The sequence below is a fragment of the Amblyomma mixtum genome, chromosome 8, assembly GCF_055824585.1.
Source record: "Amblyomma mixtum isolate Tamu chromosome 8, ASM5582458v1, whole genome shotgun sequence".
NCBI classification, from domain to species: domain Eukaryota; kingdom Metazoa; phylum Arthropoda; class Arachnida; order Ixodida; family Ixodidae; genus Amblyomma; species Amblyomma mixtum.
In genome coordinates this window covers 39,397,083-39,541,261 of record NC_143019.1, presented here as the reverse complement: position 1 = coordinate 39,541,261, position 144,179 = coordinate 39,397,083, and the positions used below count along the sequence as shown (strand labels likewise).

Here is a 144,179-nt window from a genome sequence, read left to right as displayed (position 1 = left end):
GCAGAGATATGTGAGACAGATACTGCACCATTTCCTTTCCTCACAGACCAATTTACCAATTTACCTAGCGTAGTGCTGCTCCCGCAACAAAAATCAAATCCCGGCGCGTTCTTGCGCGGAGTAGAGTAGAGTAGAAACTTTATTGATTTCTAAAATTTAGCCTGCGGTGGAGGTCGTCTTCAAGTCTTCTCTTCAAGTCTTGAGGTTGCCTCCTTAGCCTTGGGTGGTCCCCTAGTCCAGGGCTCCACTGAATCTGGCCACCTCGCTTGCGTGTGCTATGAGTGGCCTTTAGGGCCTCTAGCTCGCAGCTGGTGAGCCGGCTCTCCCATTGCTCCGCACTTGGTGTGTCGTGTTTGTGGAACGATATGTTTCTATCGCATTCCCATGTTATGTGGTTTAGTGTTGGCCTCGCTTCGCACCAAGGGCATGTGGCGCGGTATTGTGTCGGGAACATCTTGCTTAGTATATATAAGTTGGGGAAGGAGCCTGTCTGTAGCTTCCGCCATTTTGCGGCTTCTTCCTTGCTTAGCTGTTTGTGTGGTGGGGGGTATTTGTATCTTAGCCCCCTGTATAAACTTAGTGTTTCAGAGTACCCAGCCCCTAGGCTAGTCCAGAGCTCCTCCGGGGCTTGTGACCCCCAGCTCGAATAGTAAGCCCTCGAGCTAGTTCGTCCGCCCTTTCGTTGACCCAGACCCCCGCGTGGCCTGGTATCCAAATTATGTTATGTTTCTCTCTCCTCCCCGAGGGTGTCCCCTCGCTGAAGATCCTGAGTGTCGTTTTGCCTACCCTTCCTTTTGTGTAGTTTCGACACGCTTCTTGTGAGTCTGTTAGGATATTCAGGGGTCTCCCCTTTCTATCCCCCTCACTCATTGCTAGGGCTATCGCTATCTCCTCCGCCTCTGCCACATTTGATGCCCTGGCCGTGAGGCTCGTTATGTGTTCTCACTGGTGGTTGACGACTACCGCCACCATTTTATTTCCTCGTTCACCATAGTACGGGGAGGCGTCGGTGTATACCGTGCTGTCCCTGTGCCCTATTGTTTTTTCATAGTGTTCTGCCCTGGCTCTTCTCCTGCTGGCATGGAGGTTTGGGTCCATGTTGCGGGGTATGGGTTGTACGCTTATGTTTCTTCTTAGTGCGTCTGGTATGTTTGCCCTGTTGTTGTTATGGTTCTCCGTCTCCCGACCCAACCTAGTCAGAAGTGCTCTTCCGGTTCTTGTGTCGCTGAGTCTTCGAAGTTGTGCTTTTATTTGGCATTCACTCAGCTCTTCAAAAGTGTTGTTAAGCCCTAGTTGCATTAGCTTCTCGTTGGACGTGTTCCTTGGTAGATGTACGGCTATCTTGTATGCTTTGCGAAGGATAGCTTCTGCTTGCTCTCTTTCAGCTTTGATGGTTACGTGGTATGGTAGTGAGTATGTTATTCGACTGACTATCAGGCTGTTCATAGGTCTGATTGTGTCTTCTTCCTTCATACCATGCCTTTTGCTGGCTACTCTAACGCAGGTCTATGCACAGGCGTCCAATCGCACTGGCCGCTGTGACTCACTGGTTACAGCGTAGTTCAGGTGTCCGCCGAGATGTGAGCCACATACTGCACCATTTCTTTTCCTCGAAAGCCAATTTACCAAGCGCAAAAAGGAGCTCGTCTGCTGAGCTTTCAGTGACTGTGGAAGATCCGCGGGTGGTGGTTGCTTTTTCTTCGTTCTTTTACTTCCTCCATCCCTTTCCTCACGGCACGGTTGAGGTGCTCACCGAGAGGCGGGACAGTTACTGCGCCTTTCCTTCCCTCCGAAAACCAGTCCACTCTCCCTAAAGAAAAAATGGCTGAGGCTTAACTTGGTTATGGTGGAAAAAACAGCGCAAACTAAGACAGAAAACACAGAAAAGAGGGGAGACACTACAAGCGCTGACTCGCAACTAAGGTTTATTAGAAAGAACAAAACACAATATACACAGAAACCACTTACGACTGCGTACGTCATAACAGATTACGTGCAAGCGTGTGAGATAATCTAAACAGAAGCATCGCGCGTGTGCACTCGGTTATTTAAGTACCTAAATTCCAATTCTGACAAGGCCACTGAAGGATCTCTCACGCACCGTTTGCCGGTTTTTCGGATAAAGAACGCTTCCATCAGCTCCCGGGTCACCTTATCTTGGTGGAAAAAAAAGCACGTCAATTTTCGGGAAAAGGGGTGTGCATTTGCAAACCCGGCAGTGTGCGGGAAGGTTGTCTCGCGAGTCACTGCCGAGTAGGTTGCGGTGCTCAAAGAGCCTTACATTTACGCAGCGCCCCGTTTGCCCGATGTACTCCTTACCGCTATGAGTCAGGGCACTCAAAACTAATCATGGACGGTATCGCTGTTTCGTGCCTTAAAGCCGCCACATCTAGGTTGTGCCACCACCGTGTTGCGGAAAGTGTGTCAGAGCAAGTGGTACGATTGAAAAGCAGTGGTTTTCCCGACCACGTCATCTCCAGGGCAGGAGAAAAAGTTTTGAGGTGGGTTAAGACAGGAGCCAACGGAAGAGGCCGTGTTGACAGTGAGCGCCGTAGGCCAGCCGTCATTCCGTACGCTCACAGGCTTTCCCATGGGTTAAAGAGCGTGGGAAAGAGGTACGATGTTAGGGTGGTGTTCTCGGCTCCTAAGAAGCTCGCTGCAATTTGCCCACAAGTGGACAAAAAACTGGCGGCTGGTGTCCACAAGAATCGCAAGGCCTGTACAACAAAACATGTGGCGCCTTTCATTCCTTGCAAAAAGGGTGTTGTATATCGGTTGCCACTGTCTTGCGGTAAGGAGTACACCGGGCAAACGGGGCGCTGTGTAAATGTAAGGCTCTTTGAGCACCGCAACCTACTAGGCAGTGACTCGCGAGACAACCTTCCCGCACACTGCCGGGTTTGCAAATGCACACCCCTTTTCCCGAAAACTGACGTGCTTTTTTTCCACCAAGATAAGGTGACCCGGGAGCTGATGGAAGCGTTATTTATCCGAAAAACCGGCAAACGGTGCGTGAGAGATCCTTCAGTGGCCTTGTCAGAATTGGAATTTAGGTACTTAAATAACCGGCTGCACACGCGCGATGCTTCTGTTTAGATTACCTTGCACGCTTGCACGTAATCTGTTATGACGTACGCAGTCGTAGGTGGTTTCTGTATATATTGTGTTTTGTTCTTTCTAATAAACCTTAGTTGCGAGTCAGCGCTTGTAGTGTCTCCCCTCTTTTCTGTGTTTTCTGTCTTAGTTTGAGCTGTTTTTTCCACCATGAATTCACACCAACTAGCCCAAATGTCTGCTTTGCTTAACTTGGTTAAGCCTGGAGAATGCGAAGCATCATCGTGTCGCGTAATTTGGAGGCGCACAACCACAGCGACGGCGCGAGGTGGGCCCCCGTTTCTGCACTGTCGTGACGTCATCGTGTCACGTGGTGTGACGTCATGTATCACGTGATTTGGAGGCGCATAACCACGGTGAAGGGCTGAAGTGGTAGCTAAAGTAATATGATTCGCAGAAAAGTTGACAAAATTGTGATAGTCGTGAACTCAAAATTTGATCGTAGCTCTTCGCAAGCCACCTGCCACCACTGCTAGCCACACTCCGGGATCTTCCCGTGGCGGCCACCTTCCAGTTATCTATTGCTTCACACCTGCCGTAGCAGGTAGATCTTCACTCTTCTACTGCCTGCCAACACACCACCTGTCAGGTGACGCGTAACGCCCACGACACGGAATGCAGGAACGGGCGAATTAGAGCTGGGCTGATTAGAAGAGGTGGTGGTTTTGAGTAAATGAAAGGGTGCAGTGACGATCTGCCTTAACGGAAAAAAGACACAGGTACCGAAAATGACGGCTTTTCTCTTTTGTTTGTCTCATTTCTAAGTTCCCTGTTCGAACCCGACCGCGGCGGCGCGTTTGGATGCCACTCGATTCCAAATACTCTGAGCTTGCCCTCGGAACTCCCCTCCTCGAGGTTTGCAGCTCTCGAATCCAGACGAGTGGGACGCCGCATTGCTCAGTTCCGACTCGGACGCACAGGTCCGGGTTGTGACAAGAGCCTTAGAAGTCGCCGAACGCCATGGGCTCATGGCCACTTGATGGGGCTATAACCCCACACCGTCTGCTACTTTTATCGGCGGAAATAAAGTTTATCCTCCTCCTCCTGGATGGAGGCGAAGCGCAAAAGGTGCCCTGTGCGGTCGTCGCCAGGCGCGCACGGAAGCGTTGGCGCGACACTATGGTCACCAACAACACGAGTATTACGTGGAAATTGCCGGCCCACAGCGCAACACACGCGGAGGAGTTTGTCATTGCTCTTGCTGTCACTAATCCCAAGTCGAAACACATCATCACCGACTAGCGAGGCGCCTGTCAGAACTATGAGCTGGGATGGGCTCCCCCGCCTTGCCCGGCGCATATTTCAGTCTAGCTGCCGATAGGAAGCTCCAACTCCACGTAACCTGATTTGGGCCCCCGGTCCCCAAGGCCTCAAAAGAGGTCGCTGTTGCTCTTGCGGCCTCACATTCCGATTCAAAATACATAATCACCGACTCGCGAGGGGCCTGTCGGAACGTCGAACAAGGTGCACTCCCTTCCTAGCCTATCGAATCTACCAAAATTGCATACGGGATACGGACACCGCACACCATTACCTTATATGGGCCCCTGCTCATCAGGGGTTGGCAGGAAACGAGGCAGCAGAGGCAGCCACCCGCGCGCTCTCTCACCGGGCTGTTTTCTCCTCCCCACCCGATCAGAAACCCGATTTTAATACTGTTTAAACCTTCAAAGATGTTACAGCCTACTGTCAAGACAGTCATTGCCTTTACCTCGACCCATGTACAGGCTTCAAGAAGGTGAATGAGCAGCTCCCTTCTCCGCCTTCTCACCAATACATTTCTATGCCCGGCAGCACTAAAACTTTTTGACTCCTCCTTTCGCGGCAGCTGCCCGCACTGTAGAGCGGTGTCTTTTCGGACACCTATCACATGGTGTGAGACTGCCCCTCTAACCCCGCTATTCCCCCCATCCCCAACCCAACCCAGGAGGACTGGGAGGCGATCCTCCTCGGATGCCGCGACTTACAGGCCCGACAATCCTTAGTCGGTCGCGCCTCGGTGGCGGTGACCGCCTACTAAACTAGGGACCTCTACCTAGTGCTTGTAAGGATCGGTCCCTTACGGGCGGATCCAAGCATACCTCCTGTCCCTTATTAATAAATGTTTTCACCAACACCACCAAGGAAACGAACAGGCTGATCAGGCCACCAGCCAACTCTCTCCCCGGGCTCTATCCCTGTCCTTGAACGCTTACTCAATCAGACAATATGGCCCATAGATTCAAACATATCACCGTTTTTTATATACACTGTATTTTGTGAGCCGCGTACTTTCTGCATCACATGTATGACACCCCCACATTCCCATCTGACATTGCCACCATTCCGGCAAAAATTGACACCTCACCGAGTGCTTTTTTTGTATATTATTATTAATGCTGCTTAACTGTATTCAAAGGGCCACGTTTCGCCAAGCTGCTCATGTGCAGCTTTCTTCCGTCACCCTCTTTCTTTACTTTGAAGAGAAAGAAATTTGTTTTGACTAGATTCGCTTTTACCTGCGTGCGAGGGACAAGAAAATGTCCAGATCTAAGGACGGACCCAACAGGACTTCTGTTTGTTGGTGGCTTCTGCAACAGGTTTAGAAAAAAAAAGAGCAAAGAATGAAATGACCAACAGACGCGATACACAGACAAAAAAATAAGAAAATATGCAAACGAAAAGTAAAAAAGAAGAAACTAAGCGGACAAAAGCTCTAAGGAGAAGGAAAGAAATGAAAGAAGAAATGATGGAAGAACAGGAAGTCAGGGAAATGAGCGATGCACGCAGTAGGAGGAAGAATGATGAAAACGGTATATGAGAAAACGAGAAAGAAAACAGGAACGAAAAAGGCAATGAATATTGAAGAAGGAGAAGAAAGTAGAAAATCAGCAATAGCTGAATGCAAAGAGCAGTAACAAACAAAGGGAAAAAAGAAAGAAGAAAAGAGAGAAAGAAAGAAGAAAGAAAGAAGCAGAGGAAGAAAGACGGACAGACAGACAGAGACGAATAGAATGAAAAGGAAAAGAAAAAAAGAGAGAAAGAGAAAGAAAAGGAGAATGAAAGATGGAAAGAAAGAATGGAAGGAAGGAAAGAAGGAAGAAAGAAAGAAAGAAAGAAAGGAAGAAAGAAAGAAGGAAGGAAGGAAAGGAAGAAAGAGAGAAAAGAAAGAGAGAAGGAAAGAAAGAAGGAAAGAAAGAGAGAAAGAAAGGAAGAAGGAAGGAAAGAAAGAAATAAAGAAAGAAGGAAAGAAAGAAAGAATGGAAGAGAGAAAGAAAGAAAGAAAGGAAGAAAGAAAGAAAGCAAGAAAGAAAGAAAGAAAGCAAGAAAGAGAGAAAGAAAGAAAGTAAGGAAGAAAGAAAGAAAGAAAGAAGGAAGGAAAGAAGAAGAAAGAAAGAAAGAAAGAAGGAAAGAAAGAAAGAAAGAAAGAAAGGAAGAAAGAAAGAAAGAAAGAAAGAAAGAAAGAAAGAAAGAAAGAAAGAAAGATCCGCAACTGGGCACAGTACGGAGCCAGTTGGACGAAATTGGAACGGTAAACGAGGATGGGCAGGAGGGAAAGGGGGGGGGGGGGGGGTAGGCGAAGGCCCGTCGATGTCGCCATTTCTCGCTTGGCTGAGCAACTAGGCCTGCCAGCGCGTGTTCGAAAGATTCGCCGGGAGTCGGGCTGGCGGCGCACACTGTTTGCTCCGCGAATTGGAATAGGAAATAGCCCGCGCGTCCGCGTGTTGAAACATGACCTTTTCCCGCCCGAAACGAGACCCAGGGCTCCCTCTTGCGTCAGGTAGTCATCACCATCTTTATGATCATCATCCCCTGTTTTTATCCCGTCTTGTTATCGTACCTTGATGGGTATAGTCTGTGCACGCGTTCCTATGTGAATAAACGCGACCGGCCGGAACTCTGTGTCGGGTCGTGTTGGTATTCCAATCCGCCTTTTGGAAACTGTTTTAGGTCAGACGTCCTTCCTGCCTACTCCTGCAGCCAGTCTGAAGGACTGGACAAAAATGAATGTTATAGTTGGGGTATATTTTGTTATCTTCAGGAAAGAATTAACAGAAAAAAGGAGTTAAAATATAGGTCAGTCGAGTGATTGTGGTTCCGGGTAGAGCAGCGGCGTTAGAGCAAGGCGTCTAACCTAGTTTGTTTCTCTAATCTGATCTGCCGTGATCTAATTTAAGCCAAGAGCCGGCCGTAATAATACAGTATAGGTGCACCACGCTTGTATGTGGACTTCACTTTGCTTAACGAATGAGGCTGACGCGCGCTACGCGAAGACATCGAAGGAATTGAGCAAGAAATTCTTGAATCAAGCAAATGTTGCAAATGTCCCGTACTGTTTCAAGTCAATGCTCCAGTTTACTTGATTGAAGGTATAATGCATCATGCTGTTTTTGTTTCTGGACATTGTCTACTTGTTACTCCCGTGTTATTATTATTACTACTACTAATTGAACACCCTCGGTTCACATACTGTTACACTGCTGTATATGAAGTGCAGTCTTCGTGGTATTTTGTATTTTGCCCTCCCTGGGATAGTCCTGATTGGGATTGTCAGTATTTCCAAATAAATAAACAAATACGTAAGTAAATAAAAAAATAAATCTCGATGTGAAAGGTGCGTTTTACGTACACATGTCTTGTCGACAAGGTTAGACAAAGCACTGAATCGGTGGGTTCTGATTTCATTACGGCTCCTCTGCAACTGTTCTTCTGTTTACGCAAAGTCTTTCAACGAAGGCTGATAGAGTTAAGTGTTGCACTTCAGAAATGGCAGGCAGGGTTATCATAGCGAAGGTTACGAGCACCTGTAAGAACATAAAATTCAAGAAAAAGGAAACAATAATTCGAGCAAGTTTGCATAGTGATTCGGTAATTCGCAGCGATGTACGTTTTTCAGCATTGTACTTAGGGCAGTCAAAGGCGAGTCTATGAAATGGAATTAGTAAGCAGGAACGAATTTTGGTGAAGCCAGATTCGTCGTGAAGCCATTTTCAAGGCGTATTTACTGTGCGTGTTCATTTTTGGTTGTTTGATTATTACAAAAAGAACAATGAGTCACTCTAAAGACGCCGCGCTACATACATGGTGGTTAACCATGCCATCACCAGATCTCGCCCGATTTACTGCCGATCTGAGAATCTGGGTTCATTTCTTGTACATCGGGCACTTTCCCAGCGCATGTGTCGGTATCTTCTTCCGTCCCGTCCGTCAGCGCTGTTTTGTCGTACCATTCAACATGAACCAACCAGCGCGACTCAGCCGTCTCCTTGAATGGTCCATTCTTCTGGTATGTAGCAAAATCTTTCTTTCAAAGTGTTTCCATCGATCGCATCGAAGAGTTAAGACTCCAATAGAAAACCAATGGGAAACACTTTTGAGGGTAGCATGAACGTCAATAGAAAAACAAATTCAAGACTGCCGTCGGGTGATCTTTAGATATACTGATTGCTACAGTGCAATCTTACTTTGTATGAAAAAATTACGTTCGTAAAAGATTTCCCACTCAAAAATGCTTTTCTCCAGAATTGCTGGGTATCATTCATTTCCAGACAGACTATAGTCTTTTCTTTTTTTTTTTTTACAATCACCACGCATGAAAGGAAAGGATTACGAAACAAAGTAGGTAGAATAAAGATAAAAACCAGACAAGAGCCCCATGACGCAATGGCATCATCCCTGCAATTCGCGAGAAGGCCTCCGCATTTCCTCAGCCGAGATTATCCAAGCTATACTCTATCTTCGCGCCGCAAAGAACGCCTTGCATCCGAGGCAATCCACCAGGGCAGCGCAGACAGCATAAAGACTCCTTCTCGGCACTAAGAGTTATAGCAGTACAAAAGAAGAACGTGGTAAGTCAGAAAGCACGCGCTCACACAGCCACACGCAGACGTGCGTACAAACATACACTAGCTAAAACCGAGGTCCCTTGTGACACGTCACATATTTCCCAAGTTTACCGCACCATGAGTTCCTCTTGCGGTCTTCATTGGTGGATTCTTCGCCGCAAACCTTAGCTGCCGGCGGACAAGCTTCCCGACAGTTCGTCTATTTATTTATTTATCTACATCTTTATTTTTTATTGCGAGCAGAGGAGCGAACAAGGCGATGTCCCTTCGTCGGCTTCCTTGGCGCAGTCCATTCCGTAAAGATAAAAAAAGGTGATAAAGCCTTGTTATGAAAGGCAAAAAAAAAAAAAAAAGATGGCAGAGCTCTGCGCGGAGCATTTTTCCGCCACGCAGCCGCCCAACAGAAAAACAAGCTACGACGACACAACGGAGAGATTTATACGTCGCAAGGAGGGAAAAAAAGCTGTTGAAAACAGGCTCTCTCTCTCTCTCTCTCTCTCTCTCTCTCTCTTTCCCTCGCTCTCTTTTTCTTCTCTTCCTGATCCTGGCCGCTAACTCCATGCCCTGACTCCTAGGGATGTAACGACCAACTGACGCCGCACTGGGACTAGTAAGGTTGTGTGCTTCTTCGTGTTCGTGTGTGAGCAGGCGCAGTAAAAAAAAAAAGAAAAGAAAAAATGAGCGTGATGTGGGGCGGGGAGAGGGGGGGGGTGTAATGTCGTTAGGGTTTGCTGCTCTCCAGAGAAAAACAAATGCGATCATTCTCGCGCCATCCCACTCCCCATTCTCCTCCCCACACCCCTTTCATCATGCTGTATACTTTACCTCCTTCGCCTTCCCTCTCTCTTTTCCCCATCGTTCCTCCTCATTGTGCTCTCTCCCCGCTCAGCACCTGCTGCATGATAAACATTGCCACACCCAAGGCTGCTCTCCCAATAAGCCGCACTACTCTCCCCATCCCCGCCCTTCTTGGCACGCTATGCGTCCGGACGTGACGTCACCGCGCACTTCCTGGAAAACAGATGAGACGCTAGCGTGGCGACATGGCGGGGATACGAGAAAACGAAAGACAAAAGAGAGCGCGCGGAAAGTAGAGCGGAATAGCCGAGAGGGAAAAAAACTGCATGGACACTTTGGCAACTAAAGTGTTGAGAGGCTAAAGCCGAGGACACTATGCCGTGACGACTTCCGGTGGATGTGATGTCACATCGTTCCCGAGGCTATATCGATACCCAAGTTGTACATCTTTCGGGGATCGTAAGTGTTAATTACGCTTTATTGCGCATTTTTCCATCTAATTTGACACAAATCCGACGGTTTCCCGACCATTCTGCCGCAATTTTCACTATGCCGTGACAACTTCCGCTGGATTTGACGTCACACCGTTACCGTGGCTATATCGACGCCCACGCTATTTCGACGTAATTTCGACATTTTTGCTTTAATTATTTAACTAATTAACCCACAGTCATCAAACGTGGCTTCTAGGTTCATTTTTTCCTCTATCTGAAGCAACCATTGATTTTCTTCTATCTTTTTTAGTTCATCAGTTACACACATGTGACACGCTTTGTTAACGGACGAAAGTATGAGCCATTAACGGCTTTGTTAACGGACGACACTATGAGCCATTAAAGGCTTTCGCCTTAAAAGGAAAAGGAGGAGGAGATGAGGAGGAGTAGAGGTGAAGGGGAGGCCGACCATACGGTGGCCACGCTTCTTTGCATCTTTCTATGTTTCTTGCGTTTTTGTTCCGAGTGTTGTGCTGTTCACTACGTAACTCGTGCATTAACCATTCGCGACGTCCATTTTACAGCCGCGCGCTCGTGTCGTAACGACATGTCTGGAAATAAAACGTCCAGCACACGCGCGCTTTCGAGCTTGCATATAATTACGAGGCCGGCTCCAGGTTCTCTTCGGAATGCACGTTATAGTCAGTGCTGACACATTTGGCGTGCAGAGTTTCAGCGCGGAGAAGTTTTACAACCTATTGCGCCTAATCTCGGGCAAATCAGGACAGAAATTAAACTCGGGGGAGAATAGGTTAACGAAATCCGAACAGCGCGGAAATGCGGATATGAAAGGATATACACACTTACAATTTTTTTAATAACTTAATAACACATCTTGCATCTCTAAATGCAACGCCTAAAATGCTTCTCACGGGTACGCAGCATGCTTGTTAGTGCAGCTATTCAACTCATGACATGGCAGTTAATGGTCCCTATTCGTTAATAACGTGTTAGAATGCAGTACTCGCCTCATAAGGTCAGAATTAATTGACTATCTGCATCATATGGAGCGAAAAACAGCCAAATAAAGCAGCACACACAGCAGAGGTTCTGATTCATCTCGCTTCCTATACACGGGTAAGTAGTACTCCAAAGTGGAAGCGGCGTTGAACTTCTATTAGATGCGTTGAAAGAATGAGTGCAGCATATGCTGTTTGTTCGGCTTTTTGTCGCAGCAGACGACGCGGATTTTCAATTAGTTCTGACTGAATCGGGCAAGCAACGGTCATTGGAGAAAAATGAGAATTAAATGCCATGTCACGAGTTAAACTACAGCACGAATACGCAAGTTGTGTAGTCGAGAGAAGCATCTAACACATTGCATTTAGCGATGATTAAAAATTTGGAAGGGTGTATACACAGACAGCACCGTGTCTGTGTACCTGTTTTCACGTCCGCGTCTGTGCGCTGTTTCGATTATGTTGAAACAACTTGCCCAAAATTTCTACTTTGTAGCAGTGGGGTGGTGTGAATTCCTCGAGCAACCTCGAGGCTTATAGAGGGTTTTTCCGCTAAGATTTCACACAATTTTCAAAAGTACGCTTTTTGAGTTAAAAGAAAGCTTTTTTGGCACAGCATTGCCAGTGGTGTAGTACATCAGAATGCTGCTAAGACGTGTTAACTAGCAGGCTGGTTAACTGATAATGAATAGTTAACTATACTGTTAGCTTCCTTAATTATTAAGAGGCTTGTAGCCTACCGTAAATAGTATCCATATCAGGTTCTACAATTTCGTAAACGGGGTTACCCTCCGCGCTAAGGCGCAACTAATTTCGGCTACATCGCGCCAAAGAAGCATGCAGGCAATGCAACCTCTCCAGTACAAGCACCTCGTCGAAATAGCCAGAATTTGTTGCGTCACAGTGCCGATGGTAACAGCATTTCAGAAGTTCTAATAACTGATATGGATATTACTTACGCTAAGCTACAGGCCTCTCAATAATTAATAATTAATAATAAATAAAATGCGCTCTGTACGTATCGTGTGTGTTCCTTTGTTACGTCCCGCCTTCTTCGCGCAAGTACGTACCCGTTCATAGTTGAACCAACTCCTCCAAACAAGAGTTTTACTTGAACATATTTCTCCTACATTGGGCTCTGTTCTGTCGGCATCGAAGATTCTTGACCCGGCAAAAAAATGCGCTTTGTTGTGTCCCGTCTTCTTCGCGCAAGTACGTACCCGTTCATAGTTGAACCAACTCGTCCAAACAAGAGTTTTACTTGAACATATTTCTCCTACATTGGGCTCTGTTCTGTCGGCATCGAAGATTCTTGACCCGGCAAAAAAATGCGCTTTGTTGTGTCCCGTCTTCTTCGCGCAAGTACGTACCCGTTCATAGTTGAACCAACTCGTCCAAACAAGAGTTTTACTTGAACATATTTCTCCTACATTGGGCTCTGTTCTGTCGGCATCGAAGATTCTTGACCCGGCAAAAAAATGCGCTTTGTTGTGTCCCGTCTTCTTCGCGCAAGTACGTACCCGTTCATAGATGAACCAACTCGCCCAAACAAGAGTTTTACTTTAATAATTAATGAGCTTAACAGTAATAGTTACAAGTTAACTATTCAATAATAGTTAACCAACCTGCTAGTTAGCACGTCTTAGCTGTATTCTGATGTACTACACTGCTGACAATGCTATGCCAAAAAAAAAACAGCTCTTCTAACTGAAATAGCCTATTTTTAAAAATTACGTAAAGTTTTAGGTGAAATACCCTGTATAATAAAAACGAAAGTGCGAAAGAGTTGCGCCCTGCCAATATTCAACTGTCTAGACACAACTGTAGGCAATTAACGAAAAGGGTTGAAATGAGATTTCGTAACGCGCAGCATGGATTAGGGAACTGGAGATAAATTATGTGGAAGCGAAAATAAACAAGAGGACAGCGGCGGGATGTGGAATACGGAGAGCCATGCAACCCGAAGCACTGTTTTGGTAGCACAGTATAGATTCCAAGGAAAAGTTGTGGCATGTCAGATCAAACGTCCTGAAACTGGATGAAGGCTATGGGAAGACTCCGTAGAGGAGTGGTCTGGAGTTTTTTTTTTATTAATGCATGAAAATTATATGGCTCCGTCGCGTCAGCAAAAAGTGTTCGCAAATTGTTCTCGTTCTCTGAACAGGAATATGTGAAAGTGTGATAAAACGTTGCCGTGCGAGAAAAAACTGGTTGATGAGGTGTAATTAGTTAATTAATTAAAAGCGAAAAAATACACGTAGACGTCAAAATAGCCATGGGCGTCGATATAGTACGTGGACATCAGAATAGCCACGGACGTCGATAGAGTATGTGGGCGTTTTGCTTTCGCACTGTTCCAATGCCGGTGCCCGCAGTGATCTCAAAGTTTTCCAGACAGTGTGCCGGCTGGCATAAAGTAGTGTCTACAAATATACTTATGAATCCGGATTAATTTAGGCCACCCAGGGACCTTTGATGCGCACTCTCATCACATAACACACGCGGGTTCCTACGTTTTGCCTCCAATGGAATGTGGCCACCGACGCTACGATTCGATGCCCGAGCCTAGCAAAAGAAAGCCAAGCCGCTGAGGCACCACGATGAATCCGAAGAAAGCTAGATCTTGCCAGAGAGGCAGGCATTCAAGTGTGGATGTCAAGAAATCAGAATATGAAGAGCATGACGGTGTTCCAATGACTCATTTAATATGAGTATGGTATATATGGATGAGAACCCTTACAAAATTTTTTAGGCAGTCTACAGACTGTCCATAGACTTCTGACTCTAAGTCTTTCAACTGTCTATAGACAAATACTACAGAACAGCATATAGGCAATAAAAATGCTATAGTCTATAGACAATCTATAGATTTAAGGACGTACACTTTTAGTCGACTTTTGTCTATAGACAGTCTACAGACTTGAATAGACAAAAACATGTATCTATAGGAAGGCAAGCGAGTCTGTAAGAAGTCCACATACTCTTCATAGACCATTTTTACTGGGGAAAAGCGCTCCGTTCTTAAAATATTCGGCTACAAATTTATGTAATATTTCACCCTCGACCAAAATAAAGTAAGAATAAAGCAGATGGGACACGGTTCCTATTGGTTGATAAACGCACTTGGACATTCGGTTAAAAGTAATAAGATTACCCTCAACTGACATTCAAGCACATATCGTTCTTTTCAAGGCGAAATTGGGGAATTTAAAATGAGGCTGAGCCCTTTGAACGTGTCAATGATTTTTACAGCGTAGTGTCAAGCAATACATTTGTGACTGAGAGGCGCTTTTCAAGTCTTCTTGAGGACATTGAATGATGCACCTCTCTTTATCAGTTCAAAAGATTTTGCTATGCCCAAGAAAATCACGGCAGGTTCAATCTGAACGGAGTGAGATTTTAGAACCATACAATAACCAAAATGATTTTCATGCCTGTTAGTAAATTATCTCCTCGCATGCATTCCTTTCACCTAAAAAAAATAGGCAGAAATTCTTAAGACTGCTTACTTGTGAGAATGCAAAAGCATTCCGTGGGTGCATTGTTTGCTTGTAATGTTTGTACTTGCATTAAAGTTCTTTTCTACGAGTTCATGAAAACCATAGCCTCGTACTGAGTTACGAGCAGTTTGGTTTGGTTTATTGTGGTTTAACGTCCCAAAGCGATTCAGGCTATGAGAGACGCCGTAGTGAAGGGCTCTGGAAGTTTCGACCACCAGGGGTTCTTTGACGTGTACTGACATCGCACAGTACACGAGCCTCTAGAATTTCGCCTTCATCGAAATTCAGCCGCCGCGGCCGGGATCGAACCCGCGTCTTTCGGGTCAGCAGCCGAGCACCGTAACCACTGAGCCGCCACTGCGGGGCAATTCCGAGTAGTGTCCGCGCGCGTATGACACTACCGGGAGCGCTGTACGACAAACAGTTGCGTCACAATTTCGATAAGAAAGTCTGGGAAGGCATACAGTTAAAGGGTCACATGTCGTCGGCTGTTCAATAATTAAGGAACCCAAGAGTAATAGTTAAAAGGCTAACTATTTAATATTAGTTAACCAGCCTGATAATTAGCACGTCTTTCCTGAATTCTGATGTGCACCCGGCCAAATCTTTAACTGGCTAGGGGGTGGCATTGATAAATGCACCTTGTGTAAGGTTGCTTATGGCTAAAGCGCTAGCATATTTATGCTGTAATTTGACGCGTGAGGTGCCATTTGGAGGTTTTTTTTCACGTGAGACTCGAGTTGGGTACTTGCCTGCTTGGATAAAATTATAAGAAATCCGAATCGCCCGTATCTACAAAGAGCTAGAACAAGCGGCATACGCAGCAATGGTTCTGATCCATACGGCCTCCTCCTTTGGGTAAACTGCCACTGCTTTCATGGCGGACAAGTCGTTTACCCTGAGTAAGCGCAAATGCACCACCAGAACCATTGCTGCGCATTCCGCTAGTTTTGGCTCTTCGTAGTGGCAGGCGATGAATATTTATGATATCTTTGACCTAAACACACAAGTACTCCACTCATACATTATATGAACAGAAAGGAACCACGAAATGCCATCTCACGCGTCAAATTAAATCATGAATACGCCAGCGGTGTAGCCGAAAAGAACCTTTTACAAGGTGCATTTATCGATGCAACACCCGAGCCAGTTAAATATTTGGTCGGCTGTACTACACCACGGACAATTCGATGCCGGAAAAAGCGTTCTTCTAACTTAGAAAGCCTATTTTTAAAAATTGCGCAAAGTCTCAAGCGAAACACCCCATACCTTCCAACACTGCACTGTACCGCAGTGCGCAGTTCTCGGTGGAGAGAAGTATACGTAGGATTTGGCTCTTTTGCATCGTCGTTTGCTCCGCCCAGTCATTCCGCTACTCACATCTGCTTACGAATTCAATGTGGTATCGCTGAAACGACGGGTCGTTCTGTGGACGTGGTGCCTCGTGCCAATCGGCTCATAGGGTAAAAGGGAAGAATGGCGGCATGAGGACCGCGCAGAACCTCACCGGAGGAGACACGTGTAGCCTGAATATTTTACGACGAACGGGAGGAAGTGCAGTCGAAAATCAAAGCTTTTTCAGCGACGGATGTCTTTCATCGAATAACGATGCTCCGTTTTCCTCTTATTTTTTATTCACGAACAGACGGAAACAGATGGCGAAGTGCGACTTCGGAGTAATATCTCTTGTAAATATGCTTGTCGGACATGCCATCGAAGACTAAGATTTTCATAAATTTCTCTCTCTCTCTCTCTCTCTCTATATATATATATATATATATATATATATATATATATATATGGCAGGAAAATGTTTTATTTAACTCTATGTCTCGATCGGAGGATCGATCGGCGTGCAGGCGTGTCTAGAGGCTCGCGTATCAGGTTGCAGTGGAGTCAGAAGCAATGCCGCTTATGTATACCGTAGTGGAAAATCCCTGCAAGCGAAGAGGGGGATATATTCATTAATTATTTAAAATTAATTAATCGATTAATTATCACTTCTTGGAAGCTTAAGGCTAACTTCCGCACTTGCTGTAATTCACTGCAATTGCTCGACGTCAAGATGTCCTCGAAGCTCTGACAGAACTCGTCGAGAACCTGAGCCTGTTGACATGCTAAATTCACAGTTGCGTGCGATGGCGAGGCAGGCAGCCTGTTCAGGTTTCTCGAGCCGACGATCCCTAACTAGCAGTAGTAGTAAAGCGCGAGAGTTAAGCAGGGATATTCGATTAGGAGAACTTCTCCTCATTTAGGGAATTTCAGTGGCAAAAGTTGGCAAAATATGAGCTTTTACGGAGTTTTAGGTAACTTCAAGAACCGCAATTTGCTCACTTTTTCTAAAAGTGCCGAAATTTTGGGCTCCTACGGGGAAAGGAAGCCTGAAATACGAGACTTTCGGGTCTAAATGAGGGACTATTCGGTTACGGCTTGAAACATGACTGGTAAGCACGATCCTTAAAGTACGTCACTCATGTCTTTTGACGCATAAGAATGGATAATCTTCTACTTAGCGCTTCCTTGCTTGCTTGCTAAGTAGTCGTTCTTAAAAGTTCTCTTTCTTGTTATCTCCAGTTTGAATGAGAGCTGAACTAAGTAAGTATGTGAAAGCAGCTAGAATAATAGCTCTATGCAGCACTTAATAGTTGTTGGCTCACTGAACGCAAAAGAAAAAGCTTCTTCAAACAACTTTCGGGGAGGGTATATGTTTTGATTTAACAGCCTAGAAATTTATTGAAAAATAAGGACTACCAGTTCGAGCAACGAACGCCTAGACTCGCCCCTCCGAAGAATTGCGGAATCGCTGCCCGCATAAATGAAATAATTCTGCCAGTGTAACAGTGGTGTCAGTTTAACTAACCTGAACATTATCTCTCAACCCAGGTTGCCGATCAGAAAGAGTACCCTTTCAAATGAGCCTCAGGACACCACAAGTGACAGTCTGTACATACATCTGCTGCACAGAGAGATAGAGGAGCGCTGTCGAGTGCCGCTTTCAAAAGAACTTTTTGTTTTTGCGTCAGAGACGTGTCTTCATGTTAAATGAACGACTTATCGTAAAGGATCCAGTCTCTGGCATGACCGTCTGAGATAAAAAGATGAAATGCATATAAAGAAACTGATGCCTGCAATATTTTGCGTTTGGTTTCATTGTTTCAGCTATACTCTAACATATCAGCAACATTTCCCTTCTTTTCGTGGCATTCTGCTGAAAATCACACTTTGTAGGTAAAGCTTGACGCGGCTACTTATGACTTTCAGGAAATATTGTTCAGTCAGATGTCCAGTAACACGCCATGACAATGATCTTTTTGTCTTTTTTTATATTTAAAGGTGCTTTCTCTCAGCATCTGCAGACCTCCGAGAGCAAAAGAAAGTCTCTTCCCCGGAAACTTAGAAACCTTATTCACTTCAGATTTATCAAAAATAAGGAAGAGAGGGCGCTGGGGAAGGGTTATAGGGCGCCTGCTACGGGCAAGCAGTAAAGCTCGTTCAATTTGTTGCACATAGAAAGTTTGCAGGTACCCTAAAATTTTGTCTTTGAAAGAAGAATAACATGGTCGGTGAAAATACTACTGTTGTAAAATCCGAAAACAAGTTACATAAGTCTCATAGCAGGAAACACCCTTCATAGAAGAATGCAAAACGCAAGCAGATAACGCAGCAATTAACCGCAGTTAATGCGTGACCAAAGATGCCTTGCAACGGTCGAAGTCTTTTAAGCAATACGGATAGGAGAACAGCCCCTGACACTAAAGCAGTGTGTAAAAAGTAAGCGTCGTAACGGAGCACAATGAACGAAATGGTGAAAACCACAGGCTAGCATCTGGGCTTGTATCAGCGTCTTGCAGAACAAACGCTGTGGCTTCAACTGAAGAAACCCGCGCACCTTCAAACAGGTATGAGCTCCCTCGCAGTGGCTCAGAGCAGTCAAAACAAAAGAAACAAATAAGCAAACAGTTACCAAATAAACAAAAGCGCCGACACAGCGCAGCAAACCCTCGCAAGGGCAGTCGACGCTGACAATGGCGATCGCTTGCCACAAAGAAACGCCTTAGCTAACAAAACTCAAGTGTGATCTCTCTGGCGTGTCAGGCAATGCCGCAAAACGAAGACGTCCTGGTTCCAATAAGAGGAACATCATCTGTCAAACGCGACGAAGCGGACACAATGGCCTCTGGGATCGCCACAGCAGTGCGCAAGACTCCAGGTTATTCAATACAGTGGGGGGGGGGGGGCTCGTATGGGATAAGACGTGTTATTAATCAAGGTACCTGCCAAAAGGATTGCAAGCATTGCTTCTATATTACTCTACCTTCTTTCCTGATCGGACTTCCGGCACGTTAACTTCGTTTTTTTCCCCATCTATACCTCCCAGCTTAGAAAAACGAAGAGCTGAGGCACATGGACTGTTGTGTAATCGCATCACGACAACCGCATCTAAAGCGCATCACGGGGACGCTGTTTCCATGGTGCATTCACAGCGGCTGATGGAGAGAGAAAAGTCTTACAGAAAAAAAGAAAAGATATTTAAAAACAAAGCACTGAGGGTAATTACTTTCCCCGACCAAGGGCGCGGGCCTGAGGTTGCTCAGGCGAAGGAGAGCACATACAAGTGTCTTGTTGCTGGGTGTTTTTGCCTGCGGCGGATTTCGCGTATGCTAGCGAGGCGGCTACATAGCCTGCTATGCGGGTGGGGGGGGGGGGGGGGGGGGGAGGTGTTTGCCTTGTCGTCGTCACGACGAGAAAGGCGGACGGTATGAGCAGCCCTAAAGTGGTTACGTCCCTTGTGGAAGGGGGTATGCCGGCGAAGTTTTGTCGGTACCGGTTTGTTGATTCTGATTTGACTTGATTTACACGTAACCAGCAATTTCTCGTCGAGAATGAGTGAGAAGCTACATTTTTTCGTATTCAATAATGAGCCGACTTGTGGAAAAATAGTGGCGATAATATTTTACAGCGTTCATCGAGAAATAAAAATAAGCTTGCTGCTTAAGCGTGAACTAAAGGATTATTTTTTTTCCACGAATTCGCTATCTCTACATTGAAGCACCGTGCCTTCTTTTATTCTTGTTTATTTACTGTTGATTACCTTATTACGGACAAAAAAGGGCAATGAGAAAGATACTGAAGAGGCTGCACTGCGCGGCGGAGGTACCAAAATGAAAGAACAAAGAATGAAAAAGGAGGGAAGAAGTGGGGAAAGCTTCAGGAGGGTAGGATGGGTGATTTGGTGGTGGGCGGAGGATTCTGAAGGGTGGTGATTGATGGAGGGCAAATGTGGGTGGTTAGAGCGTGGAGGCCCTCTGTAGGGTAGCGGCGGCGTCACGCAACAGACGGGCAGATTTTTCCAAAGTTAAGGTAGTCATTCCTATGCGTTAAAAGAGTGCAATATATAACGCAAACAATACAGCTCTTACGGCCCACCATCGGTCGCATAAATGGAAATGCAAGCACACGTTTTGTTTTTGACGCACGAACTGGAAAAACAAAATCAGCAACGTTCCAGGCAGATTACAGCCATGCTTGCAACTTGTTGCGACAGTCAGCTTCAATGCCGTATGAAAGGGCCTTTCACCGCATGCGCCCAGTCGCCAACATCGGCCATTCGGGTACGGTGTAGCCCCTGCCGATGTTGAAACCTTCCCGCTTCCCTCATACCATCCCATTCATTAAGACCGTTCTCGCAAAGCGGGCTATCATTCCAGCATTCTTAGTACCAATGGTTTGAATGCGATCAGATTATGGCCTGTCTAGTCAGCTCTTCTCTGTAGACTAGTTCAAAGGACGCTGAATTGGAAACACACTCGAATGGAGACGGGAATAGCGCCACGACTGTGCTAGCTTCGGTACTGATTACAACACAATCGTCGTGCACACGCCTCGAATATAGAGACCGAAATGAACGGAGTGAGAGGCATTCTTTCAGAATCCCTTACAGAAGCACACACTGTATAGAAACGGCGACGAATGCAAAAGCTAGGTACAGTTACTGTCTTTGAACTCAAATCCTGTTACACTGCAGAGGTAATTGCTGAAGGCATACAGGTGCATTTAATTACTCGCACTGTTATAATTTAGTTCTCGAAACAACACATTCCAGATGAGACGTGCGCGCGTGTGTGTGCGTGTGTTTGTGTGCTTCCACGTTTCTTGTGATACTCTAGAGTGCTTCTACAAACTGGAGAATACAATAAAAAAGAAATGCGTTCGAGGAAACCTACACAGTCTGAATAAAATAACGATTTTCGCAAGAATTAACCTTAAGACAACACTCTCGCGATATGCGCCACCAGGGTGGCAACTCTCTGCTATGGCACAGCTCACCGATAGTCACAGTTCAATCGGATCCCAAGCACCAACTAAACGCGGTAACTTGTTTGCAACGATTCAAGTGCTTACAGCTTCTAGGCAGAGTTTCGTGTTAGCCGTTGTAACCTTTAATTTGTACACTCTATGCGTCCTTGACACCGATTAACAAAAATACAGCCTGGAGGTCTATTGCATATATCTTAAAGGGCTACTGGAGACATTTTTCAAACATCTGGGGTGCAGTTCACATTATGTTTCAATGACAATGCGCTTATTGTTGCAGTACTTTGTTTTTCAGGGTAATGAGTGAAACGAAACCGCTCTTCCGCTGTGATAGGTGCACTGCGCCCTTACACAGAGCACTGAAGTGAAGCTTTGTTCGTTAGCTAAGCAAACATATGCGCATGGAGTGTGTTCGGCTTGCGAAGTCCGCTTCATCCAGTTGATCATTTTTATGATATTTTTTTCGTTCTCGCCACAGAACTTCCTTCGTTCTTTCGTACAGAATGGAGCCGAACGCGGTCTTTTCATGAGCTGTCCTTGTGAACTGATCTTTTTTTTTTTTTTCAGGGTGTCCGCAAGTTTGTGCCGATACTTCTGTAACGATACTACATGCGGAGGATGTTGTCAGTGCAGCAGCTACATCCCAAGCGAAGGTCAATGTCTCAAGTCACGGAACTTAACCCGGAATACATTCCCAGTGGCTGCATATTTATTTCTCCATCGCGTTTACTCCAGCGTTTTTTTTTAAACCTGTGCTGGTGCCGAACTACTGCTTCCATTGTTTTGTTAACATTCACAGCGTTTATGCTCGCTCATAAATATTACTTCTCCCGACGCTTGTACTTTGTTTTATATGTTTTTTTGTACTGTTTGTGTTTGTGCCATGTTACATGGTCTGTTCTGAAAGTAGTAGGACTGGTTTTTTCCTGGGCGAACGGGCGCCCGAGAGGTGGTCTGCGCGTGCAGGATCGTTGAAGGGGGATATTGGGAATGCTGTGGAAAATCGGCAGTCGGCTCTCGGCCGTTAAAAAGAGGAGGTCGCTTGTATTGTGAACCCCTGTTGAAACGTCTCGTCACGCAGAATCGTCGAGCGTTTACTGCATCAGCGATACGCGATCAAATTTTGAGTAAATCTTGGTAAAACGGGCAAAGAGACTCACAACATGATTAAGGAGGCCTACGGTGATGCTTCCATGGGTAGATCAGGTGTTTTTGATAGGCACAAGCTTTTCCGAGAAGGTAAGGAAAGAGTGGAGGAACACGACCGCTTCAGACGCCCTTCGACCAGCAAGACCAACGAAAATGTGTAGCGAGGGAAACATTTACTTAACAGTGATCTATCAGAATGATTGCTGATGACTTGAGCATTCCTCAAACCCAAGTTTTTGGGATCGTGACAGAAAACTTACCCATGAGGAAAGCGTGCGCGAAGTTGGTGCCGGGAGTGTTGTCAGAGGAGGAAAAGGCCAACCGGTAGGATCTTCTTCGTCATCTGAATGAGGACCCCGATTTTTTGTCCCGCACAAGGCGGCAACGCTGTCTCAGCCCCCCTACAGCCTCGACTTGGCCCTGCCAGACTTTTTTCTATTCCCGAGAATAAAATCGACGCTCGAGGGGAAACATCACGGATCGGTAGAGGTGGTTCAACAGGCCGTGACGAGGGAGCTAAACAGCCTTCCGGTCCAGGCGTTCCTGGAGGCGTACGAAAATTGTAAAGCTCATTAGCAGCAGTGAGTAGGTGCGGAAGGGTGCTACCTTGAAAAATTGTAATCGTTTGTACTATTCTCTTGAATAAATTTTGCTTAAAAAAATGAGTCCTACTACTTTCAGAACAGACCATGTATGTTGAACTGTACATCGTTATACCAAGTAGTTGCTATGAATTGGTGAAAACCAACAGCCGAAGCCGCTATGCGGAACCAACCTCTCCTTTCTTGTTCATGCAAATAAAAAAAAGCTAATTTGTCTAAGCTCAGCCTCAACTCGAGCCACGTCTCCTAATACTAAATCGTAAATGCTAACTTCCCCAATTCAGAGTAATCCGGATACGTGTTAGCATGCGTTGAAATAAGAACAGTTTCTTGAACACTTTTCTCAAGAGACTGTCAGTAGATAATATGTGAAGCCACAGGCGATGCCTAGGTTAATAAGGTTTTCAGTGTTTTTTCATCCAACTAATCTCAAAATGCGTCCATATTTTGGCAGGGAGTCTCATGGCAATCATAGTATAGACTAAAAGCAAGCTAGAACTGCTTGATGGGGGTGAGTGAAAACATGTATGTAATCAAAGGGAAAGGGGGTGGGGTAGTGAGCTTAAGGGTCACGCCCTTACAACAACTAGGTGGGGTGCTTAGTTAGGCACCCCATTGGCGGTTGCCGCAGCCCGGGCTCGCTGCGTTAAGCCCCTTCGCGCAAGCACTGGACCGCAACTAACCATTGCAGAGAGCCAGCGCCACCACTCACGCGACCAGTGTCGCCACCTCTCGGGGGCCTTCTGAATCAAAAATCGAATCCTCCACTACCACTGGGAGCAAGCCCGAGCTCCTCCGCTCTTCCTCGGCGTCGTTATCGACTGCATCCAGGCAAGCAAAACCACTCGGGATCCGCGCACGCTCGGACGCGGCTGCGCCGACGACAACTGCGTGCATCCCGAACTCGTCGCTTCTCTTGAAGACCGCGGAAAAGTAACATCTGCCAGCCGCCCTCCATCCCTTGACTCTTCTCCTCGCGACATCTTTCAGCTCTCTTCTTGCGTCTCGCCTACTCGGCGACCGCTCTTCAAGTTGCTGTCGCTAGTGTTGGTGGTGGTTGCAGTGGATTCGTGTGCGAGCTGCGACTCGGGGGCGGCTTCTTCTCCCCTCTAGTGCTCGCTCTCCTCCCAATAAAAGGATCAACGGCTCTCGGAGGCTTCGCGTGCTCGGTGTCGTCGCGTGCTCGGCTTGCGAGTGGCCTCCGAGCCGATGTCGGCGGCGGCGTGCCGCAGTCTACGGTAGTGACGTGCACTCACCGATGACTTCGGAATCTACGCGAGCGCTGCCGTCTCGGATGGTATGCAGTATCGCACACTGTGCCGTCTCGTCGCCGGGACAGACAGCGCCTCGTGCCTCTCGACACACATCTTTGCCGCGCTGCTGGCGTCGCTGCTGCTACAGCTGCTGTTCGCGGTGCCAGTGACACCGGTGGCCTACATCCGTGAGTGTTTTATCATTCTTTCGTATCTTGATTTCTGTAATTATCTTTTATTGGCTAATACCAAACTATGCATGCAGTGGTTCCGGTCATCTGCCGGAATGAAGTAAACGCCCTGTATCGCTCCGTGCCTCAAAAAAAAAAAAAAATCCTCAGTGTTGAGATATTTCTAGTCTGATTCTCTTTGTTTTTACTGCTTCATATTTCAGTCACAAGTTTATGCATTCGGGAGTACGGTGAACGAAGTTTGATGGTCTACGTTAAAAGACAGAATTTGTTCACTACTGATATATTTGTATTTCGTAAATATCTACAACACCTCTTTATTTTGTAATTCAGCAGTAGGTTTAGTGTAAAACTGCAGAACTGCATACTTGTTGGGAGACTGCATTTTGTAAAACTGCATATAGAACTGGAGACTAAAGATTCAGCTCCGAAACCAGCTGAATGATGTACGCACATTTATCACACCTAATGTTCATACTCTGTTCAAATATGTTTAACAACATGCGTTGCCAAATGCACTCATATCTGATAACTAGCCATCGGATATGGGGTCCTAAATATGCTATTTTCTGGGGAACCACTTTCTTTTTGCAAATCCACCTGCAAAGATTTTTCCTCCTGACGGGACTATAATGCTATGCCATTAAAAATGTGGTAACATCTCTCTTTTGTCGTGCTACTGCCGCTGCTACCTAAATAAAGCTGCTTGCTTTGAAGCTGTGCTTAGGGATCTGAAATGTACAGCCTCTTCCACCGTGGTACAGCCTTTGCGAAATGTTCGAAGTTCGAAGGGTTTTAAGGCGCGCAGTAGAGATCTTGTAGCATCCATGGAAGTCCCTAATTTTGAACAGTGAAGATGAGGGTTCATTTCGCATTCAAGGCGTGCATAATGCATAACGCTGAGTCCTAGGCCGAGAAAATGCGCACATCCCTGCGATAAGCCGAGTAAATTCCTAGGAATATGGATTGAGCCCGGGCAAACTTATTCCCACGTATCCGCTATTGTGATTGGGTGTCAACCAATGTAACCACAACTTCCTTCCCTCTCCTTATCCTATCCTAGCCGTCGTTCCTGTGTGGCAAGTCAAGGTTAATGAACGGATATAATAGATTTTTTTATCGTCTCTGACTTAAAGTCAACCTTTTCAATTTTTCCATCTTTAGCTGCACCAACTTAAGGAAATTCGTATGACAATATTCAATGCAATCTGCCTCTGATAGCGTCTTCTTGTCCGCTGAGATTAAGGTGTTTATTTTTCTTCTCGTGTGTCCTAATCGCGTATGCGGCAAATTTCGGGAACTGTGTGGCGTTATTAGCATGGCTATTGTTTTGTTTCTGTATGGCGTATTCCCGACTTCCTCGGTAATTAATTGAATCAGGTTGGGCACACGCGAGAAAAGAAGCGTATAATTTCTCTTAGCCTGGACAAGACCTGCCAGAAATAATGCTACTGGGACGACTACCCATGGGCTTTGAAGCTGCTGGCGTTAAGGACGATGTTCTGTAAGCAAGAAATGAAAAGTGAACAAGACAATTGAGCCATCAAACGCGAAATAAGTATATCTTAGCCAGGGGAAGCTCAAGGTTAGCTTAGGTTCTTTCAAACTTCGAAGCCGCAACGACTATTTCTTCTTTAGAAGTGTTAATCAGCCTCTTTTGTATTTCCTCTTCAGGGGCTAATGTGCTGGTGTGCATATGCTGCCACCTTATTTTTCTTGTTCGCGCTTCATTCGCTGCTCATAGTACGTATACATTGGGAACTGATTCGCATGCGACATTTATTTTCATTGCTGAGCACAAAACTGCATACGCATTTAGTACCGTCGCGTTTCGCAGAAAGTGTATGCCGAGTTCTTGTTCGCTTCTCATAAAAACTTTATAAACCTTTTTCCGTATTTTACGGAGCACGTAAAAGTTATATTCACATTAATCGAGAATGAATGGAAACAAGCTTCATGCTCCATTTCTAAACAAACAAGCAAGCAAGCTAGTAGAGTTGAACTCTCGGCTAGTTGGTACACTGTAGACAAGAATTAGCCTTTGTAGGAGTAGAAAGGGTATAATGGACAAGGTATTCTGTCCAAGCAGGAAGGTATATTTCTACCATGAAAAATACAGAATACTTACGGTTGAAAACAGAACCAAACTCCGTCTTCAAAACATGTGAAGTTCTAGGAGTTACGAAGATTTTAATCGAGGTTTTAGTCTCCACTGTTCGCGAACTTCAAGTCCTCCGGCGCCGGGTCTAAGCGCCTACTTCTACTGCTAGCTGCATCAAGTTACTATGCTTTGTGATGGGAATATGCGTTCGTTGTCAAGAGCAAGCATTCTGTACATTTAGTGGTTGAAATCTACCCCGGGATTCGGGCAGCACACTACGTCTCTAAAAAGGATTGCGCAAGAGATAACTACTCCCTGTTACTCCCATGCGCCTTATTCTTGTACATGGTTAGGACTTAGCCATTCGGACATACGAAGGAAAAGAACAGGGGCACTCATAATAGAGTTTCATACTATTACCTAGAAGGAAAGCTGGCACCCCTTCTATGGGAGTTTGCATGGCGACCCCTCGAGACCACTTCAGCCACCATGGGCGCTCAAAGCATCATGGGGCGGTGAGCCACCGACTGCAGAACTACAACTTTTGGCCGAAAAATAACGCAAAAATAAACGCAGTTCGATAATAAAGAATGTCCTAACATTCAATATCCTCTCTAATGATTGCAATAAATGAGCAGAAAAGCATGCAAATGCCAAGTTTGCCCTAAATAAGAGATGGCTAGCTCTCCTATTGGCCAAGTATTGAACACTACAAAAACTAATACTTCGTGTTTAACAGGCGAATTTTTAAAAGTAAATATGTTTTCAGAAAAAATAATGTGCTTAAACACTTGAAAGGTTTTTAATAGCATTTCGGAAAAAAGAAACCCTTTATTAGCGTCGTGTGTTGTAGCGGTTTCGCTACTATGGCTTTTGCACACTGCGTTCACGCCAACGTCGTCTGCGCAGACACGAACAGCGTTTTCGGAATGACACCTCTTAGTAGTGCCACTCCGTGTTCCCGAAAAAATCCGACTGTGCCGCACCAAGTAGCTCACCGCCCCATGATGCTTTCGGCGTCCATGGTGGCTGAAGTGCAGCGCCGCCAGCTTTCCCTCTAGGTAATAGTAAGAAAGTCTATAGCACTCATACCACTATTGGACGGTCAAAAGCTCCAGTTGACAGCGCCAACTGTCAACAGCGCCAACTGTCAACAGCGCCAACTGTCAACAGCGCCAACCGACAATGATGGTTAGGAGACGACAGCGAATCTGTCACCAATGAAAAAAAAAATAAGATAAAGAGTTGGTGTTCGGGCAATACATCACGTTACTGTCGTATTTCAATAAAAATCTCGCAAACATTTTCTTTCACACTCAGTAGACCCTTTGCAGAAAGGCGAGGCAGGGTAACAAGCGGTCAAGAGAAAGTCATTTACATTCTCTGTGAAAAAGTACGCGCAATTTCTGTTAACCATAATTTCGTTGACAATAAGCGGAACTTGTCACTTGGGGGAACAAGAGAAAGGGCAACATGACGTTGTTGTGAATGAAGGATGTTCAGTTTCAAATACATCCCCGACTGCTAACTACCTGCGAAGCTAGATGTCCCTCCGAAAAGCTTTCGAAGTCTCTGTCTTCCAACGAACGGCAGAGGCCCAGTCGGTTACCGCAAATTTCCTTACCCACTTACGTTTCTATTTATGTGTTTCCTCTCCCCACATTTGGCATCTCCAAGAATATTTTTGCTTTCTCTTTACTTCCACCTAAACTGAGTTGTTATCGAGTCAAAAAAGGACAGCATCATAAAAGTACCAAAACTGCAGTGGAGCGGAATTTTAATTGAACGCCGAGTTCGTTTACATTCTTGATTGTAGATGTCTTCTGCGTTTTTTCCCCTTTCCCACCATCGCGCACTTACATAGGCACATCCAAGCGTTCTTATCGTCTCAAAAATTTCGTTTAAGTGGATGGAAACCTGATTTTAGTCCGCGAAACTCTGTTCTCGAACCACAATATATTTTTAGGCTTAACGCTGAAAGAAAAAGCCCTGGCATATATATATATATATATATATATATATATATATATATATATATATATATATTGAATGTGGTCGATATTTCTGCACCCGTTCACTATGGCGTCCCTCATAGCCTGAGTCGCTTTGGGACGTTAAACCCTAGTAAACCGATAATAAACCAACCAAGCAACCAACATATATATATATATATATATATATATATATATATATATATATGCGAAATTGAGAAACGCATTTTACCTCTAACAACCAAGTACGTTTATCCTTTTGTGCTATATATATATATATATATATATATATATATATATATGAAAGAAGCCAACAGCCACAGAAACCAAGGGGCACAAGGGATTTTTTTTAATTAATTTATTTATTTTGTGCTGTTGATAAATTTAGAATATTCCTGAATATGTTATCGCTTAAAGCTAATTGATTAGAAAAGCAGAAGAAAAAACAACCACATGCCGCTGGTGGGATCCGAACCCACGACCTCCGAATTACGCGTCCGGTGCTCCCCTCATTCCCCTTCCCTTGTTTGCTATATATATATATATATATATATATATATATATATGCACACACACACGCATCAGCCGGAAATATGACCACAGGTCCAGCATACGAGTGGCGATAAGCTGCTTTTTCTGCAGCGCTTGGGAAATAAGCGTGGAAAAAGCAAAAAGAAATAGCAGTCTCCACAAGAGCTCTCCGGGCTGACCTCGGAGCCGGCCCTGCATAATATAACGCCCTGCGCTCAGTGATGCGGGCTTGCATATGCAGTCCAAGCAATATTGTCCCGGAAAGCATAAGCAGCAAACGAAGAAAGGATGGCGACGTGGAAATGTGCACGTAATCGCATGTCGTTTAGGCCTCTTTAGGAGCCCATACAGGGTATTCGGAAGTTCCGACATGAAGAAACCTACAGCAAATTTCAGTTCAGCAAAGTCAGAGATTTTTTTGCGAAGCGCGATGCGGCTGAAACGACTTGCACGTTACGAGTATGACTTACTGGATATGTGTTTTCGCTCCTGCAGTGCCATATGCCCGCTACTCAAACAACCACCATAGTTATTTTTTATTTCTGATTGTTTATTTAACATATAGCAACCCGGTGTAGCAGTTCAGTTTTTGTTTGGATAGTGTTCGGACACAGAAACACAGAGAAACGTTGCTCAACTATAAGCGCCGAAGGGAGTGCATTTTTGTCAGCTGAAATGACTATCCCAGTTTTCTGACAGACCGCCAGTTTTGTAGGTCTATAGATAAAAATGAACAATTTTTCCGAATGGGCCATTTTATGGGCCATCCCCGCTTGGAAAAATGTATAATTAAGCGTAAACTGGCACTTAAGATCCCCGAAAGATGTATAATTTGGGTATCGATATAGCCACGGGAACGGTGAGACGTCACATCCACCGGAAGTCGTCACGGCATAGTGGCCTCGGCTTTCGCCTCTCAACACTTTAGTTGCCAAAGTGTCCTCACAATTTTTCGATTCCTCTACTGCCCCATTTCGATTCCCCTACTGCCTCTACTGCTCCTTCTCCTCGGAGATCTATGGAAGTTCCTATTGTTTCAATTTACTCACCAAATCCTCCATTTTCGTGCGTATACAATACACAGCTCTTTCCTCCGCCTTCCATTTTTCTCATCTTCCCGCTTTCTTTTGCAGGGCAGGCCTTTCCTCTTTCCCTTAAGTTTTCGAAATTTTCCCGTTTCGCAACGGCCACGTTATATCTTTAAGCTGGCGGCGAGGCTACAATCTTCTTCTCTGAGAAAAGAAAGAAACTCGAAATTGGAGGCAAGGTGATATCGCGAACTGCCCCGAACGACTCTGTTTTGACGAAACATCTTAAAGATAGCGTGGTGGCGCTGGTTTCGTGTGATATTTGGTGCGTTTCGAGCCGTGCTGGACGCAACAGAGGGGGGTGGGGGTGGGGGGGGGGGGGGGGAGGCACTTTTTCAGCAGCAGCTCCCTAAACGGCGCGTTGGGAAGGGACAGCGCTCCCCGGCGCCCACGGGGAATGGAAACCGATGTTTGGCGTCAGTTTTCCAATAACTCTCCATCGCAAACAGCATCTCGCAGCCAGTATTGAGGCCTCAAAAAACCAGACACCGCTGCGCAGCGTTCCGGTTGAGTGTCTGAAAAGAGAGTTCGAAAGTTCCGGAAGCTCCCTACGATGGAAAAGAGCGCGCCACAGTTTGTGGAGGGCAAGGGCAGCGAGTTGGTTTGGTTTGGTTTGGTTTATGGAGGATTTAACATCCCAAAGCGACTCAAGCTATTAGAGACACCGGAAATTAGGCTCCGAAAATTTCGATCACCTGGGGAGTTAAATCGGTTCAATGAACATGAAATATGTTCTGCATAATATAAGCAAAAAACTAACCTCCACTGGATCTCAAGGGCTATTACCCTGAGTGTGTTCTACCCTAAGTATTATCCTGAGTATTACATTGAGTATTACACTGAGTATTACGCTGAGTATTACTCTGAGTATTGCACTAAGTATTACCCTGAGTGTGCTTTTTTTTGTGGCTAGGCGTTTAGTGCCAGATATTATCTGCGATCTTTAACCAGGGAAGATGTTTGTGTTTTTGCGATTTGTGCTTTCGCTATTTGCGATTAGGCAATCACCCCACCAGCAACTCCGCGGAGGCGCACGAACGGCACGTCACCTGCCGCGTGACGTGACTTCATAGGTTCGATGACCTCACGTCGCGGTCATGTGAGCTGCGCTGGTCCCGTTTTATCTTACGCCAACACTAGGCGCCGTCGCTCACCCAAGCGAACCATCAACAGCCTCGTCGTAAAATTACAGCTTCTGTTGTTATTTACATGGTTCTCCTATTGTTTAGCGATTGCAGTAGGAAATTTTTCCCTGCCTGAAAAGAACATTGAGTACTCGGTAGAAATCAGTTATATGGCTTTTTTTTTCGGTTATGTTCACTTTGGTCCGGCAGGAAAAGACACATGTTTTGCAGAAAAAAATTGCTTCAAATATTGCGAAAGACAATTAAAACTGGCGACGTCTACATAAAAGGGACTCCGTTATTAGCGCTTTGAACAGAGTAGCGGTATAGCGTAACCTCCAAAAATCCATTCCCCTAAAAAAAAATGTGCACGGCAGTTAACTCGCGAAATCGACTGGTGACAGCGATCCGTTATTCGCATTTTGGTCTTATTAGTTCAGAAAATTTGTGCTGCCTTGGAGAGCCGTCTCTCTTGTGAAAACAATGCGCGAATCTATCAATACAGGTTAGCCATATCCTCATTGTACCTTCAATGACTGGAGCTTTTTTGTTATTGTTTCTCCTTTGCCGGTAATTGTGATATTTTGTTGTACCTCCTTCGCGGGTCAAAACATGGCCTTCGTCTGCTTTTCTCCACATTGCGTCTGTGTTTATTGCGACAACAGCGGAAATTCACTATGATTGTTTAAAGGTATAGTCAAAACGTTAATGACTGCCTGACAATGCCCCAGTATCTTGTCCCATCTCCATCCGAGTTTGCGGAATTTCGCAGCAAGCGTTATCTGAGAAACGTATCAACATTTCATATAGCCAAAAACACATGACTCACGCATAGGATAACAAAGTTGTATTCGTGAAGTGATTATAGCATATTCTTAAAACGTTTTCAGTGATCGACGTATATTTGTTTTACAGCATGCATAGTCAAGATAACAGTCAAGATAGCACACTCAAGATAACTGAGGTGAGCAGTAGTGAGAGCATGGCAATGTATATAATATGGCCCGGCCTAAAGTTTCCAAGGCATACACTTTTTCACTGACTGATTGTGATCGTGTTCGTCCACACTCTTAATCGTGGCTGTAGCGGCCAATATTATAAACCGTGAATATACCTGTACCAGTTGCAGTGCGGCCAAGAGCGGAATTACTTGAGAAAGCCCTACATCCAAGCGAGAAATATTCCATGAGGAAGTACATGGTCGGCGTTCCCTTTGAATAGAAAAGTTCAAGAACTACATTGTGTAGAAGCATTCTGTACAGCTTGCATATATTGGATAAAAGTTTTTTTTAGCATGCGTTTATAAAGGAAGAAAGAATGATTACTTGGTTTGGTTAAGGAGAGCCTGATTTGGCGAGGGTGACACTGACATACAAAGCAGGTTTGAACCGCAGTATTAAGACCGTTTATTAAAGATAATGAAGAGTCATTAAACATATACTTTTTCACACTAATTTTTGCTCTGACGTGGGCTCACGTTTCTGGTGCGATGCGCGCTGGTCTTTCTCTCAGTGGGTCTTCGAGTACAAAACAAAACTCACGCGCTCAGCGTCCACATTTAGCACCATCATTATTCTCGTTGCATAAACAGACCTGCTGCCTTGAAAGAAAACATGGTCGTAAGCAAAACAGCGGGAAATTTTCCACGGCGTGGCGCGCATTCGCGAAGTTCCAGCGAGAAAAATGGCGATTAACATTTTTACCTATCCTGAACATCCGCACAATTTTTTTTTTTTTGCCGTCAAGATTGAAAACTAACACATTTGGAAGAGCCGGCTAATATTCGGGTAGAATAATCGACACAGAATCAATAATCAATAGTACCCCAAGCAATATCAACAGACCTGCTAGGATCCCGTTGAATGTAAGCGAACTTGTGTTGAGACTAATAGTGAGAACAAACAAAAAAAACAAAGAAACATGCAAACATGCAAGCAAAGAAACGAGCGATTTCAAACAAACAAGCAAGCAAACAAGCAAATAAGCAAACAAACAAACATGCAAGCGAGCAAACCAACGAAAGAACAAACAAACAAACAAACAAACAAACAAACAAACAAACAAACAAACAAACAGACATGCAAGCAAAGCAAACAAACAGATGTTGACAAACAAGCAAGGCACGGCAAGCGCAAATAACGGAATGAAACCGACAAAAACTGATGTGCAGCCAGGGATACGGATATATCCTCGCACGCACCTAAAGACGCAGAAAAAAAATGAGCCTCACGAGATTCCCAAGGCATGCGTCTAAATCGGGACACGATTCTATCAGTGACGCCCTGGGCTGCTCGAAAAACGGATATTGCACTTTCCGGTCCCACCCTCCACGGAGCAAAATAAAAAAAAGGGGGGAGGGGGTGGAAGAGGCCACACTTAAAGAGAGAAAAAGATGAACGGATAAAAATGCCAACGGCCATAAAGTGTGCCCAAACGATCCCAGCCAGCACTTTGCGACGGAATGGGAACAAAGAAAGACGAAACATGAGCCTAAATCGATGGCAGTGGTATAAAGAGGTTCGGTAGAGGGAGTGTGGCTATATCGAAGGCTTTGAGCTTCGGGATCAACACAGTGACCGCCAGGGGCGGGCTGTTCCTTGTACCCCCGCCACTCGACGTTGGAGCAGTGGCTTCGTGTCCTGCAGGTGGCTCGCACGGCGCGCACGGTGATAGCCGCGCCCTCTGTCGCTGCTCTCCACAGGCTCAGAATGGAAGGAACCAACTGTGCGACGTGAGCGAGTGTTCGTACCCAGCACGGCGTTCCTTTGACTCGGCTGGGGTCGTCTCAAAACTGTCTGTAAACGTGTCCAGACTCACGGAAGGCGATTCGGCATAAGGGGGGAAGCTCTTTAGAGGTGGCGTCAGCCAATCATGAAGTCCATTTTAGACCGCTTGCGCGAAGAAGCTTTGCGAATGCCCGCTCTGAAGACGTTTTTTGCCCAGCAGTGGGTAGCCAAACAAGGCACCGGCAATCAAGGCGGCGGTCTGTCTCGAACCTAGAACTTTGGTCCCTATTGCTTATTTGACGCTCTTAACAAAAAAATGGCAAAGTTACGGAAGGCACCTAGGACTACTTAAGTGCTTTGATGGCGAAAGCATTCATTTTATTAGTTTATATTTTTTGTTACTTCCGCTCTAATGACAAACCTACTCATTAGCATACAGTCGTAAGGCAACACATACACTAGCTTCACGTTTATTCAAGAAGCAATGCCGTTTTGTGGCCTATGGGTTGAGAGCTCGCCTCGTGGCTTCAGCATCCTCTTCGCATGCTGGAGATGCGAGGTTCGATCCCCAGTGCCGCCGGGTACCCACCGGTGATACCACGGGTACAAGCTTCAACTGGCCTGGTGCTCGGCTTATTCATGTTGAAATGCTTGGGAAATGGGTCTCTGACCCCACCTGGAGTAAACGACAATACCTTGTGCCATGGCGCTCTTTTGCCGCAAGATGCTCTTGCGCCGTAAAAATTTACTATCATCATCTCTCCCCCGACGTATCGCGACTGCGTTCTTGATATGGCGCGAGACGTTGCCTAACCTGTCCAGCATGTCTGCGGAGGTGTACTCCGTTTCTCCACACTTATTCTCAAAACGGAGGCATGTTAACGCACTGAGTACTGGATGAAGAGCTGCTCGCCACTGTCCCTAAATCACGGCGTTGAATTTGTACCTCAGCCACGTGTGAGGCCCAATTATTGATGTGAAGGGCGTTTCCCCGCGATTCCGCGACGCAGGTAGGGTCTGAATTATGACACAGGCTACAGCTTGCTCAGTCTCAGTCCTCATTGCTCAGCGCTACGTGCGCAAATTTGCTCTGCGACAAGTCGTTTGAATCGGACTGGCCCGTAAAGTAGCTGCTGTAGGAGAATATTAATGCGCAGCATGGTGTTTTGCGGCAGTGGTTGCATATGAGATTTCTTCCAGGAGAAAATTTCGTTGGGTTAGTATACTGTGACCGAAAACTCTGGCGTTTTCGAGGGTCAGTAAAGGTGGTCAGAATTACACAACTTGCCTGAGTCGGCACCCAGTTACGAGGCTTTGTTAATGCAGTTCCCATGGTGATTCGGCGTCATCTTCTCTTTGAGATTAACGCGACACCCAATCAGAAAACCTCGCCGCCATAAAAAAAAATGGCTGAGGCTTAACTTGGTTAAGCCTGGAGAATGCGAAGCATCATCGTGTCGCGTAATTTGGAGGCGCACAACCACAGCGACGGCGCGAGGTGGGCCCCCGTTTCTCCACTGTCGTGACGTCATCGTGTCACGTGGTGTGACGTCATGTATCACGTGATTTGGAGGCGTACAACCACAGCGACGGCGCGAGGTGGGCCCCCGTTTCTCCACTGTCGTGACGTCATCGTGTCACGTGGTCTGACGTCATGTATCACGTGATTTGGAGGCGCACAACCATAGCGACGGCGCGAGGTGGGCCCCCGTTTCTCCACTGTCGTGACGTCATCGTGTCACGTGGTGTGACGTCATGTATCACGTGATTTGGAGGCGCATAACCACGGTGAAGGGCTGAAGTGGTAGCTAAAGTAGTATGCTTCGCATAAAAATGTTGCTACACTCGAAACAGATAATACGGGGAGGGTGCAGGTGACTGTGTCAGCAGTAGAATGGATAGTTGGGCGAGTTGGTATGTATTCATTCTGGGCAGAAACAGCGTGAACGGCCGACGGACCGAGAAACACAGACACGCGCTGTGTTGCGCCGCGCTCAAAGCAGCGCAGTTCGGCACTTTGTTCCTGTGACTCAAAGCGCGCCGAGATGCTGACCGAAATCGTCCGTGCCACCTACGCGCAGCACGTACAGTACGGCCCTGTCTCGGCTTATTACGCAATCCCGAGAACAAACGCCATCATTATATGACGCGGACAGCCACTTTCACACTGAACTTAAACGCCCACAGCTCTTTCCCTCTCTTTCTTTCCGTCGCAGCCTTCCTTTTCCTTCCGTCCCCTCAACTAAAGCCGTATTTACCCCACACCACTACGCACAGTGACCTGGAAATGCACGCGAATGATGCAGGTCTCAAATTTCCCTGATACGCTAGCCCCCAGAGACGAGTAGCATGTTTACAAATGCTCACCGATGCAACCCTTGACTGCAGCACCACCAATTTCATCAGGAGAGCTAACTGCCCCCAGACCGTATTGTTATACTGTACGCATGGAGGCTTGGTTCGATTCCGGAGTTATTCGGTGTTCGATCTGTTTTTCTTTTTTTAGAAAGTAGAAAGTATTTATTTAGCATAAAACATGAAATACAAACACAGAACTTCAGGGACCCAACAAAATTTGTTGTTTTTATTCTTCTATCTTTAGGATAATATTTTCTACACTAGTTCCTGGACCGACATTCTAGGCTTTCACTTAACGTATAGGAGCACCGGTATAAGCAATCTGGGAAATGGAAGGCCACATACTTAACTGTGCGCGATTTGGAGATAAGGAGCCGGGCAGAGAGCTCGTATTCTGTTCACGCTCCTCGGTGTCTGTTATAAGCTCGCCCTCAGCTATACAGGACGCGAAGGGATGTGATTCTCCGTGCACAAGACCGTGTCCAATTTTCCAATGGCAGTTTGTCTGAGTTCGGTGAGACTTCATGAGAAGAACTGCCACACTACTTGTTCATGCCCTACCTCAAACTAAACTCTCGTATTCGTGTATACAGTACCCGCCGCGGTGGCTCAGTGGTTATGGCGCTCGGCTGCTGGCCCGAAAGACGCCGGTTTGATCCCGGCCGCGGCGGCTCAATTTAGATGGAGATGGAATTCTAGAGACCCGTGTACTGTGCGATGTCAGTGAACGTTAAAGAACCCCAGATGGTCAAAATTTCCGGAGCCCTTCACTACGGCGTCCCTCATAGCCTGAGTCGCTTTGGGACGTTAAACCCCAATAAACCAAACCAACCATTTTTTTAAAAAAGGCTTTCTAAAATAGAGAACCATTTTTCTGGACTAGCATTCTCAGTGGTGTAGTACATTGGAACACGGCTAGGACGTCCTAACTGGCGTGCTGGTTAACTAATATTGGAAGCTAACTTTTTAATCATTACTGTTAGGCTCCTCGATTATTTAAATGAGTGTAACCCACCGCAAGTAATCTCCATATTAGTTTTTAAAATCTAGAAAATGCGTTTTCCGTCGGAGCTGTGGCCCAACATATTTTGGCTACACTGCGCAATTATTCATGCGCTTTCGAGGAGCTTGCAGGCAAAGTAACCTCTCTACTACTCCCAACTCTTCGAAATAGCCAAAATTTTTTCGGCCACAGCGCCGAGGGTATCCGCATTTTCGAAATTCTAAAAACTGATATGGATATTACTTACGGTTGCCTACACTCCTGTCACAGTTAAGGAGCCTAGCAGTAATAGTTAAAAAGTTGACCATTCAATATTAGATAACGAGCACGGTAGTTAGCACGTCTTACACGTATTCCGATGTACAGCCGGCCAAATCTTTAGCTGGCGTGTGCGATGGCCGCGTTTTCCGAGCTCCTGCCCCTTGTGACGGAGCAAACTTGCGAAAATATCAACTCTAAGCACAGGCTCACTAAGCCCGCGCTTAATAAGGAGATTTCCGAAAGTTTGCTTCGTCGTAAAGAGCAGGAGCGCAAAAAAAGCGGCCGTAACGCACGCCAGCTAAAGATTTGGCCGGCTGTACTACACCGGTGATAATGCTATGCCCAAAAAGCGTTCTTCTAAATTAAAGAACCCTATTTTTATAAATTGTATAAAGTCTTAGGCGAAACGCCGTGTAGTATGTAACCTATATAATATGTAGCACTCAGTACTTACAGACATTTTTACCATGGTGATGTTTTTTTTACCCTTTCCCATTGTTCGGAAAGCGTTCATTGAGCGTTTTTTCTGAAAGACCAATGTTTCTTAAGCTGTTTGTTCAAAGCGAGTTGCGATTATACGGGAGTTACAAAAACGCAGCCAGGGCAAACGGGGCTACTGGATTTCGCAGCAATCTTGAAAAAAACAAACAAACAAAGAAAAACGCATTATGGAGATTTGAGCAGACGTGCGTGTGGCACCGAAAATCAGAATCGTTATAGGCTCACATGAGTGGACACGACACGCCTGAAACGAGTAAGGTTAGAGAAAAGATAAGACAAAGTTGAAAGAAAAATGAAACGGCTGGGATAATAGCGGCGGGGCTAGAGACGTTAGTCCCGAAGCAGACGCAGAATTAGGGTCCGCGTCTTCGCAGAGAGACCGCTATTATGTGCGGTCGAGAAGAAGTTTTGAGCGAAAGCGTGAACTGAGGTGATTGCGGGCAGAAACTTTGTGCACTTTAAAGTTCCTGAGCGAGATCCCTAATAGGCGCTGTGGCGACTTAGGTGCATCGCATCCAGCAATTTGCAGCTAGAGAGAAGAAGAGCGTCTTGGTCGGAGTTGAAGGCGAACTCTTTTTCTGCGTGTTAAAACTTGACGCCACGATTCACGCACTAAGTGCGCTTTCAAGGTTGGGGCCGCTAGAAAAGAAGACCCACCCCGCTCCCCCCAGATAAAAAAAAAAAAATCTAAAACGAATCTCAGAACGCGCTTGTCAGCTTTTTCTCTGGATTCTTACAATTTTCTTAGTTCTTTTAGTATATCATTCCTTTACCGTCTTTAGCATCGTGGAAAAAACGGCTGGAGAGCCTCCGTGCTCGCCCGCGTGCCCAACATTCTCGGGCAAAAATTTTGAAAATGGAAGAATTGCAAGTCTTAGGGAAATATTGCAGGTAATAGTGCAGTTTTATGATATGTAGCAAAATATTTCTTTCAGAAGTGTTTCCATCGATTGCATCGAACAGTGAAGACTGCCACAGAAAACGAAATTTCCAAACTATCTGTCTTAACTCTTGAGATACTGCCGGGAGCGTTCTGCGTATGACATTCGAGGAAACGTGCCTGAGATAAAGCAAGTTCTATTAAGATATATTAAGAGGAAAGCAAAATCAAAACGTTACGAGATATGTTAGGCGGCGGTCGAGGTATGCCTTCAAGGGGAAGCGAGTTGATGTATCGCAACGCCCTGCACGCCGCGAAAGAAATCACTAAGGAAGAGAAGACACTGCGAACTAACATTTAGGGGCACTAAAATTGTGCAGTGCTGCGCAGGAACCAACGCCCGTCTCGGCCAATCAGAGCTCGGCAAACTGACCAAACCGTTTCGCGATTAGCTGATGCTGTTTCGCTGGCCCGTCGTGATTGGTCAATGACTCTGGCCAGTCACGAGTCATCTGTCTTTCTGAACAGACCTTGCCCGTCTGATCAGGTACGTTGTCGGCGTATGCAACAGTGCATTGTACTTTAGGGAGAGCGATTTTAGTACCAATGCGTTTCGTCATCACGTTTAAGCGGTGTTCGAAGTGTCCAGAACCATTCACAGATATCTTGAATCCAGAACTAAAGGACAGAAAAGAGCAGATATCGAAAAAAATCAACAATAAAAAAGGCACGTTAAACAAATCGAGTGCGAGTTCCCGAGCGCGTTGGCGTGTCGACAGGTTATTTATCATAGCCTGCCGAAAGGAGGTTCCCCAGCTCTCCCTCTTCCCATAGGAACAGAGGGGAGGCCGGGCTGAAAGTAGGGGAAAACAAGGGAGGCGGCGACTTCTCTGCCATTCCGGAAGTGACGTTGATTGCAGATGACGCGGCTTCCGTGACGACGGGAGACTGCACCGGCTGCAGGGGATGAGAGATCGTTCGGGCCGCGCCCACCGTTGCTTGACGATGTCGCCTTCCGCTGAACCTAACGACGCGTGGCTTGAAAACCATCCTTAGGGAGAGACTTAGGGATAGGAAGGAACACATATTCAGACGTGAGGACGACAGGCGGCTTACGTATGATGACACTGCGCCGTTGTGTCATCTCGCCCGCTGGGGATGAACTCTAAAGCTGTGTTTGTAGAATGGAAGGGTAAAGAGTGAGGGGGGGGGGGGGGGTATATCGTGAGGAATGCAAGCAGCAATACGTGTAAAAAATAATGTTTGCCTTCCACGACTACGAAGGGGAATCAATTTTTTTTCATACTGACGTTGTGTTCAAGAGTGTCAGGTACACATGTCCCATGTGGATAAAAATTTAAGACTATTCCTGTGCATGTACAACGCGAAGATGCGCGACTGCGCGAATCCAGTGTGGATTCTCTCTGCATAACACTCAGGCGGATGTACGAGGGGATCTGAAAATACTTCCTTCGCTTACATGAGCTGTAGAAACTTCATTTCCAATCACAAACCCGCTCGCTTCTTAAACTCAGCTCTTTGTGGGAAAGCCTTGTTCCCTTCTGTGATATAATAATGTGAGATTAAGAAAGCCTGCTGTGTGAGTGACGTGCTTGGGTTTTTAAGTTTCATGAATTTGCTCCTCACTTAGATGTAGTTAGGGTTTGGCGAGTGTACAGTACAGTAGACAAAATCTGATTTAAATTATAGTTTTTTTTAGCACGCAGTAAAATTTCGGAATACGACAAGCGTTTATATTCTGCCTGCTCTTGCGTGAGGACTCCACGACCCTGCTTCGAGCACGCAACAAATTATCTCATCATCGCATAATGTCTGAAATTCCACCGTTCGAAATTTCTGGAGCCCTGCACTACGATGTCCCTCATAGCCTGAGTCGCTTTGGGACGTTGAATCCCCATAAACCATACACCATAAATTCCATCTTCTGTTGATTCTACTGAGATTCTACGCACACTGAAGGTTTGCTTCATCTACCGGCGAAGGAAGTAAAGTAAGGAAACAAAAAGCAAGCAGTCATACATAAATCGAAAACTAAGTTTATTCCTCAGAAATGACTTTACGAAATACCTCGCCAATTAGCTGATAATTGTGACACGTAAATGGCGCCGCGCGCCCTCTGCCCAACGCGACAAGTTGCGGAGAGCTTGGCACACCCTTCTAATTAGAGCCGTGCATTTGGTCCCAATTAAGGGAATTGCGCTGCATCACTACGCGCGAATTCAGAAAAGCGAAGACTCGCTCTTTCGAGGCCACGTAAGCGTACGTGCACTATTTCTTTTGCGTAAGCGTTAACGAGAACAAATCGCTTCCCCGCAAGGGACTAATAAAGTTGTCCTTAATGACTGCGGGCCTAAGCTTCGAAATCCCGCGGAAAGGTTTTTCTACTTTGGGGACTCGGTTTCCCGTCGATCCCGCCTGTGACGGCTACACCTCGTCTTGCCATTAACCGCCCAGCGTCGTGAATATAGAACATGCGTCAGCCAATCAGCTGTCAAGTTCACGAAGCAGTATTCACGTTATTGGCTACCTACCGCCGAGACGTTAGCCAACCGCAGTTTGGATATGCGGAGCCTTCCCTACGGCACGGATTTAATGAGACGCAGTGCATAAAACTAGGGATAAAATTTAAAATTGGCTTTTGGGAAAGAAAATACCACAGTAATTGTCTCAAATCTGGGTGGACGCCCGAACCGCGCCGTAATGGAAGGGATAAAGGAGGGATTAAAGGAAAAACAGGTGAGGTAGTGGCGGGCCCTGGAATAATTTCGACCTCCTGCAGATCTTAAACGTGCACTGACATCGCACAGCACACGGGCGCCTTTTGCCTTTCGCCTGGATCGAAACGCGGTCGCCGCGGGCGGGTTCGAACCCGGGTACTCCAGCTCAGTAGACTAACGCCTTAACTACTGAGCCACCGCGGAGGGTAGGTGTCAGAAGACACCGCACTACAGTGCGGGCAGCTGCCGTTAAAGCAGGGCTCAAAATGTTTGACTGCTGCCGGGCACAGAAATGTATTGGTGAGAAGGCGGAGAAGGAGTCGCTCATCCGCCTTCTTCAGGCCTTGTGGGGCTGCCCCTCCAACTCGGCTATTCCCCCCATCCCCAACCCAACCCGGGAGGACTGGGTGGCGACCCTGCTCGGCTGCCACGACTTACAGGCCCAACAAGCCTTAGTCGGGCGCGCCCGGGCGGCGGCCACCGCCACTGGGGTCCCATACTAGGGCCCTACACCTAGTGTTTGTAAGGATCAGTCTCTTAAGGGCTGATCCAAACATACCTCCTGTCCTTTTTTAATAAATGTTTTCACCACCACCACCACCGGCGGGTGGTGGGGATCGATATAAATTGGTAAATTGGTTTTTGAGGAAAATAAAAGGTGTATCTGTCTCGCATACCTCGGTGGACACCTGAACCGCGCCGTAAGGGAAGAAAGGAAAGTGGGAGTGAAAAAAGAAAGAGAGAAAGAGGTGCTGTAGTGGAGGTCTTCGGAATAATTTCGAGCAACTGGGGATCTTTTAAGTTAAGCGAATAGCAAATTCGTTTCCGCGACTTTTCCTCCGCTTGGCGCGCACGCAGCGCCATCAGGCGGCGCCCACTAAAACCACTCTCTCCTCCTCCTCTTCCACGTAATGTACGCCACTGCCCCTACAGATCTCATTCGGGCGCAGTGGGGCTGTGTGAGGACGCAGGAGTCATGCGGTGAGCGGCGAACAACACTGCGCACATCCAAAGCGCGTTCACCACGAAGCTTGCGGCTTGCTTCCCGTTCGTTCGGCGCAGAAGCTATGCTGAAGTTCATAGAATCGGGTTTGTTGAGAGGTCTAGAGACTCCGAGCGATTTGTCCAACGGGCTAGGCGTCGAGCCGGACGAGCGATGGTGTTTCGCGGACTCCCTGGCAGGCTGCGACACGCTGTCGCGTTCCACTCATAAAGGCGAAGCTTAAGCGTCCACCAACTTTTTTTTCTTCGGAACAGAGTCGCAACTTGCAGCCCATGCGCGACAAACAGCCGCACTATGGCCGATTGCGCAACCTATTGCGCACAACTTTAAACAGAGCGCTTGATAATATAACACAATGGTGTCAAACATGGCAGATGGGAATTAACGTAGAAAAAACGGTTTGTATGACAGTGACGAATAAGAAAGTACCCATGAACTTCCCATATTATCTACAAGGACAGATGCTAAGGAACGTGCAAGAGTATAAATACCTAGGTATCATAATTTCATCAGACTTAAAATGGAACAAACAGGTAACATATATCGCTAATAAAGCAATGGCAGCTCTCTACTCGCTCAAGCGCTCGCATAGATCTGCAACAGTCGATACTAAGCGCCTAGCATACACGTCACTTGTCCGCTCTATACTGGAGTATGGAATAATATGTTGGTTCCCGTTCCGCAAAGAGAACATAATAAAACTGGAGCGTGTTCAAAGGAAAGCGGTTAGATTCATTTTTAACAAGTATCGCCGTCATGACTCACCTACAGAACTATTAAGGCAAGCCAACCTTCCTACCATACAAAGTCGAGCCAGACTACTGCGCCTCAAGTTTCTTTTCCTTCTTTTTAATAGCTGCATGAAAATCGATACAAGTAAGTACTTACTGGAATCAAATACACGTAGCACCAGAACAAAACATGCTAAACATTTAACTGAACACAGATTTCACAACGACATATTCCGATACTCATTTTTCCCACAAGCGATCCGTGAGTGGAACAGCTTGGCTAGCGATGCTGTCAATTGCGCATCACTCGAAACTTTCATCGCTTACATATCAAGCAATACTGTATAGTAGACGCATGCGCGCTATGTTGCTTCTTGATTTCTTTGTCTGTTTGTTCGTTTGATATTTGTCAAAATATGATGCGTCTTATCATTTGCTTCTTGAATATGTACTCACTTTTTAGCTTTTTGTTTCTGTTTTCGAGTGCTAAATATTCTAACCTATCATTTACTCCTCTTACTGCAATTTTTAGCGTTTGTATAAACCAAGATAGAATGTATATCTACTGCTTCATCAGTTCAAATTGCTTATGACCGTGCCTACTTCAAGTTTGTTGCTTTCAATGTGTAATGTGTCCCTTTCCTGCAACGGCCTCAAATGTGAGGCTAGCAGTGTGTACAAATAAATAAATAAATAAATAAATAAATAAATAAATAAATAGTTACCTGCAGAGTCCGGATTCATTATGCGTAGCAGCGTTAAGCAGGTGCATGTATACGTAGAGGAAGGACTGCAGACATGGCTTTGTTTTAGTGCATGTAGCGCATTCTTTGGGCTTCAGCACACAATGCATGGAGGGGCTAGATGCACGTAATCCTGAGACCGGTTACACTTTCTGGCGCGCTTCCACGTCTTTCAATGAATTGCCGTCACTCCGAACACGACCCCAAATGGAGAAAAAGAGCAAAACACCCAGACAACGTACGAGGTTCGAGCGTTAGCATTATCGAATGAATACTGCATCATTAGCCACACAATATACGCCACTACCGGATAGTCCGGATATCTTTCATATATCCGGATAGTTCCTAATATCTTCGCTATATGCCGCCGCGGTGGCTCAGCGGTTATGGTGCTCGGCTGCTGACCCAAAAGACGCGGGTTTGATCCCGGACGCGGCGGCTAGAATTTCTTTGGAGGAGAAATTCTAGAGGCCCGTGTACTGTGCGATGTCAGTGCACGTTAAAGAACCCCAGGTGGTCGAAATTTCCGGAGCCCTCCACTACGGCGTCTCTCATAGCCTTAGTTGCTTTGGGACGTTAAACCCCACAAACCAAACCATCTTCGTGATATGCAGTACACATTTTTCGTTATATCCGGGTATCTACTTTTTTGCAGCGCAAGAAGACATCGTTTGACACCACTTCGTATGTACTACACAATTGACACCACTTCGAATTTACTACGTCACTTAGTTGGGCCGTAATGGACGGTTGTAGTTTCTAAAAGTCATCGTTTGGGGAACCAAAGGTCGTCGGTGCAAATCCCCATGATGCGCTACGCTTTGATTCGACTAGTAATCTTACACTCCGTGACGCGCTCAATCGTTTGATGCACTCCCAACATTCTATGGCAATTATGCTGTCCACAATCTTTGTACCAATTGTACCACCTACTGGACCCACTTTAGTGACCTTTTGCTTCATATCAACGCGACCTTGAGCTCCGAAACCGTGTCGTGACGATTGGACTACTTCACAGTGGCTGTGACGTGCGATGTGTGATGTGTGGGGGAAGTGCGTGGTGGTGGAGGGAACGCGGCTTCTCGGCCTCTTGGCTAGCTAGCTGGTGGACGCTGCGGTGTGTGTTCCGGCCGCCGGCTTGCGTCGGTGGCCGGTGTTCGGCCTTTGGACGTGCGCTTTTGTTAAGGTGTCCTTCGGCTGGCGGGCGCCTCAATATGGTGAGCCAGCCACCTACAAAGGCTCTTGCCTTTGATGTTGTCGTCCCTGAGGGGGCTAGTCCGGAGGATGTCGTCGATGCGACAGCCTCCGTTGTTGGATTGGAAGAAGTGTATTGCGTCCAGCACTTCGGTGGACGCAACTACCAAGTCACTGTGAAAAGTGAAGCCGCCATGGCTAAAATCGTTGAAGCTTCCTGCCTCATCATCGGCAAGGAACGCGTCGCCATCGTTCCCCTGAGCCCGCAGGTGACCCAGGTGACTGTCCTCTTTCTGCCCGCCCGTGTACCTAGTGACGCCCTTGCCAAGGCTCTCTCCCCTTATGGCAAGGTGCTGCACATAAGTCGCGGCGTCATGGGGTCGCGTCCCACTGTCACCACCGGGACCCGTTATGTGCGGATTGAGATGAAGCCGGAGTCACCCGTACCAAACTACATCAAGGTCGCGGGCCACCGCGTGACTTGTGACTACAAGGGAATGCAGCGCGTTTGCCGGCGTTGTGGGTCCACTGCGCACTTCAGGGCACAGTGTACGGCTCCTTTCTGCGCCCGCTGTGGGGTCTTTGGGCACCAAGGCCAAGGTTGCGTGCTCCCATGTCGCCGTTGTGGCGATCCACACGCTACCGTGGCGTGCGCCATCAAGCCCTCGTACTCGGAGGCTGCGGCCCGCCCTGCGCCCCCGCAGGCCGCTCAGGGAGCCGCTGAAACCATCAAGAAGCCCGGCGCATCCAACACCGACGCCGTTACGGTTGCTTCCGCTGCGTCCCAGCCTCACTGCGTTGAAGAACCGGAGTCTGCTCTTGATGCGTCCAATACTGCACCAAGTGAGCAGACAGTAAATGTGCGTGCTGCGTCAGCCTCCGTCTCTCCGTGCGTCCCTGATGCCACGGGGGTCGAGCCTACTGTGGCCCTGGAAAACCATGATGCTGAGAACGTGCCCCTCTCGGAGCCCGTGCTACAGCCCGCGGCCAGCGTTGCGGATTTGAGCAGGGACACCGACATAGCTGAGGTTGACGGTGACGACAGCAGCTTGCCATCCTCAGCCTCTTCAGTCAACCTCGTCATTGACGAGACTGTCATCACGCCTGAGGAGGACCCGACGCCGCCGTCGTCGTCGCCGACATCGCTTGGAGAGGAGCCAAGATCATCTCCAGACATGATCCTGTGCAATCGCCGTCCTCTTCGACATCGAGGACCAGCGCCAGCACTTCCAGCGCACAGTCTTCCGATGTTGAGATGGTCGCTTTGAGTTCAAGCTTAAAGCGTCCACATACGTCAACTACGGACTCGGACAATTCTGCCGGTCGGCCAAGGAGGCCTCGTGCCTCCTCTGGTCCGACCCTCCGCAAAAAGTGAGGTGGTTTAGCGCCGTTCGCGGCGCGCTTTGTATTGCCTAAACATCACGACTTTTCAGGTTTAATTTTTCATTTCCAAAATGACTCATCTTCAAATTATTACTCTTAACGTACAGGGGTTCCGCAGTGTTTTGAAGCAGGCAGCGGTGGTCGCATTCGCTCGTTCCTCGGGTTGCGATATTGTCTGTCTGCAGGAAACCAATTTTTTTCGCCTCAGTGACGTGTTGAAATTCAAGAGTAGGTTTGGCGTCGATGCCTTCTTTTCGTACGCCAGCACGCGTTCTAGCGGCGTTGGCGTTCTCGTTTTGAACCGCTCACTCTTGCGAGATCATCATGTTATCTACGATGCGCTTGGACGCGTGCTGGCGTTCGACTGCACGTTTAACGCACTTCAGCTGAGAATTCTTTGCATTTATGCGCCTGCTCATTCTAATTTGGTAAACGCATTCTTTAAAGATTTAGATGTGTATTTTCTTGGAGGGCGTAATGTTGTGATGTTGGGCGATTTCAACTGCGTGCTCGATACGGTCGCCGATGTGCAAGGCCCTGGTAGGGGTAGGCCAGGCTGGAATGCGCGCGAGTTGCGCCGCCTAGTCAGCCATTTTATGCTCACGGACGCTTATGAGCTCCTCTATGGCAACGTCTTTGTGTGGACTTGGCGTCGCGGGTTATCGGCGAGTCGGTTAGACAGGGCGTATGTTCCGACGAGCCTTTCGCGGACAGTGTGTGCAGCCAATGTAATGATGCTACCATCCTCGCCGGTGCACATATCAGACCACCGTCCTTTTCTTCTATCGCTCGCGGTTCCGGCGGCTGCAGGATCTCCTCAGAGACCATGGCGGTTGGATGCACGCATCCTTCACGACGCCAGCACTAAAGAGGGGCTCACGCGCGTCTTGCGTTTTTCGGTTGTTGGGGCCGTGCCTGGTGACTGGGACCGTCTGAAGGAGCAGTGGCGTCACCATTGCGCCGCATCTGGTCGAGCCCTTAGGGCTCGCGTGTCAGATGAGGTGCGCGTGGTGACGGCGAAGTTGCGTATTGCTCAACGCACCCCGTCGCCTTCGTCGCTTATGTGCGCATGGAAAGAGGAGCTTTCGGAGCGCCTACAGCGCCTTTTACGTGCATCCTCTTTGACAGCTTCTGCATGGCGTTGTCGACGCAGTCCAACTGCTCATCCCGAGGTACTTCGCTTTGCGCGTCAAGAGCTGTTGACCCCTCAAGGTGCCCCTGCCTTTACACCTACCGCAGGGTCTATGTCCCAACCAGGTGGCAGGAACTTCAGTGCGTTTTATAACCATTTCCGGAGTATTGCTCAGTCGCTCCTTCTACTTGATCGAAATGTAGTTTCCGCAAACCCATTTTTAGCAGGCTTGCCTCAGGTTTCCACTGAACTCCATGACGGCCTTATGGCTCTGCCAACAACAAGGGAAATCAAGGAGGCGTTGGACTCCATGAAACGAGGCTCAGCACCTGGACCAGACGGCCTTCCTGTGGAGTTCTATTTACAATTCTGGGATATTGTAGGCCCCATTTTCTCGGAAGTGCTAAAATTATGCTTCACTCAGCAAGTCTTCCCTGAATCATTCAAAAGAGGCCGCATTGTCCTAATTCCCAAAAAGTCTCCTTTCTCGACATGTCCGGCAGATTGGCGCCCTATCACCCTACTAAATTCAGATTACAAAGTACTAGCAAAATTACTCGTTCGTCGTCTGCGGTCTCTCCTCCCGTTGCTTATTTCCTGCCACCAGGTTTGCTCCATCCCAGGCCGTGAAATACATAGTTTATCTTCTGTAACGCGAGACATCCTAACGTATACTTTACGGCGGCGCGCACAGGGTCTTCTTGTTTCCCTTGATCAAGAGAAGGCGTTCGACTTTTTAGAGCACGAGTATATTTACGGGACGCTGGATGCTTTCGGTTTCCCAGCTTCTTTCGTGCTTCTCATTAAAGAGATGTACAGAGATATTTCAAGCACTCTGTTCCTCGATGGCCGGGAAAGTACCGCGTTTGATGTTCGCCGTGGCGTCCGTCAAGGTTGTCCGCTCTCCCCCCTTTTGTTTGTCTTAGCATTAGAGCCTTTCCTCTTGGCAGTGAATCGCCACTCCCTTATTAGAGGTCTGGCTTTGCCAGGGAGCGAAGCGGTACGCGTCACTGCTTATGCAGATGACATCACTCTGTACTTAGCTGATGAACGCAGCTTGCTTGAAACTCTAAATGTTTTTCGTGAGTACGCCTCCTTGTCTGGAGCTGCTCTTAATTACTCGAAGAGTTGTTACTTTTTTGTGGGGTCTACCCAGACTCGTATTTCATCTGCAATACCTTTGCAGTGGTGCGCGCAGATGCGCATTTTAGGTGTGACCTACGACTGTGCTGGAATATGGGATGGTGTGTGGTCTTCGGTCGTCAACGACATTACAGCTCGTGTGCGAAGGGCGCAGACATTCGACCTGCCTCTGCTTGAGAGGCGCTACCTGGTTCAGTCAGTCATTCTCGGTGCCTTCTGGTACCTTTGCTATACTGTTAAACCACCCCTCCGTGTCATAAGGCGGGTGCAGACTACAGTTTTTTCTTTTTTTTGGTCAGGCGGTACCGAGCTTGTGGCTCGTGCTGTTCTTGGACAACCACGGGAGAGAGGAGGTTTTGCCTTTCCAAATTTGTCTGTTACGTCCTCGCTGTTAGCTTTAAAGGGTATTTTGCGTATCCTGCTAGGAAACGCGTCTCCGGCGCGAACCCTGACTCGGTACTTTTTGGGCCCTTCTTTGCGCTTTTTGGATCCCGCGGCCCCTGTTAATCATGGACCTCAGTCAGAGCAACCTTCCGCTTTCTATGCCTCGTCAGTGGCCTTTTACAGGCATGTAACAGCAGTAGCACCTGATGTCAACATCGTCGCAGACCGTGTAGTGGACATTATGGGCTCGCTATTGTTGCCTGTTGTGCCGGCGGCTCGCCGCTCACTTATGCGCCGCGTTCAGTGGGCGCGCTTAGCGTCGACACCTCTCCCAGACCATCTACGCGACTTTGTCTGGAAACTTGGCTGGGCAGTGCTCCCTACTTGTGATCGGTTAGAGCGATGGGGTGTTTTACGCTCCAGTACCTGTCCGAATTGCCCGCTCCCGGAATCTAATCGCCACGCTACAGTCACCTGTGTTGTAGCGCGTGTCTTTTGGCGCGCGGTTCATGCGGGATTTCGTGGGCAGGGCATTTCGTGCTTCGTCTCCCGCGGCCGCTTCCCCAGCGGCCGTTTTGCTCGCCTGTTAATAGTTGCAGGTCTTTTTAGTTTATGGCGCAGTCGATGCGCCGCGGTCGCTAGTGGCTTTCGACGCCGCGCTGTGTGGCCAATTCTCGGCCGTCTCCGACGGGAGCTAATCAGTTTTTTGTCCGAGGAACTCTTTTTCTTGGGTGAGGAAGAGTTTCTCCGACAATGGTCATGCCAATTTATTTCTGTTAATAACGGTCGTCTTGTCTTGGTTTTTAGGCCAAACTGGCGCTAAGGTCAACTTTTCAATGTTTCAATGTCTAATTATCGACTTTTCGCTCTTCTGTCAATCGGTATATATGCATTCCTATTTTACATTGCCCATTCCTGTTAGTTACTTAGAAATGTTTATGGTACCTCTTTAATTGGCTTACCTTACATACTTAATGTCATGTGTTTTTGTAAATGTGAATGTATCTTGTAACCTTGGCATGTGTACATATGTAAATAAATTTTTTCTAATCGTGACGTTGTACTTTTGAGAGGCAGGATAGAGTAAGTTTCGATTTCAACTGTGTGCAGTGAGCTGCACACCTATTTAGAAGACAATGCCAATGTTAGAGCTAACGCTGTAAAAAACAAGTCGCTACCGTTTCAACAACTACAGAAACTCGTATATAGATACGAAGGCACTATAGCGATCAACTAATCTCTGAAGTGAGGGACAGGTTCTTGAGGTGCACACCACCCACACCCCTCCCCGAGTACAAGGGCGCAGAGAATCCTCTTCTAGATGGGCCCATCACCATCGGAGAGGTTAGGGCGGAGTTGAAGATACTCAGAACTAAAACGGCCGCAGGTCCAGACAGAATCAGCAATCGCATGCTAAGGAATTTGGATGATGCATCAATTAGAAACCTAACAGCGTACATGCAGGAATGTTGGGACAAGGGTCGAATCCCACCTGCATGGAAAGAGGCCAACCTAGTCCTTATTCCAAAACCAGGTAAGAAACTAAGTCTCGAAAACCTGAGGCCCATTTTGCTTACCTCATGTGTAGGTAAGCTAATGGACCACGTTATTCAAACGGGGCTAAACAGATTCTTAGAAGAACAAAAACTTTACCCCGACACGATGATCGGGTTCAGGACACATCTTTCTGCATGCGATGTTATGCTTCAACTTAAAGAGCAAGTGCTAGACAACGAAACAGCTGATACCAGAGTAATAGTCGGCCTAGACGTGGCCAAAGCTTTTGACAACGTTGACCACGCAGCTATACTAGAACGCTTAGAAACTCTAAATGTAGGGGGAAAGGTATACAACTACGTGAAGGACTTTCTTTCAAACAGAACAGTTACTATCAGCCTAGGAGGGAAGGAAGAGAAAGGCATAAAGCTGGGCAACAAAGGTACTCCCCAGGGCTCGGTCCTATCACCAACACTCTTCAACATTGCAATGATTGGCTTACCAGAGAAATTGGCGTGTATAGAAGGACTCAACCACACAATATACGCGGACGACCTCACCCTCTGGGTTACCAGAGGCAGTGACGCGCACATCGAAGGCACCCTCCAAAGAGCGATCGAGGAAATTGAGTCGTACCTAAAACAAGTAGGACTCAAATGTTCTGCCGAGAAATCGGAAGCGCTCTTCCTCGGCCCACAAAAGAGACAAAGGAAGCCCCATGAACATGGGATAACGCTAACGGTAAACGGGGACAAAATACCCTCAGTGGAGATGATTAGAGTACTGGGTCTTAGGATACAGGCAAACGGTAAGAACACCGAAACGATACGAAAACTCGAATCGAGTGTAGGCCAGACGTGTAGGCTACTCAAAAGAATAGCAAATAAACACGCGGGAATGAAGGAGACGAACCTCTTAAGACTAGTTCAATCATTTGTAATCAGCAGAATCACATACGTGGCACCATACCTACGGCTAGCCAAAGCAGAAAAAAACAAGATTGAAATCCTAATTAGGAAAGGCGTCAAAACCGCCCTGGGCCTCCCCCCCCCCCTACACATCCACCCAGAAAATTCTGAACATCGGGATTTAAAACACACTAGACGAGGTCATTGAGGCTACCAGAGTAGCGCAACAACAACGACTCCTGCGCAGCCATTCGGGGCTGAAAATACTAGAAAAGCCAGGCTTCGAACCTCGAGCGCGGCTCAAACACACGGAGAATATCCCAACAGACATAAGGAACAAAATCAGAATCCCACCACTCCCAAGGAATATGCATCCGGTACACCATGAGGGTAGGCAAAATGACAGAGCGAAAGCTCTGCAGAAAAAATTAGCCAATAGACAGGACGTGGTTTACACGGACGCGGCGGAATATGAAGACAGAACGGGTTTCGTAGACCTAGCGACCAGGGAGGGCGGAGACCGAGTCTCGTGCTGCAGCACCAAACAGAGAGATGTAACAGCGGCTGAGGAGGTAGCCATTGCACTGGCTTTAACTCAACGGAATGTCAGGGTGATTATCACAGATTCAAAATCGGCTATCCGCAACTACAACGCAGGCAGGGTATCTGTCGAAGCAGTCAAAATTCTGACTGCCGGCCCGACACCGGCAGAACTAATTAACCTTGTTTGGACTCCGGCCCACGAAGGCCTTCGGGGAAACAAGAAAGCGCACGCATTGGCCCGAGGACTCACACACCGGGACCCCAATGCGGTCTCGTCGAGCAGAGAGCCCCTTCAGAGGGAGGAGGAGCTGAACACGTACCAAGATATCCTTAGCCATTACAGATTAGGAAGACAGACACTACCTGGAGGATGCAAGGGCCTCAGCAAAAAGGAAGAGGTCATATGGAGAAAGTTACAGGCTGGAGTTTTTCCGAACCCACTCGCACTAAGCAGATGGCATCCGGCGATCCAAGACCCGAGGTGTAAACAGTGCAATGAAATAGCAGACATGATCCACATGGTGTGGACATGCCCTAGCCACAACGAACCAGACAGGAATATAGAGTCCTGGGAGGCTTTAATGGCCAGCCAGAAAGAAGAAGAGCAAAAAGAAGTCATCCGTCTGGCCCTGGACACCGCTGAATCACAAGGGATCCCAGCCTGCTGAAAGGGGAGGAAGATGACGGCGGTCAAGACTCGTCTTTTTCGCCCTCTGATTCCTTGACGGGTGCAAATAAAGTTATTTCATCAACAACTGCACAGTGCAGTTTGTACAATCAGGAAGATGTCCTGTGTTGTGTACGCATTTTGAATATATCGGTTACATAAGAAGAAATGCTCCACTTTTCAGAAACACTGCTCCTCTAAACAATACCGAACAATCGCAATCAGCGAAGTGCAAACGATTTTCATTAAAAATTTCAAGACTTTAGTAGCGATAGTCAGGCGAAATTGGGGGCCATAACTGACCGTCCTAATGACTGAAAGTACAAAGCTTCAATGACAACGCAAGGTGACTCTAATAGTGAGGAAGTTTTATGAAAGCAAGAAAACGGTGAGAGCCAGCTGAAAGGTTTGTTGCGCGCAGAAAAAGACACCTAAGGGGCCAACGGACACAGTGTGTGTGACGTGTTGTGAAACTGACAGGGGAAAACACATGCGGAAAGAAGAGCAGTGAAAACGTTAGAGGGCGCTGCGGAAGCCGCATTGGAGTAATGCGAAAGCAAGACTCTTAATTGCTCCTCTTCGCCTCTATGTCGATGTGACGTCGCGACTGAGAATCGAATCACATAATGCACCTAAACCACAGTTAATGCACCTTACGGTATAATTAACTAACATTTAATTCAGAATTAATACATTCCATTCTCACTTAATTCACAATTTTGACACCATTAACAATTAATGCAATTGTTTAACCCTTAATTAATTTAATCCGGAATCGATTCATTTAATTCGCAATTGATTTACTATCATTCACTTTTGATCTCAATGTATCATTAAGTCCCATTATATCCACATTAATTCACCTTAATTTATAATTAGTTCAACTTAATTGACTGTAATGCACCTAAATTCGTCTTCATTTACTGCTGGCCTTTCTATAATTAGTTATTGTTCATTAGATTTCGATTAACTCCAAACCCCCATCGTTTCACCTCGGTGCTCATTTCGGATATTGAAATTCCGCGCTGCGCGTTGGCTACGCCCACCTTTCCGGTCACGTGCGCCAATCACCTGATAGGTCACGTGGCGGCGACACGTGGAATGACACTTCCGGCAATTCAAATTTCGCGCCACTCAGGCCGCGACAAAGCCCCTTTTGGGCGGCTTTTTCGCTCTAATAAATTAACTAATGACCAGAAAGGTGGAGAGACGAAATGGTTGTGTCTCTCTCCACTTTTCTGGCTCTCCCATTCCTGTCGTCACGCAGTGCAAGGTTCTTGGCTTCCCTTTGCATGCGGCCAAGAATGTGCAAGCCCTCCACGCTGTCACCACATGCCACTCGGTAACCCACCTCCTGCGGCGCGTGGTCATTCGACGCTGTCTCCACGAGGATCATGTGTGCTGAGTTTCCCGCGCGCTGGCCCTCAACAAGGTCTTGTACTTCGCACCCTACGCTTCCTTCGCTCAGCCTCAGCTTAACGCTCTCCAGACTGCCCTTGTGGGCTCTACAAGGCAGCTCTCAACCTCCCTATCACTACCTCTACCGCTAAGCTATTTGCCACAGGCCTCTTCCATCCTATGCGTTCTCTTCTCAGTCTCCATCGTGACTCACAGCTTGCCCGGCTTTCTCTTATCCGTCAGGGTCAGTGGTTATTGACTGAAGCGGGTATCTCGCCCATTCCAATCTCTCCGTTTACCTCTCCCATTCCCACCCCGGGTCCCAATCTTCGTATCCTCCCCCTCCCGATCAATATGCCCCCGTCTTGGACGCCGGCCGTCGTCATGCGGCCGCGCAGCACCATACCCCTCAGTTTGATACCCAGGGTGTAGCCTACACGGATGCCTCCTTCGTGGCTCCTCGAGGTTCCTGCGGCTACGTCCTGTAGCATCCCCATCTCCCCGCTCCTGAAATCCACACCAGCAGCCGTATCTACGCCCTCCGGACGCATTGTCCCTCGAAGTGCTCGCCATTGCGCATGCCCTCCAGTCATTTGCCCTCCTTCCCTCTCTGCAAGAGTACACAGTCTTTTCAGACTTACAAGCCGCTATACACCACATACAGAAACGCACCCTAACCCCTTCTCTCCAACAGGAGATCGAACGAGTGGTCTCCGCACTGCAGCCTTCCATTACTTTCCTCCGCTGGGTCCCTGGGCATTCAGGCATTGACGGCAATGAGCTGGCCCATCAGTTCTCCCGCGACACACTTTTCCGGGCAGCGTTATTCCCCTGGCCCAAGCCCTCGGAGGACGGTGGGAGACTCACCCTTCGCCGCACCATAGCAGAGGTCTACATCGAGCTCCGCCTCGACAAACGCTTTTACCATCCCCCTCATCCATCACTCAACTCACGGTGCTGGAGGCTCGCCTTTTTCGACACATCTAGATGAATGCAGTCATCACACCGTCCCGCCTCTTTCTCTACCGCTATCGATCGTACCCTTCCTGTCCCAACTGCCCCTGTATCTATGCGGACCTAGCCCATTGCCTCTTCTATTGCCCGGATCCTCAGCAGTCGGGTTCCTACTCCCCACTTTCTCTATCCATCACCACCTGGCTCGATTTGCTTGGAGCTGAAGGAAAAGAACAGCGACTTCTGGTCGCCCAGCGGTCGACATGCTCGGCCTGTTAATTATGCCATTGAATAAACGTCTTCTACTACTACTGGTACTACTACCGCTATTAATGACCCGATTGGTACGAAATTTCTTGCCAGGCCTTTTTACGCTTTTCAATGATTAATCGTCTTTACTACGAACGCGGTCGCAAATGGGGGAAAAAGAGCAAAACGCCGAGGCAGCGTATGAGTACCAAGCGTTAGCAATGTCCAACGAATATTGCGCCATTAGCCATCGTCGCCATATGAGGCACAAGGGAGAGAGAGAGAAAACTTTATTTACAAAGGAATTCGGGGCGCGCCCCAGGGTCCCCGCACGACCCCACTGCACTCAAGTGTTTATGTTCCTTGAGGCCCATAACACTGGCAGCACGGCCGGTGGCGATGGTCTGCACGGCCGGGTCCTCCGAGTGCAGCAGGGTCTCCCAGTCCTACCAGATCTTGAGGTTCTCTAGGTCCCGCGGGGGAGGGTCCGCCGGGCAGAGGGAAAGGATGTGGAGGGAAGAAGCGAAGGGTTCTGGGCATAGGGCGCAAGCAGGAGTGGGGAAGGAGGGATGATAGTGGGTTAGGGTAAGGGGCGAGGGGAGAGTATGTGTTTGTAATCTGCGCCAGAGTGTTGCGTGTTTGTTATCTAGGGATGGGTGGGGCGGGGGGTAGAGCTGGCGAGAGGCTCTGTATGCCTGGGTCAGCTCACTGAATGAGTGCATGCGATCCTTCGTGAATCCCCGATCCGAGGCCACCTGAGCCCGGTTTAAAGAACCTCGGGCTAAAAGGTTGGCGGCCTCGTTTCCGGGATTCCCGGAGTGCGCAGGCACCCATATCAGCTCCACTTGGCGGGGCGGGGGTGCATCGGGCGAGTCCAGTATGCCAAAAGCAGGGACATGAACTCGGCCTCGAGCAAAATTTAGAATCGCAGTTTTAGAGTCAGTTAAAATATACCGGGCTTCCGTGCGGGTTATAGCAAGTGCAATGGCGGCTTCCTCTGCAGCCTCTGGGGACGTATCTGGAGGGAGAGGTAGTGTGAGGAGGGTGGATGAAGAGGAGTCCACCGCAGCTGCTGTCGCTTCATCACCCGCGCAGGCAGCGTCCACCCATACGGCGTCCGGCTGGGGGCCGTACGCTCGATGGAGTGCCTTCGCACGGGCTCAGCGGCGCTGCTCATGGTGGGACGGGTGCATATTCCTCGGGAGCGGCCTGATGAGAAGCTCTCGGTGAAGGGATCGTGGAATGGCGAGAAAGGTTGGGTCGTTGGCCGGTATTTTGATTCCGAGGGAGTCCAGGATATACCGACCTGTGGAAGTTTTTGTGAGCCTGATGTATTGGGCCTGTCGGTGGGCCTCCACCAGTTCCCCGATCGTGTTGTGGAGGCCCAGGCCTAGTAATCTGTCTGTGGGTGTGTTGAGGGGAAGATGAAGTGCTACCTTGAATGCCTTGCGAATCAAAGCATCCAAAGCGTTTATGTCATGTTTGGATAGTTGTAAGTATGGGGTAGTGTACAGTACACGGCTGAGGACAAAGGCATGAATGAGGCGACATAGGTCGCGCTCCTTCATGCCTCTATGATGTCCCGAAACCCTGCGGATGAGGTGCGATATCGCGCCTGCAGCCTGCTTGAGTTTCTTGAGGGTAGTGGTGTTTTTGCCATCGTTCTGGATGTGCAAGCCCAATACACGGAGGGTGCCAACCTCAGGTACCGGGTAACCATTCAATTCAATGGCAATGGGGGAGCGGGGACAGCGGTGGTTCTTAGGCCGGATGAGGAGCAGTTCGGACTTCTCTGGGGAGCAAGACAGTCCGATGGTCCGTGCGTAATTTTGGGTGAGGGTGGCTGCTTCCTGTAAGGTGTTCTCTATGTCGCCGTCACTGCCGCGGGTGGTCCACAGGGTGATATCGTCGGCATAAAGAGTGTGCTTGAGGTGGGGAATAGTTGCCAATTTCCGGGCGAGGGGTATGAGGGTTATGTTAAAGATAAAGGGGGAAAGGACGGACCCTTGAGGGGTGCCGATACTCTGAAGTGTGTAGGAGGTGGAAGACAGAGGGCCGAAGTGTATCTCAGCCGTGCGGTCAGTCAGGAATGCTTGAATGTAGGCATACGTGCGCGCACCCACATTCAATGGGGATAGAGCAGTCATGATCGCCTGATGTTCAATGCGATCAAAAGCTTTGGAGAGATCCAAAGCTAAGACTGCATTGGTGTGACCTGGAAGAAGCGGGTCAAAAAGGTCGTGTGTGAGTTGCAGCATGGCATCCTGTGCGGATAGATGAGGGCGGAATCCCACCATGCTATGCGGGTAGAGATTGTTGTCCGCCATGTGACTTGTGAGTCTCGCTAACACAACATGCTCGAGGAGCTTCCCGAGGCATGAGGTTAGCGAAATCGGGCGAAGGTTTTGAATGGTGAGTGGTTTGTTGGGTTTTGGTATAAATATTACCTTCGCGTGGCGCCAGGACTGCGGGAGGTTACCCTCCCTCCAGCACTGGTTGAAGTATTTCGTAATGTGGGTGATCGATTGGTCATCCAGATTACGGAGCATGGAGTTTGTGATTTGGTCTGCAGCAGGTGCGGAGTTGGCGCGGAGAGTCAGGAGGGCCGCTCTGACTTCCGTCTCCGTGATGTCGGTGTCGAGTGTTGGATTTGCTTGTCCTGTGTAGTGCGGTAGAGGTATGGGGCCGCCTGGAGATGTGTACATGGTTTGAAGTGTGTCTAGAAGGGTGTCGGGATCGTCAATGTGTTCATGTGTGAGGCGTGTCACGTGGTGCTGTGCTGCTGATTTGGTGCGTGTGGGGTCAATGAGGTGTCGGAGGAGTTGCCATGCACGTTTGCTGGACAGGTTTCCGGCGATGCCGTCACATATCTGTCCCCAGTTGGATCGACAGAGCTCCTCAGAGTGCTGTTGGATTTGTGTCTGCAGCGCGGCCAGCCGCTTTTTAAGCGTTCTGTTGTGTTTGTTGCCTTTCCAGCGTTCGAGGATGCTGTGATAAGCCTCCCAGAGGTGGGCTAGGCGTATGTCAAGGGTCGGTGTTTCTGTTGTAGTTTCAATGTGTCGCGTGTTGTGGTGAACGTCATGCTTGAGTGATTGCACCCATGCATCGATGTCTGCGATGGGAGTGTCTGGGAGGGCGGTGCGTGCAGCGCGAAAGGCATCCCAGTTAATGAGTTCGTGTGTCATATTTGCGTGACGGGGTGGTTTGTATGGGACAGTGATTTGTATAATGTAATGATCACTGCCCAGTGTATGTTGTGTTCTGTTCCAGGTAACGCCGCGGATACAGCGGCTCAGCGTCAGGTCCGGACTGGTGTCCATGCTGACACTGTTGCCGATCCGCGTAGGCGTCTGAAACGTGTTGTGCACAGTGAGTTGAAGATTCTGCAGGAGCAGCCAGAGCCTGCGACCTCGATGTGTCGTGGTTGTGTATCCCCAGTCAGTATGCTGACTGTTGAAGTCCCCACCGATGAGTAGGGGATGTTTCCCTGCTAGATGGTGTAGCTTTCGCAGAAGTGATTCTAGTGGGGCCATCGGCAGGGACGGGGGGTGGTATATGTTTGCTATAAATATAGAAGGAAGTGAATGTGTGTGATGTATAATTTCCGTGATCACGCAGGGCGTCTCAGACGTAATGTGATGAGTTTTGTAGGTGAGGCTGCGGTGGATGAGTGTGGACGCCCTGGGTGTGTTAGTGGTATCCGAGTGTGTAGATGTGTAGCTGGGGAGGGTTGCTCGGTGTGCAGTCTCCTGGAGAAGAAGTATGTGGGGCGTGGGTGTGATGGTGGGAAGGAGAAGTTGCAGAGGTGCGCGCTTTGCCCGGAAGCCGCGGCAGTTCCAAGTTATAATGGGGAGATAATTAGTGTTCCCCCCCGCCATATTGGATGGTGGGGGGATTGAGGAGGGTATTAAGACGGGTGTCAATTGGTATGTGTGGCTCAGGGAAGGTGTTTTGTGCTTGTGGAGGTAGGATAGGGGGAGTGGAGGGGGTTTGAAGTTGGGTGAAGCGATGGGTAAGATTATGCTCCAAGAGCTCCATCATCTTGGTAAGCATAGCGTCCATGCGCTGCTCAAGTTTTTCGGTGAGGGCGGCGGCAAGGTGATTGAATCTGACCTCGAGGCGGGTGGTGGTGAAAAACATTTATGGGCAATTAAATTTTACAGAAAGGTGATTGGGGTAGGACCCTATTGGCCCTTTCCCCTCACAGTACTAGGTGGAGCCCCTATTCCGGGGCCCCATTGGCAAGCAACGCCGCCCGCGACCGTTGAACCAAGGCCTTTTGGCTCTTTAGATCTTGACAGCCGAGCAGGGCCGCCTCCCAGTCCTCTCTGGTGGGGTTGGGGTTGGGGGGGATAGATGGGTTAGATTGAGACGCCCAAACCATGTGGAAGGTGTCAGACACCTCCCCACAGAACTGGCACGTGGCGTCTAGCTCCTTTAGTTATCTACCTTTTTGATGCCGTGGAACAAAAGACTACGAATCGTTTTACACCACTTCGAATGTCCTGCGTCAATTAGGCCGTAATGGACAGTTCAAGTTTCAATAAGTCATGGTTTGGGGAACCAAAATGTCGTCGGTGCGAGTCCCTCTGATGCGCCACGCTTTGATTCGACTAGTAACCTTATGCTCCATAATGTGCCGAATCGTTTTTTACCATTCAGAATATTTTACGCAATTAGGTGGTCCACGATCTTTGTGTCAATAAACTCCCCACTGGTCCCACTCTAATGGCCTTGTGTTCCATATCAATGTGGCCTTGAGTAATACGAAAATTGGAATAAGTCGCAACGGTTAAACGGTTTCTTGCTGATCGATAGTAAAAAAACAAATAAACTCGAATAAAAACAAATAAAAATCAAATAAACTCCTCTTATTTGAGAACGTCGACTGTAGTCAATTTAGTGTATTTTCTGGCTGCATGTGCTATCGAGCGTCGCTGGTCGCTGCATTGTGCTATCTGCACAGGACGCCACGCTGCAACTCACACACGACATTTTCGACCCGCTTCTTCCAGGTCACACCAAGGCAGTCTTAGCTTTGGATCTCTCCAAAGCTTTTGATCACATTGAACATCAGGCGATCATGACTGCTCTATCCCCATTGAATGTGGGTGGGCGCACGTATGCCTACATTCAAGCATTCCTCACTGACCGCACGGCTGAGATACACTTCGGCCCTCTGTCTTCCCCCTCCTACACGCTTCAGAGTATCGGCACCCCTCAAGGGTCCGTCCATTCCCTCTTTCTCTTTAACATTACCCTATTCCCCCTTGCCCGAAAATTGGCAACTATTCCCCACCTGAAGCACACTCTTTATGCCGACGATATCACCCTGTGGACCACTAACGGCAGTGACGGCGACATAGAGAGCACCTTACAGGAAGCAGCCACCCTCACCCAAAATTACGCACGGACCATCGGACTATCTTGCTCCCCAGAGATGTCCGAAGTGCTCCTCATCCGGCCGAGGAACCACCGCTGTCCCCGCTCCCCCATTGCCATCGAACTGAATGGTGACCCGGTAACTGAGGTTGGCACCCTCCGTGTATTGGGCCTGCATATCCAGAACGATGGCAAAAACAGCACTACCCTCAAGAAACTCGAGCAGGTTGTAGGCGCGATATCGCACCTCATCCGCAGGGTTTCGGGACGTCATAGAGGCATGAAGGAGCGCGACCTATGTCGCCTCATTCATGCCTTCGTCCTCAGCCGTGTGCTGTACACTACCCCATACTTACAACTATCCAAACATGACATAAACGCTTTCAAAGCATTCAAAGTAGCACTTCATCTTCCCCTCAACACACCCACAGAAAGATTACTAGGCCTGGGCCTCCACAACACGATCGGGGAACTGGTGGAGGCCCACCGACAGGTCCAATACATCAGGCTCACAGAAACTTCCACAGGTCGGTATATCCTGAACTCCCTCGGAATCAGAATACCGGCCAACGACCCAACCCTCCTCGCCATCCAACGACCCCTAAACCACGAGCTTCTCATCAGGCCGCTCCCGAGGAACATGCACCCGTCCCACCATGAGCAGCGCCGCAGAGCCCGTGCGAAGGCACTCCATCGAGCGTACGGCTCAATAACACAGTGGAACTGTAGAGGCTTTAAGGACCGCACTAAGCGGGCCAATTTCCGCCTCTACCTTGAAACTTTCGGGTCCTTACCAGCCGTGGTTGCCCTCCAAGAGCCAGGCCTGGGCGCCACAATTTCAAATTACACGACGTTCCAACAGGACCCCGCGTCTTGTCTTCTCGTTCACAAAGACTACACAGGCAACCTAGTGGATCTCGACCTCAAGCTCGAGTATTCCTATGTAATGGTGACTATCCTACCACTCCGCCGCAGGGACCCGCCGTTGCATATACTCAACGTGTACTGCGCTCCCAAACTCAAGCGAGTGACTTTTGCGGACCTCTTTAGCCGCGCGCTAAGAGTAGCGGGCCGCGATCCCCTGCTGATTGTGGGCGACTTTAATGCTCCCAGTCAGCTGTGGGGGTATCGCAAGGAGGAGTCGCGCGGACGTAGGCTGGCGGAGCTTGCGTCCACGTTGGGCCTCACCCTCCACACGGACCCCGTCCACCCAACACGGCTAGGAAACTCCGTGACACGGGATACGTGCCCGGACTTAACCTTCACTCGCAACATACAACACGCAGACTGGCTCAACACCGAGGAGACCCTCGGTAGCGACCACTGTATCATTAACACTACACTACGCACACGCCCTCTCAAGCGTCCTAGAACACAAGCCCGTATCCCAGATTGGACGAAATTCAGGCAAAAGTTTAACTCACTTGATAATACACCCATTTCCGCGCAAGGCTACACAGCATGGTCCCAACAGCTGCTGGCACACCTTTCCTCGCACGAAACACACATCCAGCTCTCAGAGGCGGTCACGGACGTGGATAACCACCTTCTACACCTCTGGGAAGCCCGTCGCAGCCTCGTCCGCCGTTGGCGACGCCAGAAACACAACAGAAAGCTTAAAGCTCGAATTGCCGAGCTTACCCAGAAAGCGGCAGAGTACGCGGCCCAACTCGCCGACTCCAACTGGGTAGATAGATGCAACACGGCCGCGCGACAAATGTCCAGCCGAAACACGTGGCGTCTCTTTCGAGCCCTAATCGACCCAACCCAAACACGAACCGAAACACAAAAACATTTGCAGCGAGCCATGCACGCTTTTCCTGGCAACACGACTCAACTGGCACAGAAACTTCGGGACCAGTATCTGTGTACAGCCCAAGACCCCCGTGGATCTGCGTACTCTTATGCAGGCAGAGAGAACACGGAGCTGGATCAACCTTTCCAGCTCCATGATCTGCGGGCGGCTCTCGCCAAAATGAAACGGGGCACTGCGCCAGGACGGGATAAGGTCACCGTCAAGCTTTTGACGAACCTGCCCGACTTGGCATACCAGTCCCTCCTGGAATACGTCAATGCGATTTGGCGCGGGGACACCCCCCTGCCAATCGAATGGAAAACGGCTTTGGTCACTTTTATTCCTAAAGCTGGCAAACCAATTGACACAGATAACCTCCGCCCCATCTCTCTCACCTCATGTGTGGGCAAACTAATGGAGACGATGGTGCGGGATCGGTTATCTACATATCTTGAATACAAACATGTCTTTGCGAGCACCATGTTCGGATTCCGCCCACACAGATCCGCACAGGATGTCCTCCTGCAACTCAATCGGGAAGTCCTTGACCCCCTCGAATGCCCCCATAATGACCGGGTCGTACTCGCCTTGGATCTTAAAGGGGCATTTGACAATGTAACACATGAGATCATACTCACTAACCTAAGTCACACCGACTGTGGCCTCAACACATTCCGATACATAAGCCAATTTTTAATGGATCGTCAATCCTACATTCGAATTCAAGATAGAGACCATGGTCCTTACCTACTCGGCACGCGGGAAACCCCTCAAGGCGCGGTACTTTCCCCGCTGCTCTTCAATCTGGCCATGATGCACCTGCCGGCCCAGCTGAGTGGTGTCGCCGGCGTGCAGCACGCCCTGTACGCCGATGACATCACTCTGTGGGCCACGCAGGGCAGCACAGGGGATATTGAAACCAGCCTGCAAACAGCGGCGACGATAGTAGACCGCTACGCCCGCCGCTGCGGTCTTCAATGTTCCCCTCAAAAATCGGAATTTGTGCACCTCCGCCCCTCACAGAAGTGCACAACTAAAATATCTCTTTCTCTCGAGAGTGGTCCCATACGCGAAAGTGATGAGATACGGGTACTCGGACTCTACATCCACAAACACAGGCGGCCAGACACTACATTGGCCAAACTCCGTAAGGTGGGGGACCAGGTGGGCCGCATGGTCCGCCGGGTTTCCAACAAACGCGGAGGGTTACGAAGTAAGGATGCCTTGCGGCTGGCAAACGCCTTCGTAACTAGTCGAATTCTCTATTCGACTCCTTATCTCCACCTACGGAAACAAGAGGAGGATGCCCTTGAGGTCATCCTTCGCAAAATTGTTAAACGTGCCCTTGACCTCCCCATCACTACTTCGAACAGCCGGCTTATGGCCCTTGGGGTGGTGAATACTTTCCGGGAGCTCCGGGAGGCGCACCTTACAAACCAGTACACGCGTTTGTCGCTAACGGAGTCGGGTCGCCGCCTTCTTGCTCGACTCCATATACAACACACCCCTCCAATGGAAGACAGGTTTCGCATCCCGGAACTGTGGAGAAGTGCCCTCCACGTGCGGCCTCTTCCAGCAAACATGTCACATGAAGACCATAATGGTCGGCGCCTGGCACGAGCGGAAGCGCTAGCCCGATATTATGGCAACAAAACAGGTGTATACTACGTGGACGCCTCCGGCCCTCACCACGGGGGATGGTACACGGCCGCGGTAGTTCACAACAGCAACACAGTTAACGGCCTCACTTTCAGAGCCCGCAGTGCAACACAAGCAGAAGAGGTCGCGATTGCTCACGCGGCCTCACATTCCAATTCAAAATACATAATTACCGACTCGCGAGGGGCCTGTCGGAACGTCGAACAAGGCAGCACTCCCTTCCTAGCCTATCGAATATACCAAAATTGCATACGGGATACGGACCCCGCACACCGTCACCTCATATGGGCCCCTGCTCATCAGGGGTTGGCAGGAAACGAGGCAGCAGACGCAGCCGCCCGCGCGCTCTCTCACCGGGCTGTTTTCTCCTCCCCACCTGATCAGGAACCCGATTTTAATCCGGTTTATACGTTCAAAAATATCGTAACCTACTTTCAAGATAGCCATCGCCTTTACCCTAGCCCATGTAAAGGCCTCAAGAAGGCGGATGAGCGGCTTCTTCTCCGCCTCTTCACCAATACATTGCTGTGCCCGGCAGCACTAAAACATTTTGACCCCTCCTTTAGCGGCAGCTGCCCGCACTGTGGTGCGGTGTCTTCGGACACCTATCACATGGTGTGGGCCTGCCCCTCCAACCCGGCCATTCCCCCTATCCCCAACCCAACCCGGGAGGACTGGGAGGCGACCCTGCTCGGCTGCCACGACTTACAGGCCCAACAAGCCTTGGTCGGGCGCGCCCGGGCGGCGGCTACCGCCACTGGGGTCCCAAACTAGGGACCTCCACCTAGTGTTTGTGAGGATCGGTCCCTTACGGGCCGATCCAAACACCTCCTGTTCTGAATAAATGTTTTCACCACCACCACCACCACCAAGCCGGACGCCGTATGGGTGGACGCTGCCTGCACGGGTGATGAAGCGATAGCAGCTGTGGTGGACTCTTGATCCACCCTCCTCACACTACATCTCCCTCCAGACACGTGCCCAGAGGCTGCTGAGCAAGCCGCCATTGCACTTGCTATCATTCGCACGGAAGCCCGGTATATTTTAAGTGACTCTAAAACTACGATTTTAAATTTTTCTCGAGGCCGAGTTCATGTCCCTGCTTTTGGCATACTGGACTCGCCCGATGCACCCCGCCCCGCCATGTGGAGCTGATATGGGTGCCTGCGCACTCCGGGAATCCCGGAAACGAGGCTGCCAACCATTTAGCCCGAAGCTCTCTAAACCGGGCTCAGGTGGCCTCGGATCGGGGATTCACGAAGGGGCGCATGCACACATTCAGTGAGCTGACCCAGGCATACAGAGCCTCACGCCAGCTCTACCCCCCGCCCCACCCCTCCCTAGATAACAAACACGCAACACTCTGGCGCAGACTACAGACACACACTCTCCCCTCACCCCTTAACCTAGCCCACTATCATCCATCCTTTCCCACTCCCGCATGTGGCCTATGCCCAGAACCCTTCGCTTCTTCCCTCCACATCCTTTCCCTCTGCCCGGCGGACCCTCCCCCGCGGGACCTAGAGAACCTCAAGACCTGGGAGGACTGGGAGACCCTGCTGCGCTCGGAGGACCCGGCCGTGCAGACCATCGCCACCGGCCGTGCTGCCAGTGTTATGGACCTCAGGGACATAAACACGAGTGCAGTGGGGTCGTGCGGGGACCCTGGAGCGTGCTCCGAATTCCTGTGTAAATAAAGTTTTCTCTCTCTCTCTCTCTCTCTCTTCAGCTTTCTTTGAGGAACAGTTGTCCGTTTTAAGATGAAGGGTCCAATAAACTTTCATCGGTATGAAATCGCCTCTTGACGCCCACCTTCCTGATGTCGACGCAGCCAACCTGCCTCCCACGCGCATCAGTGAACTTCTTGCCCAATCCAGGCTGCGGTTAGTGGACACCTCAATAGCACTTTAAGCTAAATCCGGCGTTCATTGATGCGCTCTGACATAGCGTTGAAGACTGCGTTAATTTGGAGGAAAGGAAAAGCGCCTTAAAAAAACTGTGGTTTACTGGACACCTCATTAGAACTTTAATCTAATCCCGGTGTTCTGTGCAGCACTCAGGCTTTCGCCTTACACTACTGTAGTCGCTAAAATTGTTCGTAATTCGCTTTCCAAATCTTCCGGGCTTAACCAAGCTAAGCCTATGCCAATTTTTTGAGTGCATTGTCGCCAGAACCATGTGGCGGCTTGTATATAGAATATTTCATATGCGCGCCAACTCCGGTGCTAGGCGTCGGCGCGGCTGCTTTGATAAATAAATTGGTAAATTGGGTTTTGAGGAAAGGAAGTGGCGCTGTATCTGTCTCACATATCTCAGCGGACATCTGAACCGTGCCGTAAGGGAAGGGAGGAAGGTGGGAGTGAAAGAAGAAAGAGAGAATGAGGTGCCGTAGTGGAGGTCTCCGGAGTAATTTCGACCACTTGGGGATCTTTGACGTGCACTGACACCGCACAGCCCACGGGCGCCTCTTGCGTTTCGCCTCCATCAGAATAACCAATTGGCACCAGGGAGGGTTGGGTCGTTGGCAGGTATTCTGATTCCGAGGGAGTCCAGGATATAAAGGTTGGCGGAGGCCGCCAACCTTTTAGCCCGAGGTTCTTTAAACCGGGCTCAGGTGGCCTCGGATCGGGGATTCACTAAGGAGCGCATGCACTCATTCAGTGAGCTTACCCAGGTATACAGAGCCTCACGCCAGCTCTATCCTCCGCCCCACCCCTCCCTAGATAACAGACACGCAACGCTCTGGCGCAGATTACAGACACACACTGTCCCCTCGCCCCTTACCCTAGCCCACTATCATCCCTCCTTCCCTACTCCGGCATGCGCCCTATGCCCAGAACCCTTCGCTTCTTCCCTCCACATCATTTTCCTCTGCCCGGCGGACCCTCCCCCGCGGGACCTAGAGAAGCTCAAGACCTGGGAGGACTGGGAGACCCTGCTGCGCTCGGAGGACCCGGCCGTGCAGACCATCGCCACCGGCCGGGCTGCCAGTGTTATGGACCTCAGGAACATAAACACTTGAGTGGAGTGGAGTCTTGCGGGGACCCTGGGGAGTGCCCCGAATTCCTGTTGTAATAAAGTTTTCTCTCTCTCTCTTGGCAGCAATTTCGCACTCATGACATCCCTCCCGTACTATTCTCCGACGACTATGCGGAGCGGGCAACAGAGGTCACCAACATAGAGAAACAACACACGCAAACACTTCCCACTACCGACGAGATCCCCGCAGTGGACAATCACCTCCTGCATCTGTGGGAGGCGCGCCGGAGCTCAACAAAATCGTCTGGAAACCGACGGGGAGGCGTGGTTCCTGCGGCGCTGGCATACCATGTTCTTTGTCGTCAGTGAGGGCAGGCTGACGATGCCAGCTCTGTTGCATAAGCTAGTGTGCTTTTGTCTGTAATCAGTATGGTGTTTCTGCCGAGGGACTGTTGTAGGCAGGGCGGAATACACTGGAAATAGCCTCTCCCCCCCCCCCCCCCCTTCTTTCTGACAGAAGGTTTAATTTACCTTGTAACGTGTTTTTACGGTATTGTTTCTTGTTGTATAAGGGCCGACACGGTCGGAATGACCACGTTAGGTTAGAATAGCCGTTTCTTTATATGTTAAATATGTAAATCATCATCATCGTCATCATGAGCCTGACTGCGCCCACTGCAGAGCAAATGCCTCTCCCATGTCTCTCCATTAACTCTGTCATTTGCCATTTACGGCCACCGTATCCCCGCAAACTTCTTAATCTCATCCGACCACCTAACTTTCTGCCGCCCCCTGCTACGTTTGCGTTCTCTTGGAATCCACTCTGTTACCCTTCAGGACGAGCGGTTATCTTGCCTTCGCATTACATGCTGTGCCCAAGCCTATTTCTTCTTCTTGATTTCAACTAGGATGTCATTAACTCGCGTTTGTTCCCTCATCAATCCGCGCACTTCCGATCTCTTAACGTTACACCTATTATTTTTCTTTCCATAGCTCGCTGCGTTGCTCTTAACTTAAGCTGAACCCTCTTTGTTAGCCTCCACGTTTCTGCTCCATAGGTAAATGTGTAACTATGTTAAATAAATAACAGGAACATTGCTGCGAAAGTAAAAGGAGAAAACCAAGAGCGATGTTTGCTGGAAGGAGTGGACTGCCTCAGAAAACCTGTTGCGGCGGCTGTAACTAGTCGACTAGAACGAAATGTCAGTCATGTTACCTTTTTTGTTAATAGGATTGAGCTGTGTCTCCTTCAGTCAGACAAAGATGGTAGGTTAGTTGTTATGAAAAAAGGACTTTACAATGAAAAAGCACTGCAAGTGGTAGACAATTTTATAGCCATCAATATGGCCGCGGTGAGTGTTAAAACGAAGTTCATTAACTTTTGTAAGGACCTGCATATGGCGAAGCTGGCTAGTGATATAGCGAAAAGCAAACGGAACTGTCTTTCTGTATTATTTACTGCTAAAACCCACAAAACTGACATACCGTTCCGGACTATAGTGAGCGAAAATGGTTCCTGGCAGCATATTGTTAGCCGTTTCTTGCAAAGCAAGCTTACCTTTCTTAAACTGGACGACCCTTTACGGGTAAAGAACTCGCTAGTTGTAGTTCAGGGTTTTCAAACACATCCAAAGATTCGATCTGCTTTTTCTCTGGACATAGAGGATTTGTTTTATTCCGCCCCGCATGCTGAGCTCCTGGCGTCTGTTCTTTCGTGTGTTGAAGGTACAGGGGAAATGGCTTTCTGGGATGCTGCCGGTGTGTTCGTGGAAATTTTTTTGAATCTATTGGAGCAATATCTTAAGGTCACTTTTACCGTTTTTAATGAGCAACCCTACTTATAGAGAAAAGGTATATGTATAGGGTCATGTGTCGCTCCTATCTTATGTGAAATTTTTTTAGCTGCTTTTGACAAGAAACTTGCACAATTGTGGGTAGAAGGACCTATTTTTAAAATTTTTAGATATGTTGACGATTTTCTTATTCTTTTATCCACTGGTTCTGACAATTATTTTCAGGCCAATGCGTCCAGTATTTTAAGTGTTTTTAGCTTCAAAGGGCGTGGCCTAGTTTTTACGCATGAGCTCCCATGGGAGAGGAAACTACAATTTTTACACCTAAGCTTAACGTTCCGGGAGGACCATTTATGTTGGGGTTATTTTCCTCGCACTAGGAACGAACTGCTGCCTTTCGATACGGCGTATTCAAAAATTGTTAATCGCGCCATCGCATCTTTATGCTTTGAGTCTTCGCTTTCGAAGTCCTGTCCGCACCAAATGAACGATAGCCTAAGAAATCAGATTGGACGCCTTTTGGCTGCTCGCTTCCCCTCAGTGGTGTTCACTGCTGTCGCTGAAACACTCCCCCAAAAAACGCTGCACCAGTCGAAAGAATCCTGAAGAAAGGGGCCCTGCGGTAAAACCTTAAGTTACGCCTTATGTGAACTGAGTGTTACACAATTGTGGCTAACAGGCGCAAGGTACCGCTCGTTTTTTCAGCCCCAAACAAGTTGGACAAACTTATACCCCGGATTTGTGTCACTGAGCGCCCTGGGTGCAGCATAAAACATCAGCGCACCTTCATACGCTGCATGGAAGGAGTGGTGTACGAGATACCCCTGACGTGTGGAATGTCCTATATAGGGCAAACGGGGAGGTGCATTAACAAACGCCTTGGAGCATGACAAAAAGGTAGAGAATAATAAAGATAAATACGCCAATTTGGTCAGCCACGTTAACACGTGCAAGTGTGCACATCGACTGGAAAAGGCGAGGACTCTATACTCCGTTTCATGCATAGCAGACAACGCAGAGAAGGCTGCGGCGCCTGTTCGCGCTCCTCGTCCGCATCGTAATGTAGTGCGTCGAAAGTGAAAAGAGTAATGAACTTAAAATTAAAGTAAATGTTGGTCGATATTTATAGCATAATAACAAATGTGCTTTATTTTGTAAAAAGATTGCTTTTTCTTTTAAGTTCTTCAAAACAGAGTACCTTAGTTTTCTGAGTTTTTTTCCGGCTCCTCCTGTATCAGGTTATCGCAGCTAGGCCGGCCGGTGATGTCGTCTGCTTTCGTGTTTCGGTTTCTGAGTCTGCGAAAGTGGCACCGCTATCTCCTACTCGCTTTTTTTCTTCGCCCACTGCGGCTTCAAAACATCTCCTGCTCGCCTATTCTCCAAGCTGAAGTCTCCCAAAATTTCGAAAGACTGCAAGCAGGTGATTGTCAACGTTTACTCTAGCGTAAGGAAGCGCTTCCCGAAGAAGACTGTGCGTGAAGTTCTCGGAACTGTGAGCGAGATCACCGGGGTGAGCCTTCGGACAGTTGCGAGGTTCAAGAAAGAAGGTCTCTCTACTGGAAAAATACCACCGCAAAAACGACCTAGCAAGGTGACAATATCTAGCTTTCGCAGTGTTAAATATGACAGCTTTGCACTGAACGCCATCTGACTCAAGTTACATCGTATTAATGCCGTACACTACATTGCCTTTTTCCGCCACCGCGGTGGCTCAGTGGTTATGGTGCTCGACTGCTGACCCAAAAGACGCGGGTTCGATCCCGGCCGCGGCGGCTAGAATTTCTTTGGAGGAGAAATTCTAGTGGCCCGTGTACTGTGCGATGTCAGTGCACGTTAAAGAACCCCAGGTGGTCGAAATTTCCGGAGCCTTTCACTACGGCGTCTCTCATAGCCTTAGTCGCTTTGGGACGTTAAACCCCATTAACCAAACCAAACCACATTGCCTTTTCCCTTCGAAACTAGCAAACAACGCTGCGTTTTTCAAAGTACGTATTAGAGTTTGACAGTTTCGAGTTTTTACCTAATGAATATTTTAGTAAAAATAAAAAAAAAACAACCAAGCCGGGGGTCGAACATTGGCCCCTTATAAAATGAACAGACAGGCGCGCGCTTCGTACCACTCAGCCACTACGCGAGGCGATCGGATACATTTCGCTTGTTTTTTGCAGCAGACTACTTTCGTATCTTTGGCAGCGTTGACTGCTATGTATGAAACGGAGTATAAGCAAAAGCAAGGTCAAGCAGACGAGACTTTTATTGGAAGCCTTTCACATAAAGAAGACGGCAGCCTTGTGCGTGAGGGACACGTCAGTTAAGGTGCATGCGGTGGAGTACGATTTTATGCGCAATAATGTTTGTGCGAGGCGATAAGTCGCGGCTGCGATACGGCACGTGGTGTGAAAATGTGCGCGTTGCCTGAGGCTATAAATGTATGAGTTTTTCTGGGAATAAACAGTTGGAAGTTGGCGCCTGTCGTCTCTTCTTTTGTTTTGGTCCTTGTGAAATTATTTGCGCCAAGGTGGTTCTTTTTCTTCCAAGTTTCCAGATGCAAAAATAACTAGCCCGTCAACATGCCTTACTTAAGTATGTTCATTCCCCACTGGGAAGTCATGTATGAACAGTGCTGTATATACGTCTGTAAGTTCAAATAAACTTATCTTTTTGGGCAGTAGTACAGTCAGAAAGATGGCCGTTTAGGTACGGGTAAAAACTAGTTACGGTGAGATGTATACCTATTTAGACGATATTTGTTACATAAGCAGAAATTCTGCCGATTTCCCCAAACTCACTGCTCCTCTATAGACTGTACCGAACAATCAGTGCAGTGCAAATGATCTTATAAATTCAAGATATTAGTATTGAAAGTCACACGGAAATATGTCATAACTGTCGGTCCCAATGACTGAAAGTACAAAGCTTCAATGACTACAGAAGATGACTCTAATAGCGAGGGCTTAGAAGGAATGACTCTCTTCGTTGCGTGCAAAAACAACCACGCACATCAAGGGTCAACGATATACCTGAGGATAAGGCAGTGCTCGTAAAAATGGATCCAAAGTAACCGCAATTCTGTGGGCCTCATGTCAGCGGTTTCAACGCTCGAAGACCGTCTAGGCTTTTAAGAAATCTGTTTTTTTTTTCTGCAAATCCTCGCATTTGAGCGCAGAAAATATTTCACTTGCAGCGCCTTGTGTAAGCCTTCTAGTTAATTTTCAGTCTCCACACGACCTGCAGCAGAAGCACTGCAACATATCTCAAGCTTAAGGGATAAAATTTGGGCTTATTGTGCGGAAAAGGGGGATAATGTTTTTTTTTTGAGGAAAGGAGTTGGCGCAGTAACCACGGCAATGTCTCGCAGTTCTCAGTGGACACCTCAATCACGTCTTTAGGGAAGGGGAGAAGGTGGTAGTAAACGAAGAAAGACAGAGGTGCCGTTGTGGAGGGCTCCGGAATTTTTTTGAGGAAAGGACATTGCGGAGTAACTGTCTCACAAGTCTCTGGGGAAACTTGAACCGCGTCGTAGGGGAATTGATGAGGTAGGGAGTTAAAGATGAGAGGAAGAAAGAGGTGGCGTTGTGAATGTCGGAATAATTTCGACCACATGTGAATCTTCAACGTGCACCGTCTCGTTCGCCTCGAGCGAGAGATCGAAGCTTACTCCGTCAAACTGAGTCAGGAGCAATGGCATCAAACCTGCGACCGTCTTAACGGCCAGTTAGGATGCAAAAACTCGTGGTTCTTGCGCAGACATCTACTGGACCTAACTCACACCAAATCCACATCTCACAAGAACCTCACCCGTGTCGTACACGCTTTTCAGGGAACAAATGAGGAACTCCTCGCTACCCTGAAAGAGAAATACATCAATAATTCCACTGAAATTCCCATCCCTTCAGGATACACGGGTGCTCAGGACACCAACATGGACGCCGACATCACGGCAGCAGAAGTCCGCGCCGCCCTCAACCAGATTAAAACCACCGCGGCCGCTGGCAACGACCACATAACCAACAAGATGCTTCGTAACCTCGAAGATCAGTCCGTCGAGGCACTCACGGACCTCTTCAACCAACACTGGCATGAGGGTCGCCTTCCAGACACTTGGAAGCATGCCAAAGTGATTTTCATACCTAAGCCAGGCAAACGACTCGAGCTGGGCAACCTTCGGCCCATCTCGCTCACGTCCTGCCTGGGAAAGGTCATGGAACACGTCATACTCAATAGACTCCACACTCACGTAGACCAAGAGGACCTTTTCCGCCCCACTATGATCGGCTTCAGAACCGGCCTCTCCACTCAAGACATTATGTGGCAAATCCAACACGACATCCTCGATCCGAGACCCATCCGAGCTACACGAACCATCCTAAGCCTAGATGTCAGCAAGGCTTTCGACAACGTGTCACATGCTTCCATCCTGGCAAACCTCTCACAAGTGAATGTAGGCACTCGCACTTACAACTACATCGCCGACTTTCTTCATAACCGTACAGCAGAACTTCACATTGCAGACCTCCACAGCGAGAAGATCACACTAGGCACCCGAGGAACACCACAAGGAGCAGTCCTATCTCCGTTCCTTTTCAACACTACAATGAGAGGCCTCCCTCCGCTCCTGGAAAAGACACCTCACATTAAACACTCAATATATGCCGACGACATTACCCTGTGGACCAAGTCTGGCTCTGACGGGGAAATCCAAAACTCCCCCCAAACAGCAATCGATAAAGTACACTCCTTTGTACAGGCGAACGGGCTCACATGCTCCTCCAGAAGTCCGAATTACTAGTCATCAGGGACAGACGAGCTCGCCTGCCCGTCCCCGACCCGCAAGAACCTATTGTGCTTCAAGTCGACACACATCCCATACCTCCGGTCCGCACTATCCGCGTTCTGGGTATGTTAATACAGAACAACACGCAAAACTCGGAGGCCATTCAGCGCCTCCGCAGCACAGCCAATCAGATCAACGGCCTTATCCGCCGCATCAGCACCCGCCGCAGAGGTATGAAGGAGGATGACCTCTGTCGGCTCACGCAAGCTTTCCTCATTAGCAGGATAGTCTACTCCTACCCCTACTATCACCTCCGCCGGAAGGACGAGGAAGCTGTGAACAGCATTATACGTTCAGCGTACAAAGCGGCACTGGGGCTACCTCAGTACGCCAGCACACAGCACCTCCTCCAACTCGGCATCTACAACACGCTCACAGAACTCATGGAGGCACACAAGACCGCCCAAATCCACCGCCTCTCCCGCACTAAACACGGGCGGCTCATACTTGACCGTCTCAACATCAACCCCATTGGCGACGTCCACCCCACGACGCCCATTCCGATAGGGGTCTATAGCCGCCTAGTTATAAAACCAATCCCCAAAAACATGCTACCTGGCCGCCATGATACGCGCCGTCAGCTGAAAGCCCAAGAACTAGATGCCACATACCTTGCCGACGAACACGCAATATACGTAGATGCTGCACGGCAAAGTGCAAACACATACGTGGCTTGTGCAGCCACGCCACAGCCTACTCTCGTCACCGCCGCCACAGTAGTAGCTCACTCTCCGACAGCGGCAGAAGAAACCGCCATCGCGCTGGCCATCGCTGACCCACGTACGCGCACAGCCCTCAGCGACTCCAAAAGAGCAATACAAAATTACTCAGCAGGTTTTATCTGCCACCCCGCTGCACGCATCCTTCGCGGCTGCACTCCCGATCATAAGATCAACCTGGTCTGGGTACCCGCCCACGCGGGAAACTCTGGAAACGAAGGGGTCGACCGACTAGCCCGAGGACTAACCAACCGGGCGGCCGGTCCCACGGACCCAGACGCTCTTGCCGAGGCTTCCCAGACCTTTGCCGAAATTACCAACCTCTACAGAGAGATGAGACGCCAGTTCCCGCCTCCACACCCCGACTTGAATCGAGCGCAAGCCACCTTGTTCCGCAGGTTGCAAACACACTCTATCCTTAGCCATTCTAGACTTGCACTCATCACAGAAGGGGAATACGACCCCGTCTGCCAAAATTGTTACCAGGAAGAAATCGCCACCCAGGCTCACATCCTCTGGGGTTGCGCGGGAAATCCGCCCCCTCGAACCTTACTGCCAGCTCCCTCCGAAGACGGATGGAACGAACTCCTCAAAAGGCCAGACAAGAGCATCCAACTGGCACTCATTTCGTGGGCCCAGGAAGTCGCCCCCACCTGGGGGCCACACCAAGCCCACCTTCCCTAAATCACGCGCCAATCTATGGCAATAAAGTTGTTTCTCTCTCTCTCTTCAACGTGCACCGACACCGCACAGCACACGGTCGCCTTTTAAGGCGGAAGCCTTTAATGTCTCATCGTTGTAAGCAGCAGTTGTCGACAGAAAATGTCACGCTTTTCAATTGGTGGAAACGGTCGTGACGTCAAAGTGCGCGAATTTCAAACGGGGCCAATTGCACTTTGGCTAGTAACCATGCAACCAATTGAAGGGATCGTATAGTGATGCTCCAAGTAAGTGGGACTGAGCTTAGTTAATTGCTTAATTACCCAATTAGCCGAATTAGCTTTACTAGTCAGGCCATATAAATAAATAAAACCGATTAAGAAATTGGTCGAGCTCAGGAATCGAACCCCGGTCTTCGGCGTGAGAGACGAGCATGCTATCCACTCCGCCATGCCAGCTCGATGGTTTGGAATGAACAAAGGCGCGTCTAGTGAATACGGTGTCTTCACTAACTCTCATCCTCCTCCATTCCCTTCCGGCGAGGTTTAGGTGTCCACCGACAAATGAGAGACAGATAGATTTCCTTTCCTCAAAAACCAATTTACCGACGAGCGAGGCTTAGAACCGAATGCGGATGATATAACGGTTTGGACCACATACGGCTCGGATAGCGACATAGAATCGACCCTTCAGGAAGCCGCCACAACTATAGCTACTCACGCGGCAAACATTGGGCTTGAAAGCTCCCCCACAAAGTGAGCACTCCTCATAATCCGCCCGCGGCGCGTCCCTATACCTCCCCCATCACGATCTACTTGCATGACACTCCCATACCGCAAACACCTACCCTCCGCATTCTTGGCCTGCATTTACAGGACACGGGGAAAAACAACCTTACCCTGAAAGCACTAAAACAGTCCACATACTCCGTCATCCGTCTTCTTAGAAGGGTTTCACACTCACGAGCCGGTCTAGACGAAGCAGACAATCTCAAGGTGCTGCATGCCTTTGTGCTTAGTCGCATTCTTTACGCCACTCCTTACCTGAACCTCTCCTGTGCGGATAAAGACAAGATCAATGGTCTAATCCGCATGGCTACCAAAGCAGCGCTAAACCTACCAAAGAGCACTAGCACGGACAGGCTTTTCAAATTAGGAATGCACAACACTATACAAGAACTTACAGATGCACATCGCTACACACGGTACCTTCGTCAGGCTGGCACGGAAACCGGACGATATATACTGGATTCTCTGGGAATTCGCATATCGGCACACACGACAGACTTCATCTCTCTCCCTCGCGCCATACACACCGCGCTTATCCTGAAATCCCTACCTAAGAATGTCCACCCTGAATACCATCAATCCCGCCGAGTCGCGCGAGCCAAAGCTCTCCATAAAGAATACTGCACTTCAGAGGATGTGCGCTGGGTGGACGCCGCGTGTGGTCCAGACCGTTCAGTAGCTGTGGCTTACAATCCAGCAGCCCCCCCCCCCCCCCCCTTTACCCATTTCATAGACTCCCCTTGTACCCCGGAAGAAGCAGAGGAAGCAGCTATAGAAATAGCCATTGCCCAAACCAATGCGGCTTATATACTTAGCGATTCCAAAACAGCCATTATTAACTTCGCCCGCGGACGCGTCCATCCCCCCGCGTGGCAGATATTGAGAATGTGCGCCCTAAATCCCGATAGGCGTATTGAGCTCGTGTGGGTGCCGGCTCACTCTGGCAATCCCGGAAATGAGGCCGCCGATAAAATAGCCCGAGGACTTATTTGCCGGGCAAATGGCGACCCCAGCCGGGATTTCTCGAGGGAGCGGGCACACACGTTCTCAGAACTAACTCAACAAGCATGCCTTGCCCGTCGACTCTACCCCCCTCCCCACCCTCGCCTATCCCACTCCCAACAAATCCTCTGGAGGTGACTCCAGACCCGAACTCTTCCTACCTCTCAGCGTCTATCCTACTTCCGCCATGTTTCCCCAGAGTGCACTCTCTGCGGAGAATCGCACGCAACCCTGGACCACATCCTCTTCGGCTGCCATGCCGATCCTCCCCCGCAGGGACAGCCCGCCATCGGTACATGGGAGGAATAGGAGGCCCTCCTTGCGTCGCAGGACCCGGACACGCAACTTCGCTGTGTGAACCGGGGTGCCAGTGCTATGGCCCTACGTGGCCTGGACATATGCGCGTAATGTGAGGGCTGTGCGGTGGTCCTGAGACCTTGCACGGTCCAAACTCGCTTGCTTAATAAAGTTTTCCAACCATCTTTCGTCTGATCTAACATGGAATAACCACATCGATGCAATTGTCAGTAAATCATCTAAAGTACTTGGTTTCATCAGACGTCACTTGCACGAAACTGATTCTGCCACCAGACTTTTAGCTTGCACTACACTCGTACGCTCAAAAATGGAATACGCATGCTTAATTTGGAACCCGCATGAATTGTACTTAATTCACAAACTGGAGTCAATACAAAATAAAGCAGCGAGATTTATAACTAAGGACTATTATCACACTATTAGGCGACATGCTGTCGCGTTCCACTCTTAAAGGAGAAGCTTAAGCGTCCAACTTTTTTTCGCAACAGAGTCGGTGTCACAAAATTCGGCGCATTTTTGAAACAAACAAACAAAATCTGCGCCGCACGGATGCCTCTCGCCGGCCCGGTCGTAAAACGGGGGAAAAGGGAACCACCGCTGTGCGACTAGCCTGCTGTGCGTTGCTGCCCCTCCACCACCGCTCACCGACACTGCGTGCGGGGAGGGAATGAGTCATCCATGCCGGAGATTTCTCTCGAACGTCCGAGTCGCTTCTACTGCTAACCGGGGGAAAGGGGCGTAGCCTTGCGTGCGCTAAGACATGTCCCCCTCCTCTGCACTCGGACGTCGGCGACGGCGCCACGCCAGAACTAGCCCGAACCTTCGAGAGGGGACCCCGACCTCTGACCAATCGGGACGCGCGGCCGGTGTGAAGAGGAAAAGGAGACAGCACGGCCGATACTGCGCGTATGTGCGCGCCTACTCCGACGCGTAGAACAAACAGACGTGAGAGCGAGCCTATAAAAGAAGGACGTTGACTGCAGTCAGATTGGGGAGGTGGTGACGAAGCGCGGGTATACGGCCGCTTATCTGTTTTTTCAGCCAGCGTCCGTTTCGCCGGACGCGGTTATTGCTGCGACGGACGTCTTTTCTTTCCTTCTTCTCTTTCCTCAGATCTTTTAACTCTCCTCTGTCTGCACGTGGCAGCGCTGGTGGTTAGTCGAAACACAGCACACTTTCGCGGACACCATGTTCGGTTTTCGCCCTCACAAGTCTGCACAGGATATACTTCTGCAGCTTCACCACGACATCTTAGATCCTGTCGAATGTCCCCACAACGACAAGGTGGTCCTGGCCTTGGATCTTAAAGGCGCATTCGACAACGTCAAACACGAAGTAATCCTGGACCACCTCAGTAACACCAACTGTGGCCACAAAACATTCAACTACATAAAACAATTTCTTACAGACCGTCAAGCCTACATACGCATACAAGATGCGGAACACGGGCCATACACCATCGGCTCGAGGGGAACACCTCAAGGCGCGGTCCTGTCTCCCCTCCTCTTCAATTTGGCAATGCTTCATCTTCCCTCCAAATTGTCCTCTTTGCCCGGGATACATCACGCTCTTTATGCGGATGACATTACAATCTGGGCCACGCAAGGTAACCTGAGCCACATGGAATCCTGCCTGCAAGCAGCGGCGACCCTAGTCGACGACTACGCGGCCTACTGCGGACTCCAGTGCGCCCCGTCTAAATCAGAATTTGTGCACATACGTCCCTCCCCTAGGGACACAACTCCGCTTTGCATCACTCTCCCCTCGGGACCGATCCGGGAGTCCAAGGAGATCCGCGTCCTTGGTCTCTTCATACACCACCAACGCAGAGTCGACACCACCCTAGCCAAACTTCGCACGGTGGGAGACCAGGTGGGCCGCATGGTCCGCCGGGTCTCCAACAAGCGGGGCGGATTACGAAGCAAGGATGCACTGCGGCTTGCCCATGCTTTCGTAACGAGTAGAATCCTCTACTCAACCCCCTACTTGCACCTGCGCAAACATGATGATGACCAACTGGAGGTCATCCACCGGAAAGTCATCAAGCGGGCTCTCGACCTCTCGGTCACCACGTCCAACCGGCGACTTCTGGCCTTGGGCGTGGTGAACACATCTCGGGAGCTTCGAGAGGCCCACTTAGTCAACCAATACACGCGTCTTGCACAGACCACGTCCGGTCGCCGCCTCTTGGACCGGCTACACATCAAACATGACTACCATATTGAGGAAAGGGAGAGAGTGCCAGCACCCTGGAGACGCGCCCTCCGGGTCCGACCCCTTCCCCGCAACATGTCCAGAGAAGACCATAGCGGTCGTCGCCAGGCGCGCGCGGAAGCGTTGGCGCGATACTATGGTAACCAACAACATGTGTATTACGTGGACGTTGCCGGCCCACACCACGGGGTGTGGTACACGGCCGCAGTCGTACACAACACAAACACAGTCAACGGGCTCACTTTCAAAGCCTACAGCGCAACACACGCGGAGGAGATTGCCATTGCTCTTGCTCTCACTACTCCCAAGTCGAAACACATCATCACCGACTCGCAAGGGGCCTGTCGGAACTACGAGTTGGGCTGGGCTCCCCCGCTTGCCTGGCGCATACTGGAATATAGCTGTCGATCTGAAGATCCAACTCCACGCAACCTGATTTGGGCCCCCGGTCACCAGGGACTCCAGGGAAACGAACAGGCCGATCAGGCCGCCCGCGCACTCTCTCCCCGGGCTATCTCCCTGTCCTTGGAAGGGTACTCCCAATCAGACAATCTGGCCATTACATTCAAACAAATCACCGATTACTACAAGGAGGAGCACCGGCGCTACCCAGCCCCTTGTAAGGGTCTGGATCGCGCTGACGAGCGCCTCCTCATCAAAATTCTTACTAACACTGTACTGTGCCCGGCGGTGCTTAAACATTTCAATACATCCTTTGATGGCGCGTGCCAGGTCTGTGGGGAGGTGGCTGACACCTTCCACATGGTTTGGGCGTGTCAGTCAAACCCATCTATCCCCCCAACGCCAACCCCACCAGAGAGGACTGGGAGGCGGCCCTGCTCGGCTGTCAGGACCTAAAGACCCAAAAGGCCTTGGTTCACCGGACGCGGGAGGCGTTGCTTGCCAATGGGGCCCCGGAATAGGGGCTCCACCTAGTATTGTTAGGGGAAAGGGCCAATAGGGCCTACCCCAATCACCTCTCTGTAAATATTTATTGCATTATTAATGTTTTTCACCACCACCACCACCTGGTGGTTAGGCTGGAGCCAGTTGGCAGGTCCGTGAACTTTCCTTTTCATTCTTTTCTAAATCGCAACAACAGCTGTCAGATTGGTCCGAGAGAGAGAGAGAGAAAACTTTATTTACAAAGGAATTCGGGGCACGCCCCAGGGTCCCCGCACGACCCCACTGCACTCAATTGTTTATGTTCCTGATGTCCATAACACTGGCAGCATGGCCGGTGGCGATGGTCTGCACGGCCGAGTCCTCCGAGCGCAGCAGGGTCTCCCAGTCCTCCCAGGTCTTGAGGTTCTCTAGGTCCCGCGGGGGAGGGTCCGCCGGGCATAGGGAAAGGATGTGGAGGGAAGAAGCGGAGGGTTCTGGGCATATGGAACATGCGGGAGTGGGAAAGGATGGATGATAGTGGGCTAGGTTAAGGGGTGAGGGGAGAGTGTGTGTCTGAAGTCTGCGCCAGAGTGTTGCGTGTTTGTTATCTAGGGAGGGGTGGGGCGGGGGGTAGAGCTGGCGTGAGGCTCTGTATGCCTGGGTCATCTCACTGAATGTGTGCATGAGCTCCTTCGTGAATCCCCGATCCGAGGCCACCTGAGTCCGATTTAAAGAACCTCGGGCTAAATGGTTGGCAGCCTCGTTTCCGGGATTCCCGGAGTGCGCAGGCACCCATATCAGCTCCACATGGCGGGGCGGGGGTGCATCGGGCGAGTCAGTATGTCAAAAGCAGGGACATGAACTCGGCCTCGAGCAACATATAAAATCTCAGTTTTAGAGTCACTTAAAATATACCGGGCTTCCGTGCGAGTGATAGCAAGTGCAATGGCGGCTTCCTCTGCAGCCTCTGGGGACGTGTCTGGAGGGAGAGGTAGTGTGAGGAGGGTGGACGAAGAGGAGTCCACCACAGCTGCTATCGCTTCAACACCCGTGCAGGCAGCGTCCACCCATACGGCGTCCGGCTCGGAGACGTACGCTCGAAGCAGTGCCTTCGCACGGGCTCTGCGGCGCTGCTCATGGTTGGACGGGTGCATATTCCTCGGGAGCGGCCTGATGAGAAGCTCGCGGTGAAGGGGTCGTGGGATGGCGAGGAGGGTTGGGTCGTTGGCCGGTATTCTGATTCCGAGGGAGTCCAGGATATACCGACCTGTGGAAAATTGTGTGAGCCTGATATATTGGACCAACGTTCGCCAGTCTGCTGGACGGCATCGTCGTGGGCCTCTGGCCGTCGGACTGTCGCAACGCCCGGTGAACAAATTGTGTTTTGCTTGTTTGCCTCTCTATTGTGTTACTGCACTCTAGGTGCAATGTTATGCGAAGCATACTACTTTAGCTACCACTTCAGCCCTTCACCGTGGTTATGCGCCTCCAAATCACGTGATACATGACGTCACACCACGTGACACGATGACGTCACGACAGTAGAGAAACGGGGGCCCACCTCGCGCCGTCGCTGTGGTTGTGTGCCTCCAAATCACGTGATACATGACGTCACACCACGTGACACGATGACGTCACGACAGTGGAGAAACGGGGCCCACCTCGCGCCGTCGCTGTGGTTGTGCGCCTCCAAATCACGTGATACATGACGTCACACCACGTGACACGATGACGTCACGACAGTGGAGAAACGGGGGCCCACCTCGCGCCGTCGCTGTGGTTGTGCGCCTCCAAATTACGCGACACGATGATGCTTCGCATTCTCCAGGCTTAACCAAGTTAAGCCTGAGCCATTTTTTTACATTTGTATTGTATTCTCTCTCGAGTTTAAGTTTGCACTAGTTGCATTGTTTTGTTAATCACTTCGTATGTGTTTGTACTAGTGATTGTGAAATCCTCTGTATCGTCTCTTTGCTGCATAAACTTTGTTTTGTTTGTGAACCTTTGGTTCCGACCCATTCTCTGGCTTGTGACCGGCGAAAGCTGGGCACCAAACGACGAAAAACCTCTTGTCACTTGGCAGCTGGTCTCCACTGAGCTTGCCACGCTGAGTCGAGGGCATCTCCTTTGAGTACGAGACCGCTACCCCCCACGTTCTAAGGGTGTCTGGGAACTTCACGCTTAAAAGTGCGCCGAGTTTGGTGACAGTCGGAACTTGCAGCCCATGGGCGAATACGCAACGTATTGCAGGAATGGTCACCTGCAGTGTTAAGCAGGATAGTGTATGCGTAGAGGAACGACTGCAGACATGGCTTTGTTTTAGTGCATGTAGCGCATTCTTTGGGCTTCAGCACACAATGTACGGAGGGGCTAGATGGACGTCATCCTTAGACCGGCCATACTTATTGGCGCCCTTTTACGTCTTTCAATGAATGGCCGTCACTCCTAACACGGTCACAAATGGGGAAAAAGAGGAAAAAGCAAAGGCAACGTATGTGATCGAGCGTTACCAATACTGAACCAATACTGCCTCATCAGCAATCTCCGCGAAGCGAAGGGTTCTGGGCATAGGGCACATGCGGAAGTGGGAAAGGATGGATGATAGTGGGCTAGGTTAAGGGGTGAGGAGAGAGTGTGTGTCTGTGGTCTGCGCCAGAGTGTTGCGTGTTTGTTATCTAGGGAGGGGTGGGGCGGGGGGTAGAGCTGGCGTGAGGCTCTGTATGCCTGGATCAGCTTACTGAATGTGTGCATGCGCTCCTTCGTGAATCCCCGATCCGAGGCCACCTGAGCCCTGTTTAAAAAACCTTGGGCTAAAAGGATGGCAGCCTCGTTTCCGGGATTCCCGGAGTGCGCAGGCACCCATATCAGCTCCTCATGGCGGGGCGGGGGTGCATCGGGCGAGTCCAGTATGCCAAAAGCAGGGACATTAACTCGGCCTCGAGCAAAATTTAAGATCGCAGTTTTAGAGTCACCTAATATATACCGGGCTTCCGTGCGAGTGATAGCAAGTGCAATGGCGGCTTCCTCTGCAGCCTCTGGGGACGTGTCTGGAGAGAGAGGTAGTGTGAGGTGGGTGGATTAAGACTCCACCACAGCTGCTATCGCTTCATCGCCCGTGCAGGCAGCGTCCACCCATACGGCGTCCGGCTCGGGGCCGTACGCTCGATGGAGTGACTTCTCACGAGCTCTGCGGCGCTGCTCATGGTGGGACGGTTGCATATTCCTCGGGAGCGGCCTAATGAGAAGCTCCCGGTGAAGGGGTCGTGGGATGGCGAGAAGGGTTGGGTCGTTGGCCGGTATTTTGATTCCCAGGGAGTCCAGGATATACCGACCTGTGGAAGTTTGTGTGAGCCTGATGTATTGGACCTGTCGGTGGGCCTCAACCAGTTCTCCGATCGTTTTATGGAGGCCCAGGCCTAGTAATCTTTCTGTTGGTGTGTTGAGGGGAAGATGAAGTGCTACTTTGAATGCCTTGCGAATCAAAGCATTCAAAGCGTTTATGTCATGTTTGGATAGTTGTAAGTATGGGGTAGTGTACAGCACACGGCTAAGGACGAAGGCATGAATGAGGCGACATAGGTACCGCTCCTTCATGCCTCTATGACGTCCCGAAACCCTGCGGATGAGGTGCGATATCGCGCCTACAACCTGCTTGAGTTTCTTGAGGGTAGTGGTGTTTTTGCCATCGTTCTGGATGTGCAGGCCCAATACGCGGAGGGTGCCAACCTCAGGTACTGGGTCACCATTCAGTTCAATGGCAATGGGGGAGCGGGGACAGCGGTGGTTCTTAGGACGGATGAGGAGCAGTTCGGACTTCTCTGGGGAGCAAGACAGTCCGATGGTCCGTGCGTAATTTTGGGTGAGGGTGGCTGCTTCCTGTAAGGTGCTCTCTATGTCGCCGTCACTGCCGTGAGTGGTCCACAGGGTGATATCGTCGGCATAAAGAGTGTGCTTCAGGTGGGGAATAGTTGCCAAATCCGCCGGAACGAACGCTGCTCAAAAATTACCGACGATTACGTTACTTCCTAATGCGAAATTTGAGCGCAGCAAATAAGCTGTTTCACCTTTTCGATAGTGAGTCAACCCCAGCTGCGGAGTTGGTTTCAGGGACAACGCCGCCGATGCCGACACAAACAATATGATACCCTCGCTTCCGCAGCGCTAAGAACCAGGTCTAGCCGTGGGAAGGTGGTCACGTATTCGTCGACGTGCCGGGGCCTACGTGAAATAACCGGCGCGTCGGCAACTGAAGAGCACCCTATCCGCCACACAAGAACAGGGGGGGGGGGGGGACCCTTTCCTCCTCTTTCCGCATGGCGGCGACGGTGTTCTATGCAGTCACGTTATCTTGACTCTCTAGCGGCGTCAGCGGCATCCAGCGGTATCAGTCGGTCGCTGCTAGCGCTGGGGGGGATGAAAGGGGGGCGGAGCTGGTTACGAGGCCGACGACAACGCTGACGACGACGCGAAACCCAGGAACGGAAGCCAAAGAGCTGCGCTCTAAAAACAGATAAGCGGCCGAAGCCGCGCTCGCCGAAGCGAGAACAGGTACATTGTTTGACAGTACTTCTTATATACGACGACACCACTTCGAATTTACTACAATTAGTTTGGCCTTGATGGACGTTTGTAGTTTCAAAAAGTCATGGTTTGGGGAACCAAAGGTCCTCGCTGCAAATCCCTATGACGCACTAAGCTTTGATTTGAAAAGATCTTATGCTCCGTGACGCGCTCAATCGTTTAATGTCACTCCCAACATTCTGCGGCAATTATGTGGTCCACAATATTTCCCAATGAGCATTGAAAGTCCTACGGACGTCTTGCAGATGTTTAGGATGTCTTCAGGACGTCCATGGGAGGTTCAGTGCCCATCGGGTTTGTACCACTTGTACCACCCACTGGTCCCACTTCAGCGACCTTGCGCTTCATATCAACGCGACCTTGAAAAAGGAACAGAGCCGTCACAACGGTTTGATGGTTGCACCGACTGACACTGCGATTATCAGAGCTAACGCTGCAAAAAACAAGTCGCTAATGTTTCAACAACTGCAGAGTGCCGTTAGTAAAATCAGAAAGATGTGCCGTGTACGTAAGGGTGCAAACTAGTTACGGTGAGCTCTGTACGTATTTTGAAGACATCTGTTATATAAGAAGAAATGTAGCCGCTTTTCAGAAAAACGCGGCCCCTCTAGACAAAAATTCAGGGTGCTCTTTTACTGCCTAAAGTTCGTAGAGGCGGCAGCGTTTTCCGCACCACTTCGACTGCCTCTGTGGCACTGGTGAGGCCACCGCTCGCTGGCGCCACACATAATCAACGTCCAATTACTAAGTAATTATGAATTGCCAACGAATGACTAATTACTATTTAAGGACGCTTAAGCTTCGCCTTTAGGAGTGGAACGCGACAGCGCGTTGCAGCGCTGCCAAGGGAGTCCTCGGAACGCCATCGCGCATTCGGAGTTAATTAATAACAGTAATAATGATAATAATAGTAAATTATTGTTATCGCGTCGAATGGGCGACGGCGTTCCGGGTGCACTCCCTTGGCAGCGCTGCCTGGCCCGTTGGAAACACCTTTGAACACAACGCCTTTTTGAGGAAAGGAAATGGAGCATTAAATCTCTGCCAACTCGGTGGACAACCGAATCGCACCGTAAAGGAAGGAAAAAAGTGGCAGTGAAAGATGAAATAGAAACAGGTGCCGTAATGATGAAAATGAAAATTTGTATTTGAGAAAAGGAAATGACGCAGTAACTACCACATATTGACAGCGCGGGAAGGGTGACGGTACCAATGGAGCCGAGAAACGACACTTTGTGGGCCGCATGTCATTGGTTTCAAAGCTCGAAGACCGTTTAGGCTTTTAAGAAATCTTTTTTTTTCTGCAAACCCTGGAGTTGACGAGAAATTATATACTTACAGCGTCTTGCGTAAGCAGTCAAGATAACTTTTAACTCCACAGACTGCAGCAGAAGCACGACAACATAGCTCAAGCTTAAGCGATAAATAATGTTCAGCTTATTCTGCGGTAAAGGGAGATAACTTTTTTTTTTAGGAAAGGAAATCATTAACCACTGCAGTCGGTCTCAATTTTGAGAGAGAGAGAGAGAGAAAACTTTAATTTAACAGGAATTCGGGGCACGCCCCAGGGTCCCCGCACGACCCCACTGCACTCAAGTGTTTATGTTCCTAAGGTTCATAACACTGGCAGCACGGCCGGTGGCGATGGTCTGCACGGCCGGGTCCTCCGAGCGCAGCAGGGTCTCCCAGTCCTCCCAGGTCTTTGAGGTTCTCTAGGTCCCGCGGGGGAGGGTCCGCCGGGCAGAGGGAAAGGATGTGGAGGGAAGAAGCGAAGGGTTCTGGGCATAGGGCACATGCGGGAGTAGGGAAGGAGGGATGATAGTGGGCTAGTGTAAGGGGCGAGGGGAGAGTGTGTGTCTGTAATCTGCGCCAGAGTGTTGCGTGTCTGTTATCTAGGGAGGGGTGGGGCGGAGGGTAGAGCCGGCGTGAGGCTCTGTATACCTGGGTCAGCTCACTGAATGAGTGCATGCGCTCCTTCGTGAATCCCGCATCCGAGGCCACCTGAGCCCGGTTTAAAGAACCTCGGGCTAAAAGGTTGGCGGCCTCGTTTCCGTGATTCCTGGAGTGCGCAGGCACCCACATCAGCTCCACTTGGCGGGGCGGGGGTGCATCGGGCGAGTCCAGTATGCCAAAAGCAGGGACATGAACTCGGCCTCGAGCAAAATTTAGAATCGAAGTTTTTGAATCACTGAAAATGCACCGGGCTTCCGCACAGTACACGTACATGCCTCTAGAATTTCTCCTCCAAAGAAATTCAACCGCCGCTGCCGGGATCGAACCCGCGTCTTTCGGGTCAGCCGCCGAGCACCATATCGCTTCTCGGCCTCTTACGGGCTAAGATCAAATAAAAAAAAAATGTGGCGGGGATTTTTTTAGAATATGTATGATGCATGCGGTGCGGCAGAAACTGGCAGTGCAATAGTGCACCCGTGAGCGAACAATGGTGAGCCTCTGTGCACGTTAAAGAACCCCAGGTGGTCGAAATTTCCGGAGCCCTCCACTACGGCGTCTCTCGTAGCCTAAGTCGCTTTGGGACGTTAAACCCCATAAACAACAACCTCTGTGCATTTCTCGAACAGACGGACTTGACGTCCCATCTGTTCCCAACATGGCATCTTAGGTTGGACGACGATCAGCTGTACTGTGCATTGCGTCATGCGCGCGCGTGTGTATTCTAGTTTAACTAAATCGTCACGCGTGTCCAATCTGTATATATGTTAATTCGTAAATAGATTTCTTGTACAGTGTTCCTCTCGCCTGTCCTTTCTACTATCCCCTCACCTCTTTTATTTCATTTCTACACTCTGCCTGCTATCCTTTTATTTCCGCTGCCCCAGCTCAGATGCTTCCCGCAGCGATGGCAGATGCCGGGGCTAGCAAAATTTATCATTTTGATAAATCTACTACTACTACTTTTTAATGAACAAAGGAAACGTGAGTTGTTGAACTCCAGGAAGACGCATGAACCGAATGGAGAAAATAAAGCAGCGTGGGGGAAAAATTGGCGGGGGCTTAGCTTTGGTTAAGCCTGGTAGGTTGCGAAAGCGAGCGCAGCGCCTCTAACGGAAGGAACGCGGCGCGCCGCGGCTACAGGTCACGCGTGGCTACCGGCCGCCGCTGCGCGACGACTCGACTTGGTAGCTTATCTCCCACCCTGATATGACGTCACGCTATGACGTCACTAGCCATGGCATGACGTCAGAGGTCATTCTAAATATCACGCGTGGCTACCGGCCGCCGCTGCGCGACGACTCGACTTGGTAGTCCATCTCTCACCCTGGTATGACGTCAGAGGTCATTCTAAAGGTGAAACGTGGCTACCGGCTGCCGCTACGCCAAAGGCCGTTCATGAGCGTAGTAGTGCTTTCGCAATAAAATGGCTGGCGGTATAGCATTGCTGAGCCCGAAATGTGCGAAAGTAGTTTTTTACAGACCCACCGTGGTGGCTCAGTGGGTAGGGTGCTCGGCTACTGACCCGGAGAACCCGGGTTTGAGGCTGAAGCCGACCGCGGCGGTAACGTTTGGATGGATGCGAAACGAAAAAGGCGCCCGGGGGCTGTGCTGTGTCAGTGCCCGTTAAGGATCCCCAGCTGGTCGAAATTATTCCGTAGCCCTCCACTACGACACCTCTTCCTCTCGTTTTCTTTTTTCACTCCCTCCTTTATCCCTTCTCTTAGAGCGCGGTTCAGGTGTCTATCGAGATATGTGAGACAGATATGGTGCCATTTTCTTTCCCCTAAAACCAATTATTATTATTGGTTTGGTTTATGGGGTTTAACGTCCCAAAGCGACTAAGGCTATGAGAGATGCCGTAGTGGAGGGCCCCGGAAATTTCGACCACCTGGGGTTCTTTAACGTGCACTGACATCGCACAGCACACGGGCCTCGAATTTCTCCTCCAAAGAAATTCAACCGCCGTGGCCGGGATCGAACCCGCGTCTTTCGGGTCAGCAGCCGAGCACCATAACCACTGAGCCACCGCGGCAGCAATTATTATTATTTTTTTTTACAGGTGTCCAGACACCACCGTCACGTACCTGAAATCGCGATTGTGATGTCTACCCAGGGAGCCAGTTTGTGCATCAACTTTTTCAACCAGAATACCAAGCTGCGATTGTTTCTTAGCATACATACTTCATTTTCGCCCTGTACTTGTTAAGGGAGAAAAAAGATTAGCTGAAGGTTAGACACAATGCTCAACCAAGGTTGTGATAGCACAAGGAGCCCTTCCAGGCGTTGCCGGAACACTTCCGGTTTGGTGACGTCACTTCATGTCGTCACTCCCTCTCTAGGGACATGACGTGATATGTGACGTCACATTGCACGGCATGCTTGTCTTGACCACTCATTACGGGTCGTGCTTAGTCATATACACCATTTTACGAGGAGCGGGCAGGAGAGGGAGAAATACTCTCAAACACGTGCGCTGCGCGACACCCCACTGTTGCCGTCCTCCCCTGGGCTGATAATCCGGCGCGCGGAGCAACGTCCGCGGCTGCTTGGCTACCGGTCAAGCTCGTGTTTGCGTCTGTACAACAAAAGCAGCAATGTTGTACGAAACACCAACGTCTTCTAGACATCATTGTTTCATTGTCGGTTGCGGGAATAGTCGACGAAAGTAGAAAAAAACAAACGTCGCCAGTATGTACGCGTGCCATGTTATGCGAAGGTCTCAGCACGTCTGCGGTGTCCATTTCTTCACCGCTTTTCCGCCGGTCCCGAGTTGCATTGGCAGTGGACGTAGTTGGTGAACAAAAAATACTTGTGCCAACAAAAAGCTTAAACGTTAGCGCACTTTGTGAACGAAATGCAGAGTGAAACAAGCCCACTGCCTGTGCCTAATATCGGGCGCTGAATGAAGCGCAGCGCCTGGGTTACCAAACTATGCTCTGTGCATAACTTTAAGAGGTCAAGTATTTGTGCGGCCTTGGCAGAGCTCTTTTAATTAAGCAGTACACTATGTGAGGATTTCACAAATTTGGCCACAACTTCGTTTCGCCGCCCCACATGATCGTCAATATCGGGAGGGCGTGAGGATCGCCACCTGAAAAAATAAACATGTCGTTAGTCCAAAAATACTAATTTAATTTGCACAACATGGCATGGATAGATGCGGCGACATGAACTTTTACCCAACTGCAAAGTGAGGAAAAATGCAGCCATGGCAACGTAAGATGAAAAAATACACGGCATGCACAGGACGGTAAACTCTGCCATGCATTGTAATAAATTATTCGACTGAAATCGCATCGAATGCACTGCAAAAAAAAAAAAAGCACACTATGCATAACCGTGCCAGAAATGCAACAAACGCAGCGACTAGAGCAGTGCCCCGACTCGATTGAGATTGGAATTCTCAACACAGGTGCGGCGATTCTGCCTGTCAGTAAGTGGTAATAGCGTTCCATTAGCGTACCAACCTATTAGATAGTGTAATTGCACATTTTCTGGTATTTGTGCAGCACTGAGTACTGGCGGGAGCGGAGAGGCGAGAATGCGAATTGCTTTCAGTCAACTGGCTTGTATCTCTCGTAGTACGAACAGCCCTACGGAAGCGGCAGGAGGGGCCGAATTTCAATTTCATCGCGCGTATCTCCGCAAACAAACATTCTAATCATCAGAAGTGGATTCGTTTCGGTCATGTACTCGCTGTTTCCAAAATGTTGAGTTTGTAAACGGAGTACTCTGTCGCAAGCTCAGCATCTAACCTGTCACACCTGCCATGTCCAAGCAGGCAGCGAAAGCGTTCATGAAAAACTGCGCTCCACGAAAAACTAGATATTCGTTGCTCTCCGCGATCTTGTGTTTCAGCACATTTTGGTTTCGTTTTTCTGACATGCAACACTGTGCCGCATTTGCCCTACAGGCAACCGGCGACAAAAACTACACGCGTGAACTGCGAGCATGGCACTCACCGATGCTGATCGTTCGCTGCATCGAGGAATGGTCGCTTGCTCCCAGTTGGTTGTTGCAGGAGCTAATGGCATAGCACGCACGAGGATAGACACGAGGCGAAAGCCCACCCAAAATTTTTAGGCTTGGCAGGAATAAAATGGGTGAATGACACTTTCAGAGATCGCACGCTGCTTCGGCTGCAGCCCACGGGCTGCAAATTATCAGCCCACGGTGGCGTCGGCGGTAGGCGGCGCTCGAGTAAAACAAACATGGCGGCGCCCAGGTATCGAAACTAATATCACGTATAACACGTCATACACGCCTACTGTGTGATAGGAGACAACACACATAGACGTTACCAAAGCGGCTCAATGGGCTCCTTATGCTCTGCATCATCGCTCCAGGTGTGACACACAGCGCCAAAAGGACTGACGAGCTCTTTGTGCCATCGCATAAAACCGGAGGACGCTTAACCTCGGGCTCAATGCCAAAGAAATGAACAGTGAAGCCCAGTACCTAATGTGTGGCAATATTTATACAGTAGTCTCATTAAAGACAGGTTAGATGCAAAGCTGTTTAATTTTGAAGAGTTAAGAAGACTTTCCCCATTCTTTCTATTCAATTTGGCACGCATTATTTTACCTTTTTCGCCCTCACAAAACACCATTCCAAACAATTACGAAACAAAAAAAAATTACGATAAAAACGAGGCAAGAGCCACATGGTGGAGTAACGCCACCCTTGCAATTCGCCCGAAGGCCTCCACATTTCCTTAACCGAGATTATGCAAGCTACTCCATCTTGGCGACACAAGGAACGCCTTGGTGTCGGAGGTTGTCCATCATAATAGCACAAATAGCGCGTAGCCTATTTCAGGCCTGTAAAACCTTGCAGTAGAAAAAAAAAGAACAAACTTCGAGACCACTGCGGTGACCCGTACTGGAGCAATGCGAAAGCAAAACGTCCATATACTATTTCCACGTCCGCGACGCTTCTGACGTCCATGTCCTATTTCGACGTTCATGGCTATTTTGAAGTCGAAGTGCATTTTTTCGCGTCTTTTAGGGTTTAACTAATTACACGTCATCAACCAAATGTTTCCCAAGGCAACATTTTATCACACACTATCTGTCACAATCACATTTATCGTCAGAGAACGATGTAATCGTGCAGACAAAATTGCGGACACTTTTTTGCTGGCGCGACAGAGCCATATAATGCTCTCGCATTAAATAAGGATAAGTCAGAAGACGCACGCACACACAGGCACCCTCCAACAGACACCCGCTAAAACCAAGCTCCCTTGCGGCGCGTCACATATTCCTCTCGCATGCCGCAAGAATTCCTCTCGCGGCCTTGGTGGCTGCTTCGCCGCAAATCTCAACTGTCTGTGGGCAAAGCTTTCCACCAGTTCATCGCTTATTTATTTATTTATTCATTTTTTTCTGAGTCGAGAGACGAAGAAGCCAAGGTCTCTTCGTCGTATTCCTTCCCGCCTTCTCTTCCGCGAAGATGAAAAAACATAAGAAATGGAGACAGCGAAGCTCTGCGCAGGGCATGTGGTCGCCGCCGCTCGACAGACACACAAGAGACGACGACACAATGGAGAGATTTATACGTCGTCGCTGCGGCGGAAAGGATGAGAAAGACTGAAGTTGGATAGAATCTCCCTCAGCTCGCTTTCTGATTTTGACAGCTCCTTCCATGCCCCTCGCGGACTCTTGCGGAACTAACGACCAGCCAGCGCTACATTTGCACAGGCTGTGTGTGTGCGCGCGCGCGTGCTTTAAAGAGGGATAGAGTGTTTAGTTGGCGGTAATGCAATCTCGTCGTGGTTTTCTGCTTCCCGGGGACAAGCAAATACGATAACTAACAGCGTGGTTACAAGGCTGCGACAAAAGCGCATCCAAGCGAATGGGCGCAGCGGCCGCTGCGACAAGCCACTCTTTACTTGGCAGCGCACTGAAGCTTTTGCGATGGTGGCGCCGCCCTGCGGAGCAGCTGGAAATTAGGGCGATATGTGTTTGGGATCGTTCCGCTTCAGACTACAGCGACTTCCATCTCCCGGGCTTCAACTGCTCACGCTTTCAGAAAACTTTCCCGTCGACTCGCGCAGTCCGCCGGAAGCGCTTTTTCACCTCTTCTTCGGGGTTTCCCGACTCCCCAGCCGGTTCACCGAGACACACTTTCGCGTTTGCATGCATTTTTCGAAGGCGCATTCGCGTCTCGATCTGCACCCAAATGGCCGAGTGAATATACAGCGACTGCCCCGCGGAGAGAGCCGTTTACATGGCGTCGATGAGAGAAAAAACCGATCTCGCTGCAACATTGTTTACATGGCTGCGAAAAACTCGCAGCCACGTAAACACCGCTATTATAACGCAATCTCCTCTTCATCTTCACCTAATTTCGCAACGCCTTATATTTATTTTACCTACGTTGGGGGAGAGAGTTGGCGTCAGCTGAATGAAGGCCACGCCTGTGCTATAGTGACGTGCCGTATACGCAGGAACTGGCTGCGATATGCCGACTCATTATTCACCGCGTGGCCTGTGAATGCCTAGTCGCGCATAGAATTTCCCCATCACGGATAGAGTATCTAATCATAGAGTGTCAGATCACGGATAACGCCGGCGAAATCCCGGCTATAATTTGTTTATAACTGCGAAATAATTCTGTGCATGGTTCTCCTTGTGAGCAACGCGCCGCTGGCAGTGCCCTCTGGCGATTATAGTTTCCTCATCATCAATAGAGGGTTTGCTCACAGACAGCACACGCCCAATGATGGATAGAAATTTTACTTCCTGAAGAGTCTCCTGCGTTCAGATCCTGCAGTGTCTCCCAACACTGCACTCTTTTGTATATCGTGCTTCTTGCGTGGGCGAAACACGCAAGCTTTGACGGTTTTGCAGTTTTGCATTGCCGTTTCCTACGGAGTCGTTCCGCGGGTCGAATTTGCCTAAAGATTCAATATAAGATCGAAGAAACGACGGGTCGTTCTGTGGGCGTATAGCTTCGTGGCATTCGGCTGACTGAGTAGAAGGGCAGAATGGATGGGAAAAGTACTGTACCGGGCTATACTGAAAAAGATACGCTTGGCCGGAATGTGTTACCTAATGCTTCCCAAAGGGGAAGAAAAAGTAGCGGTGAATCAAAGTTTTTAGGCTACGTATATCTTTCGTCGAATCACAATGGCCTGCCTTCCGTCTTTATTATTTGATTTATACGAGGAACCAAAGCAGGTAGGGAGAAGTTATTTCGGACTAAAATTTCTATAAATCTGATTTCTGAACATTCCGTCTACGACACAACTATTCATGAATTGATTTTCTTTTTTTTTTTCGCCCTTGTCTCATATTAGGCGAATTGGGCTCGTTGACGTTTGATACTTGAAATGTGAGGTTTTATATTTGCATAATGGAAAGCGCAATGGCAGCGAATGACGCGATACTTCTCTCCGCTGTCCGCTTCAAATTCCTTGAATTGTATTCACTGTGTTCTCGTTTCTCGAAATCGTCGAGCATGCGATAGACGGCGTGCTTCTGCTATTATGTGTTTTTCTGCCGCACTACTGCGGGAAGATAGAACAACCACTGGCGCCAATTGGTTGAGAACGGTAATGACGTTTCGGTCGATCTGCTCTCCGAATCGGTTTCACTTCTTGAGAAAACTGCACGGGGCGCACTATCGAAGTTTTTGCGGAAAAAAAATTGTGCCAAAATGTTCGCAAAGTCGAAGCATCCATATTCGGTTTTCTTTTTTTTTTATCGCAACACTCTCCGTTCCTTTCTACGTTTTCACACCGAGGAGTCTTGGCTTAAATTCGAAACAAAAAATTAAAATCGCCTCACGGTTGCAGTAATCCGGTGGTAAAGCCGTTTTTGGACTACTGTTCTCAGAACGGCAATATGAACTGAGGCGGCAGGGATTTAAGCGTTTGGCCTCGTCATTTAACTTGTACCTGTGCCCAGAGATGTGCCTCTCTGGAAACGGATTAAATAATTTCTGCTAAGCTACGTCTTTAGGAGGAAAGTTTATTGACCTTTGGAGATAAAAGATTCGCAGCATTCTTCTTTTATCTGCAGTGTCAATTCTGTCCGGTAATACACGTGTTGGTAAAAGTGCCTAAAACTCAGTAACACCTAAATGCACGCTTAAAGCGCCGTTAAGTGTAAGGCGCTTAAATCCCAATATGCGCTCTTTATCCACGAGGATGTGACACTGTAATTTTTATAAGCCGACAGAAAACCGTTTGCTTTTAAAAAGCCAGAATCAGAAAATGGTTCTTACTCGCTTATATTTAAGATCATTGCATCACGTGTGACTAATTGTGTCACATTCGCCTATTTTAAATCGCAGCTACTTTTTTGGTGTATGCTCACGAACGTGCTATAACTAGTACGTGCGCGCTGAGTTTGAGAAGTGACGTTAATGAAATATTTGTTCTTGTGCACTCTTTCATGCGTTCGTTGCGGATGTTAGCCAGTCATAAAATTAAATGTAATCGATTACACGAAGTGGACATGAGTCCACAGATACCGCACCCTTTCAAAGTTGCGTTGATGTAAATACGCTACAAAGTCTCTCAGTTTTGTACATGTGAATTTTTGTGAAGATTCCGCAGAATGAGCGAAATTTGTATTTCTCTCTTTTGTGTTTCTGCGCAGACCAAGCGTGCGACAGCGATGCGGAGTGCGAGAAGGTGCCAAACACCTTCTGCAAGGGGCACGAGTGTATCTGCCTGCCGAAATACAGCCGCAGCTACCCGCCCTGCCACGAAGGTGTCACGTGACTTCCTCTCTCTTTCTCTCTCTCCCTTTATGTGTTCTTGTTTGCTTCGTGCTTAGAACCAGATGATGATTAAACTGATATTTAGAACCAGCAATGTTGCTGTTCGTACCGGGATTGATTGATTGATTGATTGATTGATTGATTGATTCATTCATTCATTCATTCAATATGATTTCATTCTTTATTTCCCATTCTCACGGATGGAGGAAGCCGAGGTAGAAGCTGCATGCAATTAGCTTGAGGAGACCTCGACCCCCGTACAAGCAACAGCAGTAGAAGACATAAATACACTTCCTGGAGCAGTTTCACAGGCGACTCCGTTGCGGTCGTGGGCGTGAACGACTCAGGTGAAACATTAACGGCCGGTTCGGTCAAAACAAAAAGCTCAGGGACAGCGGAGGAGGCGGCTATCGCCATGGCAATGGCCAGCACCAAAGCAGTCACCATAATAAGCGACTCCAAGGTGGCTATCAACAATTTTGCGCGGGGTATGACCTCCCAGGAGGCAGAACGAATATTAAGACATCAAGACTGGGACCAAAGAGAGGTGGAACTGATATGGGTGCCGGCACACTCGGGGAACAGGGGAAAAGAGTCGGCTCACAGTATAGCTCGAGGTTATGTCAGCCGAGCAGTGAGCCGGGTTGAGTCCCCAAATTTCACGAGAAATGCATTCATATCATTTCACGAATACACAAGAGGTAACACCAATCAGTTTAAACTGGAAATGAGGATCTATCCGCCACCAGACAAAAAGCTTGACAAAAGCCAAGAGGTAACGTGGCGTCGGCTCCAGTCGCGAGCATTCTTTAGCCCGTCGAGAATAGCACACATGTATCCAACACAATACAACGCTACTTGCAAACAATGCGGCGAGATATGACCACATTTTATGGAGCTGCAAAAAGGCGCCGCCACAGGCGGACCTACTACCAGTCCCTTCTCTAGAGTGGTGGGAGACTATACTGGCCAGCTCAGACCCGTTGACGCAAGTGCGGGCCACTGAGTGGGCTCACAAGGTCGCCGAGAGCCATGGGCTCGAAGCCACCTAGTATAATGCCCACTAGGGCTCAGTGCTGACAATAAAAGTTTTCCAATCCAATCCACAGGGTGACAGATCATAATGGGTACAATACAATGAAAGCAAAAAATTATGTAACGCAAAGATCAAAAGGACGTGATAGCTTAAAAAAAGGAAAATAGCAATAATGCGGCGTAAAATGTATAGCAAGTGGTGAACATATTGATTAGGGGTGACAATTCATCACCATTTTGAATTCTGACGAAGTTAGGTTGAGAATTTTTATGCCTGTATTATGAAAAAAATATTTAGAAGTCTGGGTAGGCGACAATGAAGCATTTGATTACCATAATTAGGTGGGGACCCGGGAATCTTCCACACATCTGTATGACGAGTTAGTCGCACTGGTGCAGACAGTTTCAAGTATGCTATTTAAGTGAATGTCATGCAATGTCTTCGAGAATAGAAATAAAATTGTTTTAATAGTAATTGGATACATGGTGTATAAATTTTCATAGATTATTCGAACCCAGTTCCTCCTGTATGCTAGGCGCAGTCGGTTTGTAGCTAGACCACCGCTTTAAGACATTTGCAATACAATGCAATACAATACAGTAAAACACAATACAATAAAACACAATACAATACAGAGGAATACAATACAGAACAATATTTTTTATTTCAAACAACGTACACTATTTACACCCCCTTTTAAAAGTATACAGCCCAAGCGGTTTGCTTGTTAGGCCTGCAGCATTACTTGTTATGCACCCTCAGTGACCATAATGTATGGAAAGAGGAACGGCACTGCGTCCCCAATACTCCCAAGGTTTGGACTGCTTGATGGGCCAGGGAGCCACGCTAAACAGCTTCGAAGCAAACCCCTTGGGCTGTATACTTTTGACGGGGGCTGTACATGTTTGAGGTGAAGAGAGAAATCACAGCCCTAATCATGTGCAATGCCAAAATCTGGCGGGAAATTATTTCTTAGGCTCTCTCTAATATGGTATTCTTTATCATGGCCTTAATAATGTTAGTCAGGCAGGTCAAATGCGTCGTCTTGCTCCGTCTTCCATCGGCGTGGCCTATAGTCCGCGAATGCTTGTTTATGCCAATTAGTGGCATCACGGCCTGTTCCAAGCACAGCCAGCATGACATCATAGCTGCGGGCCTACGTCACCGGGAGCAGTGAGCAATGGCAGGGGACGAAATGAAATGAAAACCAAATGAAAAAGTACAAAACTGTGTCCCTGATTGCCATTTCGCATTCAAAATCTCGAGGCCATCTTTGGATTAACGATTTTAAATGCAACTGTGTCACCGTGAATGGAGCATGATTTTTGTATTATGAAGTACGAAAGCATGAAATACTTTTTCACTAACTTCGCTGCTGAACGTCATACATGATGAAATAGAAAACATATTTTTTATTTGATTTGCTTTATTACGACAAGAAAGCTGCCTCAGAAAGTGAGAAAATGTATGGATGAAATGGAAAAACGAAAACTGAATCGTGTGTACATAGGTATAGAAGCCTCCCATACAATCCATTATGTGCTACACCCATTTACAGAACAATTCGTTTTCGAGTGCGAAACGATAAATCTCGCTGAGCAAGCGATCTGTTCAAGACAGACTTCCCGCTCTGGAGTCCAATCAATCTCGCTGCTCGCGTTCCCATGGCGGTGGTTACGTCACCTAGTGATTACTTCAGCCGTTGTTCTTCCGACGTGGCGCTGTTCTTACCCCATGCAGGCTCGGTCAGTGAATTCCGGTGATTCGTGTATTTCGACGAAAAGTTACATCATGCTTCGTTACCATGGAGACTGTTTTCACCTAGTGGCGCGCTGAAAAAGAAAATGCTGATGCACTCGCAAAACGCAGGGTGCGGTCACTGATAGTCCTGCCGACTAGCCACGGTTTATTTGTTTGAAATACCTTACAGACCCATTGGGAATTGTGTAAGCGGGGCGTAAAAGTACTGCACAGTGCATTAATAACCAAAGGAAACAAAATACATATTCTGTTGGCTTTTTTTTTTCTTTTTAACGCAAATTCATTACTAGTTCTATTACGAGAAAAGCCGGCGGCTTGTGTTAATGTGTCTGCACTCGCAGATGGTACAGAAGATCACAGTGATTGCAAGAAAGGCGGGTGACGTGTTCAAGCGGCCGTATGACCCCACACAGCAAACTAGGTTCATAAATGGTTTTCCGCTCAAAAATGTTTTTGTACAGAATTGTTGGGTATGTTAGTGCCACTCAGGAACCAGTAGTTCCCCTTTATTGACCCTTCCTCATCTTTGCGCTCGCGCCGAGTACATCTTCTTATGTGCGTCGCAGGCATCGAGCTGGGGGAGAGCTGCTCTCGCCACGAGAACTGCGAGGTGAACGACAACAACTCCTACTGTCACCACTCCATCTGCCGCTGTAAGCCGCTCTTCCGGAGGGTGCTGCTGCATGGAGACAACGTCACCAGGTGCCGAAGAGGTGAGTCCTTACGCAACTCGACGTGTAGCACGCTTCGCTGCGGCTTTTGTCGTGAACATGTACGACTGACACCGTCAGAGGAAGGGAACAGACACGGATGAGTAGAGTCCGAGTTTCTACTCTGCATGCTGCGACTGCCCCGGACTATTTGACCATATCCCTCATAGAAACTCTATTACGAATATTACAGTATATACTATACAATGTATTGGCTATATGCAGTACTGCACCGTCTACATTACATAGAAGATATATTATATACAATCGCTCATTGAACATGTCTGTACTCTACGGATTGTCTGCCTATTGTAATTTTACAAAAGTACTGGTAGATCTTCCTTCCACTTTTTACGTTGCCATTTAGTCCCCTAAAGATCTCTGACAACCTCTTACGACACGGCGTGCTTGGAACACCTCTGATTAGCTGTCCTTGGTGATCCCGGTGTTGCCTTTCAATAAAGCCTATTCTTTTCTCTAGTAACGAGGCCCGGCTGTGGACAAATAGAAAAGTCTGCAAAAGCTTTTTTAATGCTTCTGATGTAATCAGTACACAGCAGTACCACTAAGATGTTGGTAGTCAGCGAGCAAATAAGCAGCGCACAAATACTTGATAGTCTCCGGCAGCACGAACTTCCTCACACGTGATATAGGATAGAATAGAAGAATAGCTGTTAGATAGGAGCCCTCCTTAACTGTAAATGCTTTGTCAGTGCCTATGTGCGCTCGACTTTTGTCACTATGCTCGCACTGAAAGCGAAGTGCAGCTGTGATTGTGTACTCTTGGCTTCACTACGTCTGACGAAAACCTGTCCTTTCCTTTTCTAACTTCGTAACGACAGAGCGTAGGAAAGAAACACACATACGCAGGTTGAAATATTCGCCCGCCTGGTAATGCTTCCTTTTTGTCATCCATCTATTCTAAGGTTAGAAAAGCGAGATACTTTCACATGGGCGAATGTTCATATAATGTTTTTGTTATAGTCCCTTTCTCTTAAGCCATAGCTTCTTGAATGCTGTTTTGAACATAGCCGACTGCCGTATTGTACCACGCTTAGACACTATTTCGCACTACTTTGCATAACTTTACATCGTTGATACAACCTTTGGATATTGCTAACGAGCGCTAGTTGAGGTGTTCTTGCCTAAAGGTTTCCAAAGCAGCCAGTAGCGGCTGTTCGACTAACAGTCGCATTAAACAATTTTAGTCGTACATATGTATAGCTGTATCTAAGTACACCAGGCCAATTTCGTAACAGTATCACCCTAGTACCTACCAAACAGCCGTACGCCGCTCTGTGCCAAAACTGAGTGCCAGACAGGATGAAAACGACAATTAATTTGTGCCCATGTGCGTATTCTCGGCTGTATCGCCGCTTCTCTTCGTAACAGTTCGCTGTACGACAGTTTGTTCGACACTTGGGTGATGCTTTTTATGTAGACTGTCCGAGTGTATACGTCTTGACAATGGTCGTGTAGTGAGGATAGATTATATCAGAAACGGAATGAAATGAAGGCATCGCAGTAGCAGATGTCAAGATAACTGCCCCGACATACGGAGGTAGTTAATATTCGGTAACGAGATAACAGAGAAGCCACTCACCACTAATCCTTGAATTAATGTTACAAAATTTCCGTTACATCATCCAAAACTGGCCTCACTTGCAGGCCACGAGCCTCGGGAGTCCTGCTACAACGTGGAGGACTGCAACGGCTCAAACTACACCTGCTCCGAGGGCCTGTGCAACTGCCTAGAGGGATTCTACAAGGACGAAGAAACGGAAGAGTGCAGACCCAGTACGTGGTTGTCCACACTTACAAGGCTTCCTTTGATGGCACTCAACGAAGTTTCAATTTGGGGCCGATATTAACGGCGCTTTTCTTCACAGAGTGCCTTTCGCGGTTAGATTACGCCTGTCATCTAGCCTTCTTTGAGTGGAAGATTGTCGTCTTGTTTTCGCAGGCGCATACAGTTTCATCCATGTGTCTTGGGACGCATGGATTAAGTGGTGATACTATATAGCATAGGCTCTCTTTTTTTTTTGGAAGGAGCCAATACAAACACCTTACTGAAGTTCAGCTGTAATCGTAAGTTAATGACCACAGACAGAGCGCGCACACGTCAGTTGCCCATGTTGTATTCATGAACGGCTCTTGTGGCTCCCTAACTTCACGACCAACACCATGGGCCCAACGGCCCCGCGCGCTTTCGGACTTTGAAACCATACGATCCTTGTGTCGCCTCCCATAAGAGTACGGCATCCAGCTGGTTTGCGAAGTAACAGTTGGGATGAGCAGCTAGGCTGAGCAGAGAGGAGAAAGTAACACATTCCGCTTCCTTCGTCAATTCCAGTGCGGCACCTGGACCAAGAATGCGCCCGGGACTCGGACTGCGAGAGCCTGGTGAACAACTCATACTGCAGCAGCGAACACTGCGAGTGCAAGAGTGGCTACGTCCGCGAGGGCACGCATCCCGTTGGGCAGCTCTGCGAAATAGGTAAACGGGGACACCCTGCGTCGGCCAGGAGGAACTATCAATGTTGTCATTGTATCAAGTAACATCTGTTACAGCTCTTGACAGTTGCTACTATGTCTGAGCCTAATGATCAAAAGCTTAAAGGCTATAGTCGTGATGCCAATGACTCGATAAATAGCATTATAAAAAATGACGCCTGCCATTCCTGAGCGACTGCTTCTGGACATGGATCTTCGAGGTTTGCAAAGGAATAGCTGCTGTTGTTTCACTCGTAATGAAAAAAATGCTAAAATGTGAGAATTAACGCCCCGAAGCGAAGCACGGGAAATGAGGGATGCTACAGTGGAGCGCTCAGGATTAACTGAAACCACCTGGAAGACAAGGAAATGGAAATAGGGGCTCGTTAGGGCATAAATGAAGGAAATGAAGCCTACAACGGTAGATGTGCGTGCTAGTTGGGGGTCCATGCTTCTTAAAACAGCGAAAAAGATGGGGACACGGTCTCATCTGTGTGCGTCCCTGTTTTTTTTTTGTTTTTTTTTTTGGCTGCTTTAGGAAGTGACGGAAGCCAGCAGTCACCGAAACCAAGAAGCATAGGGGATATCTTTATTGCAGCTTATACCAATGAGGGATTCATAAAAGCAGAATACAAAACAACCACCTGCCACCGGTGGGATTCGGACCCATGACCTCCGAATTTCACGTCCGGTGCTCTCCTGGGGTTATTTAACGTGCGCTGACATTACACAACACGCGGGCGCCTTTAACGTTTCGCCTCCATCGAAATGTGGCCGCCGCGGCCGTGATCGAACCTGTGTCCTCAGCTTCAATAGCCGAGTGCCCTAACCACTGAGTCACCGTTAATGGTCGTAGCGAAAGAGATGTGTGGTAATCGCTTTTCGTCAGAACTAATTAATATAATACACGCAGAATTCGTCAGTAATGCCAATGAAAGAGAAACGAAATAGGTGGAAATCGTTTCTAGTCACAGCTGTCGCGAACAAGTGACGGGGACCTCCAGGTAAACGAAACATGTTCGAAAACGAAGTGAACTCCTAAAGCATTACTGACAAAGTATGCGTGCATGCCTTTTATTCGAGAGTAAGTAGTGGCCTGCAAAAGGGGCACGTGTTGTCTTCTTGTCCTTTACAGATAGAGGCGGAAACGCAGCCTTCAAGATTTTGCTCGGCCTGATGCTTCCCGTGGTTGTCTGCGCAATCGTTTACCTCTACAGGTTAGTCCTGCTGGTCCGATGAATGCAGCTGTGTCTCCAGCTGCAGAGTACAGCAGCGATATGCTATCGGTGTTGGAGAAGTTTTCTGAGACGAATGTGTGTGTCACGCGGATGAGTGCGAGTTTGAAACGATAAGTGCTAAAAACTAAAACGCGTGAAAGACATCCGGTCCTGGTAAGACAGTCCTTGGATTGACATGGCTGTTTAAAATAGCTAAAGAACGGCATCTCGCCAGCCTCGGCTTCTAAGCACGCTCCGAATTCTCGGCCACAGGAGCCGCAAGGTCGGCCAGGCCAACAACAACCAGCCCGGCGAAGAAGACCGGCAGTCGGCGGTCTCCCCGGCTCCCCAGGGGACCTACTCCACAGACACGGGAGTAAAGTGTGAGTAAAGCTTCTACCCTCCGCGCGTGGGGTAGAAGGTCTACCGTTTTGGTCTAAGGCGGAGACACCAGACATTGCTGGCCCGCAAGTCATTAGTATAAAGACAGAATAAATACACTTACCACCCACACGAACACTACCATACTACAACAATGAGGTGTTGACTGTGTCTATATCCGTTCGTCATGAAACCTGCTTGAGGTCTACATAGAGAGAGAAAGAGCGAAAACTTTTATGACAAGAAAGACGTAGATGTTCTCACAAGCATTCTAGCCCAAGTGTGTACCAATAGCCGCTACGCCGACAGAGGCGCACTGCAATATAGTTTCTTCTGCAGCCAGCCAAAAAACAATTTTTAACGAGAAATTCTGCGCAGTTCGCGGGCAAACCGGGCCTCATTGAAAGACAACGTAACTAATAAGACTACGAACCACCAAGTAAGCTTAGAAAGGATTCGCTGGTGAGAGACCCGGTGCGTTGTATTGAAATGAAACTAAGGAAGGGCGCAGAGGACGGGCAGAAAGAGATAGAGACAGCGCTATGTCGCTGTCTCTACGCGTCTTGCTTCATTATGTTCACTGTTCGTGTGGTTATTCCTAAGCCATATGCGATGGCGTTAAGAGCAAGGCGATGCCGGACTTCCGTGCGCGCACATGCCTAACCTCTTGGCAGGCTCCCCACGATTTAATGCAGTTAGGTAGAGCAGTGGAAACACCGTCATATCCAGGAAATATGCTGTGGTCTCTGTAATAACTAATGGTTGTCTCAACAGTGTCAATTACAAGTGCTGCGATGTTTTTCTGTCCCTTTGTGCAGCCCCTTCGGTAGCCACCCCGCTGTCGCCCATGCCACCGGACATCATCACCGGGAGCCCCATCGAAGTGCGCACCGATATGCACACCAGGGACAATCCGCCGAGCAGCCTCAGCATCGTGTGAGGGCGCTGTGAACGAATTTCTTTTTGTTTTTCTACCCGCGTCATTGCCCTTGCGTCACCAGAATAACGACAGACTTGTCTTTATAACTTAAAATCCCAGGGACTTATCCAATACTGCGCTTTTTTTTTAGCATAGCTTGTAAGGGCGTATTCTGAAGCTTATCTGCTGCTGGGTAAGTCAACCACCGTCACGACGACAAGAATTTAAGCGAAATGGATAGCCTCTGTGCGATGCGACAGGTTTCTAATGGTTTGTGTATATTGGGTGGAGTGCGAAGAGGTGTCAGGCGCGTATTATTCGGATGTGCTAGGAGGTCTCCTCTTGTGTCAGTTCTTCAAAGTTTCCTTCAGCAGTGTGCTGCTCGATACACATGTGAAAGCTACAAGGTTGTTTGCATTTAGTGTGACTAACGTACAGCCACGTAGCGAAAATAGCTAAACCCAATTCAAGCGGTGGTTTTGCCAAGCGATAACCGCAGCCGTAGCCGCAGCCTATGTTCACACCCCGCAATAACGTCAACCATCAGTTTCACCATAGAAATAACCATTATAAGCAAACTATCACTTTCCTTGATCGCACAGAGACAGCACCGTCGTAAGGCAAGGAGAGTGGCTTGAACGTGAGAGCTTTCATGGCATGTAGTACATGTCAGGTAGGAAATGAAGCTAGTGGAGTTTAACGCTATCTAAAATTGAGTGGGCTGTTTGAAGGCTTTAAATGAACTGAGTTCCTTAATCTGGTTGAGGTAAGTGTCCGCAAAATAGACGCGTTTTAAGACGCTACTCAAGTCGGCGGATCCCAACGCGTACTTCTCCGCAGTATCGCACGATCAGGCAACTCAATAATAGCCTCACTAAGCATCGCAAGCAGGTGCAGTTAAAATTACTGTTTATTCACTCGCTGTTGGCAACAATGACTGTTGTTACAGCAGCTTCAACGCGCATTATTTTCAATCAGTTTTTCGCTACGCTCGCTTAAAACCTCATTTATGTCCGCACACATCGCACTATGCCTGAGTTGTTAGTATTCAAGATAACTTCCACAACATTTGCCGAGTGCTAGCATTTTCGTTGACTCATCTATCCTTTCATGAAAAATTCGTATAAACACGGAGTATAACAGTACACAAATTCATCAACATCTACATTCATGTGCAACAGGCAGCGGCTCCTCACCAGGAAGCATTGAAAAAGCTTGCGATCTCTTCTGACACGTCGAAACACGGTTATACTATCGGCATGGTTTGACTGGCTTTTCTATGCTAACACCTTAAAAAAAATGAGTACTGCTAACGCCTAGGAAAGGAGCAACACTGGCTGCAATCGCGTGCCATTATAAATACGAAAGATCCAGTGGTTGCAGGCAATCACCAGTGCGAACATAGGGTTGCTGCTTTTAGTTGCGCTGGCACATCGGTGTGCTGCGTCCTCTTCAGGTTTTGCTCGGAACCTCTAGATACCAGAGCGAGGAAAAATATTGGCTGTGGTTTGATCAATGACCATCCCGAGTAGAATTGCTGAAGCAACGGCGCGGCAATCGCAGTGGCGGCAGCACCCCTGAGTCACCCGTGCAGCGGAGGAGTCGGCGGCGGCTCCGCGCTGCTCTGACGTCATTCGCTCCTCGCGCATGCGCAGTTGGGGCTCTCCGGGGCTCCGAGAAATCGCTCAAACCTAGCGTAGTGTTTCTCCCGCAATAAACAAGCCAGGAAAACCCTTTCTTTGTATTCTTGAGTTTTTTGTCGGATACAGCGACTGTTCGTTGACCTGTTCGGGTTTATCCGCATCACGAGCCTATCCTCATTTCCCCGTTTCTTCTATTCACTTCTGCTTCTTGTTCTTGTCGTCATATCAGATGTAAAGAATGGAGGACGGAGCCATCGTGGGCATGACGATGCATAATCGGTCTCTGCAGCTTCGGCAAGGAATAGGCGGCCAAGATGCTCAGTGCGGCTAGCATCATGCCGAACGCCTTGCAGGTAAGGGCGACCTCTCGTCTCGTCGCCAATGTAATTCCCTCCACGCGTTCGCGGGTAGTAATGTTGTTTCTGCGGGCTTTGTTCGTGCAGGGATAAGCTGTGGCTTCCGAGCGGCTCCCTTCGTCACTACCAGTGTTCAGAGTCCTTAGGTGGCCGTCAACCTCCAAGCAAAACAAAAGAAGGATAAAGAAAACGAACTGGAAGAAAAGAAGATAGAACGTATGCGCAGAGGAAAATTAAAAACATGTACATATAAACATCGTGAATATGCACTTATAAACACATACAAACGTCGTGCTGCACTTCTTTATAACAATTCGCGCAAGACTCATTTAGTCTTGTGAACCCTATATTTTAATATACCTTGAGTTTGTATTCTACTTTCTGTTCGTTATTTTGAACCTTACCCTGCTAAAATGAGCTAACGTTGCTCTATGTTGCCATTTTATGGTTCCCTTTCACGCACCGTAACCCCAAACTTACCCGTAATGTTGTGCTCTATCCGAATATGAGTTGCTGTAACCCTATCTTGGTGCTATGTTCTTTCAAGTGTTGCCTAACTTATTCATTCGCACTGTATTCTGCCTGCAAGCACGCACGCTCTGCGCACTCACAAACAGAATGATACACTTCGTTATTATCGCTCTCTTCATTAAAAACCAAGCTTAGACTACGTTAGCAAAAAAAAAAGTCTCCACTTACGCCTGTCGTACGCCATCCCGTGGGACACTGTCCCAGTAGATAATAATAATAATAATAATAATAATAATAATAATAATAATAATAATAATAATAATAATAATAATAATAATAATAATAATAATAATAATAATAATAATAATAATAATAATAATAATAATGGTTTTATTTGCGCCTAATGAATACATGGCGCGGGAGACCCGCAGTAAAAGCTGTCACAAGCGACAGCTTGACAAAGCCGGAGGCCCCCCTATAGACTTGACAGCACCATAGGCACAATGAAACGGCATGTCTCATCAAAAAAAAAATAGAACAAACATGAAAACATCTGCAATTACAAGCACTCATAAGAACTACCATAAAATTATACAGAAAATGTGTTAGAATGAAGCTAGAAAGCACTTACAAAAGCAATGGAACATTCATGTGCGATGGCAATGAGTTTAGCGAAAGTAACAGATAAATTAAGATGCCCCAAGCTCTCCTAACCTGCATCTGACCATTGGCCGCTGTCTACTACGTATCACTGTCAAAATCCCGCTCTTATAGGTCCAAGCCGTGATATGATGAGCCCCTCAGGCTTTTACACCTCAAAACAATTTGCCCTCCAACAGAGCATCATATATGACATCATTTGCAAGGTTCTTTCTTGTCAAAAGTGCTACCTATACAGAAGGTGTTTCACCTAAGACTTTGCACATTTTTTAAAAATAGGCTTTTTGAGTCAGAAGAGCGGTTTTTTCGGCACAGCATTGTCAGCGGTGTACTAGACCACAATACAGCTAAGACGTGTTAACTGGTTTGGTTTGGTTTATTGGGGTTTAACATCCCAAAGCAACTCAGGCTATGAGAGACGCCGTAGTGAAGGGCTCCGGAAATTTCGACCACCTGGGGTTCTTTAACGTGCACTGACATCGCACAGCACACGGGCCTCTAGAATTTCGCCTTCATCGAAATTCAGCCGCCGCAGCCGGGATCGAACCTGCGTCTTTCGGGTCAGCAGTCGAGCGCCATAACCACTGAGCCACCACGGCGGAAGACGTGCTAACTAGTAGGCTGGTTAAGTAATAATGAAAAGTTATCTTTTTAACTATTAGTGTTAGGTGGCTTAATTACTGAGATAATATCAGCCCATCGTAAGCAATATCCTTATCAGTTTTTAGAATTTCGAAAACGCGGTTACCCTCGGCGATATGGCCCAACAAATTCTGCCTACATATCGCTACAATGCATTCGCTTTCGAGAAGCTTGCAGGCAAAGCAACCTCTCCAGTGCACGCAAATCGTCGAAGGGCCCAAAAATTTGTTGGGCCACAGCGCCGAGTGTAACCGCGTTTTCGAGATTCTAAAAACTGCCATGCATAATACTTACGGTTATCTACACGACTCTCAGTAATCAAGGTGCCTGACAGTAATAGCTAAAAGCTAACTATTCACTATTAGTTGACCAGCTTGCTACTTAGCACACCTTAGCTGTATTCTGATGTACAACACGTATGACAATGATATGCCGAAAAAAATCGGTCTTCTAACTCAAAAATCCTATTTTAAAAATTGTGTACAACCTTAGTTGAAACACCCTGCATAAGCGAAGAGCTCATTGAGTGCGAGTTCACGCAGTCGCGGAACGACTTTGGCGCAAACCCTTTTCCCGGTCTAATTACTCTGCGAGAAATATAACGGTAGAAACGCAGCCGAAAATGCGCGGGAATCCTGGAGACAACTCGCGGACAGGCGCAGTCATTTACGCCGTTCATCCTTCTCTCTCTTCTCGCCTAATTACTTCCGGCGCTAATTGCAAATGATTTGGTTTGCTTTGTGTTAACAAAGTGAACGTGACTACCCGGCTGCGCTGCCAATACGTGCACAGACCCACAGTCAGCGCGATAGTTAGCGCGATTCGGAGAAAAATAGTCATCTATTTTTGTCCCAGTGATGACTTGAGAGTAACGATGACGATCATTACCTCTAGTTATCTACGTGAGAGGTAGCGCATTTACGAAACGTAGTCAGTACAGCATCCGACTTCAGCGCCATCCCAGTCAGGAAAAACGCCACGCATGAACATGCAGTATCGATATTACCAGTCGTTACTGACATTTTTGAAAAACACTTTCTCAGTTAACCTAGAAGGTAGCACCTTTACTGGAAAGCGCACAAATAATTCATTTTTCTTTCATATATATACTGAAGTTAACCTCAGAGTCGTATTGTTCCAATAAGGCCGAATGAATATTTATATTCTACACGACCAATCCACTAAGAAAGTTCAGACTGTAACGAAAAGGCCCAGTGCGAACACATGACGATCAAGATCGTCCTGTGTCCACGCTGCATCGTATATCTTCGTCATCCTTTGTCCACAGTGTTCCTTCTCGTGACGTCAATCCAACCATCCCGTTGTAGTACCGTTGAGATTATACTCCATCTCACAAGCTATTCGCAGTGTAGTTGAAGCTACAAGAGCGAGACGTCGTCTTCCACCAGTGTGCTGTTCTCACGTGTTAGCGAGCCAACCTGGCAAGTCTGAAAGCCGTCGCCTCGCGCTCGTAATTTCTACTCCTCTGCGAACAGTGCGTTTGGAGAGATTTCGGACAAGCAGTCGGAGAATGTTTACGTTTCACATAAGGCGTACTTTCTGCTGAGACTTGTGATTTCATCTGAGGTGTAATCGCAGCGAAGAAAACGCTAGACTTCACTATAAGCTTCACTTTTTGATCTCACAACTCACAACCATCGCAATCCCAACCACACAACCATCGCAAGGTACTGTTAAGTGGTTTAGGACTCCGTCAGAATGGCCCCGTGCACCTGGAGCATGTCCTTGGACCCTGGAGTGACTCGGCTTCGACAGCGCGAGGTACAAAAGCATGATTAGTTTTCCTGAGGGACTCTCTCATAACCTCTGATAACCATTTGTGTTTGTGAGTGCGTGAGTGTTGATTATGCGTGATGTCACCTTCAACCCTTTCTTTTTTCTCTTTTTCTCTTTTTCACCCTCTTCTTCTTCTCTTACCTTCTTCTCATCTTTCACCCTCGCCTGGAGTAGCATGCTGTGCTAACAACCAAGCAGACCTCTCCTGTATCCGTTAAAGATTCTCTTGCTCCTCCTAACTTCTCGGCAATTGAAAGAAAAAAATGCCAGCGTGAAATGATGAAAAAAGCGAAAATAAAGGAAGAATTAACGTAAGCAACAGTTCAGTGAACGAACGTGGAATTTACGATGCAAAAATGCGGGATCGAACGTATCCGCACCGCGGGTCGAGGTTGCGCTCCAGTTGCGCGCTGTACAGGCCACAGTTTGTAAATTAGCCTCCGGGGGTTTGGAAGTTGCGTTGCAAACGGCAGCGACGTCTGGCGCGAAGAATTGGATTCACTTTTCATGAATTCGGATGCAGGAAGCTCGTTTTTCAATTACCGCACGGGGATCTCGTGCCATTGCCCGTATACAGCGCAGCTTCGTTGGTTAGGTTCGGATCGGCCACGGTCGCCGTCGCTAACGAAGCAGACTCTCACTATGAGCAAACCGTAACTGGGCGTAACAATGCGCACAAAACGCCGAAGGCTTCGACGCGTGCACTCGCCGCTATCTATATCATCGCCTCACGTGTGTGCACCCTGGCGGCGTAGTTGCAACAAAGCAAGCTGGAATATGGCTTATTTACAAGAGAGAGAGGAACGAAGACAAAATCTGAGGGCTATCAATAGGATCCATGCAAAGATAAAGCGGTATCATTAGTTTTCCCGCTTTCCTCCTCTCTGCTTCGGCATCAACGTCCGAATGACGTCATCGCTCTTCTCGATACTCCGCTGAAGTCTTTCTGAAGTCTCGAATCAAATGCTCTCCGTCGTAAGTAACTTGTTTTCCTTGGAGTGTCGCGGTAACGGCCATAAAGAAAAATCGCTCAGTCTCTATGAGGTGCGGGAGCTGGGCATCCCCCAAAGAAAGTGCCGAATGGTAAATCCAGTACTCCAGTATACATCCAGTACACATAATGAGTACCACTCGGCTATTGCATGCGACCGACTGGCGCTGAGTCCTCGCCGCTGTCTTCAGGGCAGTGCATCAGTCGCCTTCCTACTGAAAGTTTCCATATGCGAGGCCCATAATCCCTTAACCTTTCCGTAAGAAACTTTATGGAGTGAGTATGGAGCATATAGAGTCGCCATGGACTCTATGAAAGCACGTATGCGGACGGACTCCATATGACGTCATGTACAGTCTTTGTCGAAAGTAACCCGGCACATGTGGTTTGTTTCGTAGCCGTGCGTAGCGAAACACTCATGGCAGCCCTTAGGCTCCGATTCTGTGTGAAGAAAGGTGAGACCTTGTCCTTAAATTATGGCACCGTTCGGTCTTTAGGGCTGCTGTACATGCTCCGTTATACGTTTGAGAAACAAGAACCTGTTGCTCGGTTACTTTTGGCAAAGACTGCACACTGTGTGGAGCTGGTATAAATGTTATGTGGATTGCTCAAGGACTCTGTAGACACAATATATGAATTTTCATAAATTTTCTCAATTTTATGGACTCTATATTCTCATAATTCCACACGAGCGGCTCACAAGGAACATTTCAGTGGCGCTTTACAAACCTGTCAACTTTACTTCTCACTAGGGGTGTGCGAATATTCGAAATTTTCGAATACATTTCGAATATTATATTTTTAGTATTCGTATTCGATTCGATATCAAAGTATTCGTGTTGTTTCGAATATTCGATCCAACGCGAATATTAGTATCTAGCCGAATATTCTATTGCGAGTACCGGTGTTCATTTCGGTCCGCGAATCCTACCGACAGAGAAATAACAACATGGTGGCGCCCAGAGCAATGCGTAACGTTGGGCCATGACGTAGCTGACTGCGCTCGTGAGCTTCTTTATGGGTATGACTGCAAAGCTGGTATAGTCAGAGCTGTGAACGAAATACCTCGCAATACGTGCCAGTTCAGTGTCAAGTGAGAGGGCATTTTCTGTGGCTGGAGAAGTCGTTTCAGCTAGAAGGGAACGACTCCTGCCTGACCATGTGTAGCAGCTGGTTTCCCTTTACGACAACATTTTTTGTTCACCCCAGCAACGCGTTTTTGTGCTGATGGCAAGCTAGCCTTAATCAATGCTGTGTACTAGCCATCTTCTCTGATATTTCCACTCTTCTAGGAATAATGTTCGAGACTTTGATCCTTTTTGTGCGGCCACACACCTTTTGTGTTCATTTAATCATTGATAGTTGAACTGTGATGTTCTTGGGTGCTCAAATAAATGTTTTGTAATGGTTAAATGCGTGTGTCCTTTATTATTCGATTCGATATTCGGAACCAAGTATTCGTATTCGATTCGTATTCGAAAAATTTGATATTCGCACACCCCTACTTCTCACTCAAAATAATGGAAGTGTCAGGTGAACAGTTTCGAGGCCTCTAATCCAAGCAGCACGGGTAATTGTCCCAATGCTGGAAAGAGATGGTACCACACTGGTCCTTTGTGGGACCAGCCTTTCCCAGTCGATTTCCAATGTTGGGTCGATTACCTGTGCTCCTTGGGTTGGTTGTTTATGCAGTCGCAGCTCCGTTATTTATAGGAGGATTTGATTGATTTACGGAGGTATTTTTCTGTAATAATGCAAAGGTTTGAAAATGATGATCGCTGCAGAAGGAATGGTCGTCAAGGACATAACAATGCTGTAGTTACACGGTACGGCTCGCCTGTCCAGCTAAGCGTGACATGTGAAACCAAAGAACATTTAAAGAGCGACCGGAACAGACACAAATTACCAATTATGTGTGAAAGCAAAGTGATGCCGCGCAGCTGACATTCGAGAACTTAACCGAAGTAGCCGATTGGAGGGATAATTAAGCACCTCTTAATTGCAACAGGTCTCCATTTTAAGGGTTGCGAGATATTCAACGGTGTCATGGGCTGCGTTTGTTTCTCTTGGCACATCTCGACACTTAACTTTGTACTTATAGGTTTGCAAGAGAAAAACTACCTTTGGATTGCACTCAAAGACATGCCACTTTAATACAGATGCAGGCATACCATATATATAGCAAAGTTAGATTACCTTATCTAGAGAATATTTTATCATAATAAATACCTGCGCTTCATAATAATTGCAAAACTATAAAGAAATTATTAAAATATAAATATTTTAATCCAACTATATTAAATGAATAAGAGTATGCATATTTAGAAGTATAGCCAAAAACATAGGAAATCAAATAAATTTTCAGGATAAAGAGATGGCTGGTAGAAGGCTGTGGCACCTCCACACTCGTTAATATTTTTATTTGTTTGTTTGTTTTATATTCACCACTGGCTGGTCGGGCTTCGCATGACGTTGCGCCACTGTGTCCGTCTTCCCACTAAATGTCTGCACTCTAGCGGAGTCACTACGCACTTCTGTTGCTACCGTCACCCACTCGCGCGTAGTGGAGGAGGCTCGCAAGGTCACTTACGTCACGCCGTCTCGATTACAAAGCGATAACGTCCAGCTCTTCTTTTTAACTCTCTGACATCTGCTTGACAGCGTCACACCTTCTGCCGCTCTGAAGAGCTGACAGGTGACGCGTTCCAAAACTTCCTTCGAGTGGGTTCTCTCGAATCGCTTCGAGTGGCTGTTAGCTGCTGGGTCTGGCTTTAGTGTTTTTTTATTTTTGGTTCTCGGAGATTTCGTGAGATGCAAAGTAGACAGCTCTATCGCTGAATAACTTTTTTCCTATCTGGCCGTTGAGATTCTAGCTTTTTTTTTCGTTATTACATGCAAAGAGAAGAGTGGCCGGAACCGGTTCTCTAAAGTTGTCAAGGCCACACGCCCTTCCTGTGAATTTACAGCAAGACGATGATCCGTGATGAGTTTCGGGTGTGAGGCTCAGACGGTATGAAAGACTCTCTTGGATATGTGACAGTTTTAAAAGTCACCTCTAACATATTATAAGAGTCGCTTCGTTTTTGTAATGAATTATTGTAGCCTAAAAGTTTCAGCCACATCCTCAATTTTTCTTTACTAAATGGTTTTGCTGCATACTGGTTTTTTCTTTTGCTTCAACCAATTTTCGACCTAAAAATTCACATTATTCGTTGGTTCTGTTTAGGCGGAAGTCGAGGTCGTGGTAACTGCTTTTTTCGTCGCACATCACAATGTTATGCTGATTTAGCTAAGTTAATAATTGGCCTTATTACAGCATCAGCAACAGCAGCAAAAAAATTGCCCCCCTCAGTGTTCATTCAATTAACCCTTTATTTTTGCAGCAACTCCCTAGGAAATTTCTCTGTTCTCATCTCTTCAACCGTCCCTAAGTCGTCCCTGTGTAGTTTTGCTTTCCTTGAGATCAACCCTTGACACAGCAGACCATCGGTTGTCTGGACTATGAATTATATGCAACTCTCAAGTCTACTTTCTCCGCCTCAAATCCACTGGAGTGTCCTCAGGTCGTTGTGTGCTTCTTTTTTTGTTTGGTGACGTGTGGTTCTGAAGTTCCAGAGACGGAAACGTCACTAAGTAAAAAATAAAAATTAACTCAGACTTTGTATTGCTGGGTCTCTGGCTTAGCCCGTGTTGTGGTGCGCTAGAACTGATAGCGTAGCTTGTTTTATTTGTATTTTTAGAAAAGAGTAAATGTCAATCCAAATTGAAAACGTCGTTATTGTTTTATGGTTTTTTCCCGCTCAGTCACATGCGTCGCCCCAAGCTGTGACGTCACAAGTCAGGGAGTAGCTTCTTCATCGCCACAGTTCATCGCGATGTCATTTCCTTATCAAACGAAAGCTTCTTTCAAGTCATGTGCGGCAATTGGGACGGTTCATTCTTGATGTAAAAAAGAGCAGTAATAGATCAAAGAAACTACACGCACTTATGTTTTAGTCCTTTCTACTCATCCTGCTTCGAGCACAGTTTTCTACAGTTGGCTTATTTAAAGGCTCAGAGATAGCTCCAAATACACAAACAAGAAAATGGTAGTATTCCTGCAGTTGCATTGTCTCCCGAAAATCTTTTCTTTGTATAAATTTGGGTTTTGTCAGCGGTTTAGTTCGCAAATTAGTTGCTAAAGCAGTCTTGTACTGACCACTGCAAATTCTACCACGCTCCCGCTGTTGTGACATGCGATTCCCTTCACACGTCAGATCTCGCACAAGATTTTTTTTTTTGCTTTCTGTTATCTTCAGTGATTTCTCGTGTATAAATGAGCCTTCTTACGTTAAAATTCGCCCTATTTCTACGAACATTTTTCGATGTATTTCACTTTTTCACTCTCGTTCCATTCCCACGCGCGTCAGAGGTCGAAGGCGGCGACCTTGGGCGATCGAAACCCTGGTGATCCCGGGACACGAGCGGACAAAATATAACGGCGCAGCCTTCCAGAGCTCAAGCTATTATTCTTCATTATCCAAGTGATATGCGTGCCAGAGACTCATTTGCTCTTGTTTATATTTTTTGTCGGGCCAAACTATCAACACTTCTGTTTTTATGCTGGTATACCTTAGATAATTAGTGATATCAGTAATATGTATAATATCATGAAAATAAAATCTGGGCGAACAGAGCTGCGTTCGACCATATTAATGCTGCACTGAAAGTAACTGGTATGCAGAGTTTTTCTCGTACACTTCTCAAACCTGTTCTGCATTCTGTCAACGTGTGCAGCCAGGCTTATAGCTGAAAAATCACAAACGTGTACCCACGATAAAAAAAAAGGGGGGGGGGGGGGGGGGCGGGTATGGCTCAATGTTATCGTTTTTCAAACTTAAAGCTACTGCTTTCGTGTAGCGGATATTTTTCAAAGGGCCTATGCTATTGAATATCTTTTTTTTTATATATTTAAATGGCTGGATTGAAAGCCCCTGAATTATGGATCGAGCGTGAAATATGAATCAGCGTTCGACAGGTTATCCATCACCAGCCATGACGTTATTGTTATGACTAGCCAAAGAAGACGTGCGGAGGGGTTGGGGAGGTTTGTCGCCTAAGCTGACGGTTTTTTTTTATGATGTGTGCAACCGCCCCGGGGTCATTGCTTATTGCTACAGGAGTGCGGCTTTTGGAAAGGTTAAGAAGAACGAGCGAAAGAGGCGCACCCATCACAGGTTTTTTTTTTCTTTTCTAACTGAACAAGAGTTTGATATGGTTCCGCTTCAGTACGGTAGGAGTTAGTCACTGAGAAAAAATAAACTTTCCCCAGTAAAGAACGTCAGGATAGTCAACCATTACGTAGTTGCTTCTCTTGAATGAAGCTGCGGGCTTTAGCCTGTCAGGGCCTGTGTAAATGCTGAATCTTGTGCCGACAATCTTAAGATTAACGATGGCAACGCGTGAGCTTAACGACTTACGACAATATTTTAAGCTATTATTCCACAAAAGGCCACATTCGCCACAATTATGAATATTCGTCACTTACGAGAGGCTGTGGTGGTATTGAATAAATAACAAGAACCAAATGAAACCAAATAGAGTGGAAGGAAAAGACGTTGCCAGCTGCGGCAATTGCTATCTAATATTTTAACACCCGAAATGCTGCTGGCGGAAATAAAAGGGACAGGGAGAGATTAGCGAGGTGATGTGTAGACGGCAGCGATAGCGAGAAAGGAGGGGAAGAGGTTGTTTACACCATTGACAAATACACAAAAAGTAAACATGCTCAAACCTCACGCGCGCGAACCCGTATCGAGCTGGCATGAATTTGACCCCACTTTCAGTTACAACAAAATACAGGCTTTATCGAAATTATACGGCCCAATTGATTGGCTTCTAGACCGCACACTGGGTAGATTTCTTGCAACACCTGTAGGTCTCCCGAGGACCGGAGGGTCGGAAATCACCGCGTCGCTCACCTACTCGAGGTTTGCAACGTTGAAGATCGACATACAGTTAGCTGCACTGCACGGGTGGGTTTAAGTTTATCACTAATGCTATGCGTACCGTGCTGTACTCCAACCATGCCTTGCTGCTACACGCTGGGTTGTCTTACTAGGCCTCATGGCTATGACCCAATGGGGCCAACTGGCCATGCTCGCCGTCAGGAGCATTCGAACAAGTCATTTGTCTCACTTAGGCAGACCCCCGTCCAGAGCTCGCTCTGAGCGCCACACTTCGACGTCGGGCCGAACCGCCAGAGGTCGTTCGGTCGTGCACCAAAACACGCTAATCTCTCTGCGGCTCAAGGTCGACCTGTTGCTAATCCGATTTTGCCGCCATCCGCCCTACTTCTATCACCCCCTCCCCTTTGCGCGGGTCCTAATCCGGTGGATTCTGCAGCGCGAAGTCATGGTTCTGCCCAAGGCCCCGTGTCTGCAAAACATCTGGGAGTACATCGTGGTCTGTGGGGCCATATTTACGCTTGAGGCTTGCTCTCATATTCAACGTCAATGCAGCCATGATAGCTGGCGTAAGTTTGGCGTTATTACCGTGACACTGAACTAGGCTTGCTTTACTGACAGTTCAACCTTCAACTGTTGAAGTTAGAAAGTTAGTAGAGTCGCGGCCTCATTATTCACTCGGAGTCGGCGTTTTTTGGTCAAATGTGTGAGTGGTTCTGTCACACAAAGGCATGTGACCTTTCTTAGAATCATGCGTAAGAAAATAATCACTAGGAAGCAATGCCTGAACAGCGAATGCAGGATCGTAGCTCAGTGTATTTAAAGGAGGCAGCCCGAGAATTGATTCATGGCTTCTTTCAACGACTTGCAGAAAGGACGTAGTAGCTTCAACTTAAGAAACCTCGCATTAAAAACCGCGCAACAGACGGGACCAAGAAGAGAAGACACAAACGCAGGCGCTGTCTTCTCCTCTTGGTCCCGTCTGTTGCGCTGCATTTTTATGCAAATAATCTACCAACTAGCCCGGATTATTCCTCTCTTTAAGAAACGCCGGACCTTGAATCTAGAATGGCGTCCAACGCTGCGGCTTCAAACAACCAACAAAAGTTTAAGAAACAAACAAACATTGAAAAATAAACAAAAGTGCTGCCAGAAAACAGCAGACCCTCGCAATTGTGTTCGACACAGCGGCGAGAGCTTTCCTTTACGAAACCACTTATGAGACGCAACTCAGTTCCGGTATCTCGGGCGTGTTAGTGTTGCTAAACAAAGATGTCCGAGTTCCAGTAGGGACCAGCGCCATCCATCAAACGCAATGAAGGAGACGCGAGGACCGCTCGGATCGCCTCAGCAGTGGACAGGAGATCAAGGGATTGAAAGGAGGTGGGCGAGATTCTGCCCGGGAGTGGGGGCTGGGAGAATCCGCGTTCTTAATCAACGTAACAACACAATGGCAATCCTTCCTTTGTATAAATGATTTCTTTCTCTTTTGATCGGACTTCCTTGACATCACCTCCGTTTTTCCCCTCCTGTTCTTCTCAGCTCTAATAAGAGAACAGCTCAGGCACATGGACCGTTGCGTAATCACATCACCCAGAACACCGCTACCGAGCGACTATAAGAGCATCCACAGCGGCTGAGAGAGAGAAGTCGTGCAAATAAACAAAAAAAGAAAGATAGAAAAACAAAGCGCCGAAGAGAATTGCTTTCCCTGGCCAAGGGCATGTGCCTAGGGCTGCTCAGGCGAGCGAGAGCACATAAAAGAGCCCTTTGTTTCTCGTAGACGCGTTTTTGCCCGCGGCGGTTTTTATGTATGTTTGCAACACGCTCGTGGGCTCTGCCAGGCGGGGGGTCTGCCGTGACGTCATTGAGACGAGAAGGCTGGCGGTATGAGCAACACGGAAGCAGTTCCGTTAATTGTAGAAGAACTATTCCGGCGAAGCTTTATTTGCAGCGCTTTGTTGTTGACAGGCCGAAGTAGTACAAAAGGGAAACACGGGAGTTACGAGTAACCATCCGTCACTCGCCGAGTATAAGCCAGAAGTAACACTCTCTGGCTTTGTGTGAGTAATTTTTGTGTGGACGAATGACAAAGAGCCGTGCAAGGGAAGGTAGAAGAATTTGGAATCTCCCTGCAGAATAGATATTCCTCTTAAACCCAAGATAACAACGTTATTGTTGGAGCAATTAATTATAACCAGCAAAATGTTTAGGGCCAATAGCACGCTTCTTTCACTCGAAAATCTACTCCTGTTCTGATTCTATTCGAATTCCGGCTATGCAGCTAGGAGGATAATGTCATTACCATTATGGGTAAGACAATTAAGGTAGCCGAAGAGTTCTTGAATGATCTATACAATAACTTAATAATCAGGACGACATGACAAAGCCAGGAGGAAAGCGATTCAACCTACCGACAGTTACAATATGACGAAAGAACGCCTTCCAAGCAATAGAAAGGCGAAAAGCAGCAGGCGAGTATCAGACAACAGTAGACTGGCTGAATAACGGTGGGTAGAACGTGATAGAAAATCTGCCCGCCCTCTGTGCGCAATATCTCAAAACCTCAAGCGTACTCGAATCTCAGAAAGACGCTGACATCTTAATCCGTAAGGAAGTTGATGTTAAGGACTTGAGAAGTTGAAGACCAATTTCCTTACTGTCCGTTGCTTTTCAAGGCATTTACTAAGGTAATCGCTAGTAGAACCAGGACAGCCTTATACTTCAATCAACCAAATGACAAGGCAGGCTTTTGTAAAGCTGCGTGACAATTGACAACGTTAACACTATCAATCAGGTGATAGAAAAAAAGCTCAGATTATGACCCACTCCCATATAATCTTTATTGCAAAGCACGACCGAGTACCTAGACAAACAAAGATGAACGGTGGGCGTAAAAGCTAATGGGCAGAGAACTAAAGTAATGTTCAACAGCAGTTTACGATAGGCAGGGAAGCTTTCGAAATGGCAAGAGAATACATAAACTCCGTATCTGCATCAACTCTGCCGCAATGCCTCATGACCTCAAGCGTACCCGAATCTTAGAAGATCGTCGACATCTGAATCCATAAGAAAGCTGATGGTAAGGACGTGAAAAATTGAAGACTAATTTGTTTACTGTCTGTTGACTACAAGTGATTTACTAAGGTAGTCGCTAATAGAATAAGGACAGCCTTAAACTTCAATCAACCAAATGACCAGGCAGGCTTTCGTAAAGGCTGCTCGACAATAGACCACGTTCACACTATCAATCAGGTGACAGAGAAAAGCTAAGAATATTACCAACGCATATACATAGCCTTTACTGGAAAGCAAGACGGAGTACCTAGCCAAACAGAACCGTGGGTCTAAAACCTAATGGACAGAGAAAAAAGGTAATGTTTAACAGTAGTTTACGATGCATCAACTTAGAGAATGCATAAACTTAGGGTAGGTAGTGACAGCAGAGCCGGACCACCAGAATAGAATGAATATGATAATAAGAATGGAGAGGTGCGTGTTTTGCAGGCAGTCTAAGGTGATGAACAGCGGTCTGCCAATATCCTCCAAGAGGAAAGTATATAACGGACGTATGTTGCCTGTACTCACCTATGAGGCGGATACTTGGCGGCTAATGAGCTTAAATTTAGGAGAACGCAGCGAACTATGAAAATGAGAATTAGAGGTGCTAAGCTATGAGGCCCAAAGAGAGCAGCTTGTATCAGAGGATAAATGCGAGTTAATGACATCCCAGTCAAAATTTAGAAGTATAGGTAGACTTAGGCATGGCATGCAATACGAAGGCAAGATAACCGGTGGTATTTCATGATATGGACTATATTCCAAGAAAAGGCAAGCGTAGGAGAGGGAGGCAGAAATGCAGGTGGGTGGATGAGATTATGAACTTTTCTGTATGAATCTGTATGCCTCTGTGTGATTGAATGTTCTGAACATAATTAAGCTGCGCTAATTTATTGAAAATACAACCATGTCTGGATTACATTTATTGCTTTCTTGCGTTTGAGTCGTGCACTACAATGAACGAATGGAAAGAAAGACCGCAATTTCACTCAGGTGATTCGCGTACACCTAGCTGGATTTGTGGTCCTCCTGATCGCAGAGCTTTACTTTACGAATGACACAAGTTAGAGGCAAGTTCATCTCAAATGAAATAAAATTAGTGCTTAAATAAGTTAAATACCATTCCATTGCATCGAAATAGTGCGGACGTCTATATAGCCACGGGAACAGTGTGACGTCACTGCCACCGGAAGTCATCACGGCATAGTAAAAATTGTCACAGAATGGTCGGATAAACGTCGAATTTGTGTCAAATTAGATTGGAATTATGTAATTAAGCGTAATTAGCACTTAAGATCACCGAAATAACTATAATTTGGGAATCAATAAAGCCACAGGAACGGTGTCACGTCACATCCACCGGAAGTCGTCAAGGCATAGTGTCCTCGGCTTTCGCATTTCAACACTTTAGTTGCCAAAGTGTCCTCGCAATTTTTTTACTGGTCGATGAGAGTCTTAGAAGGTAATAAACACGGGCAAGTTTCCTGAATAGGCTGGCGTGCTTATTGCGCCAAGGCGAAATTCTGCTTCTGTATAAACGGAGAAAATATGCGAGATTAGAATTTTAAGTTTCAAACGTGACTCAGTGGAAAAATAGGTCATGCTGAAGACGTGTCCTTTTTCTCAGCATCACTCTTCATAAGCTATGAGCTTTTCCTTATATCTCGTCGTACAAAAAAGGAAGACATTGAGGACTGATAAGAATTCGATTAGATGCCCGTTTCTCTCCCCTTGCGAGCTGGGCTTTTCTTTGTACCTTTACTTAGATTCAAGGTCGACCATGGCGTATTTTTTCTTTCTTAGAGACAGTAGTAGAGCGAAATTTCTACCGACTGAATGACAGAATTAAACGCCATTTCAACCCCAATCTTTGGTATCAATAAACCGGCAGTTAAAAAATAAGCGAGTTGCAATTGATGATCGTCAATTGCAACTCGCTATTGACAGTCTACAGACTGTCCATACATTCTGTCTATAAAGTCTACAAATTGTCTATCAACAATTCCTATAGCCTAGTCTAAAGCGAATACAAATCCTTTATACAGCCTATAGACAATCCACAGTTTCATGGCCATAGAGTTTTATTAGACTTCTGTCGATAAACCGTCTATAGACGAGGAGCACAAAATGGGTATACCTATAAGAATGCAACCCAGTCTATAGGAAGTCAACAGACAGTCTACAGGCCATTTTTATGAGGGGAGAATGCACTTAATTGAAAGCAAACACGCCCGTGTTAACATGCTGAGCAGTACCACTGTTACCCTGGTGGATAAGGCTGGTAAGAGGGCGAGGGGGGTAATAAACTATCACTCTGCTCTCTGGACCTCTCAAGAAGGTGTGAAGGCTTTCCGCTTTTTTCAGTCCTAAAAAGTATTCTTTCCACAACATGAGTAGCTTCTTTTTTTTGCTTTTGGCATGATCCTCCAGATTTCGGAAAAAGTATTTTTCTCTGTCTTGCATCGAATCTGCGGTGTCAGGTGCCTGGGGCCACTAATCCGAGCTAATCGGCATGACTCCTCTCCGTCTGGACGTTGGTTATAGGACAACCGCTCGGCACGGCCGGCCTAAAACCCAGCGCCATCTGTGCAGCCAGCCAGAAACGAAAAAAGCTTTATTGTTTCCAGATCTTCCTTTTTTTCCACGTCACCCAATTTCTCTGTAGTTTCTTTTTCCTTACCCGCTTTCTCCCACCATGTCTTTCACTCTTACTTTCCTGTTAGAGTGCTTGATGTTGAAGCGCCTTGTGGGCTAGGTGTTCCTACAAGGGTCGGCTTTATTTACCACCCTTTCTCCCCCATTCCTTTCATCCCCCCCCCCCCCCCCATCTCTTGGACACCACTCTTCTCCAAAACAGCTTAGCGTGGCTCCCACGAAACTTCACCAAAGAGAACAGAATGGTTAGGCTAAAGAAGCGTCACCGTCATGTCTGTCTGCGTACTCTTCTTCCCGCACTCGGCCTCTTAACTATTTTCCTGTCGGCCAAAAGTGGTCGTTGAGTGCTCGGCGGCAATGCCTTCGCAATTTAGGAGCAACCTCTTCCTTTCCTCTTCCTTTGCTCTTCCTCTGTTTCCTCCTGGAAACACCGAGCCCGGAAACAGCGGATCGAAATTTTCGAACCTCGTGCTTACGTAGCGGCCACGAGATTAGAAGTTCTTTCTTGTGGTGTTAAGTGACGCCGGATAAATGTTTTATTCCCGGTGAGAATGGTTGGGTTCCACCGTGCTTTGTCTTTGGTGTTAGAGTCACTGCTCGGAAAGAAGGGTGGAAATTTGTTCCGCTTGGTACATGATTATACGAACACAGATACGTACAGAAAAAGAAACAGCTCGCGCGTACAACGCGAATGTGTCTTGTTTCGCTGAGTTCTTCTAGTTTCTGTTGTTGTGCATGCCAGAAGCTGCGTATTATTTTACGACTATAAGTTAATTATTTTAGCTTAATGGCAGCTTTGACCGTTTAGCTACGTTTGTTGACAGAGGCGCTTAGAGGATCGACTTTTTATTTTGGTTCAATTGTCTCACTCTATGTTTGTCTATTGAATAAAATGTATCAAATGCGCCACATTCGACAACTTACATCACTTGGGGACTGTGCTGCATTTACAAAAATCAGGGCACAGCTTACCGTCAACACAAATCTATGTACCCACGCTGCTAGATAAACATTGTAGCAAAAAAGGTGTTTCATTTAAGTATGCCGTATTTGAGCTCGCCGATGTCTAAGCAGCCCAACAGAACTATCTGCAATGTGGAACGTTGGCGTATTTCTGCAGCAACGCAAAATAAATTTAAGAAAAAGAGGAGAAGCAAGAAAAACATACAAAAGCATACCCCATGGAGCAGTACAGTTCTCGCGGTTAAACACCGATCCAATACTGTGAAATGTAAGCACGCGTGTTCTTGCAACTGCAGGAACTGCGAAATGAGTCGTTAGCGTTCCAGGCAGCGCCCAGCACTGATTGCCACTTGTTAAAAAATTTGGTCCCACAGATGTATAAAAGGGCATTTGATCCCATTCACCCAGTCGCCTACACACAGCCCTCTTCTAACAGTGCGCCCCTACCCGGTGTTGCAACCTCCCCTTCCTTCATACCAAGCCCTTTCCCTTCCATCTACTAAGACCCTTTGTGCAGAATGGGCTATCATTGAGACCATTCAGAGTACGGATGGTTTGAAAGCGGCCTGATTTCAGCCTGTCTAGCCAGGCGTCCCTTGTAAACTACTTCAAAGGGCACTGAACTCCAAACGCACACAGATCAAGACGGGGATGACGCCTCGACTTTGCTAGCTTTGCTACTAGCTAAAAAAAGATGTCGCATGCATGCCTCGACTGCGGAGGCCGAAATACACTTATCGAGAAGCATACTTTAACGATGCCTTAAAGAAACAACTTCGATATTCGATATACCTCTATGTACGAATGGTGCCGAGGCAAACACCTTGGTACCATTTCTTTAGATCTCATGGTCGATTACGCTGGAAACGCAATTATGAAGGCGCACGGGCGTAATTAAATTCTCGAGTGTGCCTGATTTGGTTTTAGTGATGGCATGCAAGTGCGCATGCGTGAGTGCGTGCGTTCACAGTTGTGTACGTGCGTGCGTTCATGTGCGCTGTAACCTTGGTATTTCTACGATTTATGTGACAGTTATGTGTTTCGACAAAATTGGAAATACCACCGATAAAAATGGTTTTGAGGAATCCTTCTACACGTCCAGAATAAACTAACGAACTTAGAGAAAGTTTGCTCTCAGTCTATATTTGATATAAAAGCAGCAGAAGAGCGAATAAAGGATGAAATGTGATATTGAGTGCAGGCCAAAATAGATACAGCCGATTAACCAGTATCAAGCTCGCAGCAGTATATAGTAAGTCGCCGTTCGGACGACATCGGTATATATACGATCTCACAGCCGGAAAAGGGCGCGACTATATAAAACTGCTACACAGAAAGAACCATTACCGTTATTAAACAAAGAAGGGAGAATCCCGGATATTACAGGAACAAGAAAGTAAGTAAAAGCAGAAAGCGAAAGCAAAAGGAGAAAAATTCAGGGGGCACTTTGGCTCTCTAAAGTGCTGCAAGGAGGAAGCCTTTCCTGGTGCACTGTTCGGAATTGACTGCGAGTCTGTTTGTGCTGTACTAGTGCTTTATTTCGCATCACTCTTTGAATACACATTACAACTACACACTCTGACTGCCGACTTTGACTGCTTCTTTAGCACGACTCTCTCTCTGCTTCGATGAGTTCGTTCGTATCCATGCTCTGTTCGCAGTAATGAGGTATGTAATGGGGTCACCCACGAACGCCTTACGCCCCCTTTTGGAGCGTACGACGACTATTTTATTAGTTGTCGTCTGCTCCAAAAGAGATGTCAGGCATCCTTGAGTGACCACATTACTGCGAATCCGCGCACTCTGATGTCATCACCATTTCGACCAACCGAAAAGCGTGACACCTCTGCTGACAACCTTCTGCTGACAACCTTCTGTCGACAACCATCTGTCGACAACGATGAGGCATTAAAGGCTTTTGCTTTAAAAAACAAATGAAGGGAGTACGTTCTGTGAGGAGATCAATTGTACGACGCATGTTGGTTATAGCTGGATCACCGGTCAGGTGGCATCGAATGAAATGGAGCGTGCTATGCGACCATCGATTTAGGACTGGGACCGAGCCCAAATTAAAGCCCTCCCTCGGTCGTCGCTCGCTAAAAATTTTCGACTTTGCTAAAAAATGTACTATAAAGTTCGTGGTACTGTTTTTCTGTTTTCCACTTTTAGTTTGAATTTAATGCAAGCTCCGACACGTTTACTGAAACTTGGTATAAACTGAATACGTGTAATTTCATTCAGCCATTTCATTATTAACAGCGTACGAGCGAGGCTCTTTACTAACTGAATCTAGAGAACAGCATAAAAATCCAAAAAATTCAGGAGAGACGTTGCTGCGAGATCAAATCAAGATACAAACGAGGCGTACAAAATTAAAATTTCTGAATTTTTTAAAAACACACATGAGCAGACCACGAAAGCTGTACATGCGATCAGGTGGACGCAGAGATAACGTATTACGGTCTTAGTCAACGTCCTAACTCATGTCAACGAATGAACTTCTACCATTCATTTTTTATTGGAAATTAGCGGTGGTCTCATTCCTAAACTATTGAGTTTGATGTGATCCTCCTAACACGCGTGTATTTCGTGATACTCGGCTCCAAGGTTTCATGTCAGTCCGCCTAATTGCGCTTGCAAGGCGTTGACAAGCGGCGCGACACTCCTCTCCTGCTTGACGCAGCTTTTCGCATAGAGTTTCATGTGTCTACGGCTTGTAACAAAAGGTGAAAGTAATATAAATTTAGTGTGAAACTTCGGCTATCGAACCGAAAGCGACGCCCTAAGGAACAACGTCGTCACACTACGGTGGAGTTTCATGCAGGTCGCCACCACTTCGAATACGTAATTCCCCACACTGAGATAAAACCTGGAAAGGGGGGGGGGGGGGGGGGTAATATTTTGGAACACGGCGATTTAGTAGAAGTCCAGCAAAATGACTAGTCAAGGAAAGCAACAGCCTCTATGTTTCCAATATGAAAACATACGCTAACTGAGGGAGCTAAAAAGTTTATTATTTGATTTTAGTTAATTATAAGGTTGACGACGTCGATTTGTCTCTCACTTTGTGTTCGCCTGCTTTTATAACCTGTGTGATAGAAAGAAACGGTCGGTGTACTGCTCATCACTTGTTTTTAAAAAATCCTTATAAAGACTAACTCTAAATACCATGTACTTTAAAAGCAAATGACATAGGGGAAGTTCTGCTCCGAAAAAGGATGAAGAAAAACATGTGCAATGCGATTCAGTTCCTCAGAGATCTTGAAAGAGATTTAAAACATTTGTTCTTAATGATATCTACCTTGACATTGCTTGGAGAACCTCTATGGTCTGTTGAAAAATTCCGGCTCTATATTCTGAATATGTTCATAAAAAGTGAATAAGCAGCACTTCTATCGGCACCTTGCGAAGATGTCACATTGGTAGTTGTTTCGTTGGCGCCCGATGCTGACGAAGTTCTCTCATACCTCGGCCGCTTTTTGGTTAAGTCATATATCTATGGCATTGGCCAACCAGGTGTCGGAGAGCAGGTTGATGGCAGGTGCAGTTTTCTTCAAAATATAAAATACGTTTTCCAGGATTACTGTAGAACGCGACACTGAAATGTTCATCGACTCGCTATAGATAAAAAATCCGCCCCTTCCTTGAAGCCACTCACAACGGGAGCGTAAATGCACGATCCATTCTTAAAAGTACCAATTCCTTGAAAGAAAAAAGGAAGAATTCAGGTGCCCTTGCGCCATAAAAATTCACTAGCATCATCATTGTCATCAAGAATTCAGCTTTACTGGCAATTTTATGTTTAAGTGCTGGCTAGAAAGGTGAGGAACGAGCAGAAGAGGAGCGTGGGACATTCAAGAAACCTGCCGAGAAAGAAGACAACCTTTTTCCTCGCACCCTCTCTGATTAAGCGATCCTAACCAGCACAGTCTCACGAGCACCTGCTCTGTTTCCCACAACAAGCATAGCGATATGGATAGGTTGTCTTCTTGATGTCAGTAGACATTTCACCTGGATAAGATATGAACGTGGCCACGAATTTGAACGAGGGATTTTTCCCTTCCGACGTATTACGCCACTCCGTTTACCCCACAGAGCATGTCTCATGCAGCTGTTCCTTCAAACGAATGCATCATTAACGACAACAACAAAGTCTATTCCACTCATGGCATGGAATAAAGGTTCGGGAATAAAGCTTGACAGGTTAGACTGGAAGCAGGCTGATATTGCATTAGCAATGCAACGTTCCGAGTCCGTACTGCCTGCGTGCAACTCTGACGCTAGCTTATTACACGAGTTATCGGTGCTGCGGTGTATAAACATTGCTCTGTTTGCTCCTCGGCTGTTTCCACAGTTTTGTGGTTTGTACACTGTGGCTGATGCGTCGCTTTGCAACAAGGCTGTTCTTATAGTTCCATTGTCGGGCTGTCTACAGGTATTCAGGAATTATGCTATACGCGAGCAGGGATATGGCAAGGGGATGCGGACAAATTTGTTATGCTTGTACTGCAATAGTACGCCTGACTTCCTGCCCATTATTAAGAGTGTCGCTTCGTGAGAGAGGTTTCTTCTTGGCATACAAATCGCACCTGTCAAATCATGCAGTTCGAGTTTTGGTTTGAGGTTGGAGTGCTTAATCATGGTCCTCGTCGACGTCGCAGCCATTATCATCGCCATCGCAATACGACTTGAGTTCACTCCCAATGGCTCACCATTCCTGCTTTAGGCTGGCCTTGTATCCCAGCAAATCTCCAAGGTTGATACCTCCTTGTATTCTCGTCCCATGCAACGATTTTCCTCGGTATCAATACTGACACTTTGACTACTCGCAGAGTCGTTTACAGCGGATTAGAGCATTTTCTTTGCAGCTGAGCCCGATTAAGCCTAATTGTATGGCGATTTTTAAGGGAACTTCACGGCTTGAAGGAAAGTTTCTCGGAAGAAACTATCTAAAAAATTGTCTTTAATCGGTCTCACGTGACAAAAACTATAAAGGCGTTTAGTTCTGACAAGTTTGAGGAAGCACAAGTAGACAACTGTTTCAGGCCAGTAGTGAGTATAATGGCTATTGCTGTGAACAACTCTATCAAGCCAATAGTGAGTATAATGCCTATTGCTGTCGAAACTGAATAATTACGTTTCCCTTTTTCTTGGAACAAATCAAATAGAAGAAAATCAACAAACATGGAATTCGCTACCGGCTTTCGTCTCACGTTTTGTGCGTTCTTGATGATGATGACCTCAGGCTTCTCATCCACTCTTTATTCTTCATTTATTTTCGACCTTGTCGTAAAGTGTGCCGCCCTGCAACACACCCAACGAGCATAGCGAAAGAGATTTCAAAAGTCAAACGAGAGTATTTATGTTTCGAAAATGCCAGAAATTCACTTTTTCTTTTCCTTTTTATCTCGGTATAAAGAAAATTCATTTCCAAGAATCAAGAAGCGCAGAAGCGTGAACATATTAGACAAGGCAAACAATGTTTTTATACGCACTATTTCAATCTACAATCGAATAGAAGTACCAACCGAGTGGAACCAGTACAAGTACGACATTTTTTAAGCGCGAAAGAACGAGAACAGGCCGCAATAACTTTGTGCAAAACTATCACAACCTTAATTTTGCATCTCAAGTCGAAGAAAGGATTGGTTCGAGTTCAAATCCGTGACTCCGAGGCTGTCAGCAAACTCCGTTGCCTTTAATTGCGTTGAAAGTGGAACCGGTTTTTCGACAACTCTCCACCGCGGGCAAACACACAAATGCCAGAAACATAAACCACGTCAAACCTAGAACATGTCGCTAGTAAAGCTGTTGAAAAAAAAATAATAAATGAAAGCTTGCTTCATTTCAAGCTATCAAATTTCCGCGCCCTTGATGCCAGAGGAAGAGAATGCTACACATTCAATTAACTTTCCCAGATGAAGTTCTTTGTCGGGAGGCGCCGCGAAGACATGATTTATGGCGAGGTTGATGAGTTATCGCCTGCTGAACTTTCCTTTCCATTTCCTTCGTTTCTCGCTCATTTTATTTTCTGTTCTTCCTTACTTTCTCCCTGGGACGTTGAGAGCCCTATTTAGCCCACCAGTCTTCCTTCCTTTTTTTTGTTGTTCACTTCTTTCTTGACTCAAGGGTCGGGTCATAAAAACATGTCTTTTTCATTCAGTCCACGACGCAGAAATCCGGATCTAATTATTACGCGTTAACTAAAACTCGGCAAAGGTTTAGTTCCGCTGATGGAAATTCAACGCAGCCGTGTAAACATCTCCTCGCTCCCCATTTTTTTTTTTTATGTTGCGGCCTTGAAGGTGCCTTTAGTTTGCTTATTTGAGGATTTGTTTTTCGGGCTGTGAAACCTCAGCAAGAGTCGTAGTACTTAATTTTGGACACTCGCATCTGTAATGGTCAGCAGACATGTATTCGCACAACACGGACGTACTACCGGGGATATAAGCAACTGACCCCCACCCTAAGTTCAGAACGGCGCCACAATTGGCGCCACTTGACGAGGCGCTCCTGGTGTCGTGTCCTGTATCGTCAGGTGGAGAATGTATGTTGTGCGGCACGGTTCGGAACTTGGAAGGGGACCAATTAACTTTTGTCCGCGATAGTGCATAGTGGAGAGCGCTGTCTTTAGAACAAGCAGCGGCCTCATAGGACTTTTTTACCAGTTAATTTAGGCTGAGAAATGATGTAGCATTGGTGAAAATTAGGGAGGCCCTAAATAAAGTTCTTGAGCAGTTCAGTGCCAAAACTCACATTCATAAGCAATCACACACCTAACTCCTCAGTATCCGCTAGATATGTGTGGAAACTTTAGAACACGAACCAAAAATAATGGCAACAAGCATGCAAGAATACAATAAATATAAAAAAGAAGGAAAGAAGACCTGTCAACATGCTCCTCGCTGTGTATAAGTGAGAATATAGCGATATTCTTCATTAAAAAAAAATAAAATGTGATTAAAGTGTCATAGCTACGCGTCCAACATTGTCAGAATGGCCGCAGCTTGTAAGAGCGCTATTTCCGTCGCGCGTCACCACAGCTTAAGAAAAAGTGTCCTCGTTTCTTCATTTCTATTCCGATGCTCCTATCCTTCGGGGCAAGCGCCAAGGCATATGCCCTGAAACCAGTGTGCGTTTATATTCACGATTACATAATTTCTTCTGGTGACTCCTCTGCTAAAATGCGAATTCATTACTTTTCCTTTTCCATATTTTTTGTTTGTACAAATTCTATCTCTACGTTCCAAAAACATCAAATACTCCATTCCTTATACATGTGTGCGTTTGTATCCGCTATGCACCCTGGCCAATCCCCCGCCATGGGTAGGTGCCATTAAGCCTGAGGACATCATCATCATCATCTTCTTCTTCTTCATTTCCGCGCTGGCCGCTTCCTTTCTGGTTTTTTCTTCTTTCTCTTCTTTCTTCCAGCTTGCTGGTTCGGTCTGTTTCTGTAACCGGCATCTCCGGAATCGATGCCTCAGCTTATGTAGGTCTTTGCAGTCTGCGCCCACTTCGTTTTATGCTTCCTTCTTTCCTTTTTTCATTCCTTTTTCTTTCCTGCTTTCCTTCGTGCTTTAAGTCGTGCTTTCTTTCTTTCCTTCATGCTTTCCGTCGTGCTTTCTTTCTTTCTTTCTTTCTTGCTTTCCTTCGTGCTTGCTTTCCTTCCTTCCTTCCTTCCTTCTTTCCTCCTTTCTTTCTCTCTTTCTTCCTTCCTCTCTTTCTTTCTTTCTATCTCTCTCTCTTTCTTTCTCTCTCTCTCTTTCTCTCTCTCTCTCCTGCTTTCTCTCTCTCTCTCTCTCTCTCTTTCTTTCTTTCTTTATCTCTCTCTTCCTTTCTTTCTTTCTTTCTTTCTTTCTCTCTCTCTCTCTCTCTCTCTCTCTCTCTCTCTTTCTTTCTTTCTTTATCTCTCTCTTCCTTCCTTTTTTTCTTTCTCTCTCTCTCTCTTTCTCTCTCTCTCTCTCTTTCTCTTTCTGTCTCTCTCTCTCTTTCTCTCTCTCTTTCTCTCTCTTTCTTTCTCTCTCTCTCTTTCTTTCTCTCTCTATCTCCTGCTTTCTTTCTCTCTCTCTCTCTTTCTTTCTTTCTTTATCTCTCTCTTCCTTTCTTTCTTTCTTTCTTTCTCTCTCTCTCTCTCTCTCTTTCTTTCTTTCTTTATCTCTCTCTTCCTTCCTTTTTTTCTTTCTCTCTCTCTCTCTCTCTTTCCCTTTCTCTCTCTTTTTCTTTCTGTCTCTCTCTCTCTTTCTCTCTCTCTTTCTCTCTCTTTCTTTCTCTCTTCCTTTCTTCCTTTCTTCCTTTCTTCCTTTCTTCCTTCCTTCCTTTCTTCCTTCCTTCCTTCCTTCCTTCCTTCCTTTCTTTCTTTCTTTCTTTCATGCTTTCCTTCATGCTTTCTTCCTTTCTTTCCTTCCTTCTTTCTTTCTTTCTTTCCTTCCTTCTTTCCTTCCTTCTTTTCTCCATCTGGCAAACGAGAAAAGCTCAGTCGATTATCGCAAATTTCATTTATACGTATTTCTATTCTTGTGTTTCCTGCCTCCAAGTCTGGTGTCTCCAAGTAGACTTTTGCGATCTCATGATATTGGCCTACACTATGAGAATTTTATCAAGCTGCAGTTAGGTTTAGTCGCGATGAAGAGGAAGGATAGCGTCATACAAGTACAAAAAAACTAGTGGACCGGCATTAGAACCGAAAGCGGAGTTTGTTTATTCTTTTCACCGTTGAGTTGAATACCGCTTTCTCCCATCTCCCCATTCCTCCGCATTCTTTATACAGAAATTTAAAGTCAGGCATTATTTTGACAAAGGCTTGCTCGCCCGTTGTTTATCGCGTCGAAAAATCTCGTTTAAGTGGACGAGAGCACGCCGCGCACAAAAGCTGCTTTTCGTTCGCGAAATTCTGTTCCCGCGGGCCGCACGCATTTCTCGTTTAGGCCTAACGTTGCAAGCATGCGTGGACATAGCTTGGAACCTGAAAGGGGAAAAAAATAAACGCGTATACGTCCATCAGCCGGAAACGGCGGTCACGGCCACGGCTCCAGCACACGAGGGGCGGTAAGCAGCTTTATCCGTGTCCGAAATAAGCACAGAACCAATAAAAAAAAAAGAAATACGCACTTTCCACCAGGGAACTAACGGCTGGCCTCGCGAATAGCCCTGCATAATATCACGTCCGAGCGACCGTGATGTGGGCTGGCATACGCAGGCCCAGCAATATTGTCCCGGAGAACAGGAGCGGTGGACGAAGAAACGATGACGAGGTGGAAAAATGCGTGTAAATGCGTGACGTTTAAGCCTTTGCAGAAGCTCATGCAGAGAATATTTGGTAGTTCGGGCACAAAATAAACATCAGTAAAGTTGAATTTAGCGAGGACAGCGATGTTTTGCGGATTATCATCATTGTCATTAGAAAGAAATGACTGAAACATACGAGTACGACATCCAGCCCGTACCGTGTGTCTGCTACTCGAACAACAATCTTATTTTTTTTTTTTACTTATGGTTCAGTAGTCATCTCTTCCACCCAGTGTAACAGGTGAGTTTCGTTCGATAAGCCTGAGGCCACTGAAAAGGAGACAAACGGTGCTGAAATATGAGCGTCGATTTTAATTTTTTACTAATAAAATGTTGGCCAAAATTTGCTGGCAGAAAGCCCATTATTTACATCTATACAGTGATAAACAATTTTTGGAATCGTCGATTTCATGGTCGTTTTGCGCTGCTAGTCCTACAGTCAGTATTTGTGTTCTATGAAGTCCTCAACGTCATCTCCTCCCCATATTTTTGTCCTAGCTCCAAGCCCCCTATAATGTTCATATATTACAGATGGTCTGTTCTTTCTAATCCCTCTGATTAGCACCTGCAGTCGGCACAGCAGTCTGACTTCTCCGGCAAACTTCAAAAAGCACGGTTAGCGCTATCGCTATGCATTACATAATGCAGCACACTCTGAATTGCTGCTTTTTCGTGGCAGACGCTGTTACACGTATTTTTCACGCTGTTACACGTATACTTCACGCGAGGAAAAATTGCGCGCGCTGTATCTCTCAGCGCGGTCCAGTAATTAGGCGACCCTGACCTGCGTTATGTGTAAACGACTCCTGGATTTAGTCATACTGCCTGGGGCGTAGTTTCTGGCCCAGCAGACGCCTGGCGTATTTTCGGAGAAACGAAGTGCACCAACAAAATTAGTAAAAAACTTCTCTTCTCCCCCAGTTTCCGAGATTAGGTTCCACCGCTTCAGCATCCGAGCTCCCGCCATACATCCTAGGCCATCTTTCCGACGTGTTTACAAAGTTTCTTCCGTAGCAGGGCTAGCGGGCAATTAATTACAGCCGGCGCACCCGAGCTTTTTGCCTGGCAGAAAGTAGTAGCCTGGAGGTCTCTGCTGGCAGACATCCTACGCTCGCAGTGACCTGAATTCATTCCATGGGAGTGCCTATTCTACAGGGAGTCTGAACATCTCTGTGCTTTGATATTTAAGAATAGCACATGTATTAGTTGAAAAGATTTCTTTTCTCCGTTTTATTTCTTCATTGGCGCTTAAAATTCGTGCCTCTACGAGTTTCACCATTGCATGCTTTAAAATAGAGAAACATTTTTTCTAGCGGACCATTCTTTCGTTTCAATGCAAAAGCTTCACCAGTCCCATAACATAGCATGTGGTCCCATGTGGTCATGTGACCACATCGCATAGGCTATATGGCGTACAGTGTGGGTCATCTGGACACGTTGAGTACCAAGGGGGACATGTGACCACGTTGCATAGAATGTGGGTCATGTGGCCATGGGCCGCGGGCCATCTGGCCTGGGGTGTGGGCCTTGTGGCCATGTGGGACCTTCCTTTTGTCCTGGAGTGTGGGTCATTTGACCATATTGTGTGGCCACGTAACGTCGAGTGTGAACCACGTGGCACAGTAGCTTTCGAGGACGGCGCGGGGGTTCGGCACAACTGCCGTCGTCACCACTGTTTTTTCGTGTCTTGCACGTGCGCCTCCTGCCAGATGAGTCGGATGCTTGGGCCTCTACTAGTTTACCGATCCTTCGGTTTCCCGTGTTCCCGTAGGCCACGCGTCCTTGCCCATTCCGTTATAGAAATGGTTTATAGACTGTCTATAGACTTCTTAGACTTTATTGCCTTTCTATGGATATTTCCTTTTGTCTATTCATAGCATACATAGAGTCTATGGATAAAAGTTCACTCAAAGGCTATGGCCATAAATCTACAGAGTGTGTATAGACTGTCGAGAGGATTGGTATTGTATGTAGACCAGTCTATAGAAATCTTTCCATAGAAACTTTATAGACAAAAGTGTATGGGCAGACTATAGATTGTCTAAAGAAACTTTTTCTAAGGGTTTCCCACTGCTGCTGTGTTTGCTTAGCTCAAATTGTTTCAATTAGTATTGAACTGCACTCCAGTCAAACTTTTTCTTTTCCTTCTATTCACAAACATCCAGGCACGATTTTCGTGTCTCAATTCATTCACCACATTCTCAATTTTTCACGCTACTTAAAATCTTACCTGTCCTCCGCCGTTCAATATTTCTTACCTTCCCGGCTTCTCGACAGAGTAGGCATTCCTGTTTTCCTAAAATTCTTGAACTTTCCTCCGTTCACAATGATCTCGCCATAACCGTATCGTTCCCTAGCGAGAGGCACCACGTATGCCGGCGGCGTCACTCAGCGGTTCCGCATAGCTGCCAACAAGGCGGCCATCGTCTTTTGTCACCTCCACGAAAAAAAAAATAAATGCGCAATATTGACCGAGCGGGATGTAAGGTGATATGGCGTACGGCCACAATGCTCCTTTGGGAAACCAAGCTAAGAATGAAGCCTATGGGAGATATGGGAGAGGCCTTTACCCTGCAATGGGCGTATAGGCTGCTGCTGCTGATGATGATGAAAGGCATTACCAGTTTTGCGTTTTGGTATCACAAATGACTAGCACGGAATCTCTAGGCGATGGTTTTTCGCTGTCCACTTTCTTAGCATTCTCTGCGTTTTGTAATGTGTGCATAGTATATCCTTGCGTTGTGCCCTTTCTACAGATCAAGCCAGGCTGTGTCTTTCTCTTTTCTATTTTCTTGTGTCTGTTCTCGGGTTTAGGGTTTTGAAATTAAATAACAAATACGCTAACCTGAGTTAATTACGGATGTCCCTATTGAATTTACAGACAAAAATAGGTTTTGAGGCGCATTCATTGATCAGAAGGTTCTACTGGCGTGGAATTCACTTGCATTATAAAATGCCGCCAGCAAGTGCACTATGCAAGCTTAACGTAAACTACGTTCTGGACAGCTAAAAAAAAATCGCCTTTCACATGCAGTATTTTCACTTTGCAGACTCTATCGTGACACAAGCACAGCCTGACGCGGAACACAGCAAGGAAAACTTTACGTGGGACTGAGTATTTAAATGGACAGTTGCGAGACAACATCGATGCAGAATTCACAAAACGTTTTGCGCTGAGTGCAAAGTTCGTTTAACACCCTTGGTGGTGTTCGGTCTATATAGGCGAGGAACAGCAGCAGCAGGCAGGCGGGCTCCTCGCGCTCGCAGCGCCCTCTTTCCGCCGCCCTTCTTACTGCTTGGGGCGCTTCACGGGCCCCTTGGGCAGAGGCACGAGCGTGTCCTGCAGAGCGGGGAACGCGTCTTTCCTCGTGCACTGCGCCGCGGTGGCGTCGGCGCCGCGTTCTTCGGCCGACAAGTCTGGCAGGAACTGGGCGGCCACCGCGGCCAGCGCCAAGAGGGCCCCTTGGATGGCTGCTCCGAGTTCCCGCAGTTGGCCTGGCGCATAGAGGCGCATGAGAAGCTCCCCCGTGTTTCCCACCAGTCGGCCCACGGCGAAGCTGAAGCTCAGTCCCATGCACCTGGTCGGCACGATGGAAACGACGCATGCTTTGAAAGTGTTTTGAAGCAAAAGAGTGTGATGGTACAGGGGAAAGCGGTATCGAACGCGACGACTTCATGAGCCGCACTGCTCTAGTGCTTCATTGCATCCATGTGCTGCACCTTTGCAAAAGCTGGTACACATCTGTAGCGCAATAATCTAATGTGCGGCTTGAGCGAATGAAGTTTTGAACGGGAGCTTTAGAACTGGAAATAACAATTATAAGATGATTGTTTTCTGGGCTCTTTTCGAAGAGTTTTCTTCATACCGAAAGTTGCAAACGAGCATAAGGATTAAGAAAAGTTTAAAGTGTTTTCGGGCCAAGCAAATTACCTTTCAGTTTGAACATTGCGGACGTGAAGGCACCGCGGGTCGCACTTGAAAACAAACTCGGACATGACGAGCTGTGCATCGAACTCCAGCCATTGTATGAAATCTATACTCATCAAGTGAGCCCCTTTCACTTTCCTGGAAATTGGATATGCCCTGTGCACCCATGTCCAAAAACGACTGCTGTGCTTGAGAAGTGCTAAAACTTGTTCGGAACTATTTCTGCAGCGTGTTTGGATTCGTCTCTGTTTATTGCGAAAGCGATACTACTCCCAAGAACGGCCTTTCGCGTAGCGGCGGCCACTTGGCAGGTTTGACCTTTAGAATGACCCCTGACGTCATACCATGCCTAGTGACGTCACAGCGTGACGTCATACCAGGAGCGAGAGACGGGCTACCAACTCGGCTCGTCGGGTAACGGCGGCCGCTTGGCACGGCGCGCCGCGCTCCTCCCGCTAGAGGCGCTAGTGTCGTTATGGCGTGACGTCATACCAGGAGCGAGAGACGGGCTACCAACTCGGCTCGTCGGGTAACGGCGGCCGCTTGGCACGGCGCGCCGCGCTCCTCCCGCTAGAGGCACTATAGTGACGTTATGGCGTGACGTCATACCAGGAGCGAGAGACGGGCTACCAACTCGGCTCGTCGGGTAACGGCGCGCCGCGCTCTTCCCACTAGAGGTGCTGCATTTGCAGTATAAAACACCTGCCTTCGCAACCTACCAGGTTTAACCAAAGCTAAGCCCCCGCCAATTTTTTTAGTACAGGCCACCGACCTTGGACATGAACTCTGGTATCTGTGCCCTGAGCACTGCCGCAAACTCATATGAATAACTCCGTCTCAGTATGCAGCAAATACAGATAAAAGGTAGCAGGGAGAAACGAGCATGCGACCCCCCCCCCAAAAAAAAAAAGTGCTACAGAGAACTAGTGAAAAATTTTACGCTGAAACAAAGGATACAGCAGATAACTACATCTTCTGCGTAATATGCTTCACATATGCATTCTAACGTAAATAAAGAATTATTCTGATTGTGATTCACTCAACAAAATGTGAATGGGCCTATAGTGCTGCTTCCATTACTAAATTACACCAGTTGTGAGTAAAATAAATAGAAAATAATGACAATCCAGTCAGCGGTTAAGATACGACGCAGTAGTCCTGGCCTTGCGTATGGTTGCACCCCAGTCGTTTTCATAACATTACTTTATAAATGAGAATGACTTTAGCAGCGGCCAGGAAAAGGTTGTCTGTCTGAAGAAACCTGCAAAGTTGCTGGCTTAGCGTGAAGAGTAAGCGGGTCCTCTGGACGCCTGTTGTCGCCCAAAGTTGTCTGTCTTTGCAATGCCCATTACTACAACTTACACTACAGTTTGGTTAAAAATAAAATAGACTTCCTGGAATAGTGCATTTATGTGCAGTCATAAAAGCGAACTTTTTCATTTTTCACTGAATGGTGTTCGTAAAGAAGAATTGGAAAAGTCAGTAAAACGTTGCTCTCACGTACCTTGTCTGGGTAGAGTAGCACAGTAGTGGCAGGTAAAGGCAGAGGGACACGGTGACAGTGATCGCGACGCGCAGGGAGAAGACAAGGGCGGTGTCCAGGAATGTTCCTCCGAGTGTCGCGTGTATGCCAGCTAGCACCAGCGACGTGACGCTGATCACAAGCGAACAGACGGAGACGGTCGCCTTGACTCCTACGTGGCATATCGCTCCATAACAGACAGCGAGCAAAGGTAATATGAAGGCCACTGAAACTAATGTGGCTTCCGGGCTTAAGGGAAACGCGCCGCTCAGGATCGTTAGCGTGTAGGTGAAGTTGAACGTGGACGCAATGTAGCTTAAGAGCAGGGAGCGCCCGATCAGCTCCTTCGAGAAGATTGAGGGGGCTTTGTGGTGTTTCGATGCGCTTTCACTCGCGGCGTTGCCGTCATCAACCGGCAAGACTTCTGCAGCCTTGCTCATTGCGGCCCAGCAGTGGTCCGGCGGAGCGTCGTTCATCCGGGCGGCCCTCAGTGCCACGCGCAGGGCCGCTTTGGTATGCCATGTAGCCATCAGCCACGGGTACGACTCGTCCACCGTGTAGAATAAGGCTACATGCAGAGACGTCGGCACCATAAGGACCAAGTAGGCCGTTTGCCAGTCCAGCTTCAGGTATGCGACGATCAAAAATGGCACGATGGAGCACATGAACGAGAGAGCCAGCGAGCCGATGCAGAAAGTTGCCCTCCGACTGCGCTCCGTCGCTTCGTAGAGAACGACCAATAGGACGACGGTCAGCGCGGCAGTGGTTGCCGACATGACCAGTCGCATGGTCGAGAAGAACAGGAACGAGCGCGTTAGGATGCTTCCGAAGCCCGAGATGATCAAAGCGGGCGCCGACAGGGACACGACTATCTTGCGACCGACGCGGTCCGCCGCGTTTCCGAGCACCGGCAGCCAGATGACCGAGCTGGTGAAGTAGATGTAGTAGGACACCACCAGGAGCCAGCTCCGCTCGCAAACCAGCAGCCACTCGCTGACGACGTTGTAGCCGTAGTGGGAAAAGTCGAAGTCCCACTCGCGGCAGTGCAGGATGTTTGCTTCGTCGCCGGCGTCCGGGGGGTCGCGCCTGGTGCAGCGGCTGCGGCTGCCGTCCTCCTCGAGCGGAATGGCCAGCTCCTTCCACTGGGCGGCGCTCAGGTTGGCGAAGGCGTCCGGAGGTCGGCACCAGTGGTCCAGGACGTGCGTCGTCAGCCGCATTGTGAATACATGGTAGATGAGCGTGGCTCCCGCGAGGACGCTGTTAAGCAGGCAGACCACTTGGTATCGACCGCGGCCGAAAGGAATCAGCTCCTCTACGGGGCCACCGACACGTCTCGAGTGATCTTGAGCCTTCACGGTGGGCTCGCGTTGAGACAGTGCGCTGTGCATGGCTTCTTCTTCTTCTTCTTCTTCTCCTTCTCCACATGAAGTTGGCACATACCCACGCGGGGGATTGGCCAAAGTACGGTGGTATGGCTGCTAGTTGGAGGACGTCTTGTTCTTCTGGGAATTTCTTCACGTCTTCTTCCTCCGAGTACACATGGCATATGTGGCCTTTACGATAACGTTAAGGTATATAGCAGAGAGCAGGGGACGGCAGAAAGTTAGGTGGGCGGATGAGATTAAGAAGTTTGCGGGGATACAGTGGCGGCAACTGACAAAGGACAGGGTTAATTGGAGAGACATGGGAGAGGCCTTTGCCCTGCAGTGGGTGTAGTCAGGCTGATGATGATGATCATGATTATATATCAGAAGTGAAAAGACATTGGTTTCCAGGGTATGTAGGTGTAAGGAGAGGGTACCAGCGAAAAGCACTTTATTACGGCCGGGAAAGGTTAGAAATAAATTGCTTTTCGCCGGCACTCTCTCTCTCCGAAGCCGCAGCTTTCATCTGACATTTTGCGCCTTTCGAACGACCAAACAACGTTCGGCGCACCCGGGGGGGGGGGGGGGGGGGGGACCCTTTTGGAGTAGCAGCTCCCTCGAACGGCATGTTGGGAAAAGACTGCGCTTTACACCGCCTGCGGGGAAATGGAAACCAATCTCTCGCGACAGTTTTCTAATAACTCTTCGTTGAGGAGAGCCTTTCGCTGCCAGCACTGTGGTGCCGACACGTGACACCGCTGCACTGTATTTCGGTACCGTGGTTTCAAAGGAATGTTCGAAAGTTGGAAGCGATGCAAACGAAAAATAAAAAAAAAAGATCCCTGAGACCACTGCGGCGACCCGCATTGGAGCAATGCGAAAGCAAAGCGTCCACAAAATATATCGACGTCTGTGGCTGTTCTGACATCCATGGCTATTTTGACGTCTAAGTGTACTTTTCAGCATTTTTTTCGCGTTTAACTAGATAACTAATTACACCTAATCAACCAAATTTTTCCCACGGCAATATTTTTTCCACGCACTACCTGTCACAATCAAATATTCCCGCATTTATCTTCAGAGAACGACGGAATCGTGCGGACAAAATGTGCGAGCGCTTTCTTGCGGACACTTTTTGCTGACGCGACAGAGCCATATAATGCTCCCGCATTAAAAAACAAACTGGCGATAATTTATGGAGGCCGAGGGCATTGAGAGTTCAGGAACGTGTTGAAAGCTTTTGGCGAAAAAGAGTTAAAATAAAAGGGGTAAACCATTTAAGTAATTGTCCTCAAAACCGTTTCGCAGGAAATAAGTAAAGAATACGAAAGAACCCCTCCAGTGGAATTGAAAATGCTTCTGCAATATACATATTAAAAAACTAGTCTTCTGAAGCTTCCAAGACAGTACACCTTCCACTGTGTTTTTGAGGCTAGAATTAGTTGAAAAATTAGCGGGTATATAGGTGTTTAATAAGCTTTGCTAAGCGGTGATCGCTTGCAGGGTCATGTTCTCTGTGCCTTAATGAATCAAACTTTGTTATTCCGAGATTTTGCGATGATGCTATCCTGTTTATATCTCGTATTTCCTTCATGGGCCAGAAAATTTATTTGCCAAAACAATAAATATATAAAAACTGCTTCCATGTAATGCATAATGACTCTCAGAGGGACAGCTAAATGGAAACCGGTCAGCACAAGGCATAACCTCTAAACGTCAATATAACTTTTCGCATTGCCGTCGACCTTATTCGCCTAACACTTAGCACACGGTTTATATCTATAAAATCAGTAGAAATGTAAATGACTGGCTGAAGATGCGGCCATATTATGTCCCACCCTCAAACAATACAATGGATGCAGTAAAACAGTGTCGTTCACTGCGTTTTGCGAAAAAAATCAACAAGGATTTGTTAAAAGTAATGACGTTTGATGCAGACATACAAACAGGTGACGCAACAATATACTCATGCGACCAAATGATGCTGCATGGGGAAGAGCGTCGGACTGATATTGAAAATGGGTATGCGAATCAGATTTGTGCGCGCATCACTCGAAAAGAAAGTATTAGACTTCAAGCGACTTATAATGATACGGTTATATGTTTTTATTGCGAAAGCAATACTACTTGCACTTTCACGCCTTTGCCGTGCCGCGGTGGTGACCACCATTGACCTTCATTTGACCTTGATTGCATTAGATTGGATTAGATTGGATTGGACTGGATTGGACTGGATTGGACTGGATTGGATTGGATTAGATTAGATCAGAATAGATTACATTGGATTGGATTGGATTGGTTTGGACTGGATTGTATAACAGATGCATCGCCACAAGTCTAATCACAAGCACCACCACCAGCTACACTACCAGCTGAACAATGGCGTAGGTACGGATATTGCTGTCGCAATTACCGGGCTTAACCAAGCTAAGCCACAGCGAATTTTTTTTTTTTGAGGTCGAAATATATTTAGTTTTATGCCATCCATAGCCAATTACGATAACAGAGTGAGAAATATAGGGAGGTCAATTGAGTAAACAAGGTAATATTATTGCCTGGGCCTATCGTTTACTAGTGATACACTCACTCTTTTTGAATGACTTTATTAGTAACAGTGATCTTCCGAACTCGTAATCGCGACTTCAGTGGGCAGCATAATAAACGCCAAGCGCCTGTAGCAGGTAACCTGGGGCAGCAAAGAGCCTAATCAGGGGAGCAACACGATCAGACATCAATAGCAACAATGATGATCGATACATCCGCGATACATCCCTCGGCAGGCTTTGGTTTTTTTTTTTTTTGCTTTTAACATTTTTGTTTTTGTTAGAAACGTTCTTCATTGACTTTCTATCGCAGTCTCAAATACTCAATATGAGTGATGGACAAACTTTAAAAGCAAAATTTTGCTCCCCACAGCAACAATCGATCATTACCTTCAATATTTACATAGCAGTGCCTTACAATATCCCAAAGTTGCCTGAAAATTAAAATGGATGTCCAAGAATCTTCGACTTGATCCAAGCGAGAAATATTCCATGACTAGGCGTAAGGATGCCTGTTTGTCGGACAACACAAAATTAAGAATCCCGTTACGTAAATTATATTTTGTACTGGTTCAATGTATTCGCTAAGTGTTTATTTATTATTTGTTCGTGAAAAGGCAGATAATGTTAAATCACTTGGATTATCAAGAGACTGACATGAAGAGGGTGACACTGACTTGTAAAGCACATTTGTGCCGCAAGCCTAAGCTTATTTATTAAATATAAGAAAAAGGAAATAAATAAACAATTTGTTTCTACTAATTACAACTAGGTCCGCAACCTCTCGTTCGTTCTGCAACGCACGTTTGCCCCGTCTTTAGTGGGTCTTCGAGTTCTGAGCAAAACCTACCTTCTTAGCATCCAAATTTAGGGCCGTCACTTATCTCGATGCATAAAGAGACCTGCAGCCTTGAAGCAAACCATGGTCTCATGTATAGGGTTCGGTAAAATTCCATGCCGTAGAGCATATTTGCGCAGTTTCCGGGAAGACGACGCTCGGTATTTACCAACCCTTAATATTCGACCGCTTTTAGTGGTCAATATTAAAGAACAACACAGCAAGAAAAGATGGCGTATTCTCGGGTACGCTACTCCCGACATTACCAATAGTATTCAATGCAAAGCCAGCAGACCTGTTAGGATGCTGTTTAATGTCAGTGCACGAGTCTTATCACGAATGCTGAGCAGAAACAAGCAAACAAGAAAACACAAACTGAAAAACAAGCGAGCGAAAGTAAAAAAGCAAAGGAACAACGGACACAAACAAACGAATGAAACTATAAAAAAATAGCCGCGCAGCCAGGGGGGCGGATATATTTTACCACGCAGCTAACCAAGCAGAGAGAAACGCGCCTCACCAGAGTCCTATAGGGCACGAGTCTCAATAGGGACGAGATTCATTTTGTGGCCGCTGGGCTGCTCGAAAAGCGGATATTGCGCTTTCCAGCTCCACCCTGCGCGAAGGCTAAGAAAAAAATAAAATGAAGGTAGGAGAAAAGTCCACTCGTAAAGAGAGAAAGAGATAAAGGGAAATAAAAAGTTAGAATGCATAGAGTGGGCCCGAACCAGTGAGCACTTTGCGAAGAAAGAAAAGAATGGCAACGAAAAAAACATCAAACTAAACCGATGGGAGTCGGAGGGTTTGTCGAGGAAGAGGGAGCGCCGCCGTACCGAAGGCCTTCACTTCGGGATCAACACAGGATGGAGCAGGCGGGCTGCTCCCCGCACCTCAACCACTCGATGTCGCAGCAGTCGCTGCGGACCATCAAGGGGCGTTATGCGGACCCTGCTGGTTCCTCTGTCGCCCCCTCTGTCGCTGCTCTCAAGAGGCTCAGAATAGAAGGAACCAGCTGTGCAATGTGAGTGAGTGTTTGAACACCGCACGCAGCTCCACGTTTCTTGGTCTCGGCTGGCGTCTTCTCAAAGGTGTTTGTAAAGGTGTCCGATCTCACGGAAGGGCGATGCGGCCTTGGGGTAGAAGCTCTTTACAGTGAAGGCGGCGCGAGGTAATGAAGAAGTCGAGTTTTGTGCTCTTCCTAGATAAAGCTTTGCCAATGCATATACGGAGGTTGTGGTTTGCCCAGCAGTGCTTAGCCTAACAATCCACC

At 47.7% G+C, this 144,179-nt stretch overlaps 1 protein-coding gene across 1 annotated transcript; it reads left to right on the top strand.

The window, feature by feature from the left end:
- The first annotated feature begins 23,561 nt into the window (after positions 1-23,561).
- On the top strand, positions 23,562-106,520 carry LOC149332152 (uncharacterized). The gene is made up of 10 exons (XM_089555706.1): positions 23,562-24,197; positions 95,603-95,716; positions 99,090-99,236; positions 100,902-101,030; positions 101,587-101,730; positions 102,862-102,943; positions 103,217-103,326; positions 104,143-104,260; positions 106,116-106,239; positions 106,330-106,520. The coding sequence occupies exons 1-9, from the start codon at positions 24,056-24,058 to the stop codon at positions 106,150-106,152; spliced, it is 1,023 nt and encodes a 340-aa protein (XP_089411832.1). The 5' UTR covers positions 23,562-24,055; the 3' UTR covers positions 106,153-106,239; positions 106,330-106,520.
- Positions 106,521-144,179: the final 37,659 nt, after the last annotated feature.

Excerpts from the sequence above, each read along its gene's own strand:
- LOC149332152 (XM_089555706.1), top strand. The coding sequence starts at position 24,056 with ATGCAGTATCGCACACTGTGCCGTCTCGTCGCCGGGACAGACAGCGCC. Across the intron at positions 99,237-100,901 it reads CGTCACCAGGTGCCGAAGAG|GCCACGAGCCTCGGGAGTCC; the intron begins GTGAGTCCTTAC and ends CCTCACTTGCAG. Across the intron at positions 103,327-104,142 it reads CACAGACACGGGAGTAAAGT|CCCCTTCGGTAGCCACCCCG; the intron begins GTGAGTAAAGCT and ends CCCTTTGTGCAG.